This window comes from Lepidochelys olivacea (assembly GCF_965140295.1).
Source record: "Lepidochelys olivacea isolate rLepOli2 genome assembly, chromosome: 3".
In the NCBI taxonomy this organism is placed as follows: Eukaryota; Metazoa; Chordata; order Testudines; family Cheloniidae; genus Lepidochelys; species Lepidochelys olivacea.
This window is the reverse complement of record NC_140413.1, coordinates 195,587,857-195,732,035: the sequence shown is the minus strand read 5'-3', so window position 1 is coordinate 195,732,035 and position 144,179 is coordinate 195,587,857. Positions and strand designations below refer to the sequence as shown.

The window sequence follows — 144,179 nt, the reverse complement described above, 5'->3', positions numbered from 1 at the left end:
GATTATTTTTACTTGTGACTTCTGTCAAGCTGCATTTGGATGGAAATTGCAATTCAATAAAAAATATGTCAAAACAGCATTTGAAAATTGTTTACCCGTTAACTAACATGACCTTACAATGTGTTGGATACAAAAGAATATGTTTCATAAACTTTTTTAATTTACAACTAACTGATTTATTAAACAAAGGCAGTATTAAATGTAGGTAGTGAACTGACAGACTGGTATTTAGACTTCCGAAAGTGGTATTTAGACTTCTGAAAGTCTCACTGGGCACCTACATCTTTAGGTGCCTAAATACCTTTGAAAATCAGGCCCTGTGACCTTCCACATTTTCAGAAACTGATCTCATCAGCTTTCCTGTTTTTTCAGCTTCCAGTTGTTTTCTCAGTTTTGAATGAAGTGGTCCAAAGAATATTCTCTTCATTTCTCTCTTCGCCTACTAGCTAAACTGAAACTATGTACATTAAGACCAAATCTTCTCTGAACAGCAGAAACTGAGAAGTACTTACATTAGAAGTGCAAATACCAGCATTCACGCCATTGTAAAGACTGAAAATAATATTTTTACCCAGTGCAATACTTGATTGTGACATGTTTATAAGTATGAGGCGACCTCAGAAGTTAAAGATGTTTTCCCCGCAATACAGTATATAATTAAAAAGCAGAACCCTTTAACTTGCCAATTTGGGGAGGGCTCACTAATGCACCAAATTTTTATTAATTGATTTTTAAAATATTACAGTCAGTTTGGGCCTTTATTATAGAGGTCATCATAATTTTAAAGTTAATTATAAACAGGTTGATTTTTAAAAAGAAAAGTGAATTTAAAGGTTCTGATTTTAAATTTGTTTTAAAATCTTTGATTTTTCTTCATCCTGTGGGACCAGGATCAGGCCCGTTGAGTTCAATGGGAGCTGTGGAGGGGATCATTATCTCTTAGGACTTGCACAGACTGGTTTTGCACAGCCTCCCCGCTCCCCGAAAAAAGCTTATATTGAAGTTAGTGGTGATAATGTTTTAAATTGAAGAGTTCAAAGCCTGTGGTTAAAGAAATGCAAGAACACTCTGTGTGTATGTGTGTGTGTGTATTTCAGATGTGTTAAGACACAAGGAAGGAGCTGGCTTAAATTTCAAACATTGGAGATTCAAGCTGTTCCTTGCATAGATTACAGCTAAATGGATACCTTCCCTTTACTTCTTATGCTATTAACAGCCCCCTTTTTCCTTTTAGCTTTGACACGGGGCTGCCTACGCAGAGGGATCATGTTATGGATCAGGGATATAACACACGCCTAGAATAATGCACATTCAGTGTGAGGACACCTTAGTATCAGAAAGATGTTGACAAATCAGAAGGAATTCAAGAAAGCACAATAAAAATTATTAAGGAGCTAGACAGATATTAGCAGGTGCAGCTAGTGGAGTTGCATTGTTTACACCAGGTCTGAATCTGACCTTCTGTATACACCGTTGCATTAGTGACAACGAAGGGAGCGGGCTATAGTACTGGAAGGGTGAAAACAACAAGGAGAGAATGGAACTGTCTAGTAGATGCCTGTTTAGTATCTTTGATATATTTTGGGATCCACAGTTAAATCCTGAAGGATTTTATTGCTGAAGGAGTGAACAAAATATATGAGCAGGGGACTATGTAATGTAACAGACGAAGTGCTGACCTGTAAGCTCTAGAATCAGTATTGGAATTTAATATGTAGTACCCTTAGATTTGCCTGGAATATCTTTTAAAGGTTTATGATCATGGGCTGGTTTTGCACAATAGATGGTTCCAGTTGGAACTGAAGGACTCTAGCTAGAGGTGCCATAGTGGCAAAGTCATTTCTCAGGCATTCCAGCCAGACAAGTCCATCTCTTTGAAGATTGTGTTTAATCACCTACAGCTAAGGTTTAAACTACTGGTATGTAGCTTACTAACGTTCAGTTGTGTAAATGTTCAATATTATAGTTAATTCAAAACCCAAAACACTATTTAAAGAAGTCAGGTAAGGTCACTGAGAGTACATCTACACTGCAAAACAAACAAACATCAGACCCAACAGCCACCTCAGAGCATGGGGTCAACTGACTCAGGCTTACACTAGAGGACTAAAAATAGCAGTGTAGATCTTCCTGCTCAGGCTGTGAAACCTGGCGATGGGTGTGGATCTCAGAGCCTGAGTGGGAAGATCTACACTGCTATTTTTAGCCCCACAGCACAAGTCCAAGTAAGCTGACTTGAGCTTCGAGACTTGCTGTCATGAGTTTGGGGTTTTATTTGGCGTTTTTTTGCAACATAGACATATCCTTTGTGACTAAAGTTCAACTACATAGCACATAATTTATAAAACCTCTGCAATTAAAAGCAAGAAAGTGAATAGTTGAAGAGATCGTAAATCTTAAGTTGCCTACAAGCTAAACAAATACATTCTTCTTATCAAGTATGGGGTGGGGGAGAGACAGATTTCCTTGCAACACAACAATCTGGACTCTGACCCATAGATTTTTGGGGTGGTTTTTGTATTATTTTTGCTTATTCAATTTTGGTGTCTAAATATTTTTACAGATAAATGGGTTTTCATAGTTGCTATGTTTAATTGACAGTGGATTTTTTTTTTCTAAAGTAGTTCCAACTGCTGTTTCCAGAGAATAGTTCGGTACATGTAATTTATTAGGAAAAGTATCTAATACATTTATGGTAAAAATATGTAGATAAACTTGCATTTGAGGATTAATTATATCTGTTATGTAAGACCATCTACTCTGCTATGGATGAACTGCACAATTCAGGGAGAGGTGTGTGCGCAGAGATGGCTTAAAGCCCACATTTGACACCCCAATCTGGCTGCATCTGCATGCAGGACTGCTCCTCCTTGTACTGAGTTAGAGCAGCCCTAAGGCTGCTGTAACTTACAATGGTGCCAACCAGCAATTGGCATGAAATAGGGACATCCCAGTCATTCTGCCTGTGGCTTCATCTCTTTTCTTTTGATAGTCAGTAGCTGGGAAGAAGAGTGGCAGGAGACGTCTCTGTTGGCTCTTCTCTTGTTTGGGGTGATCCTCCTGATGCAATAATAGTATTTATTTTGGTCAGAGTTAAAGTTATGAATTAAAGGGAAAAATAAATAAATCAGGTCTGCCGTTAAGCAAAAACATCACAATTGAGTCAGGTGAAGAGAATATGTGGAATGTAGGATTGCTTTGCCCATGAACAGCCAGATCTCACTTACAAGATTGCTTTGCCCATGAACAGCCAGATCTCACTTACAAGTATTCACTAACATGGGATTTTTGTCTGGAAAAGGCTGAGAATTGCTGCTGTGATGTCACTGCAACAATAGTATGGCCAAGGCCTTAGAACAGTGGTTCTCAAACTTTGGTACTGGTGACCCCTTTCACGCAGGAAGCCTCCGAATGCGACCCCCCCTTATAAATTAAAAACACTTTCAAATTTATTTAACACCGTTATAAATGCTGGTGGCAAAGCGGGATTTGGGGTGGAGGCTGACCGCTCGCAACCCCCTGCGGGGTCCCGACCCCGAATTTGAGAACCCCTGCCTTAGAATGCCTGTGCGGCACTGTGGAGTGTGTGTTTGGGGAAGAACTCTGCACTTTTGCCCTCCACTACACACTTGCCATTAGTACAGGGGCAGACCCACCATCTGCCTTTTTAAAAAAAGTATACAGAGACTGAGCAGGAGCATAGTTAGAAGACAAATAGTTAAAACTGGGATGTCCGGCACAGGAGAGGTGACCACAGCTGGTAAGGAGTTTTCGAATGAAAAATTGTTCCTGGGGAAAGGGTCAGTTTCAACAAATCTCCCACAATTTTTTTTTTTTTGCAGGGGTTTGAAATTTGTTAGTTTATACTACAAAACTTTAAAAAGTCAAAATTAAAATGTTTTGATTTACCAGATCTTACTTAAAAAAAAAATATTATCATCAGTTTGTGAAAAATTTCAAGATTGACCATTCATCCCGTTTTAGGAGAGGAACAAATTTAAAACTCTCAAAAACCTCTTGCAGAATGGGGAACCAGGTTTCCCCCCAGTCTGTGAGATATCAGCAGAAATGTCTCCCTCCATCCCTGCAACTCCTTATGTAGCTAAAAGGAACTTGCAGAGCAAAGCAGTCTGACACCAGTTTGCTTCTTTAAGGATGTTTGTTAAATTTATGAAATGTTGCGAAGAATTTCTCTCATCTGACGAATGTTCCATGGCTGAATGTTGATTCTGTCATGCCCGATTTGTCCCACAGGGACAGGTCATGATTGTGGTTGCTGCAGGCAGAACCAGCTAGGACAGGGTTTCTCAAACTTCATTGCCTCATGACTCCTTCTGACAACAAATATTACTACACAACCCCGGGCAGGGGGACCGAAACCTGAGCCCCGCTGCCCAGGGCAGGGGGGCTAAATCCCAAGTCTGAGCCCCACCACCCGGGTCAGGGGGGCCCAAAGCCAAAGCTTGAGGGCTTAAGCCCTGGACTGGGGAGCTGTAACCTGAGCCCTGCCGCCCAGGGCTGAAGCCCTCGGGTTTCGGCTTCAGTGGGTGGGCGGTGGGGCTCTGACTTTGGCTTTAGCCCTGGACCCCAGCAAGTCGAACGCCAGGCCTGGCGACTCCATTAAAACAGGGTCCCAACCCACAGTTTGAGAACCACTGAGCTAGGATGTTGTTAATTTAAAAAATTTTAAAAGGCTGTTAATTGTGTCCCACCTTTTGAATTTGCAATTGATTTGTCTCGGATGGCCTCCTTTCATGCATTACTATTTTAGCTCGAGCTTATTGATTAGCAAAAAAGCCTATTCCACTAATATTTAGGTAATGCTGCGGCATCAGATCAATTCGACCTAGCTGAAGTGTTTTCGTATTCATGAAGCTTTGAGACTGGTGAGTACATGTATTTGTCACAGCAAGGTGTGCTCTATTCACCAGAATATTGGCAACATCAATTTGGTAGCTCAAATACCAACATTCGGTATTTCAAAAACTCCAAAAAAATGCCATTTGTAATATTCTATAAATATTTTTGGCTACCTAATAAATTTAGCAAATAACAGCACTGGTTTGTGAATGCTTGGTGAAGCCAAGAGTAGCCAGATTTTGTATTTGATTAATATTATTTGACCCATTCTAATTATAATGGGCTTCTCTCAGAAGTCAAGTGCAATAACCTGAGCACAGCATTGTTGATTGTCTGAGCTCATGTATATTAAAATAATTTCCCTGTGTTCTTTTAAAAAACCATAAAATCCTTCAGTTGGTTGAAAAATTCTACAGAGTGTTTGTTCCCCACAGTGGTGGTCTTCCTGGATCACCTCAGATCCAGCTAAACTAATTAGTAGCTGTTTAAAGCCTTCCACATACTTGTTAATTTAAATTAGCCTTGTCATCCGCAAGCCTTTGTTATGACTTTCTACCTGGGGGATTATAGAGAGTTGCTGCCATGGATGCCCAAGGATCTATTTAGTAACATACTTGTGGACAAGGTAGATAACGTGATTTTTTTTTTTGGATTTTAAAGTACACAGGACCTTGAGCTAAAATGTTTGTCAGGTGTGTTCTTCGACATATTAAAAGAAACTGAATGACAGTAAGGGCTGACGTTATTTTACCACGCTGGTCGTTACTGGATTCGTGTTTGCACAGTTGGGGTGCACCTGTACTGACTATGGTTCAAAGTGCATAAGTGAAAAAGGTTCCTTGTGGTCATTGAACAGTGTTTTTCTGAGAGATCAGAAGTTAGGTTTAAAGCTCTATATGAACATCTTGCTAACAGGGATCTGTAATTTGTTTACAAGATTTTGTGATATCCCAAGAAGTGACATTTTCTGTAACTTTCTGAAACTTACCCAAACCATGTAGCTGCTTTTGGGTCTGAACCCTTGAGTGGGATAGTGTAAAAATAACTGGCATTGCAAATTGTACTGTCAGGTTGTATTGGTACAGTCTTTACTTTCTAAGAATGATTGATTGAATTTAATGGTGTGTGCATAGGGTTTTATGACAAGACCCTATAGATGTATAAAAGGCAATTTGGGTAGAGCAGGGCAGATTCTGAGCTGCGTCACACTGGTGTAAAGGAGGAACATCTCCTCCAGAGTGAGTGAAATCTAATTAAGGGACTGCGGGAACTTATTCCCTTAGGGCTCGATCATGGAGTTTCCACAAGCCCTGAGTAACAGGCAGCACGCACCTGCAGCGCTGTAGCGCTATAGTGTAGATGCTTCCCGGAGCGACAAAAGGGTTTTTTCCATCACTGTAATGAATAGACTTCTCAAAGGTGGGGTAACTGAGTCAGTTGAAGAACTCTTCCATCAATCTAGTGGCATCTGCACTGGAGGTTGGGTTGGTTTAACTAAATTGTTCAGGGATGGTGGATTTTGGACGTTCATGAGCGGTGTACCCAGGCTGACCTAAAATGTTAAGTTAGCTCAGTCTTCAATCGCCATTCGCTCCTTGCTCCAGCGTGGAAGTAACCTATGCCACCCTGTCAGTGCAACTGATCTTTGTTTCGATACCAGCAAAGCTGTGATGACTGGCACACCCACTCCCTGATCCCCCATCAATGAGCAATTAGTCATGAGTAATCAATCACTCATCCAGGTAGAAGTTGCACAATCAGGTCCTGAGATGATTGCTTTATTTCCCTTTCTTTAATGTCTCCGTTTCAGAGAAGTTGACCTGTCGAGAAATCCCCATGTATCCCTGTAAGGAAATTACCTGTCCCAGAAGTTCTTTAGGGCTTGATTCTCTAGCAGCCCTAGATACACAACTGCTAGTGAAAAGAATGGCTGTTCATTTGGACACAGTAACTTTATTCATGTGCAGAAGTGCTCTCAGGATCATGGTCCTTAGTTAGCAACCATAGAGCTGTCAGAGCAGGGTACAAAACCTGCATTTGTTCCGAATGTACCACTAGAGTACAAGTGACTCTCCAAAGAGCGAAACTGTGATTTTTAGCATAATAAGTTGTAATGTGAAGTCAGAAAAGTGCTGGAAAAGAATGAAAGCAAACTTGCTGTTTTGTGTGATTAAAGATGCACAGAGATGATGTGATCTTATGATTTTTACTCAGGACAGGCTAAAGTGTTTTTCCTTACTTAGACGCAGGGTAAAGCAAATCCATATTGTTTTAGTTGTGTGGAAGTTGGGAAAGAGGGTCACTTTGTTGTTTCTTTCAGAGAGCCCAAGGCTGCGAGTGCATGGTCTGTGAGGGGAAGGAGTTCTGCATGAATGGCCTTGGATGTGTGAAAATTAGGTTCTGAAGCCTCCCTGAATGTGAAGGCCAAGGTCTGTGGGAGGTGGAACTACCCAGAACTAGAGACTGACTGCCCTGAGCTAGTTAGCAGTGAGTGTCCGCTTTCAGAAGCCGCGGAAGTGAAGCCGTCCCCAAAAGGAACTGAGGATCTGGCAATGGATGGAACAGGCCACAGAGTAACTGGAGTCTTCCAGAGAAAGCCCAGGCTTTGTGAAGTATCTTTAACACCTTCTTCCAGGTTTTCCAGAGCAAAAGCAACATATGTGGCGAGGCAGCCATTAACTGATTGCTACCGTGAATGGTTCTATTTGCCCCATCGCTTTAGCAGCACTCTTTTCCACCCTGGAGGGCGGCAGGTGAGAAGATTTCACTTATTATTTTATCTATTACATTTTCAGCAAAAGACCCCCAGATGAGGTTGGAGATCTGTTATACCAGGCTTGATTTTTTCACTTGTGCCAAGCCCCCATATCACTTATTTAGGAGCCTGACTTTGGACTCCCCAAGTTTGTAAATTTTGGCCTTTGAGGTAGACATGTTGGGAATGAGGTTCAGTGCAGACATCCCCCTCCCTCAGCCTGGCTATTGGGAAGATTTTACCAAAGCATTTCAGATTAATTCATTTTTTGGTAAATCCTTCTGTGCCTGGTAAGCTACTCGGAGCATTTATCTGGAGCCTTCCTCCAGATAATTGCAAGTAGTCTCTTTTGCTTGACCTGGCCAGCGATGTGCATCTAAACACTAAATTAGATCAATGTTAGAATGGACTCATCACTGACTTGCCCTCTCGGGGCTGGGCAGGAGGTATCAGGTTCTCCACCTCTAGCACCCCCTGTCGGTAGCTCCTCCGGCCCTGTGATGGTTTGCCTCTTCTCGTGAATTAGCCCTGCAGCCAGATCACATTTAGTCCCAGCTCTTGTGGAGTAAACAGAGTCCAATAAATTAAACTCAGATAAACGTAACTCATTGCCTCTACTCAGGTTCATTCCTCCATGGATTCTTCATCCCTTCCCAGGTTTTGTGAGGTTGGTCTCTCGCTCTTGGACAGGTGGATGCCTGCCCAGGGCTTTCTCCCCAGTTCCAAACTCCATTGTCCTTTTTCCCCCCTTGTGTCACGGTGTGTCTGCACTATCTTTTCCAGTGGCTGGTTAGGAAACCCAGGTCCTCCCTCTCCTTGGGTTCCAGTCCAGGCACCCTGTGGCAAGCAGCTAGGGTCTGCTCCCTCAGACTTCTCTCTGCCTGCCTGGACTCGTTTTCCTTCCTTCAGGTCCTTTCCCACAGCCCCTTTTGGGACTTACTGTACATTTGCTTCTCTCAAGTCTTTTCCTCCACTTTCTAGCAGCCGGGGAGGGACTGCAGAGTCCTTCCCCTCTCTCCCTGCAGCCATCATCTCATCAAGGGCTTCCTCCCTCTATGCTCTCCACCCAGCACCTCCTCCAGCTGGGCTTCATCATCAGTTAGGCCTGGCCCAGCCTCCAGGTGCAACCCTGTGTACTAGTTGCTTTCTGTTTCCAGTTAACTCCTTTGTCAACTGTGTGGGGCACATACTCTATCACGAGCAGATGCAGCCTAGTGTGCTGCACATTGGGAGCACATCAGACCAGTGCTTGGTGGTCTGCGTTGGCTTCCAATAAGCTTCTGGGTGGAATTCATAGTGTTGGTTTTAACCTGTGAAAGCCACAAACAGTGTGAGACCTGGTTACCGGCGAGATTATCTCTCCCTGCGACACACTGCCGCTGTTCAGATCGGCAGAGATGCTTGAGCTCCCTCAATAGAAACGAGAGGGAACAGCTGGTGGTGCGTTCTGAGGGGCCTTCAGTTGTGGACTCCTTTTGTCTATGAAAACCCAGACTTGTTAACATTGTGGGCATGCTGCAAAGCCCATCCTTTCTCCTCCTTGTTAAAGCGGGTGAGGATTGGCTACGCTTCTGTGCGGGCCTTTGTTTTCGTTGTGATGGTTAGTTTATGGGATAGAGGCTCAGATCACTGGATTGGTGTGTGTTGTATTTAAACACTCTGAATGAATAAATAAATAAATGTAGCGTGATGACACTTCACATCCCTTTTCCCCACAACACATGCTTTATCGTGAATGATGTCTCATGCTGACAGATGTGTCATACAGCCTCCAGGTACCTGGTTTGCCTTACCGCAAATATGGCGACAGTACCAGCCCATTTCAGAGCTGGTGTAAATGGGTACAACTGCCCTGAAGGCAATGGAGTTGACATGTGAGTGCTTGCTTACACCAGGCCTGGATTAGGCTCTGAATCTCTATATTCTTGTCCTGCTGACAACACAATAGGGCTTTTATTTGCACTTCTGCTACTTGTATTGTTCAAAGAATTCCCTTTGAGTTAGAAATTTGTTTTCTCATTTCTGTTTGCTGGAGTTCTCCCCATTGGTGAAACGCATTTATAACCTAGTCAAAGCCGTACGCGAAGTACAGGCCTTTAATGTGTGAACTATCATTGCTTCATTCTATATGTTTTTCCCCCCTCCCTCCAATGTTTCAAGCAGATGAAAATGGTGAAATGTCTGGGCTGCAAGGAGCACCTTCCGAATGCTCCTGAGCATCAGCCAACAGTTCAGAGCTCAGCAATGGACGCCAAAGTTTACCTCTCCAGTTCTGAGCCCCTTCCTGCCCTAAATGCTGACCCTGGGAGCCAGGCCTCACTTTCCCTTTCTTCAGCCACTTTGAAGTCTTTGCCTAACAGAACACTCCCCAGTTTTGAGACAGTAATCCCAACGTTTTCCAGATCGAGCCTTTCCACGCCACCTTCAGAAGATGACGACTTTGAACAGCAGGAGATAAGGTCAAGAAGCTTACCAGCTCGAAGGGTTTTTCCTTCATCTGAAGTCTTCCCCTCTCGGTATCTGCACAGTGGCTGTACTCCAGTAGAAGATCCCATGCTCAGCACACGCAGGCGGTTAAATCCTCTCTTTGATGACTGCGTAGCCGTGGAACAGGAAAAAAATAGGTCGTCCTTTCAGGCTGATTACTGGGCATGTGCAATACCTGATTCTTTACCCCCGTCTCCGGACCGGCAGTCTCCACACTGGAACCCTAATAAAGAGTATGAGGACTTGCTTGATTACACTTACCCCTTGAAGCCAAAATACAAGCTTGCAAAGAACCCCAAGTCTGTGATGCCTGATCCCTTCTTCCATGACTCTGGTATAGATCTTGACAGCTTTTCCGTTTCACCTGAGAGCACTTTGAAGTGTATCAGTGCACCCGGTCAAAATCAACATGCTTCAGGGAGCAACGTAAGCCAGAGTAAGGAGTGTGGGATCTCAGCAGAGAGATTTTCAACTCCCTTGTCTAAGAAGCCAGGGTATATAGGAGCAGTGCCTTACTATGGGCCTTCACCTGTCACAAAAGTGTCCTTTGCAGAATGTGTTGGTACTCTCACCAAAGCCGATCCCGTTAGAGGGTTTGCAAACAGTTTGCTTACTTCTAAGTGTGCTGGACTAAGTCCATGTGATCCGACTCACATAGCTGGGAGAGGCTGGGGTAACAGAGGAGATGAAGACTTTTCAAAGTATCAAGTAAAGGAAAAGGGTGCCAGTCATTTTGTATCCACTACACAAATACTGACACTGAAAAAAGCATGGGAGAATGATGAAGAATTTCTTTCCCTGCCTCCCAGAATCAAGGAGTTAGAAGGTTTGGCTCAATATTTGTCTGATCTTTCGCTGACTAAAGGGAGACCGGGGCATGACCAGGTGCAACAAGACCTTCCATGCTACAGTGGCAGCAGAGGGCAGCTTTCCTCTGACTCTGTTGAAGATCAAGGCAGCGTAAAGAGCAAATATGGAATTCAGGGCAGTGAGGATTGTGTTCTGTGTCACGCATGCAACCCTCAAAAGCCCTCTACAAAAACCATTTACCAGGACCACAGGGAATCTGTAAGAAGATTGGGAATGCCCTCCATCAGGGACATGCTAGATGGGAGATACCTGTGTGCACTGGAGAGTGAAGGGCAGCATCTAACAAAAGGGAAGGACCAACAGAAAGAGTCACTTGCACAATGTATTAAGGTGGGTTGAAACCAGAATTAATGGAAGCTGTCTGTGTATTTTTGTTTTCCTCCCAGTTCCTTTTGCATGACGTTTAAATTTCCTGCAGCTGCTACTAATTTATACATTAAGTTTCATTGGAGCAGACTGGTTCTGATTGCGGGAGGGTGCCTTTGCCAGCTTGGGGTTCCAGAACGCCACACAACTCTTGCTGCCTGTGGCACCCAGGCTAAAGTGCAGATCCCAGCAGGCAACAGGAGATTTTTCCTGCAGCTTCGTGAGGCGCTGTGGTTTCGTGTCTACTGAGTTTCACATTGAAATTTCAGGTTTGAACGTACTGAAAAGCTCAGAAGCTGTGTCTGTGCTGGACTTTCGCCGACAACATTTCCCACTAGTGCGGCTCCACGAATAAGAGCTCTAGTATAGCCAAGGCACTGGCATTATTAACAGCATTTTTCCTTGGCTTTCTCTGAGCAGGGTTAGATGATATTGATGGTGAAAACACTGGTGATTCTGGTGACTTGTCTACACAAGCACTCTTGCCTTTGCTGCCGTTGACGTGAAGCTGCCCTGGTGGCAAATCTTTGGGGAAACGATCTAGGGTAGACACAGCAAGAATGACACTGTGAAATTGTCTGCTTTTCTGCCCCAAACTACAGCGTGGCTTGAAGCTCAACCCCAGATTGCTGGAAAGTTTGTGAGCCTATCCGTGAGTTGGCTCCAGTTTAAGTGCATATTGAAACCAGGTAGATTTTTGTCAGGAAAGTTTATTAAGTCTCTTTTTCTTAATATGCTGTAAATCAGAATTTTCAGTGTAACTCCTAGGGCTGATCAAAATTTTTATCCAGCTTTGAAATTTGGTGGTGGGAAGGGGAAAGGAAAAACATTTTTGGTGATTTCTCCCCCTCCCCCCCCCACACACACTTTTTTGACTCGCTGTTGAGCTGGTTGAATTGTTCTGCATTTTGATGACATTTCAAAAAGGGGGGCAGGGGTTGATTTTCCTCCTGCTGGACTTTTGCTCCCTTTAGTTTCAGCTGGGTCTAGACCTTCCTAAGTAGTGGCTTTGTCCCCAGTATCACACTGCGTTTATTTGGTCATATGGTTGTCAGTATTCTGAGTAAGTGACCATGCTGCTAATTGCTAATGCCAGTTATAGAGACAGATACGGAGGGATTGCTGTACGTAGGCACAGGACTAACTCACTACAGTATGTGAGATCAGAATTAGGTCCACCGATCCCAGCCTTAGCATTTCGAACAAGCAGTTTCATCTCTGTGTTTGTTTGGTTGTACTTTGCACCACATAAGTTCTTATTAGGCCTGTTCTAAACTTGCAAGTTGTAACTGTATAACTGTTTCAGGCAGGGGAGTGGGTTGTTTTTTTTTTTTAATTGACATAGTTATATCAGTACAAGCCATAGCGTGGATACAGATATTGGTACAAAGGTGCCTTTTACCAGGATAGCTTATTCCCCTTCCTGTACAAGACTAGCTATACCAGTATAAAGCACCTTTATACCAATATAACTGCATCCTTTTGGTAGGGAGGAGGAGTTGGTTGTGCTTTAACATTATTCGTGTGGTTAAAGTGCTATAATTTTCTAGTGTAGACAAGGGTTAGGTGAATTAGGGCCTGATTCTTATCTTCAAGGCAGCGGAGGGTGCTTAGCTCGTACAGAGGGTCCTCAGCACCCTGCAGAAATACACCCGGCCTCCCCCCAAACACACACACAATTTAAAAATAGACCTTTAGGAAGATTCATGGCAAAAACATTCAGTAACTCTGGTGCTCTACAAAGTGGGGCCCCGCTCCTGCAGAGAGAGACGAGTGAGCAAACCCTCATGCCTGTGCAGAATTCCGTTGACTAAAAGGCCTTTCGTAGCAGCCATTTGAAAGTCAAGTCAATAACACTAGTGACTCGTTAGCCACGTTGAATACGTTTTGGAGTATGCTGGTAATTTTTCATCTGTCTCTGCCTTCCCTCCTCATCTGTGCCCTAAAATGGCTTGCAAGAGCATAGGATGTAACTTGCAATATTAATTTTGTTCAGTGTGCTTTTAGACATTAATTTTCGTTTCAAGAGTGTTAAACCCAAATAAATGAATAGCTTTCTTGGGTTTTTTGTGGGATGGAGGGGAAAGAAGAGAAGGAAGAAGTCAACACTCAAACAAGGACCTTCAAGAGCAGTGATTCTAAGCCAGCATGGAATAAACATTCTGTGAAGCATCCTTTGGCCACGTATTAATGTCATTATTATGGAAAAAGAGAGAAGTAATGCCTTTTATTGTGATTCATCTAAGTAGATATTTTGCTGTCAGCTAGAAGAGCTAATTCATTGGCTGTACAAAGTAGCAGACGTTACAGACAACTGGATTCCACCCGAACCAGACGTTGAAAGTGTGAAGACTTCCCTACATCGTTACCTGGTAATTATATTTTCTCCCCAGACATGTATTTTAGTAGGAAATGTTGCATAAAACTCTTCTTTTTTTTTCTTCTAAATACTTCAGGGTTGTGATTTTTTTTTTTTTCTTCAGAAAGACTCCGTGTAGGCCTTGGGTCAGTTATTGGATGTTAGTCTGGGAGACCTGTGTTCAATTTTTGCTCTGTCAGACTTCCTAGGTGACCTTGGGAAAGTCACTCAGCCTTTTTGTACCTCAGTTCCTCATCTCTCAGATAAGGATAATACCACTGCCCTACCTCACAGGCCTGTTCTGAAGATAAATATATTAAAGATTATGAGGTGCTCAGGTACAAAGTAATGGAGGCCATGTAAGTACCTAAGATAGATGGCTGCTTCTATTGATTTCAGTGGGAGAAGAGTTAGGCCAGTGCTGGGAGCCTTTTTGAAAATCCCACTCAGCATATTTCGGTAGAGTATGTTTTGAAACAAGGGTGGGGGGTTATCTTGGTCAGTGTGAGAGCGTCACGTAGCTCTAACGCTTTTTATTTAGATTTTCTCTATGTGATTGGGGGAAGGAACCTTATTTTCCATTGTTGTATTTTATTAACATCCTCTGTTACTTCTCCTTGATACGTTCTTTGGTTACCTGCTGTATCTTACTGAACAAAGGGGTGGGCCCTGGCCATTTGGGGACAGTATCTGTACTACCATTCTGTTCTCCTTCCAGAGATGTGCTGTACTGAGAGCCCTAGAATATCCACCCCGGGCGTGGGGCCAGCCCCACAGCTCACCTACAGTCCGTTTGAGGGTGTTAAGTGGTGCATAGGCCATTTTACCCGTTCCAAATAAGCCAAGCGTTAGATTAGACTCGCCACTAGCGTGCTCCCCCATGGCTGGGTGTGGCATCTCAGGCTCTTCTTCTTTAGCGCCTCCTGATGACAGCTGAGCCCCTCCAGCCCTGCAGTGCTCTGCCTCTCCTCAGGACATGCCCCTCCAGCCAGGTCACATTTAGTTCCCTCCCCACCCCTTAAATAAATAAACTAAACTCAAATAAACATAACTTTCCATATTCCGCTGCAGGCTCTTCACCCCTTTCTGAGCTCTGCAGGGCTGTCACCCTCCTAAGATGCAGAGTGATGCCTCCCAGGGCTTTCTCCCAGTTGGCCCAGTTCCACACTCAGTAGTCGTCCTCCCCCTTGTGTCAGGGTGTTTCCACACCACCCATCCCTGTGGCTGGTCAGGGAACTGGGTTCCACTGCTGCCTCAGGCTGCTCACTGCCTTCCTGGACTTCTGCCTTCCTTGGCCTTCCCACAGCCCCACCCAGGGCTTATTGTACCTCTGCTTCGCAAGGCTTTCCCTCCACTCTCCAGCAACCAGAGAGGGACTGCAGCATTCTCTCCCTGCAGCCGCCTTCTCAGCAGGGGCTTCCTCCCTTTGTGCTCCCTGCTCAGCTCCTCCCCCAGCTGGGCTTCATCTTCCACTTGGCCTGGCCCACTAAATGCTCTCTGTCTCCAGGTGTCTCTTTCCTTACCTGTGTAGGGCACAGGTGTTCGAGGTATTCTACAAGTTAGAAGTTAGTATAACTTTTCAGTGTGTCTTTTTAGGGCAGTGAGCACATGCTACACACAATATTCCACTTGTGTTGGCATGTGATGAGAAATCAGAGTGGTAGAATGAATGGACCATTACTAGTTGTAATCCTTTTTAGTTACCTTTGGTTACCTGTGGAGGGACTTGTTCATTTTCTCCTCCCCAGGGGAGGTGCCCAGGTCTCTGGGAGGCCATGTGCTCCCAGGTTTAGCGCATAGCTCTCAGGGTGGTGGCAGAACTCGAGTCTAGTTCTGCTTTGCCAAGGAGTCGCTGCGTGGCCTTGGGGCACATCACCTGAGCTCCGTCTGTTCTTCCCTCTGTAAAATGGGGAGGATAATACTTACCCATTTGCCTCCCAGGGGTGACTGTGAAGATTACAGCGTGGCCTAAAGTGCTTGGAACCCTATAGCTCAGCAAGAGTGATGCGCAGGGCTCATCTATAAGGCTGCATGTACACTGTAATGGAAATTGTGTGAGTAGATTTCCTGGGATGAGTAGGTCCAAGTCAGAGCCTTCTGTCTTAGGCTTCTCTATCTGATCCAGAGTCAAACCACAGGATCCAAGCACCCCCAAAAACTAAGGGAAAATTCATATCCAGGGGACACCTTTGGGCCCATCTCTACCCAAAACATCAAGCCCATCACACTTCCAAAATGGCTGCTTCCCATAGGCCAGGAGATCAGGAATGCTGAGGTCCTTTTGATGATAGGTCTTCCTCCAGGCAGCATGATGCAAGCAGCTAGTCGTACATTTCTATCCTGGTATACGGGCCGCAAAACGCTTGTAAAAACAAAACTTGTTATCTTCGCAGCAATTCAAGAAAGATGTAGCTGATCACCAGACGCTGACAGAGAGTGTGTTACAAAGGGGTGAAACCCTCCTGAAATGTATGGCGTCAAATTCACCGGGTAAGGGGGCTTTCTTTTGGACGGGATGTGGAGAGTGTCTCTTTGCGTGTGACAACAAAACCTGCAAGAGGTCAACATCCAGCTGCAGCCAGACTCTGAGATTCATGTCCTGAGCTATGCTTTGTGTGGGGGAGAGATTCAGCAACCGTGTCAAAATTAGTGGGAGCTTTAAAGAGAAGTGGCTGATAACTTGAAACTGGGCTGTTTATCAGTGAGCTCTAGGGGGAGGTTAATGAGAGCTTTTTACTTATAGTCTGGGGACTAAAGTCTACCCTTGAAGATGCAGGTCTAAGGTGAAGGTGAGAGTCCTGGTGAAAACCATGGCAAGTCAATTCAAGAGCTGCATTTGGCCCCTCAACTGCAGTTCAGACTCCAATTCATGGAAGACTAGTCTAGTTATTTGTCTCCATTTAAGCCATCACTCACAGGCTAGTTTAGCGCTTACAGTTTTTTAAACTAGTGTCATAACCTCCCCATGCCACCTCTACTCCACCTCAAATAAGAAGGCATTTGTCAAAGATACTTCTTGGAAATTTAACGGGAGAGCCACGTATTTATGCTTCTTTTCTGTACCTTGTATAGTTGTTTCTCGAACACGCTACTTGCCAACTTCATCTCCAGCCATCACTCAGCTGGAGATGTTATGGTCGTGAAGTTTGCTGGTAACAGACAGTAGCAAATCTTGATTTCTTCTGTAATAAGGTCACAGGGTTGGTGCTCTCTTTTCCCTTCTCTAGACTGCTTCTGCGCCTTCCTCTCCTCTAATAGCATTGGCAGGTAGTGCAGCCGAGCTGCTCCAGGCATGGAGCGCTCTTTGCCCTTCCCCTAATGCATGGTAGCAGCAGTAGGAGACGTCATCGTTTTGGTTCTGCCACCGTTTCCATTTCAATGCTTCGGTTTTTGTATTAAGGGTTTGAGAACCCTGATGTGGTAAACTCCCTGTAGATTGGGGTGTAAATCTTGTGCTGGGAAGGGACCATTTAACATAAGCAGGAGGAGACAGAGATAGCTTAGTGGTTTGAGCTTTGGCCTGCTAAACCCAGGGTTGTGAGTTCAATCCTTGAGGGGGCCACTTAGGGATATGGGGCAAAAATTGGGGATTGGTCCTGCTTTGAGCCAGGGGGTTGGACTAGATGACCTCCTGAGGTCCCTTCCAACCCCTGATATTCTATGAGATGGCTTTAAGCTTCCATTGCACCGTTCTGTGCTCAGTAAGGACTTGTTTGAATAGACAGTTGTGGGCCACTCCCCACCAGCTCAGAATAGCTGGAGCGCACCCCTAGGGGCTGCACACGAGGGCAGCCTAGTGCTTGGGGTGGCAAGAGAACACCTCTGTGTCAGGTGGATTTCCCTGGTGGGGAGACACACTTGAGGTCACATTCTTTAAGCTGCTGGAGCTGTCAGGGGCCAGATCAGGACCCTGTTTTTTTGATAGCATGTTGATTAGATATGCAGAGAGAGAGACTAGTTGGTTTTTAAAGTCAGCTTGTGTTGGAGCTATCTTGGCTTCAGACAAAGGCTTGGGAGGGGTGGGGGGGCTACTTAGATTACAACCAGTAGTAGCTGCATCATCCGCTTTCCTGTGCAAAGGAAGTCAGGGTCTGTAAACCTTCAGGAGCTTTGGTTTGGGATTCTATTTTCTATTGATTTGTTTTTGTAAAACTTTGCACTTCTAAAACCTTAATTTAATGTTTGGGGAGTGAATTGAGTAGAGAGCTAACAGCTGTGCCCACAGACATGTGTGTGAATAGATCTTTGAAAAATCCTCCACTGCCTGGGGGAATGAAATCTAGCTGGAACTTTGTTCAAAGAGATTTAAGTTTTTAGAATGATCTGACTGCATGCACAGTCACTGCATGTGTATCTCGAGACCTGGTCTCAACTTGGGGGTCCCCAAACGTTTTTCTATTATAACATTGCATTGTGGTATTGAAAAGGCGGTGAACCACTGCACTAGAGGCATCATTTCTAGAAGCACATGCCTAGATTTGTGTTACAAATAAATCTGATAAAACGTAGATGGAACACTCCTGTCTGCTTTCTGTGTTGGCTTCACTATGTAGAAGTTCCATGGTAATAAAAATCTCCCTATACTCTTGTTAGTTTTAAAGGACACCCTTGGATTGATTGCAAAACAATCAGAAGAACTTGAAAGCCATGCAGAACGTTTGTATGAATCGGTTTTGGCAGCTACGGATGCCATTGGCGGTGACAGCCTGATAAAGGACAGTGACACACAACAAACGGTTGCCCAGGCAAAAGAAGCCAAGTGGGTAAGCAAAGGACTAAAACGTGAATCCCTTCCTGCATTGGTTCTTGTGACATGGTGATATTCAGGATAAACCGTCTGATTTCCAGAATGGGCTAATTCAACTATCTGTGTGATTAAAGACCACATGTTTTTGGAAATTCCAAAACCTTAGACCCAGCCCCAAAGGGGATTCCAAAGTGCAAAATCACAAAGGGTCCTGCACCCTTTTGCTGAAGGGAATGTAGTAAATGAGAGGGGAAAGGTGGCAAAACTTGCCAATGACACAAGATCAAGATTTAACAAGTAGGTGAGTGGGCAGCAGAATGCTGCAGATGAAGTTCGCTGCTGACAAATGAAAGGTGATTCATGCTGGAAGGAGTAATGTCAGCTAAGCTAATGTAACAACTTAGGAAAAAGATCATCTCAATGAAACCTCTGTTCGATGTGTAATGATGGTCAAAACATCAAACAGTGGCAGTATGTGTAACATATGGGCTAGAAAATATTGTCTTGCCATTCTATACATTAGTGGTCCACCCTAAACCAGAATACTGTGTTTCTCAAACAACATACTGGCAGCAGAGGCAAATGACAATATTGATTACAAGCATGGAGAGACTTCTATGCGAGAAGAGATTGTTTTTGTTTAGAGAAGGGACCAGTAAAAGTGGACGTGTTAGAGATGTACAAAAATAACGACTGGCTTAGAGAAATAAATCAGACGCTCTTGTGTGCCCTTCCTTATATGACAATTAAATGTTCTCTTGTTCTTAACTTGAAAAGCGACAGGTTTCAAAGTGATAAAAACAAATAGCATTCCACATAACCAACCTGTGGAACTCATTGCCACAAGAATATCATAGAGGCTAATGATAGGCTTCAGAAAATCATTAGACATTTGTATGGGTAAAGCGAACAACCACAGTTACATTAGATCAGATACCCAACATTTTAAGGCATAATTCAAAAACTAACAGATTGGAGCTAGGAACCTGTGGGCAGGTTGCTCTGTTATTGTCTGCTACAAGGTTTCTTGCACCTTTCTCTGAAGCACCGGACAGTGGTCATTGCCAGAATAGATCGCTGGCCTGAGCAGGAAGGGCGATTCCTATGTTTCTACATGTGGCCTTCATGAGTGGGGGCCACATGGCATCCTCCGGGGGGCTACGGTGTGTTTAGTTTTGGGAGGTGAGGGAAAGCAGCTGCTAGGTTCCGCGTGCTCCTTCCCAAACCTGCCCAAAAATCTGCTGGGAAAGGCAGCAGAAGTTAAGGCTATTCAGAGGATCATTAGCTCTCCCTTCCCAACATGGACACCCCTTGGAGTTTGGGGTGGGAAGGCTCAGGCATGACAGGGGTAGGTGGTGGGGGCACAGCCCGTAGAAAGCTGTGTTCCTTGTGGGGAAGGCGCAGTGGGGCCTCTGAGCTTTGTTGTCTTTGAGAATTACCCAACTTCCACAGGCTTAAAGCCTGACTTCACCATGGGTTTTGGTCTGTGCCGAATTACAGAGCAGCTGCTACAGGCCCTCACCAGTAGAGGGGAGAATGTGTTGAATTCTCAAGGGATTTCAAACTACTGTTTCCTATTGGGGTTGCAAAGTAAAGCTTCACCACCAGCAAGCAGCTTATGCTATGAAACATTGAGGCCTTTCACCGTGGGCAGTATTGCCAAAGGATCAGCACTGGATAATCAAGAAGTATTTTGTTTAGAGGAATTTAGATTCATTCATATATATAATTTTCTCTCTGTAAGACTTGTGCACTAGCCTTGTTCTGTAGGGCTTGATGTTTAAACAAGGACTACCCGTGATAGTTGCGGATAGAGCACTGAAATTTAAACTCATGAGACTTTTGCCTCAAAAACATTAAAAATGCATGAGACGACACCTAGGCAGTGACCTTGGAGCCTCTGCAAAGGCTTTAGCGTTCAGAAACGCTCTGGAGCAGCTAGAGAACATGGTATCTTCTCCCAGTCATCTCCCTGGTAGTTATGAAATGCTTTGCCTCTTCCAAGATAGAGTCCAACAGATCGTTATCTTTATAGAATTAACCCTGTCAAGGGTGCAGGGAAGTTGAGGTCTTAGCAACTTGCGAAAGATGCTGGTCAGTGGCTCCTTGTCCTGGGAAGTATGTTTTTCCTTCTGGAAGATGCATTGGTTTCATGAGTCAGGCAGGATGGGTCAGGTTATAGACGGCTGGCCCAGGACTCAGGAAAGCTTGGTTCCATTCCCAGCTCTGACAACAACTTGCTGTGTGACCTTGGGCAAATCACTGCGCTTTAGTTAGTTCTTTGGAATAAGGACTGGCTCTACTAGGTGTTTGTATGTTGTCGAGCGCAACGTGCCCTGATCTTGACTTTTACAAGCTGCACCTCTGTGTTACTGTAATATAGCATGACAAGAGTGCCCGTGAGCTGCTCAGGGCAGGGGGCTGGAAGCACCCCCACGACCCCAGCCCACACCCCCAGCCCTCTGCCCTCACCCCTACACCCCCCCCACACACCCAGCCCTCTGCCTTCACCGCTGCACCCCCTTACAACCCCAGCCCTGACTCCGGCACCCCCCGCCCTGACTCCTGCACCCTCCTCACACACTCCCCAGCCCCCTGCCCTGACTCTTGCACCCCCCACATCCCCACTCCCACCCTGAGCACCAAACAGGAGCTCCTGCACCCTCCCCCCCCCCATTCCCACCTGCACCCCTTGCACCAAATGGGAGCTGCCCAGGTAAGTGCTCCACACCCAAACCTCCTGCCCCAACCCTGAGCCCCCTCCCTCATTCTAGCTCCTAGCCAGACCCTGCACCCCAACCCCCAGCCTGCTCCTTCACCCCCAGCCCTGTGCTCAGCACACTCCCACCCTCATCTCAGTGCAGAGAGAGGAAGAGAATGGCTAGAACCAGGGAGAAGGTAGGTACCCACTGTATGGGGGCAGGCCAGGATCCCAGACTGGCAGCAGGCTGAGCAGGGCCGGCAAACGGAACCCGAGATCGACAGCAGGCTGAGCCTCTCAGCCCACTGCCAGTCTGGGGTCCTGGCTGCCTGCCCCGCTCAGCCCTCTGACGGTCTGGGGTCCCGGCTGCCTGCCCCTTGCCAGCCGGGGTCCCGGCCGCAGGCCCTGCTCAGCCTGCTGCCGGCCTAGGTGAACGGAACCCCAGGTCGGCAATGGGCTGAGCAGGCCGGCAGCGTAAGATCAGCATTTTAATTTAATTTTAAATGAAGCTTCTTAAACATTTTGAAAACCTTGTTTACATATGACAATAGTTTAGTTCTATAATATACAGACTTATAGAGAGAGACTTTCTAAAAAACATTAAAATGTATTATTGGCACGCGAAACCTTAAATTAAAGTGAATAAATGAAGACTCGGCACACCACTTCTGAAAGGTTGCCGACCCCTGGCCTAAGCAATATCAGCTGTCAGGCTACAGGAACCATCTAAAGAACCAAGTTTTCCATGAGCTGGAGAGTTTCCAGAAAGTCAGGGTACACCCCAAACCAGAATCCTGTTATTCACACTGGTGCATACAGCTCTGGCCCTACAGCTGGCTGGGCTGGGCTAGGCTTCTGGCATCCACTAGAGCTATCCTTCCAAGCCGCCTTCGCTCAACTCCAGTCTTCTGCTACCTTGCGCACCCAGACAATAGGCTCCTCTCTGCCCAGGTAGGAGGCCTGTTCCATGTGGGAGGCACCAGGGCCCAGGCAATCCAGATACCTGAGTAAGAGTGAGTATTGGAGAGGAGAGAGGGGCAACAGAGCGTCCTTACTTCTCACTTGATTCCCATGTAACCCCGCTCTGGTAGCTGATATCAACAATGAGTGTGAGGAGTAACCAGGCCTCCTCCTTCCTCCCCTCCAAACTCCACAGCACAAGGGCCCTGCAGCAGGCTTCAGGGATTTCTTTAGGTGGATTAGAATCTCCTCCCGTCCCCCAGCTGTCTCCATCCATCAGAGGCCCACCCTGAGCGATATGGGCCAGGTACCCAAAATGAAATGGCCTTTCTCCCCTGTTGGTGGGGAGGATTTTTCCCCCCCAATAGAATATATAAAGTAATAGGCAGCAGCACAACTGTAAGATCTGGGTCCAGCAATTGTAAACCCAGGTTTACAATGCAGTGTGGATGGATACTCAAGTACGGGCTTGGGAACCACAAGCAAGGTCCCAGATCTTGGTTTACAATGCATTTTAGACATACCCTTGGTGCTGCCGTGATGCACATAATACTACTATAGTATTCAGTTGATATCTGAATTTCACACGCATGGCTCTGAATCATTTGCCTTCAGTGACATGCTTCAAGCTGTTTTCTTTGCAGCACAGTATGGTGACAGTCATGCGAAGAGATGCATTTCTTTACCTAGTGACAACTCAGCTTTTAATCTCTAAGAAGATACCTAACCTACTTTTGCTGTTCCTTTTTCAACTTTAGTTGCAAATGGGAACTTGCTTCCTTGAAAGCTGTTAGGGAATAAGAACCACACCTGTGACTTAGCAAGGAACAAGCGATAAAAGTATAATATTTTACTCTTCAGAGATATACCCAGAGATTATTAAGCAATGCAAACATGGCTTTTCTTTACCTGGACTGCAGCCAGCTTGTGGTAACTAGCTCTCTCTTTATATTTCAGGTAATACCTCTAGCAGAGATGGAATTTGTCAGCCGATCTTTGGAGGCATGAAGGGCGAGATGCAGCAAGACACTCTAAGCAATAACATTTTCAACTTTTATAGAAATGTCAAAGTGAAATTGATCACGAAGTACAGTGCTACTTGGCAATACTGGGATGCTTTTCATCAGTTTGTGAAGTAAGAGCTGGTGGTTACGGTGTTTTTTATTTAAAAAAGTCCGGCAGTTTAAGTTGTTGTTGTAGCAGGTACAGAGGTGCTCTTCAAGCAAGTGCTCACTGAAATTTTCATTAGCATTTCCCTTTAGAAGTTGCTTGTTCCATTTAACAGTGTGTAATTGTCAGGAATTACCACCTTTTAAAACGGGCGAGTAGGCTAAACAAAGTACCCACACCGTTTATGCTCTATCGCCCTGATACACAACTTTGTTTCAAGTAAAGCTGTGTGGTTTTATTGCATTGTTGCATTTATTTTTTACTTTTACTCTAAAATTTGGCACTGGGATTTACCAATAGGAGGACCCTCTTCAGCTTCTCAGGATCATACTAAAACACTCTAGTTATTTCTCTCATCAACCACTGAAGCAGATTATGTGCACATTCACAAGTAGTTTGTCTGATGCGAAAAGGTCGAAAGCCCTTAGCTAAATGACAGTTAAATATGCCAAAAGCTTTGAGTAGTTCTTCCAAATCTGCTAATCTTCTTAATGCAAATTGATGTTTGTAAAACACCATGACAGAGAGGGCTAGTGTCACAGCTGTTTAATTAACCATTGCGCTGATCTCCCTTTATTTCTCTTTAGTAATTTATGCTGCTTTCACAGAAAAGGAGAGAAAAGCAGCATAAATGGTTGATGGTAGATAACTGCAGTAAACAGAAGAAGTTGACTCATTGCACTTCATCTAGTAAGGAGGAGAAGCCAGGCCCTGCAGGACACTTCCTGACAGTTTTCTAGTGCTCCACTATCAGAGATGCTTTTCTGCTCCTTCCACTGTAACTGGCTGCTGAGAACTGAGCTATCCGCCGAGGTATATTCAAAAACAATGTTTCTCTGAGGCTGTACCAGAGAGTAGTCCCTTTTAGCAGCTTTACTGAGCTAACATGGAATTGACAAGAAGCAGGTGCAGACACCAAGATTGAGTAATCCTTATGCCACTCTTGACAGTGGCATGAAGTAAAGAGGATGGCATGTGGTGAAATACACATCTTCTCTGTTTCCCTAAAAGAGGAGGGTTTTCTTTCATCTTTTTAAAGTAATGAAATGTAATGCAGAGATCACTAAACATTGAAGGGTAGAATTTGAGCTGTACCCCTTAGGCACAGCCCAAGCAGCGAGGAGGGTAGATAGTGGTGGATTGAAGTTGCTTTTGGGTTGCCTGGATTCTGGGTGAGGGTGCTTCAGCACAAGTTAAAGCATCCTCAGGGCCTGTTCAAACTACAGCCATCTCCCTGTAGCTGCCTACATGCTGAACTCTATGACCATGGCTGCTGCCACCACCTGCAAGGGAAGATAGTATAAAGCCTTTGACTGCCCTCTGCTGCTCCTGTACTGGGAGAATTTTCCTCTGGCCCCTTACAACCCTGGAGAAACAGCTAGTGCAGTATGTAGAGGTAGGCCCAGAAGCACCCCACAAGAATGCAATGATTTTGTAAAGGTTTCATCATCTCAGTTGGAAAAACTTTGTGCGGTGAAGGGTAAAGTCAGTCACACAAGCTGAAGATCTGTAACGCCAGCTCAGAAAGAAAAGGCTTTTATAGCCCTGAAGCCCAAAAAGAGACATCTTCAGTGCCTTTAAGACCTGAAAAATTAGCAAAGGTACCCAAAGAGCTGTATCACAAAGCATCCTTGACCATTTGTGAAGAGCACACAAATCGCCTTAGCTTGATCAAGTACATTGATGAGCCCTATTTTGAGATGTCAAAGGTGACCAGCACAAAAACAAAATGTTGTGAAAGAGGGTGTAAAACAAGTAAATTAGTCCTGAAAGGTACTCCCTTCTTCCCCCACAAAGTAGGGGGCTTTTCTCCTCATTTTAGTCTTGGAAATATGAAGTCTTATTTTTCTTCTTGTGGGAGAAAACCTTTGAAAGCTAAACAGGAGACATGCTCAGCCTGTAACAGAAGGAGCACAAGGGTCTTTTCTACTAACTGTCCAGGTGCTTGGGTAAGATTTTCAAGTCCACTAAAAACCCTTCTCAAAAGGTGTATGTTTTCCCACTATAGATGTTTTATCAATAGACTAGGTTCAATCTCTGAGGAAAGCTAGACAACCTGAATTGAGAGCATGGGAACATGCTTAAAAAAAAGCAACTCTGCTTTATGCATAAAGCAGTGACAAGGCCATTTTTCCTTTTGCACAAACCTTTGGTTAACAGGTGCAGCACAGTGTCCAGGTGGTATTTCAACTACTGATACCATTCCAAAAACAGAATTTTTTCTGTCAGTGATTCTAGCCAAGCTGCCACCAAATTAACCACTGATGTTAAACTGCCTTTAAAACAAACTGACTGCTGTTATATAACCATCTTCAGAACTAATCTGCATCAGTTCCCCATCTTGTTCTTGTGACGATACTGTGCAAAATGGAAATTCATTTTTGTGGCTCATACATTAGCAGTAGGGGAAAGTAGTGTATACTTGAAAACATTGAAGAATTTGTTTCCTAAACAGTAGCACTGTGTTTAAGTTACATAATAGATAGTACAAACATCCTCTGCCTTAACCTTTTCACTATCTATGCTTACCCTGGGCCAGGTAAATACAGCATTTAGTGAATATTAAAGTGGGTTAGTATATTAAATTTATGCTACAGAGGTTACACTAAGTTCTTCCAAACTCAGAACAGGGGCAGAGCTCCTGCTTGGAGCACCCTGAGGAAAAGGAACTTATTTTTAATAAAGTTAGCTGCTAACTGCCTTGGCTTTGAAGGAAGAAGAAAAGTCAAGTTCTGTTCAGTTTAATCTTCAGTTAAGCCATGAAGATTTTCCTCATCAAGCAAACATCTAGAGATTAAGCATTTCATAATTAGAAAGATGAAATGGAGGCAGTGCAGTGGGCAAGAGGACTGGGTTGACCAACACAGCTATTGTTTGAGCAGCTGGATGCTGAAAGGAGAGCACTACTGCTTATGGTCTCTGGGACCACCTAAGGAGGTGGCTACCACACAACTAGAATAGCAGTTTTATCACTTGAAGAAAAAGCAACCCTAATGTATGCTGAGGACAGAGTGTGGCTGTTGAGGTGTAGGGGTAAACACTAGTAGAGAAGGCCAGAGAAACAAGCTATACCTAAGTAGCTCCAAAGCTCAGAATGGAAATGAAACAAGATACAACTGCTGAACATTTAAACTTGTAAGTCACTTGCAGCCCTAGATTTCTACAAATAGGTGCAGAAGGTGTGGCACCAAGAGGCAGACTTGCTTCTAGTAGGAAGTGGGAAACTTCTCTGCAAAAGAGACAAGTACAAGGCGGCAAATCCTCTCTACCTACAAACATAGAGACCACTAAGAAGTCTCTACACTGACCTCCTATATATGATTTTGGAAGACTTTGAATTACTTCCTGCTTAACAAAGTTATCCACAGCCTAAAAATCTACTGCCTGCCCTTTGAAAAACAGTTGGTTACTGACAAGGCCAATCAATTATTTCCTTCTCAGATTTGCTGAGACAGTAGCTTCAGGCTTGAACAGAGTCCCATTTTATGGGACAGCTCAACTCTTCAAGGTTTATGGAAGAACCTGTTTCAGATCTCTGCTACAGAAGCAGAAGAGAGGGCTGCCTATGACACATACTTTAAGGGTGGGGAAATGAGAAGGAATTTCATCTCTGCAACCTCAGCTCTTACATTCCTATCTCAAAATCATTTTCCAGGAAGTCAGTGGAGCAGTTATTGCAATGTTTGATAAGACTTGAGACCTAACCATTTCCTCCCACAATGTGGAGGGAGGTCAGACTCATTTGGAACATTCCATCTCCCTCCATCCCACTGACACCTCATATTTGCACTGCTTTTGTGAGGAGGGCCTTAGCCCATGTCCCTCATTTCTTGTCAGTCCTCCATGGTACAAGAGTTGCCCTCTTGCTTGTGGATCATTGCAGTGATGCTACCTGCCTCCAGAACCTTCTCAGTTGAGTTAGGTGGTCAGAAGACAGCAAATATCTGTTAATGTGATGTACCTCCTGCCAAAAGCCAACAAAAATAGTCAAATTCAACAGTCCAACATCTAGGCATGTCTGTTTATCATTAGGCAGTTTCTCCCACCAAAACTGTATCCCATAATACTTTCAGATTTCTTGTATTATTTAAAAGGCTATTTGTCTAGTTAGGAAACTAATTCAGCTGGATCTGGTAGTGGTGGGATTAGAATTCCATCCCTTCCAGCACTTCAAGAGGGGAGTAGTAAGCAGTATGAGAATGTAAAGTTTATATGGTGTTAAAATCAGTTTAACCACACATTTTAGAAAACAAATCAGTACAGTGGGCCTGTGATGTAGGGGACAGTTGTAGCTTTGGTTTTGAGGAAGCTTGCTTCCTACCTCTGCTGCTAAGCAATGGCTGACTCCTACCATTTGAACTGAGATTCTCCTGTTCTTCACTCCTCACTATTCTCTCTGCCCCAGATAGCTCCATAGTCAGCCCTTTCCTTAAAACTGTAGCATGCACAGATGCACCACCACATGAAGACAAAGTTCACTGCAGCATGATTTAGCAAAACACCAAATAAGACTTAATGGTGTAGCCCAAGTTGGTTTTGCAAGATTTTTATTACTATATATGAACAGTAGGGTTTTGGGTTGCATTTAGCAGGCAGCTTGACATTTAGAAATAAATGAATTCACTTGTGTGGCAGTCTCATTTGAAAGTGTTTTCCCCCTTCAGCAAACACCCTCTTTCAGAATATACTGCCCATTTCCTGATTTCATTAGCAATGAGCAACATCCAAATACCACCACTCCTGCTTATAAAAGAGCATGTCACCTTACATTAGTCTGAATTGATCCAACAAGCATGTATCTATAATACAAAAGTATACCACCTTGACAGTTTCTCAGGTGGAAAGAAGTTCAATTCATTTCAGTCATATGACAATACTCACTTATTTTGGTACCATGTATTAGGATTTCCTGTTAAATGGACACAAAAAAGTTTATAATAATTTTTGTAAAGAGCTGCTGCCCCAGAATTTGTTTCCCATATTCAAAAGCAGATTTGCACCAATTTGTTTTATCATTTGCATCTCACAACATACCCAAGTTATATTTTGCAATCACAAGTGAGTGTATTTTTACCCAGGAGGGAATGAATGTCCGCATGGTCATTTTAAACATGAGATATTTACAAAGTAAATTGAAAATTGCAGTTCTAGATAAAGCTGAACAATTTTACCTTTATAGGAAGTGTTCCAGGCTAGTGCCTGATACAGGAAGCTAATGATTTCATTAGTTCTTCTGTACAAAGATCAGATCACATGTGCATTTGGTTTTAATTGACTCAGCTACTTTGCTGCTACTTAATTTTGAAGTCTTTAATTAGTTCCTTTATTTTAAGGTACAATTTCTTGGTGACTTCTTACTGACCTTTCAACTGTTTTAGTATCACTTCAGTTTCATCCTACTGATGCCTTGTGCAGAACTGAATAACTACTAAGTTGTTGCACTATGTTTATTAAATAAAGTCAAAACAGTATTTGATTAAAAGAATATGGAAGTAACAGTATATAGAAAGACATGACATACTGGCAGAGTTACATCACCTTGAGTTGTTAGTTTTAAGTCATTCACATGTTAGGAAAAATGTTTTCCACCTCTACTACAGAGCAAAGTAGACAAGAATTTCTAAAGGAAGTCCTTCAGAAATAAATTAAAGTTCATAGACTAAGATGGGGAAAAAAATACTGTACATTCAGAATGCATTATGCTTCCATGAACATTAGTCTCTTAAATTGTCTTTCAAGTACAGTATATATGCCTGAAGGACTAGGACAACTTAGTCTTTTAGGCCATACTTCCTAGTTACATTTTTTTGGGAAGGGTGTTTGGTCTACTAGAGGGTCTAAAGTGCCATTACTGTACATGATACATTTTGGGCACAATGCAAGCCTAATTTCCCCCTTAGCCATAAGAATTAAGACAATATTTATCACCATACAGTTTGATATTACTTCCAATAAGTACAATATTTATTAAACATTTCTTCGGTTGTTAGTTACATATTGTGCAACAAATTACAATATTCTGCAGCCACAAATTATATGCAGAGTATGAAGAAACTATCAGATAGTGTAATCTTTCCATTTATAACTCTACAAGAAAGAACTAGCAAATCAGATCTTACATATAACATCTTACTAAACTTTATGCATGGAAAGTGACAGACACTGTTGTGCTGTTTGATACAAAATGGCTGAACTTCATCTTCAGAAGACTAAACCCAACATCAAAACATGCCAATATAAACATCAAAACAAAAAATATATTCTAACCAACCACGGGAAACAGTCTGGTATCAGGAAAAGCAACAAGGATTACACACATTTATAAACCAGCACACAAAGGTTTAAAACAGTTCTGAAAATGAAGTCAGCTGTCTTGAGTCAAGGGAATAAAAAAAAGTCAGCATTGACCATTTACAATCTCTGACCTTTGTGGAGACGGTAAGAATCTGTTGTAGTGCAGCTACATACAGTACAATTCAGGCAATTTTTTTCACTTGGGTTCAGATTGCAAAATTCATTGTTGTGAGACAAAAGGGGGAGGCAAATTTTAGCAGCAACCTCCACTAGACTGCTTGACTGGAGTGCTCTGAATTTTAACATTGGACTTTTCTGCACCACCAGCTGTAGCTCCAGGACCCATTCGTTTTTTAATCTCTGCAGCCATGGTCATGAAAGACTGTTCTACATTTGTTGCATTCTTTGCACTGGTTTCCAAAAATGGAATTCCAAGGGAATCTGCAAATTCCTGTGAATTGAGAAATAGCAAAGAGTAAGTCTTAATACTTGCTACTAGAAAGCTCAGGATTCACCCGAGTTACTTTAAATTAAAAATGGATTTATGAATGTTCAGGAGAACGACTACTGGTTCAAACCATCATCCCTTCCTCCCTCACCAGCACAACTCCTAAATTAGATCATGTGCACTTCATAACACTTGAGGGACACACCAGGATTTGCATTTTCTAGCACCGGCACATTTGAGGACTAACAGAAGTGAGTTATTTACTTAGTTAGGATGCATTCAAGTAGGTTCAGTTTTGGTAATATTTATTTGACTGGATCATTAATAAGCCAGTTGACATACCTTTGCTGTTGTATAGTCTACTACTTTCTTTGTGGTCAGGTCACATTTGTTCCCTACCAACAACTTGTTAACATTTTCACTGGCATAACGGTCTATTTCTTGCAGCCACTGTTTTACATTATTGAAGGACTCCTAGAAGATAAGAGATTACTTTAAGTATTCCTCTCCAAGAAACCAGTGCCATTACAGTACCATTCATTATTCAGAAATTGGAGACAGCCTTCACAAGTGCACTATTATAAATTGCATCATCTGCATATCCAGTGATAGTTTGTATTTCAGATGCTTTGCATGTATTTATCTCCTTGATGTTAAGCAAAAATGCTAGCATAGAAACACGTCTCTCCAAATGGTAGGAGCCAATATATAGTGTACTTAGACTTTCCGAAAGTCTATGATGAGGTCCCTCAGCAAAGGCAAGTCTTATCCATGACCACTTAAGTTTGCTTAAAAAGGATCAGTAATTGGTTAAAAGATAGGAAAGGGATAAGAACAAGTGGTCAGTTTTCACAAGGGACAGAGGTAACAGCAGCACGGTCCCCTCCCACCAGAGGTCTGAACTGACACCTAGGCTGCTCAGCATATTCTTAAGTGATTTGGAAAAAGGGTGAACAGTGAGGGTGCAAAATTTGCAAGCAATACAAAATTACTTGATAGTAAAGTCCAAAGCAGCCTGCATGGGGTGATGAAATGACAGATGAAATTCAAAGTGCAAAGTAATGCACATTGGAAAAAATATTGCTGACTACACATACAAAGTGAAGGGGTCTAATTTAGCTGTTACCACTCGGACTGGGCAGTCAGCATGGATAATTCCCTGAAAACATCCACTCAATGTCAAGAGTGAACAGACTATTAGGAACAATTAAGGAATGGATAGAAAATAAGACAGAAAATATAACACTGCCATAAATCTACAGTACGCCCACACTTTGAATACTGTGTGCAGTTCTGGTCACCCTGTGCCAAGGATACTAGACTTGGAAAAGCTGCAGAGAAAGGCAACAGAAGTTATTAGGGGTATGGAACAGCTTCCATACGAGTCGAGATTAAAGACTGGGACTCTTCAGCTTAGAAAAGAGAATTAAGTAAGGGGGACTGTGACAGGTTTATAAAATCATAAGTGCTATGGAGAAAGTTATTTATCCCTACACATAACAATTAGTGGTCATCCGACGACCCCTAGCACCTAACTGAAAGAACTTCACACAACAGTCAGTTTTTGGAATTCATTGCCATAGGAGGTTGTGATGGCCAAAAGTAAAACTGGGTTCAAAAAAGGATTTGATAATCTCCTGGAGGACAGGTCCACCAATGGCTATTAGTCAAGATGGTCAGGGAATGTAACCCCATGTTTTGAGTTTCCCTGAGCCTCCAACTGCCAGAAGCTGGGACTGGACCACTCAAAGTTGCCCTATTCTGTCCAATCCCTCTGAAACATCTGGCCATGGTCAGAAGACGGTATAGGATCTAGAAGGACCACTGGTCTGAGCCAGTGTGGCTGTTCCTCCTGTGGGCATTCTGTGCCACTCCACATGCACAGAACTTGTATCCACTGCAAAAAAATGCCTGACGGGGAAGGAACAGGAAGCCATAAGAGCAGCCACATGCCCCTCCCCAGCAGCATGGCATGTCATGTCATTTCAATCACCCAGAGAGGAAAATCACTGCTGGGGGAAGAGACAGCAGTGGGACTGTGGACACCCCAGCTCGTGCTGGGCCAGACGCACCTTGTCTGCCCAACCCCATGCATCTATACCCAGATGTTCCTGCCAAGTCTCACCCCCCCACCACGAAGCCTCACTCATTGCATCTGGAGTCCCCTGCACCTGGCTCTCCTCAGCCTCACCCAGTGGCTCCTATCCTACACCAGGCTCAGCTGCAAGTCCCACCTGGGTGAGGAGGACACTTCCTCTGCATGGAGTGACTGGGTCAGACCCACCCCCAGTTCCACACCTGCCCCCTACTTCCAGCTGCCATTGCTCCCCAGCCATGGGGTGGGGTCACAGCAGGGAACTGCTCCCCCATCAGCCCAACCCCCATGCATCTGGACTCTCCACACCCAGACACCCCCACCAAGCCCCTTGCACCTGTCTTCCCTGTCAAGCCCCAACCCTCCTGCATCCAGATCCTTGCTGAGGCCCTCCCCCAAGCCTCACCCCTGGCACCCAGCCCCAATGCACCTGGACCACCCCACCCTGCCAGCACCCTGCACCTAGACGGCCCCACACAGAGTTCTCTCACACACAGATCCTGCCAGGCTGAGTCTGCCCACCCACATCTGGTGTGCCTAGCACGGGGGGGGGGGGGGATTTCCTGGGGCAGGTCTAGCCTTTGCACTGTCAGGGCTGGGTGCAGCCTCACTGCTGAATCAGTGCCCCTGGGTGGGAGGAGGCTGCAGGGTGATCTCCCACCTCTGTGTGACCAGTGGCCTGTGTTCCCCACTGCCACACTGGAACCTCCACATTCATTTATTGAAAAATAAAATTTGATGCAAAATTTCCTCAGGAGTATCCTATGTTCTCCCAATCCTGCACTAGTGTATGCTGGTTCCTCTGACCTGGCCCTACTGCTTCCCTCAGCTCTAAAAAGACCCAGGGCTTCCGATCGTCTATCCCTAGCATTATGGAAGTCTCTAGTACACCCATCCACAAATGTTTCCTCCAGGGCATGTACTGGACCAATGAGAGCTTCCTGCCCCAGGTCCTCCACTGGCTCTGCAGAGGAGCCTGGACTCCAAATAACTGGGAAACAGGTTTGAGCTGTCAAAGCAGTACATAAGTGAAACTGGCCATATGCCAAGTACCATCTCATACAAGTGTAAGCTAAAGGAAAGGATCTTTTTTCACCTTTGTAAAACAAAGGCAGACACCGGACTACTAAAAAGTCAAACACATCAACAAGTGAGTTTTGAGTTGTTCTTTTAGGGCAAGCTTCAGAGAAAGCAGTTTTGTACTCTGTACTGAGGAGTGGTCAACCAATTGTATCCTGTTCAGTTAACTGGGCTCCAGGGGCCCTAATCCATCTTCAGCTGTCTTCCCAACAAAAATCCCTACAAGCCATGCCACTGGACCCACTCATTCTGCAAAATGCATCAGTGAGCAGTAACTTGAATTCATGAGTTAAGTAACTAGGAGGGCAACAAGCATATTACAGAAGTTTTCATAGTGTTAGATGCCCTCATCAAATCTACAAGAAAAGAAGCCTTCAGGAAAGCCTATTATAATAGTTTGCCAAGATAATGCATGTATGTGTGATGGAAGTAAGTTTGCTGACGTTAAGATGTTTCCTATTCATTTAGGAGAAGGAAATAAATCCCATGTCACTGAAGATTCTCAACTAGCTTTCATTTCAGAAGGAATATAAAACAGTATGACAGCTCTCACCCTGGGAGTATCTGATAGTAAATCCTGCTACAGCAATTCTGACTCTAGGCCACACAAAGCTTAAGTACATATGGAATAAAGCAGGAGCATTTGCCCATGGAAAGTAGGAGTTTTCCTTCAGTTAACTTAAAGTAGAAGTCGTTTTAACCCTTTCATGCTAGTGTTGTTCCTGCTGCCAATGCCAGTACATTTTAACATGTCCATGTCCCAGCTGCCTGTCAAGTTTTGTTGAAAGTTTCTCTCATCCCCACCTGACACCACTCCCCCAACTTGAAGCCCAGAGGAATCAACCATAAAACTAAGTCTGGCAGAACTAAGAAGTTTGAAGCTGTGTCTAACTTAAGTTTGTGTAATATTGGTGCAAGTCTGGAGAAAACCGATCAGTTAAAAATATTCAGCAAGTGTGACCAGATTTTTAGCATTCAGAAATACCAATTCATAGCCTATAAGGTGTCTGAGCATAATTCAAGAGCCAAATAAATCTACATCTGAAAGAACTGACTTTGTATAAGTTGGCCTAAGTTGTTTCTCAAGGTGTAAAGCACTACATGAGTGTCTAATTTAGACCTTACCTGGTCTGTAACATCATACACAACTATGATGCCATGGGCTCCTCTGTAGTAACTGGAGGTGATCGTTCGAAATCTCTCTTGGCCTGCTGTGTCCCACTGCAAAGTGTGGTAATTAAGACTGTTAGAGGTCTAAACAAAAAAGGTGTAACTGTACCAGAGAGACTAAAGTTTTATTTTTACAATCCAGTTAAAAGACTATCTAATGGCTGGACATCTGAAGTTCCCTGATTATATACAATCAGTTGGAGTAGAAACATCCCTTAACAATGAACACCCTCAGAGAAGACAAGTCAGTCATCTTATCACTGCTTTACAAGACAGCCTACACAATAACTGTTCACTGAGCACCAGTCTTGTCTCACATTTTAGAACTTCAGTGCAATGAAGCAGCCTCCCCCATATGAGAAAGATTACTGCAGCAGAACAAGCCTCTAAAATGATCCTTGCAAGTCCATAACGAGTAGATGGAAAAAACTTTCATCTTCCTACAGTTTGATAATACTAATGGGCATCCTCTTTCCTCTTAAGAAACTGAATGAAAATAGGCTAGCCAAAAGAAACCTCACCACCCAAAGCCAACACAATGCTGTGAAGAATATTAAGGCAACCACCTTCAACTGGAATCCAACTTTAGGGCCACAGATCAAGTTGCAGCAGTACCTCACACCTATCCCAGCCCACTCAAAAATGGCTGGTCAAGCCTTTTGTTTCCCAGATGTAAGATATGCAAGCATTAAAACTGATTGCCTTTGAGGCATAGGCAAGACTGGAAAGCAGGTGGAAACTAGTTTAAAGCCAATTTCTATCATAATAGGTCAAGGGCATGCTACTGAAGGCAGCTGAAGTCATGTTAAACTACTTCATTAAATCCTTGTCGACATTAGCAGAGACAACCATTGCCAACTGTTTCATCAGAAGTGCAGCTGAACTGCAGGTGTACCCAAAAAATAAGCTATGTTTAGCATCATTTCAGAAACCATTGTCAAAAATGTCTGATTCAACTGTATCAGCTATTACCGACATCCCTTGGGCTAGATTTATTGTTCTGCTACAATGCTTAAGTGTCACCTAGGCTGGTGAACAGCAGCCCCCCATAGACAACCATAACCCCCCTGGTAACAGCCTTGATTTAGGAGGCACACCCACCTAGGGCAGCCCCAGCTCCACAACTGCTCTTGGGAAGGGGCAGGAGAGAAGAGAATCAGGCCAGGAGAAGGAGGGGACAGGACCAAGACAATCCTGCACCCCAATAAAGCAAGACTGGACCTAAACTGCACAGAAGGATGCACCAGCCCCCAAGAAAGGGAAGTGTAAGCCCTTGCACCCCTCAGTGCAGGGATAAGATTGGTCCCTTTCCAGCAACAGTTTTACTAGTATAGATGAGCTTAACAATTGTAGCTTTTGGTTTTCTCAGAAGGGTTTTCATAGAAGCAAATCCATTTGTCTAAGTGTATTAGTCACTAACTTTAGCAAGCCATCTACAATAACTTTGTATATATTTAGCATGGGAAAAGTTAAATTATGAAACCACCACCTACAATAGTAGTTTTATTTTAAAGAATGCGTGAAGTGTTATAGACAACTTCTGACCTTAAGTGGCTAGAATGAGTTTCCAGCAGGCTCCTACTCACTAGAAGAGCTGCTTCTAGATTTAAGCTTTTTTCCCCATAATATTTTTAGTACTAAAACAATACTTGGTTCAAAGTTTAAGATCAACAATATTAAGAGTGCCCATGTCATAGTATATCATCTCCTTTATTGCAGAGTACTATAGCTCAGTGAAATTACATTAATTCAGATTGTGAAGTCACTGTCCCCTGTCTATTGGCATTCTTGAGAGCCAAGAGTGTAGTGCAAGGAAAGTATGCTGTAGGTATTCCATGCATTTCAAACCCTGGACTATTGCTAATGCTTGCTTTAGGCTTATTCCAAACCCAACTATATTAGTTTAGGTATTTTTGGCTCCTATCCCTATAGAATCTGGGCACTTTCCATTACATGGAATACTTAAGTCACCCAAAATAATTAGTTACCACCATTTATTAGCCCTACCCATGCACTCCATGTTATGGTAGCCATTAAATACCTTGCTAGACAGGTCATCCTTGACCTGTCCTAAACTGGACAAGTTTTGTAGGCAAAAGCTTTCTATTGAAAACTGGGTCTATTCTAGGAACCAAAAACCAAAGCAACTTGTAAGTGTTGCAAAAACACAGGAGAAAAAGTCATGTTTCCTGGTAGGCAGCTAAAGACCATTCAGGGATTTAAAGATAAAATTCTTCACATTTTACTCAAATAAGTGGCTAGTACAAAGCATGTTCTATATGCCAATGGGGCAAAATGCAATTGAGACAGGCTGCTACATCTGCCCCCAACTGTCCTTGAAGAACATCCAGAACCTTCAGTTCTAAGCAGAGCGTAATACGGTTTCACCTGAGCTAGATTAAGTAACTATGGCAAAGTCTAAGTCAGAGTGGAGAAGCTGCAGTTTGGCAGAATCAAGAAGTGTAATTTACACACATTGCTTGATATAAGGCAGGGGTCTAAGAGTGTTTAATACCGCCTCACACAAAGACCAAGCCTATTAGGCCATGTGAAAGATGTATATACCAGGGGTATAGTTAATTCACTGTTACACCTTCACTTCTACACCCTGCCAAAAATTCCCACCCCTTCTCAGTATGTGAGCTGCATAAAGGACACCCTCAGGCAGCCAGCAAATACCGATTCTTGAGCTCCCAACTCCTCCCTCTGCACCTGTCTCTCTACAGAGATACAGTTCATGGGCCACTGCTTTCCTTCCCCTCTTCTCCTGAGGAATCAATAATATCTGAGCCATTCTTCTCCTTGTCTTTCCCACCAAGAAGGGGTGGATAGCAGTTCCCTCAATCTACTCTGCAGTTTCCACTCTTCCTAGGCAAGCTTTTGTCCCCCCCTCAAAAGACCTAACACTTCAAAGAGGCCATTTCTGCTCTTAGTGCCAAGTAAAGAATGCTTTTTACACAAAAGCATATTTAGTCTGCTACTACTATATAGCAACTTGTGATAGTTCTATTTTGGTAGACATCCATTGGCAATAGAAGGTACTGAGGTCTACCTACTTACTACTTGACTTTGGTAAATTAAACATTAACTCCACTATACAGATGTGGGTAACTGTTAGTTTCCCAGTTTTAAAGGGCTTTGACATCTAAAGATAAATCCTGTAAAGGCTAAGTGTTAATACTACATCCCCAAGTTGGTGTTTCAGCTAACTCAAGGTGTAAGGTTAATCTGAACATTCTTGCTTGCAGAAATAAATAATTTAGTATTAAGAATTTTAGCAATGCAGGTTAAGAGTGTTTACCTTCCTCAAGTGTTCAGGGTGAACTTTCCAGTTCACATCTTTCACTATGAGGCCTAGCTGTACACTAAAGACTAAGGATCAGTTACCCAAACACTAACCAAGTTGAGGTTCCTGCATTTAAGAGTACCAGCAAAGAATGTGTATGTATTGGGCAATTTATATTCAGTAGTTTAAAGTTACGGCCATTTGCACAAAGAGCAAAAAGAGAGTTACTATAAAGCAGTTCCTTACAACGCAAGGTAGATTTTCAGGCTATCTGAACCCGCATTTGTTAAATGACAGGTGTCCTCCACTATTCTTTAACCATCTTGATATTGGATTTAGCCCAAGTGTTTTCCTTATGCTTCATTTTTGTTCATAATCTAAGCAACTTGCAACTCAGATGCTGTTTAACCTTTCAGCTTAGACGAAGACACACCTCTGTGCATCCTATAAAACCATCTACAAGCATTGTAATAAGTGCAGGTAGACAATCCTGTCAAGAGCTAAGTGAGATATTCACATGAGAAATCTTAAGATTGAGGTACTACTTTTGACAAATGCTTGCTTACAACATGTTAATAACTATGCAACTTGGTTTTCAAAAACAATAGTTTGTACTTGCTTATTGAAACATTTGACAAGCAAATCTGCCCAATATTTTACTGGGCATACAGAAAAATGTGCCCTGTGCCAGATCTATAAAGTTATGGATTAGTCAGAATTTACAAGATTACTATTAATAGCCTCTGATTATCATCTGAGTTAAGACACTTACTATTTGAAGTTTGATCGTTTTCCCATCTAACTCTATAGTCCTGATTTTAAAATCCACACCAATTGTGCTGATATAACTTTCTGTGTATGTGTCATCCTAGAACCAGAGAAAAGAATAAATTAGTGATTACAAACCAATGAAATCTTAAATCTCTGTAGGAATATCAGATACCTATGGTGAAGAAACATTCATAAAATGCCTACATTCTACTTCTACATTATGTTAATTGGGGTGGGGTCTGTTTGAACAGTGCCTAACACAATGGGGCCTTGAACAAAGCCCCTTCAACACTACCAGCATATAAATAGGAGCTTTTGAAAATTTTCCTCACAGGTACTCAAGTCACTTTCAAAAATGGAACTAAGTCCCACTGACAGATTTGGGAGCCTAGATTTCATTAAAAGTCAATAGGACTTAGGTACCCAAGTCACTTTTGAAAGTTTTTCCTGGTCTCATTAATTAAGAAATGGGGAATCACCAGTTCTTACCCATTCATAAGTCATTGTGACAGAACAATCCAATTAGCTGTATCAGTAAAATATGGGAAGAGAATAAGCATAGTACCCTCTTGTACCCACCCATCTTCCCTTGGCATACCAACTCCCGGAAAGTCAAGTATCAGTCCCCTCAAATGGAAACACCTTACTTACAACTGCTTGAATAAAACTTTATATCATTGACAAAATAGCTTCGAAAGCATAACTGAACTTACTGCAAACCTAAGTAGAAGGCAAGACTTCCCAACACCAGAGTCTCCAATCAGAAGTAGCTTGAATAAATAGTCACTGCAAAGACAAGATATTGTTAGTATTTATATACCACAAATTTAAACTGGATATTTGAAGAACTTGAGTTACTCAGTCCATATACTTTGGTGTAATACAATTTACAAGAAATAGCAATTTGCTACTGTTACTGTCAGGAAATAAGATTACTTTATTTAAATAAAAGTATACTTTACAAAACAGTAAAGACTGAATAGTAAACACTCACATGTTGGAATGGAAGATTCAGTGTTTGAAGTATGTTCTTTACATTTGCAGTACTCATGTTGTCATGTAACAAACAGGATTGGTTTTAACTAGACCTTATTCTCCTTTGTGCACTCAAGTCAAATACATTACTGTCAATTGTCAGTCAGTATATTCATGTTTCTAAATAGCATAAATTCTCACGAGTAAGGATTTATTATCCTAGTACCAACTGTACTAAGGCGGAGTCAACTAGCAAAAAATCAGTAAAGATTATTATTAACAGTTGCCGCTAAGATCTGAGAGCCAACTCAAGCAAGCATGTACACCAAAATACCTGGTCACAGCAGAAGAATGAAAAGCTGGGGACTGACTGTTCTCTAAATTAAAAAGAGTAAAAAGTTTGATTCCACCTCCTTTTTTGGATCAGTACAATGTGTCTGCTCAGTACCAAAACAGAATTTGTGCCTTCTAAAGTTTGCTCAATTACACCCTTGTTGCTAAAAAATTGAACATTGTCAGTCAAATCTTAATGGATTTTTTTTTTTTAAACTGGCTGAAGTTTGTCTTTAAGCCTCAGAAGGAAGGCTAACAGTGTAGCGTGCAACTCAATGGATTTGCTAACAGCCATCACTGAAATGTAAGTGATTGTATTATCAGTGTCTTAATGAAGACAAGAGTATTTGATAGTCTTGGCTGAGTAAGAGCTAAAGATGACAGCAAATCGTTATCTATTCCATTCCACTCACATTGCCTTTAGTTTAGGCAGAGAAAGTTTGCTACTGGCAAACCAGAACAGAGATTTTCATACTCCAAAAGGTGTCCAATGTGACATTACTCTGTGGAGCTACCTAGAACTAATCAATTATTAACTCTTTACTCTGACCCTTGTTAGTTAAGTGTATCAGGTCAGAACTGACCATTTATTAGCTAAAGATCCCAGCCACCAGAATGACAAATATGGAATGTGGAACCAATACTGTTAAGGATTTGTACTTTTGAAACCAGCAATATTAAGGATTCAAACCTGAGAAACTAAGTTAACTACACCTTGTACATTTTAAAAAAAGGTATGATTTAATACTTCAGTATTGATAATGCCAATATTACTATACTGAAGTTTGAATACCAGACAGCTACCACTTACAACCAACCAAGAAAGTTAAAGCCTTGAGTTCTGAGATTCCTCCCTTTGGCAAAAAATCTAAGATACCATTCTATTGGTTTAAACAAGCTTCAACTTCAAGAGAAATGAAGATTCTATTTCATTAATACTAGCAGCCTAAGTCTATTGATCCAAACATAAGTCAGTCATAACTCAAGACAAATAGGGCAGTGTAACACTAGGAGAGATCAAAGCTTCTGTAGGAGACCTGCATTGTACTGAAGAGTAGCATTTTGTTCTCTCCTGAAAATCAGTCTACATTGACAACTCCCTATTTTAAAACCTATAATCATGAAGGTTATAGGGCAGTGGCATTAAGCCACCCCTGAACTATAGTTTGGGCCACATTTGTCAGGGATTTTCAAATATCTATTTACGTGATTAAATGTTTGATAGCATAGAAAGACATCCTGCTCATCTCTGGTACATCTGGAGCTGTACATTGGTCATTCCTATACTCTGGCAGGGAGATACATTAAAATACTCTTTTCCAGACACATGGAGGTGCCAATTGAGACTGTTTTTGTAAGTAATTTGACTACTTTTCATGAGACTATGTAACAGTGTAGGGAAATAGAACTGAGAGACCTTATGACAATTATACTCATTAACAAACATCTTTATCAACTGTTTAAAACATTAACATTTCTCAGCTATACAGATCTGATGCTGGTGTAAGGAAAGTTGTACTAAAGTTGATCACTACAGCAAACAGCATAACTTGAAGTTAAAATCTGGAACACCTACTTATGAGAAAATTGATCATCATCAAACCAAACTTAAGTGATCCCATACAGTTTGCTTCATATTGCCATGATGTATTATAGCAGCCTAAACCAGCGGCTCTCAACCTTTCCAGACTACTGTACCCCTTTCAGGAAATTGATTTCTCTTGTGGACCCCCAAGTTATGACTCACTTAAGAACTATTTGCTTTACAAAGTCAGACAAAAAATGCAGAAGTACAACAGCATACTATTACTGAAAATTGCTTACTTTCTCATTTTTTACCATGTAATTATAAAATTAATCGTTTAGAATATAAATATTGTACTTACATTTCAGTGTACAGTATATAGAGCAGTATTAACAGGTCATTTGTGTATGAAATTTTAGTTTGTACTGACTTCACTAGTGCTTTTTATGTAGCCTGTTGTAAAAGTAGGCAAGTCTTCCTGAGTTGATGTACCCCATGGAAGACATCTCTGTGCTGCCAGAGGTAACCTGATTGAGAACCACTGGCCTAAACTACAGTTAATAACTTGCAAAGAATCAGACAGTATTTATACTGCAATATTTTAAGTTGAATGGACATTTAGCTTAGTCATACTCTTCACACCACTGTTTGAACAATCCACTTGCCCAGAAGATATTCTGGACCACTGAGGGGAAAATGCCATCATCAACTTCAGTAGAACCCAAGCATTCATTTAAAGATTACAGTCTTCCAAACATCATGTTTAAACAGATGCACCACTATTTCTGCCCACTCTCCTCCTCTGTCTACCTTCCCTCTGCATTTCTTTCCTTGCAGTATCCCCAGATCCCCCACCTTTATGGGTTGTATTGCCATCCCACCTCCATTTCATCTGCTGAATGGATAAGCAGTAAGAAAGTTCTTGACATTTTAAATGTCATTATGCTTTGAAGTTAGTATTCCAGCCTGAGCAATGGGAGACCAAAAAAATTATCAGTGAAACAATGGTATTCTCTTACCACCTCCACCACTCCAGCATGGTTTAGTGGATAGGGCATGGACAGATACTCCGAAGACCTGGGTTCTATTCCAGGATCAGACACTTGACCTCGCACCGACTGTCTTGTTGGATTAGATAGTAATCATCTCTCTTCCCCAAAAGCTTACATTTCTGTAACGCCTCTAAAACAATAGGACCCTAATCTCAGGGCTGAGCAACAAGCAAAGAATCACATGATATGGAGTCCTTCAGTATTTACAAGAGAATCAAACAGCCCTTTAACTAAAACTGCCTATTAGATGATTACCTACAAATGACTGAAGACTGCAACTACTCTAGAATGGTCCTGCAGCATAGAGTTAGCCTGTTCTAGACAAAAAACAGGGTGAGTATTGAGTTATGCTCCCTATACCCTAGTAAGGGTAGACAAGAGCGTTCTTACCTTTAGAGCCATCAACTTGAGGAGACACGTATTACTCTAGCTATGTACAAGAGGCTATGCTAAGTTTAAGGTAAGCTGCCAGAGACAGGAAGACAGATTTGAAGCTGACCACTCATTACTTAGCCACAGGAGTTTCACAATATAGAAATGATATCTGGAATCTTCTCAAGTGGACAAGTCAAGGATAGTCTTAACTTTCCATTAGCTTGACTGGTACTACCTATATGAATTCCCCTAGCACTGCCCATCAGCTGGACACCAACTAGCTGGAGGAAGTTTAAACATTTCCTCCATCTCCGTAACACTGGAAAGAGCTGTAGGCAAAATCAAAATACTAAGATCCCCACCACTTTTGTTTCCTAAGCAACAGCACTTTGGCACTAGCCTGGGATTAGCAAGTGTATGATAGCTGGGTGAAGCCTTCACCCAGCTTTCTCTCTCTTTTTTTTATTATTAAATATAAAAAGGCTACTCATTCTAAAGCCAAGTTAGAAGTACAAGGTGGTGTTTTCCCTTTTAAGGTTTAGCTTCTATAACCTATCACATTTACCAAGCACATATACAGATTTGGGAGAATCTAGGATTTGTTTTTAACCAGAAGTACAAATATGTAAGTTTAAGATTTTTAATAAAAAAAGTTTCTAGATCAGGAAAGAGAAGCAGGAGATTACAGTTCAAGGGTTCTCAGCATTTTGTATGTCATCCACCAAGTCATGCATTCATAAGAGCTAGAAATAAAGTTTACCTGCTTACAGAAGTGTTGCCCCAAAATTTTTTTTAATAAAAATCCCTAGCAATTTGGAAGTGGAGACAAGTAAGCCAAGCATACTCCATAATTAAGGTTTTACAGACTGAAACTTGTTACAACTTCTAAATCTGACTTCTCTAAAGATTGGATTACTGGAAGTGTGACTATTAGCTACAATATCCTACTTAGGGCTAGCATGCAGAAAAAATGGTCACGACAGTTTTAAATTCTGTTCTAGACAAGGACTTAGATCAGGGGTTCTCAAACTGGGAGTTGGGACTCCTCTGGAGGTTGTCACAAGCGGTCAGCCTCCACCCCAAATCCTGCTTTGCATCTAGCATTTATAAATGGTGTTATAAATTAAAAACGCTTTAATACATTTAAGGGGGAGTCCGCAATCAGAGGCTTGGTATGTGAAAGGCATCACCAGTACAAAAGTTTGAGAACTACAGACTTAGATATTTTAAAGAGAAAACCATACTGGTCCATGAGTTTCAGTGTTTACTTATATCAATCCTGTTGTTCTGAGCCTCTGCCTTTCCCTCCAGCCTTCTCGATAATTCTGCCTCATGCTCTACCAAAACAAAAGGAGCATGCAGAAAGATTAGGCAGGCAGCCACCTGAAGGCAGCTGTTCTGAGAGAAGTGCTGCTACTAGCAATAGGTTTGGAGCAGCAGAAAGGCAGGCAGTTTTAGTAAGGAGTGGAGGACAAAGTACATAGTACATGACAAGTGGCCCACTATTTGTCCTCTGGCCATAAGGGCCAGGCCTTCAGGCCCCTAAGGGCAAAGAGCCTTGCTGTAAGCCAAGAAGAGACACAGCAACTATAAGTGAAATTTGAGACTGACTCAACAGCTCAATTGAGAAACTTTGGAGTAGTTCTGCTCATTTCTAATTTAGACTGAACAGTAGAGTAAAGTGAGCCATGCAGTAGTTCTCATCTACAAAGCCAAGATGCTTCTAGCAAGACAAGCTAGTGCTTTGATATTACTGTTGTGAACAATTCTAAGATTTAGAAGGGACACTTATTCCTCATTTTAGAGCACAGAATAGCTAAGTGAAGATTCTGAAAGATCCACTACGGTCTTGTCTTCACTGGGAAGACAAATGTATGTTCTTAGCACCTGTTAGCTAAGTTAAAAGCCAAAAGACAAGGCAGCTGTAAAATTAATGTGTTAGCAGGCATAAGTAAACTAAGCTCTAGTGCAGTGGCTCAAACTTTTTTACTGGTGACCCCTTTCACATAAGCCTCTGAGTGCGACCCCCCTTATAAATTAAAAGCCACTTTTATATATTTAACACCATTATAAATGCTGGAGGCAAAGCAGGATTTAGAGTGGAGGTTGACAGCTCGTGACCACCCCATGTAATAACCTCATGACCCCCTGAGGGGTCCCAACCCCCAGTTTGAGAACCCCTGCTCTAGTGTATACCTCAACCTGCCTGGTCATCACTAGGATCTTTCCTCATGTCAGTCACCACACACTAAGATGGCCAAGATAGGCTGCACACAGTATCAAAAACTCCTTTAAAAGTGCCTCCATCTTATATGCTGGCATTCATGATCAGCCACAGAGCCCTATAATTTATTTGTCACAATGCGACTCATATTTGGCATGGCAACAATCCCTCCCCCATAATGGAGTGGGCCAGGCCAAACCCGAGTGGTGCTGTGACCCTGCATGTGACATCTCAACTTCCAGGGTAGGGAGCCAGGCCCAGTCCTGTGGGACAGGACTGCAGCTGCAGGGTGAGTTTATCTTGTTTTATAAGTTGTGTTTTATTTTGTATTTGGGAAAAACATGGGGCTGTAGTCATCAGGAATGGGAAAGATCTAAGGTTCTTTGGGCAACTTCTGCTGTGCATTTCCTTGTTTTATAGTGCCGGGAATCTGACCTCTCTTTTGTCAGGCTAGCTTCTATTTTATAAGGTGTTTGCTCTCTTTAGTTTATATTAACTTTGAGTCAAGGCTGGTGTTGGTTTTTGCCTAGTAGAGAAGAAGTCCTAAGGGATGCAGATTGAGGCCTCAAAGCATTACTTCAATTATTTAAAAAAAAAGAGGGTGTCCCCCCACTATACTTTGAAGGAATTAGCGTCACTGTGAAAGAGTGACAATGTTACAAGCACCAAGAGTTTCCTTATGAATAAGTTTCCAAACTTGGAAAACTTATATCAAACTTTATCAAAAGAAAGATGACATTGGTGGATATATCATGATGCGACCCATATGGAAGGAATTTGATGTGTGATGTAAACATGAGGTCTGCCCCTGTGCTCTAAAGTAGCACTATGTATGCAAGGAAGTGCACAGATATCCTCAAGTGACTTCAGTATCCATAGCTATGGTGGACCCAAAGCCATAAACAGAATAATTGAAGACTGTTTCTCTATATGAATGAGTCTGGATTAAAGTAAGGGCCTAATAGCCACATTTGGCATAACAATCCTAACAAGGGAGAGTTTCCATTAACACTTAGAGCACCTGGGTGGAAATACCACAGCCATGGGAGAACAGCTGCAGTTTATCATTTTCAATCCATTTTCTCCAGAATTCACAAAAAGATCAGCAACTAAATCCTAGCAAGCTAGAATAAAATGTTTGGTTGCCAGATCTTGTTTGATTTTTGGCTAAAGCATCTGGCTGGAGTATCTTCGTTTATCACTACTACAGGTGAATCTCTTTATTTAGACAGGTTATGTGGGACTCTGTAGCTTAACCTGTGCATAATGCATTCATGTAGCTGCAGATAGCCATATGATTGCCCCATATGTAATTGCTGCATAATTGTGTCCTGTAATTTAAGCTTTCAAAAGTTAAGTTTCATAAGTCTAGCCCTTATGGTTGAAAAGAACCTTCATGAAGTGTACTGAATGTAAGTGGATGAAATTATGTCAGCAGACATTCTCAAGCAGACTGGGAGAAGTTCACACTTCCCAGCATTATGATGGGGATTTAACAGTGAACTTTGATTCAGCATCAACTATTTCAATGCTGGACCTTAGATAAACAAGGTAACTGTCCATTGTGGGATATAGCAAGTTCTAGGGGGAGGTGTAGCAGGGCAGCTCCAAGCCATAAAGCAGTGGTTCTTAACCTTTCCAGACTACTGTACTCCTTTGAAGAGTTTGATTTGTTTTGTATACCCCCAAGTTACACCAGACTTAAAAACTACATGCTCACAAAATCAGGAATTAAACTTTTTTTTTTTTAAAAAAAAAAAAGAGTGTCACAACACACTATTATTGAAAAATTGCATTCTCCTCATTTTTACCATGTAATTATACAATTAATCAGTTGGAATATACTATACACTGAAAAATACATAGCAGTATAAACAAGTCACTGGCTATATGAAATTTTGGTTTGTACTTACTTTGCTTGTGCTTTCTATGTAGCCTGTTGTAAAACTAAGCAAACATTTTCCTGAGTTGATATACCCCTGGAAGACCTCTGCATACCCCCAACAGTACATGTACCCCTGTTGAATCATAGAATATCAGGGTTGGAAGGGACCCCAGAAGGTCATCTAGTCCAACCCCCTGCTCAAAGCAGGACCAATTCCCAGTTAAATCATCCCAGCCAGGGCTTTGTCAAGCCTGACCTTAAAAACCTTTAAGGAAGGAGATTCTACCACCCCCCTAGGTAACGCATTCCAGTGTTTCACCACCCTCTTAGTGAAAAAGTTTTTCCTAATATCCAATCTAAACCTCCCCCACTGCAACTTGAGAATCACTGCAATAAAGAATTACTAGGCTGAAGGGAACAAAGGCTTTTGAATCCTCTTTACTTTAAGGTAAGTTTATGACCAATCTCTCCTCGCCAAAAAGGTGAGGGGAAGGAGATGCTTACCCTCCCAGTGTCCAAAACCCTCAGTTTCCTCCTCAGTAGCAAAGGTATCAAGGCTGCCTCTCAAAAAAAGTGTCCCTATCCAACTTCTGACAGTACTTTCAATGCCATTATACATTTACATTACAAAAAAACCAACACACAAAGTTTGGGTACATAACTGCATCTAAAATATAATACTATGTTGAGGTTATACTTTTTCATATTTGATTCACTAAAAGCCTGCCTCCAGATTTCTCATTTGCCACAGTGTTGTAGAAATCAGAGGGTCTAGCCAGCCATAAGGAATTCTTGGGGATTGGTTGACAGGGAGCTTGGGAAACCAAAGTGGGGACATGGAGGAACACAGCACCCCACTCAGATGCCCTTCAGGAGCTTATTCAAGAGTTTTATGCGCTACAACAAAGAGTGGACCATGGACTTCTGATCAGCCAACATCTGTTTTCACCCAGCACATGCACATCAAAAATGTGTGGAAGTAGGGCGCTTTGGTCCTTCCAGGCTTAAACTGACAGACCAAGGCAGTTGGGAAGGAGGGCTTGGGGTTACATGGTTTGTCTAGATCAGTTTTGCAACACAACAGGAGTGTTCCTGTCCACACTGGTTATATAACAGTTACTAGCATGGTTTTAACCCTAATGCAGAAAGAACATGGGACTAGGTGATCCCTTATGTAAGGCCAAAGTTGATAATGTAGTGGAAATTTGTGTCCTGATTTAAAGTGTTCTTTAGGATTTTGTACCCAGTGTTATAAAAAGAATAGATGTGTTCTTGGTGATAGAATAAAGAATTTAAGAGTTTTTGGGATTGCAGTAGATGTCTGCTACCAAAAACTGACTAGGAGGGGAGATTGGTTGGTTCTCTTTTATAGTCTCATTAAGCTCAGATTTTACTTAAACAATGTGATAGTTACTCTGAAAGATGAGGTACCATTAGTTCTACCATGGCAGCAAGAGAAGAGTTGCACTGTTTAGAAGTGCAATAAAGGTGAAAAGAAGAAAATCTCATTTAAAGGAAGATAAAAAGCAGAGTTAAGTCAACTTATGATTGATTAAAGTGTAAATATTGTGGGTTTTTCCACTTACTGTTGGAGTGCAATAAATAACTTTAAATGCGAACTTGCCCCACACTGGAGAAAGCAGCATTTTTCTTATTTGCAAGAATATCTGCAATTCAGTAATAGAAAGTCCTTAAGCAAGTTCTAAGAATTAGAATGGACCATTCCAATAAGAGTATAAAAGAAAGTAAAGACAGTCTAAGTTTGAAAAGTAATGAGTAAGGAATTTCTAAGCCATGGATTAATGAAGTCTCCAGAATATACACTTTCTAGAAGTCCAGAAAGGAATTTAACCCTCATGATGTAAGTTGTATTTTCTGTAAGGGATGTGCTTTAATCTTCCCCTTTAATCTTTTCCATTCAGACTAGTTACTTTATAATTTAAGAGTGGCATGGTTTGGTCACTTTGGAAGTCAATGGAAATCCTTTATTCTCCAAAGAATAGTGTACAGCAGCCTCCAACCCTATGGCAGGGTGAAGAGTGCTATATCTGGTTAACTAATTTCTGTGATAAAAATAAAACTAAGGATTGATATTAATGAACTCTTGCATCTCTCTTCATTTTAGATTTCAAGCTTTGAATAGTACAAAAAAAGCCAGAATTATCCAATCTAAAGTGTGCATTTGTACAAGTTTTTTCCATATTGAAGCTAGCTTTTCTAACATTAAATGCCAGTTTTTCAAACCGAGTATGCAACCGCTCATTTTGGGTCTCTTCTTTAGAGATGCTATTCTTCTGAAAGGGTGTGTACATTCACATTGATACATACAGGTCTGTCAACTGCTCCCACAAGCGGAACAAAACCAGAAAGAACCTACACACCTCATAATTCCCTGAAAAAACACACTACTCAAACATTTAACAACAGTCAGAGATTTTGCATGATGTAGAGTTTCTGCCCACTGGTCTCACCTTATAATTAAAATTAGGACTAAAGTTGTAACGTTACCTTATGTATTTTTCTCCTTGTTCTGTTTTACTTGCCAACTTGTAAAATTTAGTAATTTTCAGTGAGTCCCTTAGTCACTGGAAAATTAGTTCTATTAAAATGAAATATTTGTATGTAAATTGTTTTATTTGAAAGCCAATTGTACTTCCCATCCTTCCAGACATATCATGAACATAGTAAAAAAACCATACACCTTGTCTCTTCTCCCCCCCCCCCCCCGTTAAATGTTACAACATTTTAGTCAAGTGTTTCTGAACTTCTCCAATAGTTGGAATCACTAACAAGCTTTCATTATAGCATTTGCTCTAGCCTATTTATTATTAGATCTTGTAGGGAGTTGTCCAGATTACTGAATAAGTCAAATGATTGTGAAAATGCTTTGATAATCTGCAAGTCTTTACATTCACTGATCATATGTAACCAGTACCTTGTTTGAGAAGTGGTTTTGCTGAAATCACACAAACTTGTTACATAATCCTATCAAGAAGCAAAGCTAGCCAGCTTTACAGAAACAAACCAAACATCCTGGTTTGTCTTGAAGTCCAAGATTAAACTTGACCCAGAACCATTCTAATCTTGAATTCGGGGGTTAAATTAATTCTTTCAACAATGATTTACCCTTCAAAGGATTTTTACCATTTATCAAGAGATTTCTGAAGTGCTTCTCATTTCAAGGCTGCTCCTAATTAGCCAGCACAAAAAACACACAAGGCTGTGATCATATGTCAACTAAGGAATTCAAAAGCCACTGTCACAGAGTAGTCCTCCCACTATGTAAAAGCAAACCTTTAGAATCATAAAAGATTTGTTTCTGGATTTACAGATATTTAATTTTATCAAGAAATATCTAGACATAGCCAATAAACTAAGTCCACAACTGAATCACCCTTGCTTTCCAATATTCAAAACACTGTAATTTTGTGATAGTGGACAGAAAGGTAAATCTAGCTTCATTATCCCAAGCTGAAATGCAAAGAATGCCAGAAGAAAATAAAGGATTTTTAAAATTCACTTCAGTATCTACAGTATTAGATACAAATAGAGCTTGTTTTCATATTTTCTTTAATTATAAGCATGGATTCTGTTCTCTTGTACGCTGGCAAATTGAGAGAGCAAACAAAGATTGCCACCTCTAAAAAGTTGGACAAAGTCACACGACTCTTGGCAGCCTCCTGGCAACAGTAACTAGGGACCTCAGTCAGCTCTACTCCCAAAGTAGTGACTGTTAAAATAAATAAAAAACCAAACCCTTAAGTTGATCAAAAACTGTCACTTAAGTTGTATATACTTAATAGCACTACTATTTTTCATCCATAAATGCCTCTATCTCCAGTTCAAAGCATCACCTCTAGCAGTGGTTCTCAACCAGAGGTCCAGGCCCCTTGGGGGGCTGCGAGCAGGTTTCAAGGGGGCCACTAAGCAGGGCCAGCATTAGACTCACTGAGGCCCAGAGTAGGAAGTTGAAGCCCCACCACATGAGGCGGAAGCCCAGGGGCTTGAGTCCCACTACTCAGGGCTGAAGCCGAAGCTTGAGCAGTGTAGCTTTGTGGGAGCCTGATGCTCATCCTGGCTTTTATATGCCGAAAACCAGTTATTGTGGCACAGGTGGGCTGTGAAATTTTTACAGCATATTGGGGGGGGGGGGGGGAAGGGCACCCTCAGCAAGAAAAGGTTGAGAACCACTAACCTATAGGAATATTTCACTATCAAGCCACAGTATTGCAAAATCTACATAAGCAAGAATGTGTTTTGCAAGCGCCATGTGACACACACATGACTTGCAGCTAAAATGAAGGGTGGACTTCTGAATGTTAAGCTGCCAACAGCAAGTGGTCAGAAAGATCCACTTTCACAAGAACTAATTTTTCCAGGTTTTTAAATCCTTGGTCCCCTTCCTCTCCAAGGAGAAACTGAATATTTTAGGGACCGAACAAGCCTTAGTAGAGTCTTAAGCATACAATGGCAGTGAGATTTACTTGAAAAATCAAATTAAGTTCTTCCTTCTCCTGCAATGGTTACCTGGATGAAAGTTAAAAACAAAGTTTACTATGAACGTCTGGTCTACCGTTTCTCATGTTAGAGGAGAAAATACCATTAAGTTTTCATGACAAATCATGAAACCTCCTCACTCCCCATCTGTGAGGATTGCCAGGTGTAACCCAAACTCTCCAGAGAGCATAAAAGGCCATATTGGTTTCTCTTTTCATTCATCTTAATTGTGTGTTTTTCCATGACATTTTGTACGGAGCAAAAGCTATTTGAAAGATTGACGGGAAGAGGGGATCACTTGCTTTACAGCCTGTTAATAACCAATGAAAACGGACCTGAGTTTGCCAGGGCTGTACACAAATCGCTCCTGGTATCTGGCAACTTGGGGGGGACCCAGAGCCTAGCCGGTGACCTCAGGTCCCCCTTCCATCCCCCTTCCCTAAACCCCAGTGACCTACACTCTCTGTTAAGGCCCAGGAGACGCTGCCCTGCCCCTCGCAGGCAGGCAGGTCATGTTTACTACCCCCACCCACCCAAAAAAAAAACAAAAAAAAAAAACGCAAAGCGCTGTAGCCAAGCCCGCGGGCCAATGAGGTGCTCGCGGCCACCCATCCTGGCTGGAGGATGCCGCCACCTGGCTCTTACCCTGCGCTTCCCACGGCAGCTCCCACACCCTCCTCTCCTCCCCCCAGCCCGCGTCGCCCTCAGACAGCCCACCCCACCCCACCCCCCGCCCCCCACCTCTCCCAGCCCCACCACATCCCTGCCCCGGCTCGCACCACCCCCCGTCAGGGGGTGGAGGCAATGCGCCCCCCGCCTCCCTCACAGCGGGTCCTCCTCCCCTCCCTCATACCGGGCGGGCGCCCCCGCGCAGTGCCACCCCCCCCGGACTCACTATTCGGGATTCATGCTGGACATGTCAGTGGGGACCCCGCGGCCTCTGGAGAACGAGCTCGCTCTGAGGAGCAGCGCCGGCCAGACCCCTCCAGCGGGAGCTCCGCAGATGCAGGCGTCCGACGGGGCAGCGGAGGCAGCAGCTTCTCCCCCGTCCCCTCGCAGGCGGCGGCCTCCGCTCTGAGCTCCTCAACCCAAAATGGCTGCCAGCCCCGAACCAGGAAACAGGGAAACCTCTCCCCAAGGAGGGTTTACATGGTGGGAGGGCAGCGGCGGGGGACGCTGGGAAAGCGAGTTCTCAGCCACGGGAGCTACCCCTGCATCCTGCTGGAGCCTTTGACGAGTAGGAACTCGCCTTCCCGGCACCCCCCGCGCCTATCCGGCGCATGCGCAGTCTCGAGCCTTTCTTTTCTCTCCTCGGTTGACTCTGCTTTGCTGTCCAGGCAGTGGATTGGCTGAGAGCGAGCCGGCCGGGTAACGTCAGCCGTGAGACGTGGCAGCTCGGGCGACTCACTAACCGGAGGGAAAGAAGAGGGCGTGGCCGCGGGTTGGGGTGGGGAGGGGCAGGAGGGCAGGGCTGCAGTAGGATGGATGGAGCTGGGGTAGGAGGGCAGGGGAGCAGTGGGTAGAGGGGGCAGGGGCAGGAGGGAGCAGGGCATCAGAGGGAGGGTGGGGGAAGCAGGGGCAGGAGGGCCTGCAGTGGGCACTATTGGAATGGAGTGGCTGAGTGAGGGGGCAGCAGGAGGAGGGGAGGAGAGAGGAGCAGGGGAGGGAGTGTGGGATTGGGGCAGCAAGGGAAGGGTAGGAATAGGGTTAGCAGTTGGGAACAGAGCGGGCAAGCGGCAGCCTGGAACACACCTGCATGCAGCAATGCACCCAGCAGTGCCCAGGCAATTACACACCCATTTGGACTGCTGTGGTTGTGAGCAAGGCCAACTACCACACGGTCCTTCTCTGTGCCAAACTCCACCAGCACATGGTTATCTGGGATAGGAACCACTGGGGCAATAGTCCCTACTGTGGAAATAGTCTGCCCACTAGTGTCCCATAATGCACTGGTCACTGATTAGGTCACCCTGTCTGCTTTGGGTTCTCACAAACGTCGAGATGCCAGAGCCACTTACCTGTACACATAACATTGAACACACCATGGTACTTATTTTACCAGCATCAGTGTCTTCAACATGGGTCTCCTTGGTTCTATTCCGATCGCTAGCTTGTCTCAGACGATGCTATCAATGAGCATGCTGTGAGGTGGTCAGAAGCCGTGTGGGAGCACTTGCTCACTGCCTAGGGTAGTGACGAAATCCAAATCAAGTGGAACTGAACCATTTTGAACATATTGGCCTATGAATGGGGGTCCATGTGTCTAGCTGAGATAAGCAACACTCAGACTGACAAGAAGTGCCATGAAATAGTAAAGAGACTTGCGATCCAGTACAGTAGAATGGAAATAATTATAGTAATTAGTGTAATGAGGAAAACATTTTCTGTGTGTCTGTGCATAAGTTGCCACACACCCCACTGCTTCCTCGTTCCACTGTATATTGAAGACATCACCTTTACTTTCAGATTTATTATAAAAAAATGCAACATACAGGTATTGTAACTGCTGCATTAGTCACTGAACTTTCATCTCTACCTGGTTTTCAATCTCCCAAAAGCAGCATCTTTTTGGGTTTGTGGAATCTGTGAGAGGCTTTAAGACCACACCATTAAGACCAGTGTTGATCTGCGGGAAAACAGTTCTTTGAACACTCTAGAAAAATTTAGAATTTTTGAAAATTCTAGTGTGATGTGCTTCGCTTTGTTGACAGTGAGGAGGCTATTGTGATGATCCACTGAGGCTTGCATCACCACTGAGTAGTTCCCCTTCCCATCTACGTACTCCTGAGCCTGTCGGCGGCACAGAAGAGTGACATCAATATCTGTAGCAAAGTTTTGGAACTGCAATTGTTTAAATCCCTCAGTGATTGCTACCACATTGGCAACCTGTCAATGTAGCACCATTAAGATCTCCATGACAACAGCACTCACCATGGTCTTCCCAACCCAAAACTGGTACTCAACTATCCATGAACTCTCTGGAGTAGCTAGCTCCCAAGAATCAATCTCCGTTCTCTTTTCTGTGGAGAATAGAGCTCTCCTCCTCATCAATGTTGAGTCTAACTCAATGTACAGGGAAGTCTCTTAATTTTATTCCTTCTGATGATATGCAGCCACTGGTGTTTTTCCTAGATCTTGAGAACAACGGTCTTTTCAGTCTGATTCAGACCCAGTGCTCTACTCACAGGGAACATCCTGCTCAAGTTCCACACAGATCTACGTATTCCCAAAGCGATGTGAGTTATGAGACCGTTTCAAAAATAACTCTGTGAATTGTGGCCCTTGGTTTCTGACTCTCCACAGGTACTCAGACTAGAACATGCAACACTACAGCCATCTCAGCTGCCTCACAACTGCTTTTCAAAAGTTCCAGTTGAACCCTTTCTTTCTGAGCAAGAAGCAAGGCCTCAGTGCTCAGCCTGGCCTCCATTTTGAGAACAGGACTTGAAAATATCAAACAGTTCCTGGGAATTTATGGGAGATTCCCAGAGATTCATGAGAGTTTGACCACTACTCTGACACTTCCTCTGGGCTCTCAGAAGGGCCTTTGAAAGTCTCCCACAAATCACTGCTTCAGGAAGCTGTGCTGGGAAATGGGAAGTAGGTATCCAGGAAGCAGTGAACAGTGTGATGGTATAGTACAAATGTGGATGAGGGGCAAAACTCCACCCAAAAGTACATGGCAAGTGTGAATACACTGCATTGCTGGTTCTAATATCAGTGCTCTTCTGGCAGTTCTGTTTTGTGGATGCCCAACTTGAGACATTTTAAAGCAGTGGTGCCCAACCTTTTTCTGTTGCACCCCCTATTACCAGTAATGGAATCTGTCTGCACCCCCCCCCCCCATTCCTGCACAGTTGGCTCAGCAGAGGAGCTTGGGTTGCAGGTGGAGCAGGGGCAGAACTGAGGACGGGGGAAGAGTTGGGGCTACAGGCAGAGCTGGCCTGGGGGCAGAGAGGGGTTGGATGGTGCTCCATCCCCGCTTCCATGGGGGCTGGCCCAGACCCCACCACACACCCCCACCCTGAAGTTCCTCTGCAACCCTAGGGGGACGCACCAATGTTTGGGACCACTGCTTTAAGGGGATCCTGTTTTCAAACAGTGCTGAACATCCACCTTTAAGATGACTCAACTGAGCACCCAAAAAGTTGAAGCACCCCAAATCAGTCACTTATTAAAAAATTGGCCATAAATGTTTGATAAGTGCCCATGCTCAGGCTATGGTGCACTGAGAGTTGTTACATTTCATCTTTAAAAGCAAAGACATGCCTGCAAACATTTAAAAGTTGTTAATAGTAGCATTTGGGGGGAAAAATAAGACATCCCATTTAACTCCACTGATTAAAATGTACTGGAACTCAAAATGGAAAAATATTTTGCTACAAAATAGAGATGATGTGGATGGTTGGCTATGTTACAGTTTCTAAAGTATGTTTGATAGCACAGCATAGTTGTAGAAGTCGGGACCTCTTTTTTATAATATTAATAATAATTTGCACTGTCATAGCACCTTTTATCAAAGGACCTCAAAACACTTTAAAAGTATTAGTTAGTTAAGCCTCACAATCTCCTTTGTGGTAGGGAATATTTCATTACACTCATTTTACATTTGGGAAAATGGAGACCTGGAGAAGTTAAGTAATATGGTTCAGGTTGCAGAGTAAGTCAGTGGTACAACTGGAAGAACTCAGGATTCCTGAATCCCAGTCCCCTACTCTCACCCTTAAAACAAATCCCAAGTCAATATCAAGTTACATGTCTGACCCTGTAGATACTTATCCTTTTTTTTTTTTTAATGAGGCATTAGTTTGTATAAAATTGTCCATCGGAACAAACCATTTAAAAAGTGCCATAAGTATCGTTACTAGGACATTTTTAAGCTTTACAAGTCTTAACAGCTCCTTTTAATCAGCTCAGGAATTTAAATCCCCACCAAACACATATTATCTTATGTTATTTCATTACAAAGGGCACAGTATAATGCGCTGACCAAAGTTTATCTTCCTACTTGCCCTAAAAAGGGGGAGAATAATTCACAGGTTGATTGCAAGATCTACTGAAACTTGCCATGTGGAAAAACATAAGCAGTAATGTTTCCATCTTCAGACCACAAACTAACTGTGTGACCACAACAGTTATAACATAGCTGTTAACAAGTGATACAGTCAATTTCACAACCCTGCAAGCTATTATTTATGTAAGTAGACACACTGACTTCTGTGAGACTACCCAAGGCCTACTGTTGATGTCAAAGGAAGTTTTTCTATTGACAGCAATAAAAACTGGACTGAGTCTCAAGTGAGAACTGCAATTGCGCCCTGCTCTGGAGCTTTTTATTTCAGTAAGTTAGTGAAGGTCATACATCTGACACCTCTCTGTTTACTTTTGTTTTTATATGCCATTTTGGGGTGGGTTTTTAGAAAATCAATAAAAAAAGAAGTGTAAAAAGTACTACTAATAATTAAAAATATTGAACATTAGTTTAAAAGGGTTTGGATTTGTTTACATTTTTTACAAGATTTCCCCCCCTGTATTACTGGTCAGGGAATTTTATCTATATATATGAAATAATAAAAGGGAAGTAGAGTCCTTTTGTTTAATGATTATTATAAAACCCTGTAAATCCTTGAATTCTCATAGACTCACAGACTTTAAGGAGAGAAAGGACCATCATAATAATTTAGTCTGACCTCATGCACATTGCAGGCCACAGAACCTCACCCACTCACTCCTGTAATAGCCACATAACCTCTTGGAACAAATGTCGATATATTATGTACATATATTGCGTTTGAGACATACACTGTATAGTAGGTGATGAGATGTGCAGAAGTGTCCCATAGTGCAATTCTTGTTTAGCAGACAGTGATTTGTGTTGTCAGTCAGAAAAAGAGGTAGTGTTTTTATGCTAAATTCATCTTTGTTGGACTGAGAGTGATTTTGGAGGTGGACTTTTTAACATTTAGAACACAAGGTTGTGCTCCCATTTTTTTCATTGCTCCACTGAAATTAAAGGCTCCATCTCGTATCCTGATTGTCGTTGTTATAATTATTATCTTTTAATGTTTATATTGCAGTAGTGCTTAAAGACCTATTAGTGGTAGGAAAAGCCTATTTTCGAACGTAAGCTAGCTCTATGGGCTACAGACCACAATCATCTTGGGCCCTATTGTGCTAGGTGTGGTACAAACATATAATACATTCTGCCCCTGATAGCTTAGAGTAGGCACACAGACAAACCAACAATAACAGAGAGTGATTATATAGAAGTTACTAAACGCAAGACACAAATTAAATTTACATCTGAAGTAGGAGATAGGCTGGGGGAAAGAGGGAGGGTGTTTCATCTCAGACTAATTATGTCTTTAGAATTTGAGAAGTTTGTATTTGAACTGTCTGACCAAACAAAAATGATAAAAATTAATAACAATAATTTATTAATAAATAATAATAATAATTTGAATAGTAATATCTCTCTCCTGGCTGGTGAAACTAATAAATTCAACAGTCAGTTTATTGCTAGTGTGTCCCCTAGCTGTGTATAAGTTCAACCAGGTGAACCAACTCATGACACCTGTCTGTGTCCTAAACTGGAACTGAGAGGTGATTGATGTGCAGTATACCCTGCTATGACCCCTGGAGCTGTCAGTTCATAGCTTGTGTCTGACGCAAAGCAGCACTGGATGGTTTGAGAGGCCGTGTCTATCTCTTATTCATATGACTCTGTCACAAAGGAAGGAGCTATTCATTATTTTGGATTCAGTTATGCTATTTAGGAAATATTATTTGTAAACTTTTGAAGGCTGAATTCTGCTCTGACTTTGGGTTTGAGTCTACCCGTATTGTAAAGTTCCCATTGATATGAGGGGTATAGACACCAGTGCTTACGCTCCATGCAATCCCATTGCACTCAGTGTGGTGGCCAGGGAATAAATCAGAGCAGAATTTAGCCTGACAAAAACAGTAATCTGCACTGGAGTTACCCTCCTCTTTTCTTAAATCAGCATAGATATTTTCTTCGCAATACAAAAGGACTCGTGCTGTCATGGATGTAGTGACTGGAAGGCTTGCACGCACCGATGCTCTCTTAATGTTCTTCTCTGTTAACACATTCCAAATTATTACTTGAAGTATTTTTTTCTATGCTGAGTAGCGTTTTTTGACTAAAAAGGAAGAAGAATCACAATTGTTCCTCAAAACAAAACAGTAACCAAACCAGCATGCATATGACAAAAGCAGTGCATAATTATAAACAGCCCACATTAATGCTGCAATGGGAAGATGTGATTATACCCCAAAATGTCAACATGTTCTCTCCTCCCTGCACTTTAGATAAAAACAGAGTAGCTGAAAATAGTTATTTTTTTTCTGCATATAATCCACCCATGGGGAAGGTCACAAATCTACTTCTGGATACATAAAAACTAGTTGAAATACTGCAATAAATTTGATTGATAACAGAAAAAAAATGTTGATTTTTGCACATTACTAATATGGTGCCACTATTGAAGTACTCACAATTCTCCCATGCTACTTAGTACAAATATAGGGCTTTTAATCTTTCAAGGGCTTTGAGATAGTAATTGCAGTTTCTTGCAATATGTTTGGGAAACCTTACTATATTAACTTTATGACAGGTTTCAGAGTAGCAGCCATGTTAGTCTGTATTTGCAAAAAGAAAAGGAGTACTTGTGGCACCTTAGAGACTAACAAATTTATTTGAGCATAAGCTTTCGTGAGCTACAGCTTATGCTCAAATAAATTTGTTAGTCTCTAAGGTGCCACAAGTACTCCTTTTCTTTATATTAACTTTATGTATCATTGTGGGCCAGGAACTGTAGGTAATTCTATATGGGAGGGTGATCAGCTGTTTTTAAGCTCTGGAGAACTGTGGTCATGCATTCATAACAAATATATATTCCTTTCCAAGGACCTGGACTTGTAGGGTTCTATCATGTCACCCCTCCTGTTCAATATGCACTTGTGGCCACTGAAAGATAGTGAAACATTCTGACCTGCAGTGCCACCAATGTGTGGATGACACTCAGATCTACATTTCCTTTTTGTCCAGTCCTGATACAGCAAATTCTGGGCTTTCCGAGTGCACGCTGGGGTGTATGGGCAGGGGAAGTGGACAGACTCCAAACTGGCTTTGACTCAATCCTGATTTTAAGCAGAACTAATGATGATAGGTGGTATGAATCATCTTGGGGAACAAGCAAGGGTGCTCAGTACATTTTCCTTTGGGACTGTAGGTCTCATTTGTGCCAAGAGATTGGGGCCATCTCAGTTCTTAAATTCTGAGGTAGCAGCTCTAGGACACAGACAAGGCTCCATGTATTCTGTAGCAACTTGAACCCTAATTCTGGAGCAAGGTCCTTGGATTCTATGGCTTTGTAGAACAGCAGACTGGAAATTCTGTGGCAGCTTCAGTTTAAATTTGAAAATGGAGGATTTTCTTGAAATAAGTATGAAAGCGAACAATACAACCAGTACAGTACTTAGTGTGTTATTTGGTTTAATATTCAATTCAGTTAACAATGCTGATTTTTAAACTATCTTTAGGTTTTCAGAGATACCACCCCCTACAGATGAGTTCACACTTCTATGAGCTTTTCTTTCGGACGATCATCTGCAGATCCAGGCAGATATCACTGCATTGGTTCCACTTGGGTCACGTTTTCAATGTTATTTTCACAGCCATGAGGACAAAGAGGATATTGAGCTGGATGCTCAGCTGGCATAAGTTGTCATAGTGCCCTTGTTTCAGTGCACCTATGCCAATTCATGTCAGCTGAGGATCTAGCTTCTTTGTTTTTTAAAATGAAAGCTTAAATTCTGAAGCATGATCTTGCAGCAAAGATTGGATTATATGGATGCAGAATCATGGAGAATACAGGGTCCTGGACACAGTGCCTGTTTCTATCTAACATAGGTCTAGAGGCTGTGCCTCTTTCTTTATGATGCGGACCCTGGCATAGTGACTCAGTCCTTTGTAAACTGTAACGTGGATTACTGTAACACAGGGCACTTGGCGCTACCTTTGAAAAATGTCTCTTAGGTGGGGGTCAAGGTACCATATTGATGCATAACACCAAGGCCAAATTCTGCCCTGACTCATACCGTGTGCAACCCTGTGCACTTTAGTGGGGTTGCAGAAAACGTGAGTGAGGGCAGAATTTGGTCCCAGCACACTACTCTCCAGCTATCTATTTGCATCAGAGTGCAATTTTATTAGGTTGGTTATCACCTACAAAGCCCTAAATGCTCTAGCATAGTTATCCCAGAGGACTGCTTCTCTCTACAGGGCACAGGGTTTTACTTAGTTTGGTCAACCCACTGAAATTAGTTTGCTTTCACATAATACTATGAATTGGTTTTTTTTATGTTGTTGCTCTGGAATGGGGGTTTGCATGGTTAGTCCTTAAGATCAGAGGCTGGGATTTTCTAATGGTTTTTATAAATGTAAAGTATTTGCCAAAGGGCACCAAAATACATTTATAAATAAACAAAACACAGGACTCCTGCCAGGAGGAGCACAAATGAAATTCACCAGACTAACATGTAGTTGTTTTCTTGTGTTGTCCCTTCTATTTCTTCATCCCTTTATTTTTCGTTTTCCATCTCCATGCCACTTTTCCCTTTTTGACATTTTCTTACCTCCTGCTTTTTTACTTTTAAAAGCAGTACCCTTTCCTCTCATTTTCTCCCTTTTATATTCACATTCTTTGTTTTCCTCCCCTTTGCCAGTCTCATGTCCCCTTGGTTTCTTTTCTCTGCTAATATCTGTCTTCTTTGCCAGGAGTGATATGCCTAGCTCCTTGGACCTAATCCTTGTTCTGGTGAAGCTCCACCATGTGATGGAATGGCAGATGGGCATCCCTTTCTGCTATAGCCTGGCAAAATGGTTGCCTTCTCCCCCTCCTCCCCCATCTACTTTGTTTCATGGCTCCCCCAGTCAGTCAGCCCCATGAAGCAGAAGGCTAGAGCCTGCTTGGAGTGGAGCATCCACTGATTACTTCATGAAGCATCCACTGATCACTTCATGAAGCTCTCACATCCCCATACAGCTAAGTTAGTGTCAGGTGAGTAAATGAGAGAATCTTGGGGATACACCTGTGCCTGAAATTCTGTATATATCACCTTCTTCTGTAACAGGTGTACATTCAGTTCTATAGGAGTGAGGTGGAAGGTGGGTGGCTTTCAAGGAGTCACTTATTGCTTTACTCAGTTACTGAAGTGCAGCTGTATTGAGAAAGGACACATTTGAGGTCATGCAACTTTTACCACCTCCGTTATTGCCTTCCTGGCCCTACACCGGATTAGTCTGAGCCCCTGGCAAGGCACCCACCTCTAGAATGAGAAACACTGCTCTAGTTCAAAGATACAGCTAGTTCCTATCTCCTTTACTTCCCCCATTCTGATCTTTCAGTCTCCTTTATGCTTCTCCCTATATTATATTATTACTCCTTGGTCCTCCCCAGATCTCTGCCCCTAAAATTTCTCTCTCAACCCTGTGTTTCTTGCTCACTCTCTCTCCCTGAGCTCCCCAGGCCAGTTTCTGACTCAGGGATGAAATTAACCCTGTGTTGAAAACCAGCGCAAGGCCTGTTTATCATGACCCACCTAAGCCCTAAATGTAGGGCCTAAGTGGTGCATAGGCTTTCTACTGGACCTTTGCACATGGATGACCTTCATCTCAAAAGTTTTGCTTGAGTATTGTAGGATTTGGAACTTTTGTAAGATTTGGTGAGATCTGGAAAGAAGGTTGTATAACTGGTTTATCTTATCAATAATTATAATTGGATAGTTTCCTTAGCTGATAGACTAAACCTCGGCCAAAGTCATATACTACATTAAACTAACAACAGAAAACTAGATGCGTTTGTTTTTAAATTATGTTTTTTTGTTAAGCATGAGATTTGCTGTATCTACAGAAAAAACGCAAAACAACTCAGTCTTTGGATAATCTGTTAGAAGAGTGAAATGCTATCATCTTTATTCTACCCTTGATTTGTTGATACTAGTCAGTTATAACCTATAGACCTGTCGTTGGTAACTATATTTTAAATCCTTGAGCAATTAATTCAGAGAAAGGGTTATACATTATTTAGTATGCATCTCGGTTAAATCAAAAAGTCAAAGGGACTAATTGTACTGCTCACCATTGTGAGTAAGGAGTTCATAATTTGGCCTGCATGACAGAAGAATGATCTTTTACTGTATTTCTTCATCTCTAGTAGGGTTGTTGCACTAATTCTTCTATGGAGTCCTTTCTCTGAGACCACATGCAGTATCGAAATGGAACTGATGAAGCAGCTCCAGCTTCTCCCTAGGACAGAAAACAAAAGGAATAAAAATAGATACCTAATTTCAGCAGTTATAAATTCATCACTAATTAAAGACTAACTATGCAGTTTTCACTGGCTATTGTGGTGAAAAATTAGGTAGATAATTTACAAAATTTATTTATCCTCTTAGCTTTAAAAAAAATCTATTTAAAGATCAAGTAATACACAATTCAGTTTAATAGGACACCATCACTATATAATTTACGCATTGCCTATGTTCATTAACTAATGAGATTATTTTTCTACCACATAAAAAGGTCATATTTTGAAAACATGAGATTAGTTTAAAATATAATCCAGCCATTTGGTAGTAGTACATTCCACAATGTAAAATTTGTTCCAGGAATTGTGTTATGCCACATTTTAAGTACTTTTTAAATTAAAATTTAAAACATATACTAATATAAGTCTAAAACAGCTAAATGGCAATGGGACAAAAAACACTTAAACTTGATACTGGTTACATGAGATTTCACTTGAGAGGGAACATAATGAGGACAGCATGACAAGATTTATTTGGTCATCTATATGCCTTTATTACTCCTAGGGGAATTCTGTGCCACTTCACACATGCAGAATTCATGTGTCCTTTTCTCTGCAGAAAATATATTCTGCTGGAGAGGCTCTGCAGTTACACCTTTTGCCCACCAGGGGCTGCTGTGGCATCAGAACAGAGACAGCTGGCTCACTGCTCACCTGCCATAGCAGTCAGCAGCTGATAGGGAGAGAGCAGAGGCTGCATTCCTCACAGCTCCCTGCCTGTGGGGCCAGGTGAGGAAGCATGAGATATGGGGGAGAACAGACAGAGCGGGGTACACAGGGCTACTGGGGGGGATCACATAGGCTGGTTCAGAAGGACTAGTTGGGGGAACAGACAGGACTGGAGCTGAATGGGAGTGGGGGTGCAGGGTGGCTCAGTTGGAGTGCAGGGCCAGAGGAGGATGGGGAGAGCTGAGTGGGAGTGTAGAAACTCCGGGGGCTAGGAGGGGCAGGGACACATGGGGACAGAGGTTTTAGGGACACATAGGGATGCGGGAGGGGTTGCTGAGTGGGGGTGCATGGACACATGGGAACAGGGGCAGGGACACATGGGATGGGGGAGGGCGTGCATGGAGATGGGCAAGGCAGGTGCAGGGACAGATGGGGACAGGGAGCAGGGGGTGGCTGAGTGGGGGTGCAGGGACATATGAGGACAGGGGGAGAAGGGTGCATGGGGGACAGGTGAGGCGTGTGCAGGGACACATGGGGACAAGAGGAAGGGTGGCTGAGTGGGGGTGCAGGGACACATGCATGGGGCACAGGGACACATGGGGACGGGGTAGGTAGATGTACCTGACTGATTGGAAGGGGGTAGGGGTCGGCCAGAGTCTGCACGGGGAAGGCTCCCCAACTTCCCAACGATCCCTCTTCACTTCACTCCCCCTCCCCAAAAAGTTCCATACTTCTCCACCCACACCCAACAACCCTCCAGGTTCACTCCCAGGCTCCTTCCCAGCAACTACTTCCCTCTCCTTCAGCTCCACCATTACCCCTGACTGCCCCAAGCCTTTGAACAGCTTCTGAGGGGCGCGGGAAATACGTTTCTGTATTGTAGTTTAAATGAATTATTCCTCAAAGTTCTGTATGCCTAGTAAGGAATCTATTTGTCAAAAAACATTTTCTGAATCTTTTTTGTTGTCTGTATTGTTACAGACATACTTGTTGAAAGGAATTTTGAAATAAATTACCAAAATAATTAAAACTGGCGTGACTATATTATGTTATTCTGACAAAATATGCAGAATTTTAAAATATTGTGCACAGAATTTTTTTTGGCACAGAATTCCCCCAGGAGTACTTTAGGGAAGAGATGTAATTTGAAACTATTACTTAGATAATACGCTCCTTGGGAACAAGGACTAGGTCTTCCTGTGGTTTTCTTACAGGACTGATCTCACCATAGATGCTGGAGAGTCCAGGCCAAATTAACCCTAGTGTAAACTGATGGAATTCCATCAAAATCAGTAAAGTTGCATCTTTTTACACCCAGTTCTGAATTTGGCCCTTAATCCAGAATTTGAACTCTCATACATCTGTTGACCAATTTCAGATCAAGACTGCCCTCCACTGGTTGCTTCTCTTCAATAAAACAATATTCTCTTCAGGAGGCACTGGTTCCTTCACTCCATTCACAGAAAGGTGTGTGATCTTCTCATGTATGACTTTGTGCTTGAGAAAATTGGAAGATCTGAAGGACTACAGACTCAAGGGTGTTCTGGAGCCAGCAACAGGGGACTGAGGAGTAGAATCTTGTCTCCTGCCTCGTCTGCTACGTGCTTTGCCTTTGAAAAAAGTCACTTACTACTTGTAGTTGGCTAACCGCTGATCACTAAAGCTTGTAGACTGTTTTTTGGGAGGACATGATGACTGGAAGAGCCTTCATCCACCCCTTTCCCCTTTATCCTAGATTTTCTGGAATAGATAACGCCTGAGAAACTTGGCAAATCTGAGGAGCTGACTTGTCACCTTTTCAAACTCTGACCCAGAAATGCCTTCTCATTTCAAATTTTCTAATTGAAATGCCTTCTCAATTAGAAACCATATGCCTACAGTTGCATCCGATGAAGTGAGCTGTAGCTCACGAGAGCTTATGCTCAAATAAATTTGTTAGTCTCTAAGGTGCCACAAGTACTCCTCTTTTTTTTTTCTTGCATATACCTGATGAAAATCTCATGGAATCCATGAATGTATCTGAATATAGGAAGCTGCAGTGGAAAGTTTTTATGCATTACTATCCTTACCTTTTGTTCTTGATGGTCACCATTCCTGCTAAGAAAGGCTCATGGAAAGGCTTTCTGATATGGAGTCAGTTATCTTTTAAAATTCATGAGCTATTGAAGGCCCCCTAAACCAGAGCTATTTGGCTTACAAATACCCCACAAGTGGGTCTGCAGAGTTCCTATGTTCCTTGAAGACAAGCTAGATCTTGCACAGATTAGAAGCTCTGACGACTGTGACAGATGAGCTTGTAAATTCTGCAAGACTAGTGAAGAACTGTGCCATCCATCAAGAGCTAACCAGCATTATCAGCAGATCACTTCAATAACTCAAAATATTCCACCTAATCTTATCATTGTGCACTAGTTCCCTTTGAGCACTATTGAATAAATCACATTTAGACTTTCTAAATAGATCAAGCTTTTAAAAAAAAACAAAAATACAAAAAACAACCCCTAACTTTACAAAATGTGAGGCCTTGTTTCTCCACTGCCTTGCACCGAATGTCAACATTTATGCCTGTGCAAAGTGGGTGTAATACACTACCTAATCAGAATGATAATGTTTTACATTCACTCTGCACAGGTCTAAATGACTACACAAGGTGCAAGGCAATGGCGAACCAGATCTTTGAGCCTTCTCCCAAACCTCCCTTGTCTGATTAACCTCATATATTATCATTACACCTGTTTATTGCATTACATGTCTTAAAACAAATAAGCTTTCTTAAAGTACATTTTACAGGGAAACATGTTTTCTTCTAATTCACTGCATCTTGAAAACTATTATAATATTTTTCACACTTGTGAACAGGAAAACACTGTAGACTTGTATTGTAAAAACCATAAGCGATGCTTCTTTACTTCCTTTTCTTTCTCTTGGCAGGTGATATTTGTATGGTAGTGACAACTACGCATGATTAAAAACACTATTTCAACTGCAAACATATTGTGCCTAATCCAGTCCTACCTTTCAGCCTTTGCAACCCCAATAAAGTAAGTCAGGGCAGAACTGACCCATTTTGTCTGCTATATGACCCATATTCCAGAGGATGTGGCAAGCAGTAAGTCACGGCATTGTTGTGGATAGCTCACTAAAGGGAAGAGTTCCAGGAAATGTGAGAATATACTTCTCTGTACCTTCATTATTCATGCCATTATGCCAAGCTCAAACATATTTTCCATAGGAGACAAACCCGGGGGATGGGGGGCGGGGGAGGGAACGACACACACACGACATTGGATTTAGGCAGTTTGTCTAACAAATTTCTATTAAAATTAAAAAAAAAGATTTTAATTATCTCCCACCCCCACAAAAAAAATGTTACAGAGGTAATAACTTAGAAGACACACCACTGGAGAATAAGAATAGTTGCACTTTGGCCTTTATTGTAACTATGCACACATGAAAAGTCACCCAGTACTTTAGACTCCCTCTTACAACTGGGCATAATTCTGAATATGCAGATAGAATGCAGCCTTAGGATCTGAGCCTGCCAGGAGTTCCATGCAGACAGCCTCTGGGCCCAGGCCTACCCTCACTGGTTTCAGTGGGGTTCTGCCCACCCAGAGTTCATTGAAGGGTCAGGTGTTTCGCTCTGAATGTCTTTGTTTTTAACCAGTTTATTAGATAGCTAGAACTAAGGTGTTAAAATAATGTTAACTTTTTTAATTCGTAAAAGTATGAAACTGAATTCTCCGATTGATAACGGAACAGCCATTGCACCACCATGTACTCTGGAAGTGGCAATGGGCACTTCTGCTGACACAGTGACAGCCTGCTCGACTTTCCTTTACATTATAACAGCACCTGTACTGACAGCGTAACAGCTTGGTGGAATGTTAGCATATGAGGAATTTCCAGTGTAAAACAAAGCAGAAATTGTCATGTATCAAAACTAGGAATTATAATGGTTCCATTTCACTTTTATCACATAGGAAGAGGAATTAATACTGACGCCTAGACATTGCAGTTTAGACAGGCTCAATCCTGCCAAGAGCTCTTTATGCACATGTGCCAGTGGAGCAGATGGACTTGCAGGCTAGGAACCCAAGTCTCTAACGAAAATAACATGGATTCCAAAGGGAGGGGTGTTTTCTCCCAGTACACAGCATGAGTCTGTTTTAACTAGAGTTGCATAAATATTAGGGTCTATCCCCAACCATGAGAATTAACATAACCATTTTAATTCAGCAGAGATTATCTCTGAACTATGGAGGTCTGGTTTCAAAACAAACTCTGTCCATTACTCAAAAAGAAAAGGAGTACTTGTGGCACCTTAGAGACTAACCAATTTATTTGAGCATAAGTTTTTTTGAGCTACAGCTCACCTCATCGGATGCATTCAGTGGAAAATACAGTGGGGAGATTTATATACACAGAGAACATGAAACAATGGGTGTTACCATACACACTGTAACCAGAGTGATCAGGTAAGGTGAACTATTACCAGCAAGGGGGGGGGGGACTTTTGTAGTGATAATCAAGGTGGGCCATTTCCAGCAGTTGACAAGTGGGGGGTGGGGGTGGGGAAGGAGGGGAACAAACATGGGGAAACAGTTTTACTTTGTGTAATGACCCATCCACTCCCAGTCTTTATTCAAGCCTAAATTAATTGTATCCAGTTTGCAAATTAACTTCAATTCAGCAGTCTCTCATTGGAGTCTGTTTTTGAAGTTTTTTTGTTGAGGAATTGCCACTTCTAGGTCTGTAAGAGAGTGACCAAAGAGACTGAAGTGTTCTGCGACTGGTTTTTGAATGTTATAATTCTTGACGTCTGATTTGTGTCCATTTATTCTTTTACGTAGAGACTGTCCAGTTTGGCCAATGTACATGGCAGAGGGGCAGATGACAAAGAAGATCATAGTATTGAAGATGTGGTTGAAGATAACACGGCTGCTACTCTGAAACCTATCATTATGCAAGGCACTGAATTTAGCCGTATGGAGTGGAAATCTATCAACTTCATGAAAAAACTCGTACAGATACAGACAGACATCATCTTCCTTTCCAAATGCAAACAGATGGACATCATACCAAAAGGACTGAAGGTAAAAAATCCATTACAATCTACATGCCACACAGACTATGCTGACAGCTTGTACCACACACTCTCAAAGAAACTGCGGAACCATCTGATCAACATCCTCTACAGCAAACTGGGAAAGATTAAGAATGAGCTCTCAAAACTGGATACTCTCATAAAAAGCCAGCCTTCCACACAAACTTCCTCGTGGCTGGACTTTACAAAAATGGGACAAGCAATTTACCAATGTGATATATGCCATCAAGTATTTGCAAACTGGACACCATTAACTTAGGCTTGAATAAAGACTGGGGGTGGATGTGTCATTACACAAAGTAAAACTATTTCCCCATGCTTATTTCCCCCCTTCCCCCCGCCCCGCACTGTTACTCTTATCTTCTTGTCAACTGTTGGAAATGGGCCATCCTGATTATCACTACAAAAGGTTTTTTTTTTTCTCCTGCTGATAATAGCTCACCTTAATTGATCACTCTCATTATAGTGTGTATGGCAACACCCATTTTTTCATGGCGGGTGTGTGTGTGTGATCTTCCTGAATTTTCCACTGCATGCATCCAATGAAATGGATTTTAGCCCACGAAAGCTTATGCTCAAATAAATTTGTTAGTCTCTAAGGTGCCACAAGTACTCCTTGTTCTTTTAGCTCTCTATATGTAGGTACTAGAGTTTGGTTTCCTCTTTTAGATTTTCATTGAGATAGCCGAGGAAGAGCTGCTGTTATGTTCCCAGCAGTGGCTATTTACATGCTGTGACAGAGCATGTTTCTCCATTTTACTATCGTTTTTGAGTAAGTGGAACATTGTCTTTATTTGAGGTGTGTATGTGTGTGGTTTTTGTTTTGCTTTCTTTACCCTGAAATATTTTTTCTAGTCCGTTGGACTTAATTCTAAATGAAGCTTATCTAATCTATAGTGAAGATAGGTCCTTCTCTTATTGTCTGAGCTACCTGGCCCTGTGTTGGGGATTTTGTACCCACTGTGCACAGCACAACTACAAAAAACCTCCATTATGCTGACTTTATATGCAATTCAAGGATGGAAGTCATCCGCCTGAAAACAGTGCATGTGTATATTGTTCAACTGGATACAAAGTGTGTCATTCACAGATGTATATCATCTGCCCCCCTCACTCCCAGCTACAGGAGATGAAGATAAAATCATGTGATTCTGTCTATGCTTTCATGTAGTTCTGCTAAAGAAACAGGTAATCTCATTAGTCTTGAAAACAAGGTGAATATTTCCTGTGTTCTGTCTGTTTGTCCATCTATTCAGGTGCCTACAACATGCTCATCACCATGGTATCTGAACATTCTAGTGCACAAACAATAATCAGCAGTTGTCAATTTTAATATTATTTCTTGACGCATAAAACTAATTTTGGCAGAGACTGTAAGATAATATAAATCAAAACACTGTGGGCCAGACTCTCAGTTGGTGTAAACAGGCTTAGCTCTGTCTGTAGTTGGGTAATAATATACTGTGTAAAAATAAGTAACATGAACTTGTGTATATTACTCCACACACATGGCATAACATTGGCACATCTTGCTGATATAAACCAAAAATCTCCTCACGTACAGTAACTAACAACCAGGCTGATTCATCTCAGATCAACATTCCCTAGACAACTTTTGGCACCCACTGTATCCAGCTAAACTACAATGTCAAAGTCCCCCGTCTTTCAGCAAAGAAGAATGATCTATACAATAGCTCTTTATTAGTCAGCTGCTTATCTCAAACTTTAACTGGAGCTGGTCTGCATTTATTTATATAGGGTGAAATCCTGTCTTGTAATGCTTGTGGGCATGAGTAGAGTGGTAACATGGGACTGGAGCCCCTGTAGGAATTCTGGCTGACTGGGAGTTTGTGTGCACACTCCAGAGCTGTAGCTTCACCCCTGTTGGCTTGAAAAGCGTGCCAAGTGGTTTTTGTTCTGTTGGCTTGTGGTGGGAGAAGTGATATGGCCCCATCTTCACTCCAGCACTGCGCAGGCAATTAGCTCCCACAGAATGCTAATGAGGAGTAGGAACTGGCTGGCTCTGCATGTGGGCACCCACCACCTCACACACCACACTTACACTTGCTCAGGGAGTAGCCCGGAGTCTTGCTTTTTTCCCTTCTTTGCATTATTTTATTTGAGCAACTTTTCTATAAAATTCAGTAATGGACAGATTTCAGAGTAGCAGCCGTGTTAGTCTGTATTCGCAAAAAGAAAAGGAGGACTTGTGGCACCTTAGAGACTAACAAATTTATTTGAGCATAAGCTTTCATGAGCTATAGCTCACTTCATCGGATGCATTCAGTGGAAAATATAGTGGGGAGATTTCTATACACAGAGAACATGAAACAATGGGTGTTACCATACACACTGTAATGAGAGTGCTCAGGTAAGGCGAGCTATTACCAGCAGGAGAGTGGGGGTGGGGGGACCTTTTGTAGTGATAATCAAGGTGGGCCATTTCCAGCAGTTGACAAGAACATCTGAGGAGAGCGGGGTGGGGGGTGGGGTGGGGAGGGAGTTGGGGAAGGGGAGGAATAAACATGGGGAAATAGTTTTACTTTGTGTAATGACACATCCACTCCCAGTCTCTATTCAAGCCTAAGTTAATGGGTTAATGGTGTCCAGTTTGCAAATTAATTCCAATTCAACAGTCTCTCGTTGGAGTCTGTTTCTGAAGTTTTTCTGTTGTAATATTGCGACTTTTAGGTCTGTAATCGAGTGACCAGGGAGATTGACGTGTTCTCCGACTGGTTTTTGAATGTTATAATTCTTGATGTCTGATTTGTGTCCATTTATTCTTTTAAGTAGAGACTGTCTGGTTTGGCCAATGTACATGATGGCATATATCACATTGGTAGACGTGCAGGTGAACGAGCCTCTGATAGTGTGGTTGATGTGATTAGGTCCTATGATAGTGTCCCCGAATAGATATGTGGACAGAATTTGCAACAGGCTTTGTTGCAAGGGTAGGCTCCTAAGTTTTTTTTTTGCTGTGTGGTTGTAGGTGAGTATTTGATTCAGGTTGGGGGGCTAATCTGTAGGTAAGGACTGGCCTGTCTCCAAAGATCTGTGAGAGTGAGGGATTGTCCTTCAGGATAGGTTGTAGATCCTTGATGATGCGCTGGAGAGGTTTTAGTTGGGGGCTGAAGGTGATGGCTATTGGCGTTCTGTTACTTTCTTTGTTGGGCCTGTCCTGTAGTAGGTAACTTCTGGGAACTCTTCTGGCTCTGTCAATCTGTTTCTTCACTTCAGCAGGTGGGTAGTGTAGTTGTAAGAATACTTGATAGAGATCTTGTAGGTGTTTGTCTCTGTCTGAGGGGATGGAGCAAATGCGGTTGTATCAGAGCTTGGCTGTAGACAATGGATCCTGTGGTGTGGTCTGGATGAAAGCTGGAGGCATGTAGGGAAGTATAGCAGTCAGTAGGTTTCCAGTATAGGGTGGTGTTTATGTGACCATTGCTTATTAGCACTGTAGTGTCCAGGAAGTGGATCTCTTGTGTGGACTGGTGGGATGGAAATTGTTGACATAATGGTGGAATTCCTCAAGGGCTTCTTTTCCATGGGTCCAGATGATGAAGATGTCATCAATGTAGCGCAAGTAGAGTAGGGGCGTTAGGGGGCGAGAGCTGAGTCAGCCATAAAAATGTTGGCATACTGTGGGGCCATGCGGGTACCCATAGGAGTGCCGCTGACTTGAAGTTATACATTGTTCCCAAATGTGAAATAGTTATGGGTGAGGATAAAGTCACAAAGTTCAGCCACCAAGTTTGCCGTGACATTATCGGGGATAGTGTTCCTGATGGCCTGTAGTCCATCTTTGAGTGGAATGTTGGTATAGAGGGCTTCTACATCCATAGTGGCTTCTACATCCATAGTATTTGTCATTCCACCACTGGTATCAGAATGGAAAAGAATTGATCTATTGCAGAATGGCCTAACTATCAGGGCAGATGGTATCAGAACACATTTTTCAATGACTGCCCTGCCAAGGTCAGAAAGTCATACAGCTTAAGGCTGGAAGGGTCTACAGATAATTTAGTCTGACCTCCTGTATCTCAAAGGCCACTAAACTCTACCCAGCCACCTTCACACCAAGTCTAAGGACCAGAATTAAACCACAGTATTACAGTTGTCAGGAGACTATTGCACGCCACAGACAGAGAACAGGAGGGACTGAGCAGTATCAGTTCACCAAAGGTCACAATATAGAAAGTATAGTGTTTTTAAAGAACGCCTCAGGTCCTGCCAACTCATATACAGATCATGGAAGGATTTAATTCCACTTTGGCATCCACAATGTTTTGAACAATGTCTCTTCATTTAGGTGAGGTGTCATATATACATATATGACATACACACACACATATATCAGACATGCAGTACAGTATACATGTATATATGTACAAGTATATGGCATATGGTGAAGTATCAGGAGAATTCAAATAAAAATGGTGAGATACATTGATCTATTTGAAAACAATCTTTTTATACGGTCAGGGCTTCCAGATAAAAGTGCCTGTTTCCCCTACAGCCACATACCACACAACAGAACCACTAACCCAGGAACCTATCCTTGCAACAAAGCCCGTTGCCAACTGTGCCCACATATCTATTCAGGGGACACCATCACAGGGCCTAATAACATCAGCCCACTATCAGAGGCTCGTTCACCTGCACATCCACCAATGTGATATATGCCATCATGTGCCAGCAATGCCCCTCTGCCATGTACACTGGTCAAACTGGACAGTCTCTACGTAAAAGAACAAATGGACACAAATCAGATGTCAAGAATTATAACCTTCATAAACCAGTCAGAGAACACTTCAATCTCTCTGGTCACGCGATTACAGACATGAAAGTTGCGATATTACAACAAAAAAAACTTCAAATCCAGACTCCAGCGAGAGACTGCTGAATTGGAATTCATTTGCAAATTGGATACTATTAACTTAGGCTTGAATAGAGACTGGGAGTGGCTAAGTCATTATGCAAGGTAACCTATTTCCCCTTGTTTTTTCCTACCCCTCCCCCCCCCCCAGACGTTCTTGTTAAACCCTGGATTTGTGCTGGAAATGGCCCACCTTGATTATCATACACATTGTAGGGAGAGTGATCACTTTAGATAAGCTATTACCAGCAGGAGAGTGGGGTGAGAGGAGGTATTTTTTTATGCTTTGTGTGTATAAAAAGATCTTCTACACTTTCCACAGTATGCATCCGATGAAGTGAGCTGTAGCTCACGAAAGCTTATGCTCAAATAAATTGGTTAGTCTCTAAGGTGTCACAAGTACTCCTTTTCTTTTTGCGAATACAGACTAACACGGCTGTTACTCTGAAACATTTCTAGGATACAACAGGAGAGTCCAGCTAGGGCTTCTCTATGTGAGGGTGGATTAAAAAAAGAAGAGTTAAGATCAAATTAAATTTGTTTTCTCTGCCCCTCCCTTAAATAATCTCTATCCCCAGATGAAGAGTGGCAGAATTACTTCCTTCTCTGCAGAATTTTGTGTTTGCAAGTGTTGAATTTATTTTAAGAGCTTCCATAAAGACAATACTTTAGACATGCTTGTCAGCTATTTCTGAAATCTCTTTGATGAGGAAAGCAGCTCTGTAAAATGGCATCATGCAGTTCCATGGTTATTGTCCCAATCATTTTCATACCCAATTTATTCATTTTAAAAATAAATATATGGGCTTTCTATCTATCAGCCCTTATTTTCATTCTATGTTCTGAAAGTCAAGGTATGTGCTTTTCTACTGTGCTCTACGAACCCCCTGCTGGAGTGGCTGGGGAAGGACATGCACAGTGGCCTTCTACAACAGTGAGGACATCATGCTCAGGCATGAGACAAGGAAATAAACTCACTATACACAGAGTACTGTCAAATACAAAAACAGAAAACTAACAAACAGGGAGGGGAGAAAAAGAAAAATCATCCCCCAATAATCTTTCAGTTTTATTCATCTTAGATATGTGTGTTGTGATGGGGCAAGGCCAGATGGCTATAGAAAAGTAGTGGGAGATAGATAATATTAGCTCCAGGCTAAACAAATCCCTGGTACCAGGATAAGTGAAATGGCAGCTGCTCCAGGTCAATTAAGACACCTGCGGGCAATTAAGGACTTTCCAGAAGGCAGGGAGAATGCTAGGCTGATTGGGACACCTGAAGCCAATCAGGGGCTGGCTGAAACTAGTCAAAAGCCTCCCAGTTAGTCAGGTGGGTGTGCAGGTCAAGAGCTGTGGGAGGAAGTTGTGCTGTTGGAGAGACTGAGTAGTACACACCATATCAGGCACAAGGAAGGAGGCCCTGAGGTAAGGATGAAGTGGAGCTTGAGGAAGTGAGGGCTGCTGTGGGGGAAGTAGCCCAGGGAATTGTACATGTCATGTTTCTAAAAGGTCAGCTATCATAGCTGATACTATTAGGGTCCCTGGGCTGAAGCCCGCAGTAGAGGGTGGGCCAGGGCTTCCCCTTCGCCCCCTGATTAATCACTGAGACTGGGAGACAACAGAGACTGTGCAAGGAAGGATAACTTCTCCTCACCTCCCTCGCTGGCTTATGATGAAAATGGCTCAGTAGACTGTGACCCTTGTCTCTAGAGAGAGAACGGTTACATGGAGGGTCACAGTGAGCCTCTGAGGCTAGCAAAATCCGTCAGGAAACGTAGGACCCATGGAGGCAAGGACAGAGCTTTGTCACTGTATGTAAAACAGTAGGAAAAACCTTTTAGAGAAAATGTCATTATTAAGATCACATTGTCCTTTAATATTTTTGGAATAATAAATTGATTTTTCTGCAGACTTTATTCCTATTGCTATGATTAAAATCTCTTGTGCATTCCCTTCCCTCACAGCAGTAGGGTATCTGAGGTCTGTTTCAACACATTAGACCTGCACAAAATGACTATTGCAACCACATTCCACAAATGCTTTCTCCCCCTTCAGCCTAGCATACATGTGTGCACGTCTGCTACAAGAGACACAGGAAATGACCGGTCTCTTATTTTTCTCTCAGTATCACAATCAAGGTTTTTCCTCTTTTTTACTACAATAAAGAACAAAGAACTTCTAGTACCACCCCCTTCAGGACTCATATGAAAGTGGCAGTGTGTGAGGGAAAAAACTGTTACCTACCTTCTCGTAATTGTTCTTCGAGATGTGTTCATGTCCATTCCAAGTAGGTGTGTGTGCCCGCCACATGCACAGTCGTTGGAAGGTTTTCCCCCTAGCATCTAAGCAGTACCCGTTGGATGGGCTGTGGAGACGCCTGGAGTCGCACCTTCATGGTAGTCTATATAGGGCCTTGGCGACTGCTGCCTCTTCAGTTCCTTCTTGCCAAATACCCTGACAGAGGGGAAGGAGGGTGGGTCTCGGAATGGACATGAGCAACACATCTCTAAGAACAACAATTACGAGAAGGTAGGTAACCGTTTTTTCTTCTTAGAGTGCTTGCTCATGTTGATTCCAAGTAGGTGACTGCGATGTTCCCCTCTGGTGATCTGCTAGGTCACTCCAATCCTTGACTCTGGGAGCCAGCCTTACCCTGCTCTGCTATAAGAACCCCCCACTCCTGGGCTGTTCATGCACAGCCTCTGGCATGTAAGCCGCTCCTTGGATTGTGCAACCAAATGACACTATCCAATATCTCCAGTCCCAGACACAACCCTAGCAGCCTCTGTCTTCCAGTGCCAAGTTACGCCCGCTGGACGCTGCAAGCTTATATGAATTCACCAATTTAACAAAGAAACTCATATGTACAAGGCTTGTTAACTCAAGGGGAGCCTCTAACACACTTCAAACCAAACACACTGCTTCAGGTAGAACAAACAGACAGATTTTAAGTGATTGTAAGTCCACCCATAACAAGTCAGATTTGGTCAAATGAAATAAAATCAAATTGTATTCTATGCTGATCTTAACACTTTCAATGCCCTTACAAACTTAGATGCTTCTCACCACAGGCTGGCTGGTTGTCCTCCAGCCAGGCTCTCCCCTTTGATCAGCGCTTCAGTTGCTTGGTGTGGTGTCCGTAGGAGTAGGTGGAAGACAGAGGAAGAGCATGGTAAACGTCTCTCCCTTTTATCATGTCCTTTCTTCCCTCTTGGCTTTGCCCCCATCCCCTTCAGAGTCAGGTGAGTATTACCTCATCGCAGTCCCATACTGACCAAAGGAAGGGGGATGACTCACTCGAGCAGATCCTTTTGTTGCTGTGAAGCTGGGCTGGGTTTGTCTCATACTTGCCCTGATGAGGTGTGAACTGCCTCTCTGCTCTTGGAGAGTTTTTGCCTGGGCTTATTTTAAGCCATGAGGATACATTTTCAGCCTCATAACTATATACATGAAATTATAACCTATAACACTACTGTAACGATTACTGTAACATCACTATAACAATGCTCAGTGCATCATGAGCCTTCAGGAGATACCGAACAGGACAAACTTTGCGTAGGATACCACCCAATCATTTTACAAGGATGAACATGGGGATGCTGGGTGTTCCCCCGAGGTACAGAGCATCACAGTGACTCCCAAACACCTCCTAGGAGGAGGGGTCAGAGCTCAGCGGGTCGCCGACTGCAGCACCGCTCTACCAAATGCGGCATCATCTCTGGCCTGCTGTGTAATGGCGTAGTGCGATGTAAAGGTGTGGATCAACGACCAGGTCGCTGCCCTGCAGATGTCTTCAATACGGATTTGTGCCAGGAATGCCGCTGAGGATGCCTGTGCCCTTGTGGAGTGTGCCATCAGCGCGGGGGTAGGTATCTTTGCTAAGTCATAACATGCCCAGATCCAGGACATGATCCGAGAAGAGATCCTGTGGGATGAAACTGGAACAGATGCTACCATCCAAAATATGGCCTGGCCATATATGTGAAGAACACCACCATCACAGATTTTGATGTCCCCTCCCCACACTGAAAAGGAAGCCACCTACACTCCTGCCATCAGAATAGGGGAAGTGCACATCACCAATGTGTATAAAGCCTGTAATTCAAAATGGCTGAAGCCAGCACTCCCAAGAGCACCAATCCCAGCCCGATATGTTGGTGACTTTAACAGTACCACACTATGTGGGGCTATGAAGTTAATGAAGCAGACTGTGAAGACCTCACAAACTGGATGTCTGCGGAATATCTGCAACTGGTCTTTGATCCCAAACGGCAATCAACTTTCCACACTTCTTGCTGGCAACGCAATGCAATTACAACTCATTTACATCCTGCAAATTACTTCCCAACTTCTAAGCTCAGTACCAATGTGGACACTATATCCATTTGTTTTTAACTGGCCATCAGGAAGTTTAGACTTGAAATTTGATGAAGGTTTCTAACCATCAGAGGAGTAAAGTTCTGGAATAGCCTTCCAAGGGGAGCAGTGGAGGCAAAAGACATATCTGGCTTCAAGACTAAGCTTGATAAGTTTATGGAGGGGATGGTATGATGGGATAACCTAATTTTAGCAATTAATTGATCTTTGACTATTAGCAGTAAATATGCCCAATGGCCTGTGATGGGACACTAGATAGGGTGGGATCCGAGTTACTATAGAGAATTCTTTCCTGGGTGTCTGGTTGGTGAGTCTTGCCCACATGCTCAGGGTTTAGCCGATCGCCATATTTGGGGTCCGGAAGGAATTTTCCTCCAGGGCAGATTGGCAGAGGCCCTGGTGGGTTTTCGCCTTCCTCTGCAGCATGGGGCATGGGTCACTTGCTGGAGGATTCTCTGCACCTTGAAGTCTTTAAACCACGACTTGAGGACTTCAATAACTTAGACATAGGTCAGGGGTTTGTTACAGGAGTGGGTGGGTGAGATTCTGTAGCCTGCGTTGTGCAGGAAGTCAGACTAGACTATCATAATGGTCCCTTCTGACTTTAAAGTCTAGGATTCTATGATTAACACAAGTCTATCACCACCCACATCGGTATAGAAATCCCCATGATTCTGTTTAAACAAATCCCCTGGTGGAACCTGACCAGAGCTGATTGGGATTGCTAAAGGGAAGCTGTAGAAAAAGTGATCTGAATTCCCACACCAGAATGTCATCACCAGTTGTTGGCCTCCTTACAGCTGCCACCAAGAACAGTATCCCTTGGGGGTTCTGGGAAGAATACACTGCTGGACAAAAGAGACCCATGACCTGAACTAGCAGTACAACCAGTTGGGCAGCCCACAGGTGAAGGCCCTGTTAGAGTCTCTAGACTCAGCCAGATGCCAGCAGTGGATCGAGTGCAGAGGAAATTTAAGACCGGCGCAGCCTCTGTAGACTTGTCATTGACCTACAATACAATCTGGATTAAAGGCCTTATCAGGGTTCCCTCCCCACTCTGAACTCTGGGGTACAGATGTGGGGACCCGCATGAAAGACCCCCTAAGCTTATTTCTAGCAGCTTAGGTTAAACACTTCCCCAAGGCACAAATCCTTCCCTGTTCTTGGATGAGTACTGCTGTCACCACCAAGTGAGTTAGACAAAGATGCAGGAAAAGGACAAATTGGAATTCCTGTTTTCCCCAAAATATTCCCCCAAGTCCCTTCACCCCCTTCCCTGGGGAGGCTTGAGAATAATCTACCAACCAGATAGGTAAACAAAGTGAGCACAGACAAGACCCTTGGGTTTTTAGGACTCTAAAAACCGAATCAGATTCTTAAACAGAACTTTATAATAAAGAGAAAAAAAAGTAAAAGAAACACCTCTGTAAAATCAGGATGGAAGGTAATTTTACAGGGTAATAAGATTTAAAACATAGAGGATTCTGCTCTAGGCAAAACTTCAAAGTTACAAAAAACAGGGATAAACCTCCCTCTTAGCACAGGGAAAATTCACAAACTAAAACAAAAGCTAATCTAACGCCTTTCCTTCCTATTACTTACAATTTGTAATCTTAGATGCTTAGTTCAGGTATGGCTTTAGGAAATGTATTTTCCCTGCCCTGGTTCCTCACTGACTCGGAGAGGACACAAAAACCCCAAAACTAAAACCTCTCCCCACAGATTTGAAAGTATCTTCTCCCGTTATTGGTCCTTTTGGTCAGGTGCCAACCAGGTTATCTGAGCTGCTTAACCCTTTACAGGTAAAGGAGGGATTTTATGCTACCCTTAGCTGTATGTTTATGACAGGCCTGATGCTGAAACTTGCAAGGATTATCCCCTGCTGCAAAACACTATGCCTGCTATGGATGATGCTGAGCAATAGGCGGCTACATGTCCACTTTGACAGCAAAGATAGTTTTCTCTGGTTCCTCAACAATGGACTGCCACAAGGCTCGGTACTTGTGCTGATGCTTTTCAATGTTTACTCAAATGACATGCCTCCAACGAAGTCACAGGAATTTGCATATGCAGCTGACCTTGCCCTTGCAACAAGCAGCCACCATTAGCGACACTGAGTCCAACTTGAACAGGGACCTAAACACCATGGAGCAATATTTCCAGAAATGGAGGCTCAAGCCAAATCCTCACAAAACAAGTCACTGCATTCCATCTTGATAACAGGAATGCTAAGCGCATCTTGAAAGTAACCTTCTGCGGCAACAGTGTACAACATGACCCCACTATGACACATCTCGGAGTGAAGCTGGATCACACGTTAACCTTCCGTGACCATCTGAAGAAAGTAGCTGCCAAGATGAAGACAAGGGTTAACCTGGTCCAGAAATTGACAAGCACAAGCTGGGGAGCACCAGTGTTACAGACATCAGTGGTGGCCCTTCTGTACTCTGTAGCTGAGTACTGTGCATCAGTATGGACCAAAAGTAGCCATACTGGACTGGTTGATGTCCAACTAAAAGCTGCAATGCATTGCTGCAACCCTCAAATTGACTATAACACCTTGCTTGCCAGTGCTGTGGCACGTTGCTCCCCCATCCATTCACCACGATGTTGCAACCCTTTGGGAATTCCAGAAGATCGTGGAAAATGAACATCTTCCCATCCATCAGGACCTTAACAACATCCCTCTCATATCAAGGCTCTGTCAAATTTCTCTACTTAGACTGTAGAGCAACAACTATAATTTTACATTTAGATAGTTGAGCCAATACCATCTGGAGTAGTAGAGTGTGTTGCTGTGATGCCTTCTTCGTATTTATGAATCAAGCATTGAGTTGTTCCAGGGTCTGTTCTGGGTGACCACAGTCGCACATGGAGAGTCTTTAATTTTCCATTTGTGCAGCAAGAATCCGCATCTGCCATGATTTGCGTGGATGCAGTTTAGGGTTGCCCATAGCTTCATGGGAGATCAAAGCCAGGGATCTTCTGCGTTGGGTCTTTCACAGGATGTTTATTTGAGACTGGTAAACGCCATTTGGCTTTCCAAGCTTCATCAGAGTTGAAGTTGCATTGTTGAAGGTTAAATGTATGGACCCAAAAGGGCTTACACAACTTCAGTCACAACTAATAGTGGTGAGGCCTGTTAATGCACTCTGATCAGCCTCCAGAAGTAGAGGAGTTCTTTTACAGTGGATCAATACTGCTTACACTTTGCCTGAAAAAGTAATCCTTTTCAACTGGCCTGCCTGATCAGATGAGATGGAACAAAGTATGCTGGGATCTGTAGTTTCTGCAGGGCACAAGTTTGTATTAAGACAGTAATTGTCAACTCCAAATATCATGAGTGAAGCCCACCCAAAACTACAAATGACTTAAAAATTAATGAGTTTTTTTTTTAAAAAGTTAAATTTTGGGGTTTTTGTTTTGCACCTTTCGGTCACATTGGGTATGTCTACACAGCCTGTGTCAACAGACTTGCATCAGTGGGGCTAGCGCACTAAAATAGCTGTGTAAGAATAGCTGCCATGAGCTGTATAGACATACCTGCTTGTATTACGTTTTCAAGCTTTTCTCCACAACCACGAGGACTAGAAACTTTTTTTTTAAAGCAGAGATTCTCTCCTAATCACATGTATTCAAGACCTGGGGCTTTAACACAAACAACAAATATCACAATATTCAGGATAAAAAAATCATGAGGGAGGGCAATGCTATAAAGATGAGATGGAAATAAGCCACACCATAGAAATGAGTCAGCTACACTTTGGTTACCCCAATGAATAGTAATGCCAAAATTCTTCAGAAGGATTAAGAGCCAAATTTTTGCATGGACCTAATTGCAATGTCCTATTTTTTCATTCCCGCCCCCCCACCCCCAGTTAGGCTTTATGATAGAAATCAGAGATGGGGGGGGGGACACAACAATGTTATCATGTAGCCCAGTGGTTCTCAACCTGGGGTATGTGTACTCTGGGGGTACGCAGAGGTCTTCCAGGGGGTACTCAACTCATCTAGATTGGTGTTTCTCAACCTCGGGGATGTGACCCCTCCCAGGGGGGTCACAGGATAGGTTTAGGGGGGTTGTGCAGGGCCAGTGTTAGGGGGTGGCAAGCAGGGCAATTCTCCATGGGCCCCATGCTACAAGGGGCCCTGTGAAGCTAAATTATGTACTTCAGCTCCAGGGAGCAGGGCTTGGGCTTCAGACAAGGCTCACAAGTGAAAAACAGGCTCAAGTATCACACTAAGTACAATATTTATATCTAATTGATTTATAATTCTATGGTAAAAATGAAAAAGTAAGCAATTTTTTAGTAATAGTGTGCTGTGACACTTTTGTATTTTTATGTCTGATTTTGTAAGCAAGTATTTTTAAGTGAGGTGAAACTTGGGGTACACAAGACAAATCAGACTCCTGAAAAGGGTAGAGTAGTCTAGGAAGGTTAAGAACCAGATTCTAGCCCACATCTCTGCCAGTGCTGTAATATCACATGTTTTGCATTGTGATGTTGGTTAGACAAGTTCAGTGAGTGACATTTTTAGTAAAACTTGGTGTATTTACGATTATTTTTTATGATATAGTTTGTGGAGAATTTTTAAGTACCTGATTATCTGTATGCAGAGTCACCCACCCTTCCAGGATATTTAAAGGGAACTCCAAAGATATATACACCTATTAATAGTAGTAACAAACATAATTTTATTAGAAGTTGTTCCTTTTCCCTATTTGTTTTCTTCTGAGGAAAAAAAATATAGACTCTCTAACAATGGAAAGAGAACAGATGCTGTAACTGGTATAGTTCTGCTTGTTATCTGAGTTACAATTTTTTTTCCTAAGAGAGACAAGGTGGGTGAGGTAATATCTTTTATTGGATCAACTTCTGTTGGTGATAGAGACAAGCTTTTGAGCCACACAGAGCTCTTCTTCAGGTCTGGGAAAGTTACTCCCCCAGTGTCACAGTGAAACACAAGGTGGAACAGATTGTTTAGCATAAGTAGTTAGCAGGCCATTCTACCTTGAATGGTCCCTTACAATATGTGCTAACACCAACAGAAGTTGGCCCAATAAAAGAGATTACTTCACCCAACTTGTCTGTCTAATATCCTGGGACTGACATAGCATACAGTGTAATTGTAGCCATTTCACCCCCCACATCACATACAAAATAAGAAAATTAACAGACCACTTCATCTTCACTGTTAATTTTGCTGTATTCATGGATTTTTCAAATCAGAGTGTTATCTAACAGTGAAAAAAGTTACAGCAAGGTGGGCCCATCTCTAGTATCTAAGATGCACTCTGGTGTTTAAATGCCATAATACAAAAAACTAAAGGAAACAATAAGCTGTTGCTCAGAGCTGCCACCTCCTGTCCATATTCCCTACTCACATATCCTGGCCAATTTCTAGTCAGCACCAGCCAAAATGTTCCCTGTCCCGCTCCATCTCCAGAATTAACTGCACACAGGAAGCATATTCCCACAAAAATAATCAGACACAAATATTCAGATGGCAACAATAAGGATGAAATAAGAAAGATGTGAAGTTAAACAGTTTACAATATATTTCTCTTACCAACAGTTATATTTCCATGAATATCCCAGGAAATTAGATCCAATTAATATACAGAAAGAGCAGATTTACTTCTCAAGAAACACTGTGGATTTTGTGTCAAAAGAAAGATCATTTTTATTATGCAGATTAGTTAGTCCCAAAATAATTATACATTTCAGATATCTGAAGCACAGTGCAGAATTTATAAAATATTAATTAAAAGGAAAACCTGAAGAAAAATTTCTCTGGAGATTTTTACCAACTTTTGTTATAAGTAGCACCTAATATTACTATAACTGAAAAGTTAGAGAAATGGCTTTTGCTATTTTTTCCACTTTGTGTATTTGACCACCCTCTGCTTTTCACAGCCCCTTGTGCACAGCCATTCCCCTGCATATAGTCAGTTAGACCAAGATGCTATATACATTTGTTCATGTGTGTAAATTTACTCTCATGAGTAGTCCTACTCAAGTCAGAGTGAAGTTATGCATGTGTGTGTGTTTGCAGAATAAGAGCCTTAATTTCCTCCTTGCAAGGAGGAAACTGAAAAACCCTCATAAAAATGTTTTTAAAAAATCAGGACATAATGTAATGGATGATCTACTCTAAACTGGATTTTGTAAAAAAAAAAAAAATAAATATATTCAAATAAAAAAAATGCAAGCTGTCAATGTCCTTTTAGATATGATCATTTTATAGGAACTTCTCAAAACACTTCACATCTGTAAACAAATGTCTTTTACAGAAAAATACATTTTAGCCACATCTGGATTTGCACTGTAAATAACAAGTAGCTAAATGGTTAGAATTTCACCAAGAGACCCAAAGACATTAATTTGGTGTTCCATGATTACTCGGCAGATGGTAGCACAAATAGTCAGTATATTGATTCATAAAGTTCAAACATTAAACTGCCACAGTGAATTACCATTTTAATTAAAGAAGATCAATCCCTTTAGATTAAACCATGGAAGCCAAAATACAGGGTAGCATGTATACATGATTTGTAAGCAGAAGACTTCTGTCACTAAGGGCTTGATCTCGCTCCAATGAAGTCAATGGAAATTTTGTCATTGACTTCAAAAGAAGTAGGATAAAGTCCTAATGTAATTAGTATTTCATTTAGTATTTCATTTCTCTGAACTCTAGGGTACAGATGTGGGGACCTGCATGAAAACCCCCCCAAGCTTATTCTTACCAGCTTAGGTTAAAAACTTCCCCAAGGTACAAACTTTGCCTTGTCCTTGAACTGTATGCTGCCACCACCAAACGTGTTAAACAAAGAACAGGGAAAGAGCCCACTTGGAGATGTCTTCCCCCAAAATATCCCCCCAAGCCCTACACCCCCTTTCCTGGTTAAGCCTTGATAAAAATCCTCACCAATTTGTACAGGTGAACACAGACCTAAACCCTTGGATCTTAAGAACAATGAAAAATCAATCGTTTCTTAAAAGAAGAATTTTAATTAAAGAAAAGGTAAACGAATCACCTCTGTAAACTCAGGATGGTAAATACCTTATAGGGTAATCAGATTCAAAACATAGAGAATCCCTCTAGGAAAAAACCTTAAGTTACAAAAAGACACAAAAACAGGAATACACATTCCACCCAGCGCAGCTTATTTTACCAGCCATTAAACAAAAGGAAATCTAACGCATTTCTAGCTCAATTACTTGCTAACAGAAGTTCTGAGACTGCATTCCTGATCTGTTCCCAGCAGAAGCATCACACAGACAGACAAACCCTTTCTTTCCCCCGCTCCAGCTTTGGAAGTATCTTGTCTCCTCATTGGTCATTTTGGTCAGGTGCCACCGAGGTTATCTTAGCTTCTTAACCCTTTACAGGTGAAAGGGTTTTACCTCTGATCAGGAGGGATTTTATAGCACTGTATACAGAAAGGTGGTAACCCTTCCCTTTATTTTTATGACAATATTTACTAGAGCTAGGCAAGATTCAAGAGACAAATCGGTCTTGGTTAAAACTTTTGGACAAAATCCTACAGACCTTACTTAGGGCTGGCCTATACACAGTGTGTGTATTTGTTTTTACAGTACTGATCAGAAATAAGCTATGCTGGTATAACTGTGTTCACCCTAGAGGATTGCACCAATTTAATTACATTGGTTTTTAATATAATTAAATCAGTGTAAAAACTGCATGTAGACAAATGCTTAAACAAAACTCCCACTGGACTAGGTGGATGAGGAGTCTGATTCAATATGGTAATACCTAATGGTTTCCAATTTCAACAGGAGATTTGCCTGAGAAAGGCCTGCTAGAACAGACATTATTAATCAGTTGTTACCCTAATGGGCAGAAAGTAATTGCTGGAATTTCTGCTTAACAGAATTTTGTATTTAAAACATTTATGAATAAGTGAATCATTAACCACCTAAAAAGTGAATATTCTAAATATTAAAGAAAAGTGTGTTTAGAGGAATACATCTGCTAGCTGGCAAAGACATTACACATTAATTCATATCAAATTCAAACATGCAAAGTGTCTGAATTTTCTACTAATGTAGACATTTATAATTTTTAAATAAAAAAATTCTGTTACTTTATACCTGGCATAACTGTTAGCGGATAGAAAAGGGGTGGGTGGAAAGAATGCTTTCCCTTCAGGATATACACATAACTTCCATGCTCATTTTGCCTTCTAGGTAATACTTATGTTTAAACACATGTAAGCTCTGTTTGAAACTACTACAACTGGTACCAGTTCATTTTATTTTTGGCGTATATTACTCCAAACTCAAACTAACAATCTCTTAAAATAAGTGGTTCCTATATTCCATGTCAATAGCAAGCATAACATGTTCAGGAATCTGTTTTTAAGCACTTCAAGTGTCATCAAAATGCTGGTGTTTAATTTGTGGCATACAATATGCAGCCTATGAAAGGTCTAATGTGTGTCTATAGACAGTAATTCTCCTTAAACAAGATTCCCTGTAAAATTTTTGTCGTCTTATATTTCCTTGGAAATACAAACACATATCTATATCAGCTTGTAATGTGAGGTTCCTGGAATTGTTTAGCACTCTTTCCAAGATAAGAACACATGCCAAGAGGCTCTCGTTACTTCAAGTAAGTGACACATCCCTTTTTGCTGGGCCACCATTTCCCTCTTATAACTCTCAACTTCGGTATGCTTTCGGCTTTACTGAGTCATAGTATCATCCAAAGGTTAGTAGGGGGAACTCCAAGAGCAGCATACGCTAATTCTCTCTTGAAGAGTGAATGCATTATTTCTGTTGTGCCTTGGCCGTCTGAACAAAATAAATAAATAAAAATATCTTACTGCAGTTTTCTGGAAAAGATAGTTTAATCGTCAATAAAAGATGAACTATGATTGATAAGATTTCATGTTTCATTATATAACAGCTCTCATTTTAGTTACAAGGGGCACAACCTGCCCAGGCTTGGAAAGGTCACATGAAGCCTCCCAAAGACAACAGAACCAGAAGAGTTCTACTGTGCAAAGAAATTAGGGACCTGCCGTGTAGCCCCTCAAAAAGGAGGCAGACCCCACATATAGAGGGATCCACCAGCAAAAACTCATGTGTAGGTGCTTATAACCCTTCTGCAACCTATTCCCAGGTTGAGGGAGGAGACAGGATTCTATCCTTCCCAAACTCCTCCACACAGCCTATCAGCTCTACTTTCTTGAATCAACCTGTTCTGAACTCCCTGTCCATATCTTCATCTTCTCTTGTTCTGATTCTTGTCACTCCCACTTTCCAGACTCCAATATGCACGTCTGTCTTCTCCCATGTACACAAATACATAACTTATCTCAGCCTTAAAACCTTCCAATAGTTCCACTATCCCCAACCCTTCTCTGTGCATGGTGTGGACTCCATGTGGTACATGCAGCATGTCCTCAACCAGTAGAACCATACCAATTCTACTGTCAGGGGCCCTCTGCACTTACAATGGCAGAATTTTTCCTTGATTGTCTTCACTAAAATTTATACCAGCTCTTGTATCACTTCTCTCTGTGAAGAGTTTTGGGATGCTAGTCAGCATACAATTATCATTTCACCACAATATCCTTGCTGCTGCTGATAGAAACTTTTATCCTCTAACATCACATCCATTTATGTATGTATGCAAGCCAGTTCGATTCTTAATTACCTCTAACTCCAGTACTTACCACATTTTTCATACAGAATAATCAAATCATTAAAATTACTATTTAAGGTATTGTGTCCTCTGAAATTTTTTCTAAATGTTCCAACAAATTTTTTTTGAAGAAAATAAGGGATATTCTCAAAATCAGAGATCTTATAACAATGTGTTTTCTCCTGAATCAGAGTATTTCACAGTTATATTTTTAGTGAGGTAAAGTGTTTACAAAAAAATTAATTTTAAAGTCATTCTTACATGCTCAAAAGTGAAGCAGGGTAGCAGAACGAATGAAGATGTTAAATGCAATGTTTACTCCTCTCAGTGGACTTCACAGTAACAAGTGTAAATTGATTTCAAAAACCAAAACCCCTCTTTTTGATTTGAGGAGAGAATGTAGTTCTGTTACGAGGACTCAATTATCAGTGAATCATGTTAAAGTGTTGTTCTTTATATGGTGTGGATGAATTTGAAACCTCCATTCATATTTGAAAGAATCTGCTGCTGTTATCTGGAGATGAAGGTTGGTCTTATGATTAAGCCACAGGACTGGGAGTCAGATTATTCAGATTCTATTCCTGGCTCTGCTGCAGACTTCCCCTATGACTGTAGTCACTTAGGACTACATTTTCAAAAGTGGTATCTTATTTTGGGTACCTCAATTTTTCATTGCCAAGCTTTAGACATCTAGGACCTCATTTTCAGAGGTTATGAATACCCAGATGTCCCACTGACTTCAGCTGGCGTTATGGGTGCTTAATCCCCCTTCAAATCAGACCTTAGGATGCTTCATTCTCCACTCCTGCGAACTCATGTAGTTTACCCCTGTAAAATGTGAGTGTAAAATGCTACCAATGGCAAAAGTGAATGGAGAAATCTAATTTCGTAGCATTTCCCACCCACTTTGCACAGGTCTAAATAACTACACAGTGTGCAAGGCAGTGGAGAGTCCACTCCAGAATGCCTGAGGGCTAGAAAAGAAAGTTTTCCCCACCTGTAACAGGGCATAGCAGGACCCCCTTTGCTCCTGCCTCTACTCCAAAAACCACTAAGAGACCTTCTGGCTCTGCAATCACTGGTGCAGTTTATTTACAGCATAAAATCCCACCACCTTCTCACCATATACAACGGGGGGGTGGGGTTTCCAGCTGAAGGACTTCCCAGCCTCTACAGCTATGAGAGACAAGCTTCCACTCTCTGGCTTCCCCCTTTCCTTCCCTTGAGGCTTTTATGCAGCCCCAGGCTAACCACCTGGCAGCTATTTCCCCTTTGCCAATCAGGCACAAGTTTCTCTAGCCAGCTCCAATTTCTCTCCCTTAATGGGAGCTGGCCTGACAGAGGGCTGAGCTGGACTCAGCAGTTCGTGTCCAGCACCCTGTTACACCACCCCACAAATAAATGTTAAAGATGTTCCCCCCTCCACATAAAAATATATATTTTATTAGATGTCAAAGTCTCTATCTCTAGAATCATAGGGCTGGATCTACAAAAGAACATTGCAATTTCCACAGAAAGGTTTTGTGTAGTTAAGCTCCTTCCAGCATCATCCAACCAGAATTAGTGTAACTGAGAAAGAAAAATGAGTTAGCTTTAGAATTCTGATCAAAGTCCTTCCCTTTATTTTTCTCATAATAGTCATAAGTAATTTCTTTACAAAGAAAACACATTCATCTACAATAAAAATGGCATTCTGCAATCAAACATGAAACCAAATTGGCAAAATACAAGAGAGATATACCCCAATTTTACAATAGTCTCACAAGATATTCAGAACTTTAGCAAAATCAGGATTTCATAACTTTTGGTTTCAACACAATTTTTGGGCTACGAACAAGTGGTTGTTAATGTGGTGATTTAGATTTTTGACATTTGGGAAACTCAGAGATGCTTTATTGTAATGAGGTGGTCATAATCTGCCACGGCAGGAGGAGCCAGCCCCTCTGTCAAATGGCTTATAAAAATTGTAAGTAGTTACACTTGCTAAATAAACATTTCTGACTTGTTTTATATACTATTTTACAGTCCACCAAATCCTATGTAATGTTTAGTCAATTTTAGGGCTAGTTTTGTGTGGACTACAAAATGTATTGTTTAGTGAAGTTTAGATTAATGAGGTTCTTTTGTATTAATATGATAATCTTGGCAGCAGAATAATACAGCACAGTAAAAAAAAAAATAGATCAAAACAATGAAGACTAGTTTGATAATAAGGAAACACTTCCTGGTAACACTTCAGGTGCAGTTTCTCTCCCCTGACTCTGCTCAATGTGGGTAGAAACTGGCCTCAGCTCCACAGCAGGCAAAGAGTAAGTGTACGCCCGCACCCTCAGGTGTAAAGGACATGGTGAGGAGTGGGAGCAAGGGTTGGAACAGGTATGGTAGTGGTGCAGCTGCAGGACACTGTGTGCCATTAATTCCCAGCTTGCAGACGGTCTCTTTGTAACCATTACCAAATAGCAGCATTTAGAACAACTCACGCTGCTCTGAACTAGGTTGGGGCTGACCAAAATATTAAGGAAGCTGACTGCACCCCCTTTTAATTTAGGACAGCAAAGAACTCTGGGACAGAATCTGGCCTTTAGAGTTTATTTTTCTCTTTATGTGTGCGGGTAACTCCCATTCACATTAGTGTGGTTTCTGTGTGTATGCACATCAAGATAGCTCAGAGACCTCTTAATATGAAAGCCCATGAAAATCCGTTCATATCAATACAGGACAGGTGCAGTACATTACCTGATAAGCTTCAGCACTCTGCTTAGTCATCAGGTTTTTATGCTCTTCTATTGCGAAGTCCTGCTTTCTTGCAAATGCCACAGCACCCTTTCTAACCAGCATACAGTGAGTAGTTTTCTCCATGACTTTGAGTTACAGCAAGTGGTGTTCCAATTCTTTTTCAGAATGAAAATTACATTTTTACACAATTTTTATGCAATGGTTATTTTTTCTAAATCAGTACAACAACAAAAACAAGGGCTAAAAATACCTAAAACTAAAACCAAGACATATACAAATATTAGGTTCCAAGAATAGGAAAGATTTTTTTTTATTAAAAATCTTGATTGTTTTTTTTTTATGACTTTCAACTAGAGCTTCTATCTTGGCCTAAACATAACAAACACAGACTAGATACAGAACAAATTTACACTGCACTCTTAATATTTTGTGCTAAGTTTATATATTGCTAGGTTTTCTCCTGCAAGATTTTTCTGCCCTAGACCCTTTGACTTCAAAAACAATATTCTACACTATAAAGTAATGCTGAAAATACACAGCTCTGATAAATCATGAGTTTGGTTTTGGTGTTGTATTTTGAACCATACAACCTTATGGGTAAATGAGTTGAGTGGTGTCAGCCTCAGTCGTTAGTTAATATTTCAGGATTGATGGGCATTAGGTTTCCATAAAAAACTGCTCTAAACCAGTTCCGCAAGTAGAGCTGGGTGAAATTTTTCAGACAAAACCTTTTTCACCATAAAACGCACATTTGGGTCAGCCAAAACAATTTGCAACTTCATGTCTAATTCCCCCAACTGTTTTGGTCAATCCTTCTCCGCCAAACCCTCAAAAAAAAAAAATCCTCCAAAATTGCACTTTTTGACATTTTGTAAAAGAAATGTTTCAAGTTTGTTTGAAAACTAAGTTTACCTCAATTACATTTTAAAAAGGTTAATAAATCAAACATTTCATTTCGGATCAAAAGCAATTTTTTTAACTGTCAGTTCACCAAAAAGTACTAAAGCTTTCATTTCAAGTCAACCTGAAACTTTTTTTTTTAAAACAAATTTCGCTTCAGCTAGCTAGCAAAACAAAAAATTAGTTATTTGCAGAGTTCTAATTTTAAGGCCCTCACTTTTATCCCAAAACTTCACACATTTTTAAAAAGTGTGTGTATGTATGTATGTATATATATAATTTTACATATAAATGTACAGTCATGCCCAGTCAAAGCTGCTGCCACTCCAAAATGACCAGGATGCAGCCCTTCCATTATAGCTGTATCACATTGAATTATTCCATCTTTGCTTGGGTAGCCTCCTTGTCCTACTACATAGCACCCTGTCTTTTTCATCATTCTCAAAATCTGGACATAATTAGTTTAAAAACCTGTTTGGCTATTAGACCCAAATTCTGATTTTTTAAAAAATCTGAATGTTCCCCAAGATTGCACTTAAAAATTTAATATTTTAAAGGCATCAAAGAACAACACAATGGCCACTATTTATTTAGGACCCCCCAACATTGTGCTTATGTGCCTTTCACTATGTTTAATTAGAAAACACTACTTCCAATGTTGGCCTGACATCTCCAGTGATACAAGAGAAAAAATGAGAATCTGATACCACATTTCTTGTCCATCTTAATAATGTCATTGAAGTCAAGGGGAATTTGGGGTGTGCAAGAAAAGCAGCTGTTAAGAAGCAAAGTAAGAAAACATGTTTATTTCATTCTTTATTTGGAACCCACTGAGAAATGCAAAATGTTTGCCAAGCAGAAAAGCCCAAAACTGTTAGGGAAGGACATTCTATTTAGAGATTTCGAAGAGAATATTGTAAATATGAGATGGTAAAAATTGTACCAAAAGGGTAAGAGTACTAAAGTCCTTTTAACTATATAAAGGTAGTTATTTAAAACTGGCCACTGTGTCATTTTATATTTATAAACAACAAAAATGAATAATCTAATAAATTCATTATATGTAAAGCATCAGAAAATGAAACTAGATGCAAACATGTACAGTAAAATGATCATTTATCCTTCCCCTTGCCTGTATTGAGCTCAACTAATGACTGGATTTAATACACTGGTAACACCAACTATTTCTGATTATACATAAGGTGCCTTGCCTCAGGTAGTTCCTTGTTAGAACATGCCTGATGACTTCATTCCATATTTTTCAAATGAGTAGAGGAAGTCAATCTTTTAGGTTTGCAGACACCTAAATAACTCAGAGGGCCTAGTAATTTCTCCTAGGTATTTGGTTGATGAGGGAGGGGTGTTGTAGAGGGAATATTTGGACATGGGTGCGTTATGGATCTCTGGAGCAGGGGTGTCCATGGGGCTGAGGAGCTCTCAGGCAGGGGGTGAGGGGGAGGTCCACAAAGGTGAAACATTGTGGAGCTCTGGGGCGGTGGGGGATTTCCATGGGGATGGGTTGTGGCCCTCTAGGGCCGTGGGATGGAAGGAAACCCACGAGGGCGGGATGCCAAACTCGAGGGCAGTAGGAGGATGTATCTACGGGGGGCAGTTGCGGGGAGAGGTTGTGGAGCTGTGGGCGGCGGGCCAGTGTATGTGGGGGAATTATGGAGCGGTGGGCCAAGGAGGGGATGTCCATAGGGATGGGGGTTGTGTCAGGCTGGGGCCGTGGGGGTATCTATGGGGGTAGAGCAGTATTGGAGCTGTGTGTGCGCCTACTGGGGGTGGGAGGTGTGGGTGAGGGGCGTGGTGGGGCTGGGTGTTTGCGAGGGTTGGGGCAGAGGAGTGCCTGGGGCCGGGGTAGGTGCCCCTGGGGTAGGGGTGGCGCTGTCTCGGGGGGCTTGGGGCCGGGGGTGCGGCTCTCTGTCTGTCTGTCTGTCTGTCTGTCTGTCGGGGGTGGGCGCGCTAACTCCCCGGAGCAATCCCGCCGTGCCCGGCCCCGTTCACCTGTCACGGCCTCCTGGCCGTAGTCACTGGCGCCGCGCCCTGCCGGAGGAGCCGCCGCTATGACAACCCCAAAGGCCAGGCCGGAGCGGACCCGACAGAAGCCTGGGCGCCGCGAGGGGTCGGACCGCAGCGGGAACTGCAGGCGGCAGCGCCGAGCCGGCCGCTGATTGGAGGCGGCGGCGGCGGCGCGTCAGGCAGCGCGGAGCGCAGGCGGCGGGGGCTCGGGCGGTGCGGAGCATGGACGCGCTGGGCAGGAAGGTGGTGGTGTGCGACAACGGCACCGGGGTGAGCGGCCGGGCAGCGGGCAGGGGACTGGGGCTGCGGCCTCCCGGGGCAGCGACCGACCGGCCAGCCCCGCGGGGCGCCGGCAGCGGGGCCCGGCCGCCCACAGCGTCTGTCACTCGGCACAGCGCGCTGCGGGCGGAGCGGGGAAAGGGGCCGCTCGAGAGATCCGCCGCCCCGCCGGGCGAGATCCGCTCCCCTTCCTGCCACAGGCTCGCTGCCCGCCTCACCTGGCCGGGATCTCCTTCCCCTCTTCCCAGCACTGTCTAGCCGCTGGGATCTTCCTCTCCTCCCGGCCTGCCGCCCTCCCACTTCCCCTGGGATTTTCCATAGGATCTCGGGGCAGGATCCCCTTCTCCCTCCCAGGCCCCCCATCTCCCTCCCAGCCCGCCCCCCCACTGGGATTTCCTTCCCTCCTGGCCTGCCGCCCGCCCCTTCCTCCCGGCCTGCTCGGATCCCTCTCCCCTCCCGGCCTGCTCCTGCCTGCTTCGCCCTACGGCATCTTCATCCCGGCGCCGGCCTGCCCACCTTTTCCCCCCGCCCCCCTCCCCCAAGGGCAGGATCTCCTCCCCCCTTCCCGGCACCGGCCTTTCCCCCCACCCCCATGGGCAGGATCTCCTCCCCCCTTCCCGGCACCGGCCTAGCCCCCCTCCCCCATGGGCAGGATCTCCTCCCCCCCTCCCGGCACCGGCCTGCCCCCGCTCCACCGGACAGGATCTCCTCCCTTTTTCCTCATGGGCAGGATCTCCTCCCCCTCCTCCCGGCACCGGACTGGCCCCCCACCCCCATGAGCAGGATCTCCTCCCCCGACCTCCCGGCACCGGCTTGCTCCCCCCCCCCCCGCTCTCCCGGGCAGGATCTCCTCCCCCCTCCCCGGCACTAACCTGCTTCCTTCTGAACCCCACAACCCGCCCCATAAATAAACCTTCATACTGCCCCTAGAGTTCTGCATCCTGCCCATGTGGATTTCCTCCCATTCCACTGCCCTAAAAGACCACAACCCATCCCCATGGAAATCCCCCACTGCCCCAGAGCTCCACAGCGTCTCACCCCAATGGACGTCTCCCCACTGCCTGAGAGCTCCCCTCGATGAGATCCCTTTCCCCTCCCAGCACGAACCCACCACCCTCCCTGGCATCCCATACCAAAGCACAAAGAGGCCTGTAACGTGGAGCTGGAGCAGCTCCCAAGGACACCACCAGCTCAGCGGGAGTTTGGCAGTTCTCAGCAGGATGAGTGGTTAGATGGTGAAAAGGCTTCTGCCCCTGTCTGTGCTGTAGCTTTGTCTGCTGCCACCATAAGCAGGGTTTTGCTGGGGGCAAACTACCTGTCTGATTATTTTTTACAATATAGATGCAGCCTAAGAACAACAGGGTAACTCAGTGCTCTGGGCCTTTCCACCCTTGGGGGCACATCAGTGCTCATTGTGCTGCTTTGGGATAAAGTGGATGCTTGTTCACTAAGCCCAGTAGCTCATGTCTCTCATAGGCTAAAATTGACTATTGTTGGCATTTCTTGGTGTGTCTATGTGTGTATAATATTAAATATACTGTGTATAAAAAGAGGATAAAGAGAATGAGAATATTTATAGTTGAAAGATTTTCTTACTGCGACTTGTGCTTTTACAGGCAGAATGAGGTATTGGAAACTAATACACATTTTTTTTTGGCTTTATACTAAAGTAGCCTCTAATTTTGATAATTCTGCTAATAATCCTGCATTGTTTAGGCTAGCCTGCATGTTAAAATATCTTCTTGGAGTGTCTTCAAAAAATTCTGTTCAGTGATGAGTGCAGAAAACAGAGGTTGGTTTATATTAAATGACTCTAGCTCACTAAACTGTAGGTATGGGTAGAACCAGACAATCACTACGCTCTCTAATGAACTCTTACAAGAAAATAACAGACAGAAACAGCATATCATTATGACTAAACACTTTTCACAAAGTGATCACTCTATCGGTCCTTATCCTCAAAGGAAACCTGCACAACACTTTCAAAAGATGAACCTGGGAGTTTAAGTTCATAACTTTGCTAGACACTAAAAGTCATGGACTGAATAGAGATACTGGTCATGTCTGTGCTACAAAATTAAGTCAACCTAATTTACATTGGCATACAGCTGCTGCAGTAATTACATCGATTGTATGTGTGTGTCACGGCACTGCTGTATGTCCCTTTTGTGCCCCATATCACCTATACGACGAGCAATCAAAGTTAGTATGGCAGGATCGGAGCTGCAGCCGCAAAGCCGCCTCTCCCCATACACCCAACAAATCCAGCAACTCTGTACTCCAGGCGGGAGCGTGAAAGCCAGCATGGTCAGCTGGGAAGATATGATGTGAGTTGTCCCCACAGAGCAAACAGGAAGCGGAATTTCAAAAATTCCTGGGGCTTTAAAGCGGGGAGGGGGGTGCATGCCTGTGTACCTGGCTGCAGGGCAGCAGAGGAGAAACTGCTTACCAGAGCCGTCATGATGGGCATTGTGGGACAACACCTGGAGGCCACTTAGGGCGACAGGAGCAAGTGCACTGTCTATCACTCCATGTCATCCCTCCAACTTTGTCTCAAAAAGTTCTATGCCGCTTGTCAAGGTGATTTTATTACGTCAGTGAAGCAGGAGAGTTAAAGCGGTGGGAGGAGCATTGTTGTGTGTACACTTTCACCGCTTTGTCGATGAAACCTGACTTTTGACGACAAAACTGTATGGTTTAGACAAGGCGCTATGCCTATACGACTACTTATGTCAGTATAATTTATGTCGCACAGGTGTGTGAATAATCCCCCCAAGCGACGTAAATTACACCTACGTAAGTGCTAGTGTAGACCCCACTATGTTGGCAGGAGATCTTCTCCAGCCAACATAGCTACCACCTTTTATGGAGGTGGTTTTATTATGCTGATAGGAGAGCTCTCTTCTCTTGACATAGAGCGTCTTCACCAGATGCACCGCAGTGGCTTTATGTGTAGGCAAGCCCTACGTTGATGTAGCTGGTGAGTTATGTTAGTAGGAACAAAATTTTAATGTAGATACATACTTAGGTTGCCGTAAGCTGCCTTGCGGCAACCTGATTCTATAGTGTAGATCAGACCACTGGATTTATGGCTGCTTATAACAATCTATAACCCACTAATAACGCCTCCCCTTCCTTAATACCCCTCTAGTCATAGAGAGGAAATGGGCCATTTCACCTCGAATGGTCCCTTGAAATATGTATCAACTATGTACGCTAAGCAGTCTGTTCCATCTTGTATTTAGCTGTGATACTCTGAGCCTTGGTCTACACTGCAAAGTTATGTCGATATAATTGTCACTCAGGGGTGTGGAGCAACGTAGTTGTACTGACTTAACTCCCGGTGCAGACAGTGCTAGGTCAATCCTAGGGCTTCTCCCCTGAACATAGCTACCGCCTTTGCAGGAAGTGAAGTACCTGCTACGCCCACGGAGAACCTCTCCCCTTGGCGTTGATAGCGTCTTCACTAAGTGCTACAGCGGCAACGGTGAAGCTGCAGCACTCTAAGTGTAGGCAACCCTTAGTAAGTTTTGCAGACCAGAAGAGCTATGTGGAGCTTGAAAACTTGTCTGTCAGCAGCAGAAGTTGGTCCAATCAAAGATATTACCTAATGCACCTTGTCTCTCTAGATCACTAAAACAGAGAGTAACTCTTTAAAACTTTTAGTTACAGACTTAGCGCTGTGACCTACAGAATGCCAAAAATTGTTTTTGTCTCTCCTCTTTTCCCTCTTTTGGTAAAGAAGGCCTGAAAGGTTGCGGGGGCTTTGGTTTTTCCCCTCTTATTAGAAATTCAGTTTTTGTCTACCTGGGAAGACTTTATGAACCTGTCAAGATGAGGCCCTGGTCTGCACTACAAACATATGGAAAACTCACACCCCTGAGCAACACAGTTATATTGACCCAACTCCCAGTGTAGACGGCACTGTGTTGACTGGAGGGCTTCTCCTTTCGACAGAGCTACCGCCTCTCAGGGAAGTGGAGTACCTGTGCTGACAAGAGAAGCTGTCCCATTGGTGTAGGTAGTGTCGTCACTAAGCACTAGAGCAGTGCAGCTGTCCCACTGCAGCGCTGTAAGTGTAGACAAGCCCTAGGAAACGAGGTGCTCTTTAAAAACAGATAAGGTAGCTCAAGTGAGCTAACATAACTTGAAACTGTCTTTAACACCTCATGTAAATACTGTTTAGCACCTTTACTGCTACGTTTGTTGATATTTAGGGCCCTACCAAATTCACGGCCATGAAAAACGCATCACAGACCGTGAAATCTGGTCTTCCCCCTGTGAAATCTTTTGTGTGCTTTTACTCTATACTACACAGGTTTCACAGGGGAGACGGTTCTCAAATTGGGGGTCCTGACTCAAAAGGGAGTTGCAGGAGGGTTACAGAGTTATTTTGGGGGGGGGGTTGCAGTGTTGCCACCCTTCTGAACTGCCTTCAGATCTGGATGGCTGCAGAGCAGCAGCTGTTAGCTGGGCACCCAGCTCTGAAGGCAGTGTCCTGCCAGCAGCAGCGCAGAAGTAAGGATAGTAGGGCAAATACTGTCCTTACTTTTGCGCTGCTGCTGGTGACGGCTCTGCCTTCAGAGCTGAGCTCCTGGCCAGCAGCCGCTGCTCTCCAGCTTCCCAGCTCTGAAGGCAGTGCTGCTGCCAACAGGAGCATAGAGTAAGGGTAACAGTATCACAACCTCCCCTACAATGACCTTTTGATCCCCCCCCCCCACAACTCTTTTATGGTTCAGGACCCCTAAAGTTACAACACTGTGAAATTTCAAATTTAAATAGCTGAAATCATGAAATTTGTTTTTTTAAAATCCCATGATCATGAAATTGGTAGGGCCCTAATGATATTATAGCCTACCTAGATTTAGATTTGACAATTCTAATATTTCAAAGGTTAAAAACTCCATTGTTTTTTGGACTGGCAGGGCCTGAAACCTTTAGGTCATCTCTATACATCATACAAAAATGGCAAAAGAATTCTTTGCAGGTTATCTTTATAAGACCTTAAAGCTCTTGAGGGCCTGATCCCGAGAGGTTGATCTCAGTGGTAGTTTTAAGTGCTCTCAGGATCTGTCTCTTTATTGTGGTGTAAGTATGTTTATTTGCAAATATGTTAATTATGGAGACCAAGACCATGACTTACTTTTACTATAGTTCATCTCAAGTATGCAGTATAAGAACTGCTTTTGTCTTTGGTCCAAACTTCAGTCACTTAGGCCTAATCTACACACACTTTTTGTACCAGTGTAACTATTTTGGTTAGGGATGTGATTGATTGATTTTGGTAAACTGAACTAACTACCTGTAGATCCCTAGTGTGGACACAGTTATACAAGTGCTGCTTATTCCCCTTTCTGTATGGGAACAGATGTACCAGTGGAAAACAGCTTTGTACTGATTATACTGGTATAATTTTTGTGTGTAGAGAGTCCCTTGGACAAATGCTTAATTTTAACACATAAATAGTCCTAGAAACATGCTTAATTTTATTGGGTTAGGGGCATAATTACTTGATGTCATTTAAGTCTGTAGCCGCAGTTATGTCAGAAAAATGATTTTTCAACATAGGCAAAACCCAGTTTTTGAGAAGAATAAATTGAGCCATAAATTGAGTTAAAGCCATACATTTTCATTATCAAGTCAATATTGTAATAGAAAATGTTATACTATGATAGACAAAGCTGTCTTATTTTAGAATTATTTTTAATAAAATATTTTCATGATAAAGTGAATGAATACACCATGATTAGCATTAAAAAACCCTTCAGTTACTCAGAAATATAACAGAAAATGTTAAATATGAACTACCTTAGCGGTTGTAGCCAAAATGCTTTAATTTTCTTCTTTAAAAATCTTGAATAAATTGATTGGAAACCTGCAGTTCCTGTAATGCTTACTGTAGTATGTGATTATTGTGGATCTTATTGCAATCTGTCTTTAAGAAAAAGTAATTTAAAAATGAGTTTTCACAACACATGTAATGTAGGACAACCTTTAATAAGGTCAGCAGCAGGATCTTAATGTCCACCTCAAATATTCTAGATTTTATGATTTATTTATTTTATTTTTTTTAGAACAAATAGTAAGTTACTTTAGGCCTGGAGTGTTGTCCTAATTAAATTTAAAATTCTTTTGTTCGAGAGATTTATACTACTTTAAACTACCTTAACATTGAGACTTGATGAGATATAAGATTATTCAGTATAAAATTGGTCTCAAGACAGGTTTGTGAGCAGATGTAGCTTGTGTATTTATTTTTATTTGAAAGAATATTTATACACTGCATGTTCTTACCACTTGATGACTCAGTGGGAAGTCAGAGCACCAATTTAAACCACAATGCTAAGAAGAGGAAACTATATATGGTAAAATAATTTCTTATACACCGGATTCTTGCACGCACCAGGCAAACTAAGTAACTATTCTTAAAACACACTTGTAAGTATATGTACAATAGACATTTGTTCTGTGCATTATAATGTACGACATGTAAATCTTGCAAAGATGTTTTTCAATGAGTAGTTCTTCACTACTTTGTAAGATGCAATGTTGCATTTAAATGTTGCTGCTGTTAAACATTTACAATATGCTTAGTTGTGCTGAACTTGGAATTCGATAACTGCCCCAAGGAACACTTCAATTTTGGTTGCATTAGGGAATTTGTTTGCCAGTGGAAAGAATGGGGAATATCTGGGGTCTTTTTAGTAAAAGGAGTTTTTTAGTAAAATGAAAAATGGATTATCCTTGACTAATTATAGATTTTTGAGTGTATTGATTGTATAGTTTGAAGTTCTGGAAAGTTTTTTTAATAAGCTGCTGAAAAATAGGCATTTGTGATTTGATTTTATTTTTTAGTTGGCAAGTGTTACTTTTCGTTTTTACTCCTTTAGCAAGAAATCAAAAACACTCTGGGGCCTTTTCTTCGGCAGCGTTGTTACTCTTTGTGCTGACTCTTAGAATATCCGTTATAGATCAGTAGCGTACATAAAGTGTTATAACTTTGTAGCCATAGTGTCAAATACGTTCAGCCATCTGAAGCCACTGAATTTTAAGTTGACGATGAAAACTGCTGCAATATGAATCTCATCATTAACTTCTAGGAATCCTTTTTAAAAAAAAAAAAGGCTGACCTCCCTCATTCACCGGATCCTCCTGTAGCCTGGGGAAAGGTTCCCTGAGCTGGGAAAGGAGACCAGGAGTTCAGGTCTCATCTTCTAAATGCTATTTAAATTCCTATCAGACTTGCTAAACTTATTATTGACCAAGGGGCCATGAACCCCAAACCAGAAGATGTGGGACAAGCTGCTGAAAATCCTCCCACTTCCCCGTTTTTAAATAGGTTAGCAGAAAGCTCATACAAAGGCACTGTGAACCCAAATTTCTTATGTAACAGACCCTGCTCTTATCCACTATACTACACTGCCTTTCAGAGTGACTAAGCCAGTTTAGCTGTACTGTTTCCTGCCACTATAAACCCCATTCTTTCTCCAGAGCCAGGGATAGAACCCAGGATGCCTGATCACCAGTATTCTGCTGCTGACTAGTAAATAGTTGTGTATAATCCCTGGGATAGTGTATGTTAGTCCTTCTCCAGGCTGGTATAGAAAGGGACTGGCAGTTACTCCTGTAGTTCAAACAGTAAGAGCCTAAGCTGGAGCTCTCAAGGTGAAGCAGTTCAAACCCTGCTGCTGATCTATGTGGAGGTAGGGTTGTGTATGATTTGCTCTGTGAAAAGACCACTTTAAAACAGTATTGTAGAACTTAAACTATGATGATTTGTAGATTGTAAATGTGTGAATCACCAAAACACACACTTCACCTTTCACTCGTTTATTGCACATTTCACTTTTGTCACCCTCCTGGTAGGTGTATCTGTGTTGTATGTCATCCTCTGCCCAGTCTGAAGAGAATGAGTATTTGTGACAGCTCTCAGCTTGAGAACTTGGCCCTGTACCCCGCACAAGCTGTAGAGACTCATGCTTTCGATTTTGGAGATCATTGTTTCAATTCATAGTGTTGGCCAACATGGCGTCCATGACACTTGCAGGTCTCTCGTGTTGGTGTGTTTGAAGGTTGAGAAGTACACTTAATACTTGCGTGAAAGGGCGTGGGAGGAACAATAGGCAGATTTACTGGTATAGTGCTGCTGCAGCTGCTTGTGGCTGTATGTAGTTTCTGGAGTCCATGAGAGGCTCTGATGGAGTGTTTTGGGGAGTATTTACGTGGACTCCTTCGTAGAATAAGGGGTTGCAGGCACACAGTTTGCTAAGGCATATCAGACTTGCACAGTCTTCAGAAGCAGCTTCACCTGTATAAAAAAAACTAAGAAATTAGTGAACAAAAATTACATTTAGTGGCATTTAACATTGCAACAGGGCACATCCCAGCCACCCAAAACCTTAGAAGCATGGAAATAAGTTATGGGGAAAGCACTTCTTTCTACCTGCACATTGCAGACAGCACTTTTGATAATGCGCTTCATTGCTCCATAAGGTTTCCATCTCCAACAGATTCCCAAAGTAATATATACCCCTAATTGATCAAACTTGAGTGACCTCAGCTGTGTTAAGGCAAATTAACTTCACCAATGCTTTAAATATGACAGTTGTACTCATCTGTTCATGTAATTGATATAAAAGCGTATGAAGTCACATGCACTTTTGTATTAAAGAGCATGTTTGATCAAATTGGGGTAATAGGCTTGTGAGGCTCTATCTCCCATTAATCAGAGTGGCTTCATAGCTTTGCAGACTCTCTGATACTCAGGTGTGGAAATAAGTGCATTGGCAAAAAGATTTTGGGCTCCAGCCTGTTCAGCGTGTTCCGATGTTCCAAATACGGTTGGCCATTAATTGCTGTCATAAATAGGAGCAGCACTCTCTTGCATGTGTAGACAAGATCTGAATAAATCCTAGATATTGATAGCCTCAGAATAAGCAGAAGGGCTGACAAGCCCTTGCCTTGCCATTTCATACCATATTGCTGAAGAAGACCTTTCATCTTTGGAAAGGAGTCGGGACTTGTGGAAGGGAGTTGATAAGCTCAAGAACACGCTTCCTACCCTCAAACATGTCAAGTTGGCTCCAACGGCAGACAGAACACATTTAAAAATGGAGGTGGTGTACAAGAAGAAAAGTGAGGGCGACAAAAGTTTTGCCCTGCATCATGTTTTTCCATTGATGCTGAATGCAAATTGATTTTGCTAATTAAAAGTATAGCAGCTACTAGGTAAGGAGCCATATTAAATGATTCGTAATTCTTGCCATTGTATTTAAGGTTCTTAACTTATATCCACATTTCCCAAACTTTTGAAAGTTGAGCCTCCCTTTGGGGAAAAAAAACCCCAAATGTGCCTCCCACCCCAAAACGCCCCAAAGAATGTTAAAGGCCTACTGTTCATTTTAATGTACATATCTTCATGCACCACCACTTCTCCTCTTCTCTCAGGGAAGTACTGGTGTATAACTTCCCATCCTTTCTTACATACTTTGAGCAGTGTTGATATTTAAAGTATTCTAACTGGCATTTGAGTTAATATCAGTTGAAATTAATAGGACAGTTCACACTTTAGAATTCAGGCAGAAATTACTGCATCAGTTAGCCTTCAAAAAGTGATCCGAGTGTTTTTCCACAACTGTAACAGCTAGAGACTTTTTGTTTTTATAGACACAGCAGAAATGCTAGACAAAATTTGAAATCTGTCTGCTCTCACAGCAAGCCGCTCCCACAGCAAGCCACTCCCCGCTCCCAAAATGAAACAAAAAACACTTTATCCCAGGGTAGCATGTCCCACATCTTAGAAAATGTAGACTTACATTAAGTTCTTTCAAGTGTTACATGGCTTTTTAAGTATAATTTTAATAATGCCTTATTACCCTGCAGTTTGGACTAAGAAGATGTGAATAGCAATGCACACTAAAGTGCTGTGCTGTCCAAGGACTGAAGAGCCCCAAGTTTGCAGCCCAACTTTTCAGTTCATGCCTGCAGTATCCTTACTGGGGAGTTACAGCACAGCATTTGTGCACTGCTATTCACACCCCATTAGCCCAAACTATGGGGTATTAGAGACAGGCCCTAAGGGTTTTGAGAAGTAAGCTGCTTGCTGCCAGAGGACCACCCTGAAAGATGATCAATGTAGAGTTGAAGAATGGTAGGGGGAGGTGAGCCAAATACAGTATAGTTAAGCTCAGAGGTTTCGCGCATATCTTTACCAAATGAAACAGGCAGTATTAGTATCTCTTAAAAATTTCAGATATGTGCTTAAAAAAAGTTTCTAAAACTATTTAAAATGAGTATTGACGTTCTAGGCAGAGACTTGTAAATGTACATTTGGGCCTACAAATTTACCCTAATTGTGAGCTCAACTGTAAACAGTGAGTATATGTTCATTAGATGTTGCAATAACTTACAACAACAAATATTGGTGGGAAAAGGTGCAAAAGTGGGACAGACTGAAATAGTTCAAGCAAAAATGTCTACTGATATTACTCAAGGACTACGTTAAGATCATTCTTGGTAAACAAGAAAAGTGTGGAAGCAGAAATCAGTAAACTACAATTGGTGTATTGGAAACTAGGTCTAATTGTTGGACAGAATAATGAGAGGGTGGTCTATTCCAGCCATCATTGCCTTTTGGGGTCCTTAAAGAGACTTTGGGGAGAACAATTGGCCAGTGGGAGTGAGCTTCACCATCATGGCTACCATCCCCACTGTCTCCTCGGAGCTCAGATCTTTTTTATCATAAAAGATGTCCTGACCAAACTGGGCCAGATGACATCACTACCCCCACTAGTCTCGCATCCCAAACACCACCTGGGATGTGAGACTCTCTTCTCCCACCTCCTCCAATATGTCTTTTTCCTTCCTTACCTTATTTCTTCTCTTTCATATCTCTCACTCCTTTTCCCTTCTGTCTAAAGAGAGTCTGGCTTAGCTGGCCAAGACTGCATATTTTTCAGCATTGCTGTGAGCCTGTGCCCAGAAAGAGGTAGCTAAACACAATGCCCTAAATAGTCCTCTTCAGGTATAAGTTTGCCAGGTCTTGGAATGGGTAATAAGTCTATGTGCTGTGTCTGGCTTTTTCAGCAGTGAAAGTGCGTGGGAGAGTCAACACCAGAGACAGAAGCTGCATTTTCTGTCTTTGCTATTCTTTTCTTTCCCCCCTTGTGTGTGTTTGTTTTGTTTTGTCTTGTCATCTTAGGAAATGGGATCGGGCTTTAACAACACCAGCAATAATAGCTCCAGACCATCTCAACTAATTTCTTTGTTTTTCCCCAAAAGGACAGTCATTACCTTCTTTAATACTACCGAAGAGGCTAGTTTTTTTTCCTTCTAAAAACTCTCCAGATACAGGGAAAGGGAACAAGTGATGTTGATAAAATGAGAGCCATATTTAATACTTTATTCAATATTTAATTTAATACATCCGATGAAGTGAGCTGTAGCTCACGAAAGCTCATGCTCAAATAAATTGGTTAGTCTCTAAGGTGCCACAAGTACTCCTTTTCTTTTTGCGAATACAGACTAACACGGCTGTTACTCTGAAACCTGTCATTAATCCTTTACGTTTCAAATGCTTCTACTGTTTTTCCTTCTTCTCTGTATCTTTAATAAAAGGATTTGTAATGATGTGTTTGCCATGGAACAAAGCAGGCTGAGGTCACTGTCTTCCAAACCCCGAACTTGTTTAAAACTGTTTAATGTTGGACAGTCAGGATCACGTTAACACCTTTGGGCCCCTTTATTACATCTAAATTAACACAACGTGACTTATTTTCTAAAATTCCTTACCTGCATTTGAAAATTTCCTCATAAAGACTAAAATATTTTTAATAGTAATAAACAAATGTGATGCATATATTAACTAATCAAATTATTTAACTTTTTTCTTTTCAGTTTGTGAAATGTGGGTATGCAGGCTCAAATTTTCCGGAACACATCTTTCCAGCTTTGGTTGGAAGACCAATTATAAGATCAACTGCCAAAGTGGGAAACATTGAAATCAAGGTAATGTTTTTTTCTATAACAGTTTAAAGCATTCACGGTAGTCTTTACAGTAGAACCTCGGAGTTACAAACTGATCAGTCAGCCTCACACCTCATTTGGAACTGGAAGGATGCAATCAGGCAGCAGAGACAAAAAGAAAGAAAGAAAGAAAAAGCAAAAACTGTACACCAGCAGTTCTCAAACTGTGGGGCGGGACCCCAAAGTAGATCGCAACCCCATTTTAATGGTGTTGCCGGGGCTGGGACCCCAAAGTAGGTCGCAACCCCATTTTAATGGTGTTGCCGGGGCTGGCCTAGATTTGCTGGGGTCTGAGGCAGAAGCCCAAGCCCCACCTCCTCAGGCCAAAGCTGCAGCCTGAGGACTTCAGCCCTGGGCAGTGGTGCTCAGGTTACAGGTCTCCTGCGTGGGACTGAAGCCCTTGGGCTTCAGCTTTGGTCCCCCCCACCTGGGGCAGTGGGGTTTGGGCTTTGGCCCGCCCCCACCCAGGGTGGCAGGGCTCAGGCTTTGGTCCCCTCTCCTGGGGTCATGTAGTAATTTTTATTGTCAGAAGGAGGTCACGGTGCAATGAAGTTTAAGAACCCCTGCAAATGTAAACTACTAAAAAAAAAAAAAAAAGGGGTAAGGAAACAGTTTCTGTGCTTGTTTCATTTAAATTAAGATGGGTAAAAGCAGCATTTTTTTGTGTGCATATTAGACTTTCAAAGCTGTATTATGTCAATGTTCAGTTGTAAACTTTTGAAAGAACAACCGTAACGTTTTGTTCAGAGTTATGAACATTTCAGAGTTATGAACAACCTCCATTAACAAGGTGTTCGTAACTCTGAGGTTCTACTGTAACACATGAAAGTACTTTCTCCTTCTTTTATCATGCCCCCCAGCAGTCTATCCTGTGATTCACTGCTTAAGTAATGAGCTTCAGCAGCTGCACCCCTTCGGGGCATGTGGTGAGCAGAAGGGTAGATTAACGTTACTGGAAGCTGACCGTCAGGGGCCCAGTGTGCATAGGGGGGCTGGAGCTCTTAGATCTTGATAAGGGATTTGGGGAAATGAGGCAGAAATTGATCAGATGACTGATCCTTGCTGTCCAGTCTTAGTGCAAGATTCTGAGACAATGGTGAGTATTTGCTATAACCTGTAATGTTTACTATTCAGTGTACAATTAGTTGTAAGCAAAACCATCTGTGAACTAGTATTAGTTGCCTAACTTTGCTTGTATTTATTTTTCATTATGTTTTAAGTAGTGATGGTAGACATAATGCTTTCCACAGAATAGAGAAACAATCCCTGCTCTGAGGAGCTTACAGTCTAAAAATATTGTAATATTGCAGGTTTGAAAAAAATTCTAATCACTAGCATTGAGTTGAAAACCTTCCTTGAGGCATGTGGGGGCTTATGTTTCTAACCCTTCTGATTGCAGAGATACTATTTCAGATTTAAGTACATGCAGGGCTGACTTCCTGAGTGTGCAGATAAAGTTTGTGTCTGCTGCTCCTGCTTCACAAAGCTATGAGTGGCAGAGTGAAATCAACAGAACTCTGGTCAGTTTTACTCCTGATATTTGGAATCCTAGAGGTAGCACTGAAACAGTTTCTTGCTGGTGCTTAGGGGAAAGTATGAGCATTAGTAGAAGGTGGCATTAGAATTATTTAAGAGGAAGAATGACAAAAAATGCAAAGTAAAGGTCTAGACTGGAAAGGGGTAAAGTAGCGGAGATCTTTCATTTCCTTCCCTGCATCCCTCAGCAGCCAGGAGGTTGGGTAGTAGAGGACTTTTCACCTTCACAGTAGCTGGGAGGACATGGAGGGAGAAAGAGAGAGTTCTTCTCCTCATTTCTCGAAGCTTGGTGGGGGCAATTGAAGGTCCACGTTTTTCAGACATCTACTTGCCAGTAGCTGAAGTGAAAGCTAGATTCCGCAAGCAGAGTCAAAGTACAATCCTGGCAGAAATCCCCTCACCCTACACAGTGGTTAGAAATGTCTCACCAAGGAATTTCTCCTGGAGATTACTGATGTGGACCCATCTTCTTTCTGCTTTGTTTCTACCTTAGGCTAGAAGCTTTAGTGTTATGGGTAATGGGTCTGATACATTTTTCAAGCCCTGACATGGTCAATGCTGCTAGCCCAGTTTAGGATGGCCTTTGATCATCTGAGTATTTGATTTAGTATGAGTTGAGGCTCTGGAATGGGGTTGAGGGGAGTGTCATATATGATGTATTGATGCTTTTTTGCATCTAACTTCTTGTATCATGTCTCCCATTCTAAAGATAGAATCACTCAAGGATATTTTCATGAAGAATGGGACTTGGACTCCTGATTTATTTTGTAACTACTTTACAGGACCTGTCTACTTTATTGTAGTTGCTGTAAGACAAGGCCAAAATAAACCAGGTCAGGAGAAGCAAACAACCATCCTACAGATCTGTCTCAGATCTTCCTTCCTGGTGCATATGTAGGATAAATTCAGAAAGACAGTACAGTGAAACTGTCTGAGGGCCATTTTTTTCCCCTCTGGATGTCATTCCATTTTTGCTGCTTTCCTAAAAAGATATTTTTGGCAGATAAATTATACTAAAATTTGAATGGATTAATTCTAGCTACACATTAAAGAGCATTGTGGCTCATTCAGAAGACTCTTGAGCAAAGGAAATTGACAAGAACATAGTCAGTTTAGCTCTTTAAAAATATTCAGAAAAACTAGCCAAATTCAGGAACTGAGTGAAATGAGCCCTAAAATAGGGTTTTATAAAAGCAGCCTAACCCTCCCTTGCCTATTATTCCTGTCAGGAGAGCAAATGAGGACATAAGGAGACACCGCTACATCAAAGGTGTGGTTTTCACTGGAACAGTTTCCCCCAAAATTCCAACCAGTTTTAAAACCTGTTGAGCTAAATTGATTTTAAAACTGCTTGAAGTTGTAGTGCAGATCAGGCTCCTGGCAGCTTGAACTAGTTTTACTGAACCAGCTTCTAAACTACCTTCAGCAGTTTTTGAAACTGGTTTGGTAAAAATGGTTGGCTTAGGGAGCCTAAACTACGCTGCACTTCCAACTGGTTTTAAAATAGATTTTGATGGATCAATTTTAAAACTAATTAGAATCTTTAGGGATACTTCCTTGTAGTAGAACAGACCCAAGTATGCACTTTACCTCATTTTTATTCCTAGTCCATGCCCCACAATTATCTTCCTCAGTTCCTATCTCAGAAATCCATAGACTGGGGTGTCTGTAGGCTTTGAGTGAGTGGAGAATATAGTCAGCATTCACCCTGTGTTCCTCCTGCGACTGGATGTGGATTTTCTGGCAGCTGCCTTTGCAGAGTACTTGCTCTGATGTTATTGTCATGTGTAAGTAGAGCAAGTAAACATGCCTACTGGAGCTGATATTTTTCTTATTAAAATGCTATTGGAAGGGTTGGTGACTGAGGAGGCCTAGGTTTTGATCTTGGATTGGGTCATGAGTGAAAATGGCATCCTAGTCCCTGCTTGTCCACAAAAGTACGTATCTTGCTGTGTAGTACGATGGCTGTTAATTCTCCTAGCCCCCCTCTAGCACAGCAGGGTACGGCATGGCAGAACTGAGATGCGGAGCTGTGTAGGGAAATGTGCACAAATCTGCCTGCACTGTACCCTTTTCAGGTCATTGCTGTTGCTGTGTCACTTCATGAGCGCTTAATTCAGTTAGAATGAATACATAAACAGCATTTAAGTTTATGAGCTTCATGTACTCACAAGTTTGTATTTTAGCTTAATATTTTTATAACTGTTATAGTAAAAATTCAACTCGAAGAGCTGGAAGGATGAATATTTTTATGGAAAAAAAGAGGTGGAGGAAAGCAGGGATCCTGGTGGCAATGTGCTGGCGTTAGTTGCTTCCAAATCCACCACGCAATTAGTCTACTCCAGATCTACCACTCACGTTGGATAAAATTCGATTTTTAATGGGATATCGGCATATAAAAGATCTTGCTTCTTAGAAAAGATGCAAAGACACTGGTTATTGTCAATAGCATATTGTGAATAAAAATGAGAAGCCCGCCACTAAACTAATGGAAACAAATTAATCACAGACAGAAATGGCTTCTGAGAAGAACAGCAATGTCATTGATAGTGGTAGCTTGGCCCTAACTACGCTAACTCAGAACACTTGCAGCAATACGTGCATCTCTTTTCTGCTGTATATCTACTGTGTACTTAAAATAATTTGAGGATTTCCTTTAGGCCTTTTCTGACTCTCTTGCTTCTATCTTCTTTCTTCACCTTTCTTGACCTGTTGAAGTAGAATAACAAAAAGATGGTAAGTGAGGTGCCCCTGTATTGTTTGTTTCCCATTTTTTGCTTTATGGGATGCAGTAGCCGTTGCATTATTTTGATGCTTTTTAATGTTTTGTCTTGTCCCACATTTTACATTTGATTACTTATTTTAAACTTTGTTCATTGTTTTGATTTAGTAGCAACTAATACTATAAGAATCTTGTATATTGCTTCTGATTGTGACATGACCTGAGTTATGTGCAGATGCAAGAATAATTCATTTTTCTATAAGAGCAACATGAATTTAATGTTAACATTAGAAAATGCTTTATCTAACATAACAAAATAATGAAGATAGGAAAAGATCATGGCTTTTCCTTGACCTTGTCCTGGTCTGAGGTATACGTCATGCACAGAACAGATTTCAAATGGTTGTTCTTTAACTAGCGATTGTTAAATAAAGTCAGAATTTTATGAATTTGTTGTGATAGAACTGATGTAGTCACATGGTTACTTAGTGGTATGTTTGTTGGAGTAAGTTTAGCAAATTATGATCTTCTTAAAGTTTAGGGGTTTAGGTTTCTAATTTTTACATTAATAGTCCATTCTATGAAAACTGTTTTATAAAATTAAGAACTGATTAGGGGACTCAAATTAAAAATCATGTAATAAAATTATTTCTTTACCAGTTACTAGTAACTTCTTAGATTATTAAAACTAAAAATAATTTAAAAGTTCCAGTTTGCTTTTCATTATGTCTTTTTCTTTCTTAGCTTAAACAGAGAATCTGAGTCACCTTTACCTCTCAGTGGCACAGTGATTGGGTTGTAAACTCTGCAGTAGACAATTTGGTCAAAAGCAACCATTTCATTGTACTTTAATAAAGGAAACACTTATTATTTTGCTAGATTGTAGAAATGTGATCTTTAAAAAGAGGATATATTTTAATTCATTTCTTTAAATATGGTGGTAAGTCAGCCATTAAGGCTCCTCTGGAAGAAGATGGTCTATAGTGGGAAGCAAAGGTAACATTTCATTGTACCCACTTGCCTCAGGAAATACCTGTGGAAAAGGAAAGGGTTTTCTTATATAATCAATTTAGAAATTGACTATATGAATCACAACTGTGTAATATGTGTATTTTGTATAAAATATCATACTGGGGTTGGGGGTTTTTTGTTTTTTTGATGCGGAATAAAAGGGATACATATCAGTTATCGGTCTACCCTGTTAAAACTTTACTGGCAAAGGCTTAGTTAAACCACTTTTTATTTTAATGTTTAGTGTGGTACTTCCAGTCCCTTATTTGCTTTTGCTACTTGTTCTGTATGCTTATGCAGCTCTCATTATCCCTGTTTTGGGAATGTGCACAGAAACTTGCAGCATGCGTGAAAAAATTTTCTGCTAGCCCCACCTACTATCTTTTATGTGCTTTTTCACATCTCAACCTATTCAAGTGAGTATTTGATGAAGTAATTTTGGAGATCTCAATGAGTAAACGTCTGTACATACTAAGGTTTCTTTACTGTTCCATGGTTACAAAATGCAGGGTAGCTTCTTACTACGGTAAGTTTGATTTAAGGTTTTGAAGTCTTCCAAATACCGGTTCTCTGAAAAGATCTGGTATGGGTCTCAGCCACATTAAATATTTTGTGCAGTAAAGCCTACTTTTTATACATAAAAACTAATTTCAGGTCATGGGCCATTCAGTACATATAATCAGATGCAAGTTGGAATATCTTTTATTCTTAATAATCAAAAACTGCTAAAGAATAATGAAAATTCTTGCAAACTGACATAAAAACTTCAATACTGTGACTTTATAGGATCTTATGGTTGGTGATGAAGCAAGTGAATTACGCTCAATGCTGGAAGTGAACTACCCAATGGAGAATGGCATAGTCCGGAACTGGGATGATATGAAGCACCTCTGGGACTACACATTTGGACCAGAAAAACTTAACATCGATACGAAAAACTGTAAAATACTACTCACGGAGCCTCCCATGAACCCAACGAAAAACAGGGAGAAGATTGTAGAGGTATGTTTCTTGACTTGAATAAGGAAAACCTATTTGTGGAGAGCAGGAATTGATGATGGCAGGCACTAAATTTTGTCTAAGAGGTCACTGCTTTTTTAAAATGTAAGATAACCCCTCAAGGCAACATTCTTCCTTGCAGAAAATGGGAGAATTGGTTACAGCCCAGAATAATCACCTTCCTAGTTTATCCAAGGGCAAACAATCCTACTTAGTCCTAAAGTCTAAACAGACTAGCAGTCCCGTGCAAGCTTCTGGACCAGGAAATCACTGATTCAGGCACTGAAGTTCAGGTATGCCTGCACATCCCATCCCCATTGACCCAATAAGGTGAGCTGATGCCTAATACATAGGAGAGGTCTTCCAAAACCCAGTTAATCTTCCTTCACCTCCCTTTCTCAATGACTTAATCCTGCAGTATTCTGAGTAGACCAAATCAAGCAAAGCACTAAAGTTCATGCTTATCTTTAAGCATGTGAGCAGTCCCATTGACTACTGTATATTGGATTAGTGCCAGAGTTCTCAGCATTTCTCAGGATCAGGCCCTAAATGAATTTGACTCCAGCTGGGAGATTAGCAGAGTTTACAGGGGAAATTAAGGTGGTGGCTTGGAAGTAAGGAGTGGTTTACCAGGCAGAGTGTATAGTGTTGTTGTAGGCACCTGGGACATGTTAAGAAAGAGTCAATTTTTGACAGCACATCTTCTTCCCCCCTCCCCCGCCCTCCAAATCTGTAATAGGTTCTGGGGACTATCTAATAACAGCCTTTCTAGAAAGGCGGTCCTGCAACTAGTTGTCGGGTGCCACAGTGCAGTCTGGAGTGGGTGAGGTCGTAGAGGGTATGTCTACACTGCAATTAAACACCATAGTTGGTCTGTGCCAGCTGACTCGGGCTTGAGGTGTGCGGCCATTTAATTGTGGTGTAGATGGTGTAGACGTTCCAGCTCTGGCTGCAGCCTGAGGTCTGGCACTCTCCCACCTCGCAGGGTCCTAGAGCCTGGCCTCCAGCCTGAAGCCAGATGTCTGCACTACAGTTTAAACAGCCCCAGTCAGCTGGCACAGGCCAGCTGTGGGTTTTTAATTTCAGTTTAGACATACCCTTAGGCTGCATCCCCAATCCAGCATTGACTTAGATGGTCAAGTGCCTCATATAAAAGAAATAGCTCCTTATACAATTCCTATTTTTAATAATTATTTGTCACAAAGTCTCACAGTTTTGGAAAGGTAGTAATGTGAGAATAACATAAAATTTGTTGACTTTCTGTCACGTTATTACTCTAGCAAATAGACCTCTGTTAATGTAAATATTCAGTATAGTTTCAAATGTGGCAGAGAATACCTCGGTAATAACCTCTTCTTTCAGAGACTTTGCTGCAGGAATAAATTGATTATTAAAAAGGTGATATTTTAACTGAAAACTTTCAAAGACTCTGTAGAACATTAGTGTTAACGGATATGAAACTTGAGGTTTTGGGGGGAGTGAGCTCATGAACGTTAAATGATGTCATCTCATAATGCTATGTAAAGCAACGTTAACTAGTCATGTCTGCTTTATCAGGTACATTCATGACTGACTGACTAATGTGGTGCAATAGACAGACTGAACAGTTCTAACAAATGTATGGCTGCCTTCATGGCATGAATGATTGAATTTCCTTATCAGGTTTCTCGGCCATTCAGAAATCTATCAGGATGTGGTTGTTTTTTGTTTTTCTGGCTTGTTAGGATATAGATATTCAGGCCTTTCTGTAAAGGCCTATACTCTAAGAATTTAGGTGTATTCTTATCACTTAGCTAGTTATAGAGGTAGAAAAGAAAGAATCAGAATCACTGTCTGCTGGTGTAAGGGCCTTCTCTTACTGTGACAGTCTGAGGCCCTGTTCTTAGGCTAAGATCTCTGGCTAAACAACAGAGGCAGCCATAAGCTGGGAAGTGAACGGTCACATCCTTATATTCCAAACTAGTCACATTGAAAGAAGGTGCTACAGTGATAGAACAACAAAGAAATGAGGATTTCACATCCCAGCTATTGATAGGTGAGTTCTTGCCAGACAGGATGTTATCAAACTAAGTTTCCTTTTACATCTTCTAGGCCCTTCCCTTTCTCTGGGGCTGATCGGCATTATCAGGACAGGATTGTATTCCTAACAGCCCAATAGCACCTTCTTTCAATGTGACTAGTTCGGAATGTGAGGATATGACTGTCACAGTAAGAGAAGGCCCTTACACCAGCAGACAGTGATTTTTGATCCTTTCTTTTCTACCTCTATAACTAGCTAAGTGATGAGAATACACCTAAATTCTTAGAGTATAGGCCTTTACAGAAAGGCCTGAATATCTATATCCTAACATGGCTTATCCAAAGACTCTGTTGTGATTATTCTAGTACAAAATGATCTTGTTTGAGCTCACTATAACTTCTGAAATGTATTTTCTATACTCTGTTGTTTCATAGTCTTCCCTGGGGAGAAATTACCGTACTTTATTACACCAATTCAGAGAACGTAAACCTGAAATATGAGCAAGGGAATTAAGAATTTTTTTTGTGTGTGTGGAGCATTTAGCCTTTTTATATAAACACTTTTATAGTTTTTTGAGTGAAGTAAAAACTTTAGTTCTTTTAATGCCTCAGCTTTTGTATTGATCACAGCATGATGAAATCAAATCTTTCTAGTTTTAAAAGGTAATGTTATAGGAAAAGAATCAAAACATTATCCAATTTTTTTCTATTTTTGAAGCTAGAATGAGAGGCCAATCTGAGATCAGATGAAAGACTGAGTTAAGAGTTTCATAATATGTAATGAAGCTATAATAATTCTGGTATATTTATCATGAAATCCTTGGTGCAGTGCAACACAATTGCTTCTTAAAGAAATGATTAATTGAAATGAGTTTTTATGAAAAGTCATTTTGACTGTGTACACTTAACATATCCTGAGAAATCCTAACCGTTATTTTAGTCTGCCTGGCTTTTGTTAGGGCTAGTCTGCACTGACAATGCTAAAGCACTGCCGTGGTTTGTTTCAGAACATACTTAAAGAGAGACAATTTCCGCTTTGCTCTTCAGTGTAATTAGCTTTATAAGTGTCTTTGTGTAACTTTTGTCTCAACCTCTGCATAGCCGTTAAATTCTCACACCTGTAACATCCCCTCTGAGGAACAGCCCAGTTGTGTACCTTTCTGTGGTGTATTCTGTGGTGTGGTGGAAGCATTCTTTGGCATTGTCACCCCTTACAACTCCATTGTTTAGTATTCTAGAGCATTCTCTTTTTCTAGCTTCCAGTGCTTTATTGTTGGGCTCCTGCCATTTTTGGAGAAAGGCATTGGACTGGCAACAAAACAATAACTTTAATAGAAGCAAAGATTTATTTTGAGGAGAATATTCTTGACGCTATTTGGATATCAGATTTGTCAAATGTGGTGTGGCGAGACTGCAATTATAGATGTCAAACAAAATAAGTCTAAAATGTCTGAAATAAGCATAGCTAAAAACAGAAGTCTTATGTGTTTACTGCAAAAAGTATATCTTTCCAGGAATATAGTGGAACATGCGAACGCAGTAACTAATCCTGTATGCATATTCTGATTATGGGCAGATAGAAATTGTTACATACCTTTCTCCCATTACAATTTTGGTTCATTTTATGAGCAGTAGAATTCATACAGATTGGGAACAGCAGTAATTCTGTGTCAGTTGAGGTCTAGAAGCTCAGACAGTTTCTTGTTTTGCTTGCTGTTCTTTCCCACGCTCCCTTTTGAGGTAGAATACTATTTCTGCCTTGTAACTTACTGAACTGCTGTGTTTGTGCACATTAGATCATGGCCACTGCAGAACCCTACCCCTAACTTGTGGTATCTTGCACATACCTGAATGTGCAAGGTGAGTAGGTATTCTACCAAACTGTCTTCCACATCACGGAGTCAGTTTTTTAAGAACCCTACAGCAAGGTGCTCCACAGCCTGATCTTTGTACATTTCGTACTCCTTGACTTCCGTCTTCCTATGTATCACGCTCACGCAAATGTTTTGGAAAAATGTATGCTGGTCTTTCCAGTTTTGTTTACAGTGTACTTGGGTTAGCAGGCTTTGGATAGTCAATTTTTAACCATACAAGATAGCACTTTTTCTGTCAAGATCTCTGCAGCAATTCCTAAATATGCTGGCATTACTTTATTTTTAAACTCCAACTAAGTGTCACAGCATTATCTCATTGCAGAATTAGCCTAGTTACTGTTAAAAAATGAGGTCAGTAAAAGTAAATTTTGCTCATTTCCTTTCTTCGTAGTGTTGACCCTGTGAGGGATATGTGTTGAGTTGTTTGGGGTTGTGTTTTTTTTTTTTTTTTGGTTAAATGGGGTCTGTAACTCATGGAGTGTTTTGCTCTCATATACAATAGAACAGCAGTAGTATGGTCTGGGGGGAGATTTTTAAAAGCACAAATGGCAGTTAAGCATCTAGCTGTCATTTGTGCCTTTTGAAAATCGAGAAAGTAAAATCTGGGAGGAGAGGTCAAGTGGGAGTTCAGTAGAGTCTTTTAATGTGAGAGACTTAATAGAAGGAGGAGAAGACATGGTACAATACTTTATATGGGAGAAATCTGAAGGCTTATACAGTAGAACCTCAGAGTTACAAACAACCTTGGGAGTGGAAGTTGTTCGTAACTCTGAACAAAATGTTACGGTTGTTCTTTCAAAAGTTTGCAACTGAACATTCACTTAATACAGGTTTGAAACATTCTACTATGCAGAAGAAAAATGCTGCTTTCTCTTTATTTTTTTAGTAGTTTATGTTTAATACAGTACTGTACCGTACCTGCTTTTTTCCCCCCTTTGTCTCTGCTGCTGCCTGATTGTGCAGTTCCGGTTACCGACAAGATGTGCGGTTGATTGGTCAGTTCGTAACTCTGCCATTCATAACTCTGAGGTTCTACTGTACGCCAGAGAGTGATGGGGGGCAAGGGAAAGAAAATACTTTAAAAAAGAATGCCCCCTTAATTTCAAACTTGTTTTAAAATATTGAGACATACTTTGCAGATCACTAAAACTTGAGCAAAAAAGCTATGAAATATGACTGTAGATCTTAACCAGCCAAGGAACAAATTTGTGAAACTGGGCAATCTTTTAAATCGAGCCCTGTTAACAGCAGACTTTTTGAAACAGTGCCAAGGAGAAGTTGGGAAAAGTCAGTGCTTGATTCATTTAGATATTTTAAGAGAAGTGAAATGTCATCTTTTCCTAGAGCTGTTTGTTTTAAGTAGTCAGCTGTCAGAGCATTTCTGGTTTAACCAGTCTTGAATGCTAAAAGCTTCTGAATTCTTATCAGTTTTTTCTGCTCTGGTAATAGCATACTGAGACAAGGGGAAGTGGTCAATCACTTGTGACTCATGGCTGTAATAAACGGAGTGTTTTGTTCACTCAGTCTTTCTTGCCTTCGCTGTAAACTGGATAAAAGAACAACTCCATGAAGCACTGTCCTAAGTCTGTGGAGTCTGTTTCTTTAAATAGTCAAACTGTATTTAAAATTATAAGCTAAAGGCAAATTAATGGTTAAGGAGAGCTAGAGCACAGGATAAGAACTCTTTGATATTTAACTTGTGTAAGTTTTGATGAGTGCTTTTCTTAGAACGATACACGTTTGCAAGGTATTATTAAATATTGTGGTTATTTAGCTGTACGATTTCAACTGTGCCTGACTTTAACATATTGCTTTTTTAAATCCAGGAAGTCTGTGTCATTTATACTTGCCTATAGCAGCAGGATGTTAATGTGTTTGAAAGACAAGTTACCTTTACTTCGTATTATATGCAGTAAACGTTTTTCTTAAAATGTTATATAATTTAAGAATCCTTAGCAAGGCCTCAGAAATTTACATTATTATTTTTAAATAGTAATTTTTGGGTTCTTTTTATTTGCTATCTGGTTTCTCAGGCTTTAGGATACATTCGCTTACATTTTCAAAATTTTCTTCACAACCATGCACTCTGCTTTTTTTTTTTTAATAATGAAACCTGAGAATCTCATGCAATCTCTTCATTCCAGCAGCTGGTGCTTTAAGAAAAACACCAAATATTGAGAGACTGATGATAAAATCATGAGTTGGCCACACTGCAGTCCATTCTATCTTCACCAAGAACAGGGAACAGGAAGGCAGAGCTGTATAAAATAGCTTGTGGTACAGGCTCCGATGCCCACGATTGGTGCTGTGAATAGATTTATTGTAAGGGGCTGGCCCTATTTCTTACATTGCAGCTATAGGGTCTGTCTTCTGTATATCGCACAAAAGACAGTTGAAGGAATGAGTCAAATAGACGTTGGCAACAGGAAAAAAAGTTAGATGATCTTCAGAAAGTGACAGGAATGCACACCTTTAACAAACAGTAGGTTCCATGCCCTGTGGAAGCGCGAAAGCCCCTCTCTTTCACCAACAGAAATGGGTCTAATTAAAGAAATTACCTCACCCACCTTGTCTAACTTCATTCCAAAGTCAAATTGCAGTAATGAAGTACATGGCTGCCTCCCACTCGTCAATTAGTTGTGGTTGTTTTTTTCTTTGTTTTTTGAAAAACAGTTCAGTTCACTAAAGCTATGAAAAAAGTGGTGTGTGGGTTTTATTTACAAGCATTAAACCCTCCCCTTCCCCCCTCCCCCGCTTAAATTAATGTGGAATATGTTTATTAACTTACACGGATAGGTCCTAGAGAAACAAGGTGGGTGAGGTAATACCTTTTGTTGGACCAACTTCTGTTGGTAAGAAAGACAAGCTTTTGAGTTTACACACAGCTCTTCTTCAGGTTTAGGAAACTACTCAAAGTGTGATAAGTACAAGGTTGAACAGATTGTTTAGCAAACACAAGGAACCATTCAAGGTGAAGTGACCCATTAACACCCCTCAAGTAGGGAGGGGAGAGGGCAGTTGAAGGGGGTCGTTAGTTGATTATAGATGGTTGTAATAAGCCATGTAATTGTTTGATGATACCCTGTATGGATTCCAGTGTGGTAGTTGACAAGTAGAGGGGATTTTATTTGCGTATTAAAGCAGGTTCTCTTGAGGTTTTTGGGTGGCCTGTTCCATGATGTGATCTACTTTTATGGTGGAGTGTCAGAAATCTTTCCTGAATTCGCAACCTCTCTAAGCTCATCAGCTGCAAGCTCTCCACAGACCAGGACACACCAGCTCAAAGCGGCACTAGACCCAGCTAGAACAATAGATACAAAACCTGCAGACATATCTCCACTGTTACAGTGATCAACACCCTCCTACAGTACACCTTTCTTCTTTGAGTGGTTGCTCATGTCCATTCCACGTTAGATGCTCCCAGTCCTGCTGACACCATTAGGTCAGCCGCTAGCTTCGTTGTCCTCTAGCAGGAGAGAGTATGGTGCTCCAAGCTCCTTCCCTGGCTCCAGGCCCACCATCTCCTTCTAGAGGCAAGCCCACTCTTCTGTCCTCTGAGATGTCATCCCAAGCCCAACACCAGTCACCAGACCCTCGGTACCGATTGGAGGCAGCGAGAGGTACCGTTTCCCGTGGACACCTAAAGAGGATTCTTAATCTGAGTCTGATGCGGAGCCCTGTGTTCAACCTAAGGGCCCCCCGTGGTACATGCCGCCACACCTCAGTACGGGTCCTCCTGCTGGTATCTGGCGAGAAGAACAGTGGCCTATGCATTGGCCCTTCTGGAACTCTTGGTGTTTTTCCCCCATACCAGATCCACCTTCCCAACGTTTCTACTCAGTTACTTCTGAGAGGCGGACTCCCACTCCTCCACAACCAGCATCGGACCCCAACTCCAGTACCAACCCAAGTACCAATTTACAGGATGTAGCAGTAATGGGTCCGATCAAACCTCTGGCAGACTTCATCTTCTCTTTCCCCTCCCCCTCACTTCGAAGAGGGCAGAGAAGAAATATTATGTGCTAGCCAGCGGGTATGAGTATCTGTACTCTCACCCCACTCTGGGCGCCTTGTTGTATGGACGGCTAACGAAAGGGACGGACAGGGCAGTTGAGTGGTACCCTGAAACAGAAGGATGCAAAGAAACTTGATCTGTTTGGGAGGAAAATTATTCAATAGGTGGTCTACAACTACATATCTCAAACCAGCAAGTCTTACTGGGGAAATACAACTACAATTTGTGGGATTCCCTGTCCAAATTTAAGGACTCCAGGCCCCAAGACTGAAGGCAGGAATTCTCAGGCCTCTTAAAAAAGAGAGAATGTTGCCAGAGCCTCTCTTCAAGCGGCACTGGACGCAGCAGATGCAGTGGCTAGGACAAAGGCCTCCTCTGTCACCGTGAGATGATGCTCTTGGCTTCAGTCCTCGGGAATCCCTCAGGAGCTCCAGTCTATCCAATGAACCTCCATTTCAAAGGCTCCTCACTATTTTCAGAGCAGAGGGACACAAGACTACGTAGTCTGAAGGATTCAAGGTCTACCCTCAGGATCCTAGGCCTCTATGCTTTGTCTGCCTCAAGAAAGCACTTAAGGCCTCAACAGCTGCTATGCTTCTTGGCTCCGCCTCCGAGACAGGACCCCTATAAGAGAAAAAGGAAAGGTTACAAGCACTGTCAACTGATTCCATTCACCTCAACCTTCCTGCTGGGGTCTGATACGTACTTTGGTGGGCCCAAGCAGGCCTTCTCACTAGCAACTCCTTGGCCAGAAGATGCAGACCCTCCTACGGATGGGGGCCATGGAGGAGATACCTTGAAACTTGAGAGGGAAGGGGTTTTACTCCTGTTATTTCCTAATCCCAAAGGGGGCCTTTGTCTGATCCTGGACCTGCGTTGTCTCAACAGATGTCTCAAGAAACTGAGGTTATGCATGGTCTCTCTCTGGCCTCCATCATTCCCTCTCTGGATCCAGGGAATTGTACACCGCCCTCGACTTGAAGAACACTTACTTTCTCATTTCTGTTTTCCGTGGCCACAGAAGAAATCAATCTCAGGTTTATTGTAAACCAGACTCATTATCAATTCACCTCTCTTCCCTTCTGCCTGTTCACTGTCCCTCAGGTTTTCATGAAGTGCATGGCGGTGGTAGCTGCCTTCCTCAGACAGCAAGGCATTCAGGTCTACCTGTACATCGAAGACGGAGTAATCCAAGGTCATACAGAGGCTCAAGTAAAGAACAGCGTCAGCCCAGTCCAAGCCACCTTTTGAGTGCTGGGCCTGTTTGTAAACGAGTGAAAATGAACTCTTATTCCAGTTCAGAGAATAGAGTTTGTTGAGGCAGTGCTCGACTCGACCCAAGGCAGAGCCTTCCAGAGGTCCGGTTCCAGACTATGTTGGACCTGATATGCAAGGTCATGGTCCACCCAATCAGGATAGGCTGGGTTTGCCACAAGCTACTGGGACACATGGCTGTGTGCAAATACATGGTCCGCAATGCAACGCTACGCTGCAGGCCCCTGCAGACATGGCAAGGTTTAGTTTATTCCCCAAACAGATACTACTTGGGCTACTAGGTGCTTACTGTTCAATCCCTGGTCCTCATCTCCATCGACTGGTGGAAGGATCATCGTTTGTGATGATGGGAGTCCCCTTTGTTGTACCCCAGCCATCAGCGTCCCTAGTCTTGGACGCATCAGACCTAGGTTGGGGAGCCCACCTTGACAGCCTCAGGACTCAAGGCCTATGGTTCCAGAAAGAACTCTCCCTGCACATAAACATCAGGGAGCTCAGAGTAACCCACTTAGCTTCTAAGTGTTCTTTTCCTGGATCACAGGCAAGGTCGTGCAAGTTCTGACAGACAACACTGTGGCCATGTTCTATATCAACAAGCAGGGAGGAGCTCATTCCTCTGCCCTGTGTCAGGAGGCCATCTGTCTATGGGACTTCTGCACGAAGCACTCCATCCACCTTGAGGCTTCCCATCTTCCGGAACCCTGGAATGCACTGGCGGATCTCCTCAGCAGATCCTTCTCCTCTCACCACGAGTGGTCCCTTCACCCAGAGGTCACCAGGTTTATCTTCCAAAGGTGGATGTCTCCCCAGGTGGACCTCCTTCGCGACCAAGCAGAACAGGAAATGCCAGCAGTTTTGCTCACTGAGCAGGCACAGCCCAGGCTCCCTCTCAGATGCCATCCTGCTTCCTTGAACAGAACTCCTATTCTATGCATTCCCCCTGGTTCATCTGGTTCACTAAATCCTTCTGAAAATCAAACTGGACAAAGCAAGAGTTATTCTTATAGGCTCTGTGTGGCTACGCCAACACTGATTCAGCATACTGCTAGATCTATCAGTAGCAACCTCACTTCTGCTCCCATTCTGCCCGGACCTGATCTCTCAAGATCAGTCAGTTACACCACCTGAACCTCAGCTCCCTTCACCTAACTGCATGGATGTTACATGCCTGAACCCAGAGGAGCAGGCCTGTTTGGAACAAGTTTGACAGGTCTTGCTGGGTAGTAGGAAGCCATCCACTAGGGCTACCTGCCTCGCCAAATTGAAGTGTTTCTCAATATGGGTGTCTCAACGAGACCACTTTCTGACTCAATCTTCCCTTCAGTCTATCCTGGATTATTTGTTCCATCTTAAGCAATAGGGTCTAGCCCTTGTGTCTATCAAGGTGCATTTTGGCCTTCCCACACAGAGGTGAACTGCAGGTTAGTGTTCTCTCATGAAATGGCAGTCCACTTTCTTAAAGGCCTTTCCTTTATCCTCCGGTCCGCAAGCCAATCCCACCCCCGTGGGATTTAATCCTGGTTCCGTTGAGGCTCACAGGTCCTCCCTTTGAACCACTGGCATTGTGCCCTCTAAAATCAAAGCCCTTACATCAGAGCTACCATACACTGTGTTTCTCAAGGATAAGGTCCAACTGTGCCCCCACCCGGTCTTCCTGCCAAAGGTTGTTTTGCAGTTCAAAGCAATCAGGCCATTTTCCTGCCATTTGTCTTTCTGAAGCCTCTCAAGAATTCAGAAGAGCAGCAGCATCACTCATTGGATGTTAGGCATGCCCTGGCCTTCTACATCAAGAGGACTAAACTCTTTCACAGATCCATGCAATTTTTTGTGGCAGTAGAAAAAAGGATGAAAGGCCTACTAGCCTCAGCCTAGGACTTCTCATCCTGGATAACCTCCTCTATTTTGGCATGCTATGAGCAGGTAGATGTCCCACCTCCGGCCATCGTGATTGCTCACTCCATGAGAGCTCAGGCCTCTTCAGCAGCATTCCTGTGCAGGTTCCAATCCAAGGCATCTGCTTCAACCTGGTCATTGGTGCATAGCTTCTCATCCCACTATGCCATCACTCAACAGGTTCAAGACAATGCCAGGTTCAGGAGAGCTGTGCTGTAGTCTGCATGTCCATGAATTCTGAGCCCACCTCCTTGGGTACTGCTTGAGAGTCATCTAACGTGGAATGGACACAAGCAAGCACTCGAAGAAGAAAAAATGTTTACTAACCTTTCCATAACTGTTGTTCTTCAAGATGTGTTGCTCATGTCCATTCCACAACACTCTCTCCTGGTTGGTTGGCAAGAAAGAACTGAGGTGGTGTGGGGTCGGCAGCACCTTTACGCTAGCGCATAAGTGCACGACACCAGAAGGCGCTAGAGCTGGCCAGATGGATACCACCGAGGGGGAAAAATCTCCAGCAACAGCACATGCGGTGCGCGCGCTCCTGTTGAATGGACATGAGCAACACATCTCAAACAACAGTTACAGAAAGATTAGTTACCATTTTTTCAAGATCTGTGGGACCGACACATGCCTATCACTACGTGAGGTATACCTCATCCAGTGCACTACACACCACAATAGCAACTACACCTCTACCCCGACATAATGCGATCCGATAGAACACAAATATAATGATACTATGCTGCTCCGAGTGGTGTGTTGAGGGGGCCGGGCTGGGGGGTTGGATAAGGGGCAGAGGGTCCGGGGGGGGCAGTTAGGGGACAAGGAGCTGGGGGGTTGGATGGGTCAGGGGTTCTGAGGGGTCAGTCGGGGCAGGAAGTAGGTGGGGGTCGGATAGGGGGTGGGGCTGGCTGTTTGGGAAGGCACAGCCTTCCCTACCCGGCCCGCCATAGCATGTTCAATATAACGCGGTTCCACCTATAACGCGGTAAGATTTTTTCTCCAGAGGACTGTGTTATATTAGGGTAGAGGTGTATGTGGGTGAAACCAGACAATCACTACTCTCTTGAATGATCTCTCACAGAAAAATGATAAAAGACAAAAATATCCTGTCACCTGTGAATGAAACACTTTTCACAAAGCGATCACTCTGTCTGACCCATCAGTCCTCATCCTCAAAGGAAACCTGCACAACACTGTCAAAAGATGAGCCTGGGAGCTTAAATTCATAACTTTGCTAGACACTAAAAATCATGGACTGAACAGAGACACTGGATTTCTGGCTTATTACAATCCATAACCCACTAACAACTCCCTGCCCAGCAGCCTCTCTCCCCTTCCCTTTTCCCCTCTGACTGGAGATGTGTTAACAGGCCGCCTTACCTTGATTGGTCCCTTGAAATATGTTAATTACTTATGCTAAATAATCTCTTCCATCTTGTATTTAGCTGTGACAGTTGAGTACGTTTCCCAGACCTGAAGAAGAGCTCTGTCTTAGCTCGAAAAATTCTCTCCCCAACAGAAGTTGGTCCAATAAAAGATATTATCTCACCCACCTTTTCTCTCTAATGTCCTGGGACTGATACGGCTACAGCAACTCTGCGTACTGATATTTCCTCTCATTGTATGAATGCGCAAGTGCTATGTAAGAATTTAGGTGTTGCTTATTGGAGTGAAATAAATCACTTTCTGAAGTTTATTAAAAAACGGAATGGTTGTGTAAAATGCAATTACAAGAAGCTACTGATGGGTACAAAGAATCAAAGCATGTAGTTGTTGCCCCAACATGCAACATAATGCTACAAAATATTTGTCCAATAAAGGTAGCAAACATGTATTATTTCGATCACCTAATAATTACAGTAGATGTAAACTTTTCTTTTAAGCTGCTATAAATCTTTAAAGAATTTCCTCCTTATTTGGACACTCATTTTTGTTGTTTTTTGTTTTATTTTTGTTTTGTTTTGTTTTTCAGGTAATGTTTGAGACATACCAGTTTTCTGGGGTATATGTAGCCATTCAAGCTGTTCTTACTTTGTATGCCCAAGGTAGGTGAAGGTTATAACTTAGCACGTTTAATATCTAAATGCATTGCTTCGCTGAAGTCTTAATATGGTGTTAATAGGGCTGCCCATTAATCACAGTTAACTCGCGCAATAAACTCAAAAAAATTGACAGCCCTAGCTATTAACAAAGAAAAGATCTTGGTCCCAATTCACCACTAGCATAACTGAGCCTAGCTGACTGGATCTTCATCAAGAGTTTTGGGTTGATGAGCATCCGCATGAGTAGTTCTTCTCATGGTCCGTAGCTTATTCCTCTTTTCCCCATAAAAATAACACTGGATTCTTGTTTGTAAATGCTAAAACCTGGTAATATATAAAGTGACTGTCCTTGTATCTCAGATGTTTAAAGTGTCATTTTCAGAAAGTCTTTAGCATATTTTCAGTTTTCAAGAAAAGGTTTCAACAAGTCCTTTAAATTTGATTTCATTTTATGAAAGCAAAATTACATTGCCTAAAAGTTGTGAAACCATTAAGATGACTGTGTTTTATTTCTGGGGCAAGAGAAGGAAGTAGACTTCTCTGCTATGGACAAGTTGGAATAAATCATAATTTGAGTTTGAGAGTTAAGAGACTGGAGGTGAAATCCTGCCCCTGTTGAAACCCCTGGGTGTTTGCTATTGGCTTCAGTGGGGCTTGGATTTCACCCTTGGACTTGAAAGAGAGTTAATTCCAAGCATATGTGTATGATAACATGACTCCTTACACCTTTTATTAGTAGCATGGTGAAATTACCTTTAAATGGTAGAATGTGCACAGCCTTTTGGCAATAACATTTGTTATCACAGCTTTTATGTCAAGAATGGTATAAATTTGCTCTGCCACACTACATGTTAAGAGTAAGATATTAACAACTGAACATGGTTATATTTACAAATTTAAGTGCTAGCCGAAAAACGGTTGAAACAATATTATTCAGTACCAGCTGTGGGGTTTTTTTTCCCCCTTAAAAAAGGGAAAAACATCTGCAACAATTCAGAACTTATAGAAGGATTGTAAAAGATGACACTAAAATTCAGCTGACACATTTATGACACTTCAGTTAAGATAATGCCCAAACTTTTCTCTTCAATCCCCTCGTTTATTGGGTTCATAGCTGAACAATAAAAATTCTTTCCAGGCTGAAATTTGGCGCACACACATTCTCACTGGGAGGGATTTTTCTTCTGGTAATTTATATTCCTTCTAGGCATGAGGGAAGTGTCATCATTCCCACTGCAGGCTAGGTGATAAACATATCTATTCCCGAGCAAGGGCCTGCATCCCAAACTGTTGTCCTAACTTCAGGCTCTGAGACAGGACTCCAGAGGGCAGGATGGACTGCAGACTTCCTTCCCACTCTCAACTTCAGGGACTGCCTGAGATTCTCTATTAACACTGCCTAAAGTCACACTCCTATGTCAGTGGTGCTGAGCAGTTGCAATGCTCACTGATGTCAAAGGGTTTGGAAATTTAGCCTATAATTCTGTATGTGCCTGCATTTCATGGCATGTGATTTTGAGACAATTCCTATGTAAATTGGATATTGTCAGATTAAGAATCTTATATTTAAAGGTGTTTGTCTGCTTGTGATAACACATCAGAAACTAAAACTAAAGATTCTGTTTGAGCTCTGTAGCACAGACATAGCCTATGCTAGCATATCCCCCTAGTGTAGGTGCAGTCTACACTGACAGTGTTTTTCTGACAGTGTAGGAACACCATCTCCCCAAATGACATTAGCTGGGTTGACAGAAGCGCTCCTCTGTTGAGTTAGCAGTGTCTACACTGGGGAGTTCGTCAGCATACTATATCAGTCAGGGTGTAGGTTTTTTCACACCCCTGACCTACTTAGCTATGTCGATATAGGTTTTAAGTGTAGACCGAGCCTTACTTTTCATCATCAATTCTAACTAGTTGCTTTCTGCATTTTGCTTATATGACCAATTCGAGGCCGTTTCACTTTCTGGATGTGTTTCTTGTAACTTGACTAAACCAAAAAAAACCCCAACTTCTCATTGGAATTAGACTTCCTAAGTGTTTGGAAAATCCCTTTACAAAACCCAAATTAAGCTGAGACTGTCCTTTGAAAAACAAATTTAGAATGGCCAGTTTGTCAGCTCTGCTGTAATTTTAAGTGGCTTTTGTTTACGTCCTACAAAATATGAAATTACAGAAGCCTCAAATCATGCACTCCAGCGCCACCCCACCCAAAATCACACAATTCTGCTCTGTTATTCAAATAAGGTAAAGTATGTGTGGCATGAATGATATCTCCAGGTGTCCAGCATCTTTGAAAATGAGGCTAATCTATTTGCACATTAATGCAGAAAACTGGAGTTTATGCCCCCAACCAGCATTTAACCAGTTTAAATATTCTCCATTTAATTGGAACATGATTTATGGGGATGTCAGGACATGAGAAAAAATTCTATATGCTGGGGCTGCAGTCACTTAAGAAGGGTTACTAGCATTTTTTTTAAAAGATTGGGGTGGAGGAGTTCATCTCTGTTCATACAGAATTTTCCAAGTAAAGCTTAAAACAAATAGTTGAAATGAAGTGGAGAACTTAATTTTAGTACAATATTTTATTTTCAAATGTGATCAGACTTCTTTCACAAGGGGAAAGGTTTCTCTTAATTAGGACAGTTACTTCATCAGGACAGTAGGCTGGCCACCCGGTTGGTCCAGTTAGGAGGGTCCTAATGTACTGTGATGTATCGTTCTACGTATCTGCTTTCAGATGTAATATTACTGTTCTTACTTAGGCTTATTAACTGGTGTTGTTGTGGACTCTGGAGATGGTGTAACTCACATTTGCCCAGTCTATGAAGGTTTCTCTCTTCCTCATCTTACCAGACGACTAGACATTGCTGGGAGGGATATTACCAGATACCTCATCAAGGTAAGCTGAAAAAAAATTTCTTGGAGCTACAGTCCCTATCAGGCCGCTATGTGGCCACTATCCAAGTTCAAATCAGTTGAAGCTTAGAAAGTTGAAAGCTTGCTATTAGTGGAAAAATCTGTCCTCTTTCCTCTCAGTTGCAGGGGGAAATTGTTCTTGTATGCTTTTTTCGGGATGCTTTAAAGCAGGGTTCTGTACGTGGTATGGAATTTGCTGTGGGATCATTTCCTTACTGCAGAATGGTGCTTCAGAATCCATTGTAAAAACACATTTCTAGTCCTTATGGGTTGCAAGAAGAACCTTCCAACTACAAACAGTGTACATCAGGTCACTGATGGTACTAGTCTTTCCAAACAGCCTTAAACAGCTGCTCTGCAGTGTGTGAAGTGGCCCATTTATCTCAGTGCCGTGATACCTATGAAACCTAAGAGCAGTAATATTTAAATTGTCTGACTATTTCACTGCTCGTTATTTAGGCTGAAATTTCCAGCTGAAGTGGTTATTTCACAATTACAAACTGCATTCCAAAAGCCCCAGCCACCAGCCCACCCCTAAACACAAGCTCCTGTGATTATCTGGTATATATTAAAAATGGCAAATGTGGGGATGAGTTGAATTTAATATCAACATACACCACCAGGGCTACTGTACTCTTACATAAATGTTCATATTTCATTTGTTAAATCTCCCTTTTTAAAATTTAAATTCAGCTGCTTGCAGCATGCAGGGAATTTCCGTTTAAAACTGAGCCCAGAACTTTGCCCAATGGTGTTCTGGAAAGAGTGGATGGAGGGGCCTCAGCAGTTCGGATATTTTGCATTCTTGGACCTTGCTTCGCTGTGTGGATAGTGGATGGTGCTTCCTGTCCTCTGGCATTGGTCAGGCAGGGAAGGATCAATGAGAAACCAAAGATTTGGAGGACCCCCTCTGACAAGGTCCTCCTGGTCATTGCTTCCATTTCCAAAATACTGGGCTTGAGATGTGCTGCACCAAATTCTGCCTCATCTCCCTCCAAAAACATTCATACTAGACTGAGTTATACTCTAAGAGTCAGACTTCAAAAGGGAGCTGTCAGTAAGTGTGACTTGCGTAGCGATGAACCAGAAGGTATAAGTAGATACCTGCACGAGAGTCTAAGTTGGTAAGTAACTTACACTCCCTAATACATTATTTCTGAATTTGGTCCCACCTGATGTGGGGGAATTCCATTTGGAGAGGTTCCCATAGTGAGTTTCAGTTAATGGTTCCATTGACTGCATACCTGAAAGGATTTCACATATTCTGTTTGGTAAAACTGTTACTCAAGTTCATGACCTCTTTGACTGGCAATCAAAAACTAACGTAGCCTGGGATTTAGCCACTCAAATTGATGGAGAATACGTTCTGGGCTTGTGAATCTTCAGAGCTAGATTTCAGAGTGGTAGCCGTGTTAGTCTGTATCAGCAAAAACAACGTGGCATCTTAGAGACTAACAAATTTATTTGGGCACATTTGGCACCTTAGAGACTAACACATTTATTTTGGCATATGCCCAAATAAATTTTAGTCTCTAAGGTGCCACACGGACTCCTCGTTGTTTTTTCAGAGCTAGAGTAATTCTTTTAAAGATTTTCAAGTATGTGGGAAAATCTTTCCCAATATTCATATGGCAATGAGGAACGTATGCATTTTCTTCAGTAAAAGTGACTCTGTTCCAGTCAATAGAGTGGTCAAATTTAAAATCAATTGTATTGTTGCTACAACCTATAAAGACCTAAACGAAATCAGCCGGATTGAGAAATCACAATGAATCTCCAAATTTTGAAATGAAATCCCAAGAAAAAGAACAATCTGTTAGATCTTTCTTTCACTATTTCCTTTTTAAAGATCATAGTGAAAACTGTAGCGTGGAACGTATCTTCCGCTTTTCAGAGTTATACTGTCATTTTCACGCTGATCGAAATAAATGCAATTTGACTCTTCCCCTTATTTTCTTAAACTTGATTCTTGTCACATTTTTCATTTAATTTGTCTTTGGAGAAGTCTCCGTTTCTCCTGAGAAATACAAAAGAAGGGTAGCAATCAATTAAATGTACATTATACACGTAATCACAGATCATGAGAACTGAGCCACTCCAAGTTTATTGCTAACCCAACATTCTTTTGCCATCAGCTGCTCTTGCTGCGAGGATATGCCTTCAACCATTCTGCTGACTTTGAAACTGTTCGTATGATCAAGGAGAAGTTATGTTATGTGGGATACAACATTGTACAGGAGCAGAAACTGGCCTTAGAGACCACAGTACTAGTTGAGTCCTATACGGTGAGTGTATACGAGAGATGTATATCAATTTTGAAGTTGAAAACCTGTATGATGAAGACTCCCTTCCAGTATAAGTTAACACCATTTCAAGTAACAGATTCCTTGCCTTTGTAAATAGCTGCAAATTACGTTATAAAATGACTGCAAGACTTAGAACTTTCTTTCAACAATACTAAACAATGTTTTTTGTAATGGCTTGAAACTGTAGTAAGTTTTTGGAAAAATATTTTTTTCCTATTATGTACTGTTTCACAGTGAAAGATCCTGCTTTTTTGGTCTACTATGTATTAGTATCTAAGTAATATCAGAATAAGCTTTAATTTGTGCTTTCTATTCTATAGCTCCCTGATGGCAGGATTATCAAAGTTGGTGGAGAGCGGTTTGAGGCACCAGAAGCTCTGTTTCAGCCTCACTTAATCAATGTGGAGGGGGTTGGTGTTGCTGAACTGCTGTTTAATACCATCCAGGCTGCTGACATTGACACCAGGTAAGAGCAGGACATCTAGAAGGCTTTGGATCTTCTTCTCTAAAAAACTTCTATCAGGGCACAAGTGTGGACAAGGAAAAATCAATTCATCCACAAAACCGGACCCTTTATGGCAAAAGAAATTTTCTAAATACAGGTGTAATGATGAGTGTGAGCAAGGTGTTTCCTTGTGAGGTTAGTATTCATGAGTTAACATAACCTCTCTTTGAAATGGGGTTTGTAGTGCTTAGAACTAAACAATAACAAACATACATGTAGGACATGCAGTGTTATTCCACTCCTAAAATCTCTGCTCTCCAAGGCATATTGCATGGAGAGTTTATCCTGAACAAGAGAATATGTAGCTATTTCAGAGTTCGTTGTAAAGGCGTCATGTCTGTTCAGTGACAGCTGTCTGCATTTCTTGGACTTTCACTTACCTGCACATTGGGGTTTCTGTATTCGTTGTACAGAGGAGAAACTGTTGCCACTAGAAAGAATGTTTTTTTTCTCCTCTATTAGGTCTGAATTCTATAAGCACATTGTATTGTCTGGAGGTTCCACTATGTACCCTGGGCTGCCCTCACGACTGGAACGTGAACTTAAGCAGCTGTATCTGGAAGGGGTCCTGAAAGGAGATGTAGAAAAACTCTCTGTAAGTAGTGATTGATTAATTGCTTAATTTGTAGATAGATCAGATATCCTGAACTACCACTAGAGGGAGTGAGATGGTCAGCAATAGGATGTAAAAAGCAGTATGTGAAGTATTCACATCCTATCCTCTCTAACTGAAACATCAGTGTTTCAGAATGACCAATACAGGCTTTGAATAGCCATCCTGGTGACCTGTTTCAATACACTTGAAACAAGGCCACAGTACTAGGTTACTTCAGAAGGTTAAGCAGAGTTTCAATGTAAATATGTGCTGTTAAACTTTGGTGAGCAGTCCTGCACTCAGACCTAACTTGGCACCTTAAGAAATCCAGCGTTTGGATGCTTACTTGCCTCTTTATCCTTGAATTTTTATATTTAATACCACATTCCACAATTACTCTGTGTGGCTCAGTCTTTTCCTTCCCTTTAATTCATAGGTAATTGTAGTAGGCAGACGTACCACTCACGAGAATTGCAGAACTAAGATTGCATTGTGTTGCTGTCTGCCTTGTAGAAGGAAGGTCTGTCTTTAGAGAGGAAATGCTTTTTGGAATGAAGGGGGTTTGGGTTTGGTTTTTTTTTTTTTTAAGTCTTGAATTACATCCAAATTTTTTTCAAAATACCTTTTAACAAAATACATTTTAATAAAACATTTGCTCTCTAAATCCCCAAAGAGGACTCATTTGAAGAATGTTTTCTGGATCATAATTGGACTGAGCTAATCATATAGGTAGCCAGAATATATAAACTATACTAATTAGTCACGAAAGCACAACATTCTTTTATCATTTTTAAATATTCCTAGTTTGGTGGCTTATATATTTAATAATCACACATTTAAAATGCAAAATAGTGCAGTCTGTGGGGTTCAATTGTCTGCTCTGTAAGGGAATATAGAATAGTTAAAGTAGAAACCCAGGTGTGGAATCCTTTCCATTCCTCCACCCACCTGAGACTTAGTATAACTCTAGTCATATAAACTGTACAATATTTTGTGAATTGATGAACTGGTAACTTCCCTGATAATCTTAGCTATCAAAGCTGAACATATAATTTAGAATGTGATTCTGACCCCTGGACTTCTCTATAGGTACACTCAAGATGCAGTTTTGGAGAACAAGTTAATTGTTTCTGATTTCCAATGCAAAGTAGCTATTTTATTGATGAATTAATTTTATTTTAGATTGCACAAACAGAAAGCTCGCATGCAGCGTGCCCTCTCCTAGCATTTCATTCACTTTTTTCCCACTAAACACAATTTCAGTTTCACTGTTATGGTAGAAAAGGGTGATTTTTTTTTTTTTTTTGGGTCCCAGGAATCCAAACAATACCGTGTCCCTTTTCCTTCTTAGAAATTTAAGATCCGTATTGAAGATCCACCTCGTCGAAAGCACATGGTGTTTCTGGGTGGTGCAGTTCTAGCAGACATCATGAAAGACAAAGACAACTTCTGGATGACCCGACAAGAATACCAAGAAAAGGGAGTGCGTGTGCTGGAGAAGCTTGGTGTGACTGTTCGATAAACTCCCGACCTTGTTCCCATCACATGTCTAAAGCTTTTATTCCTTCATTGCCAATCTTTGAACTCATTCAGCTACATGACATGGAAAGGCCTGTCTGTGCCCTTTGACCCAAAGGTCAGGTTTTGTTCTGGCTTCTTGGGGTAGCTTTTGTTAAATGTTTGTTAATATGGCTAAATTTGACCACTTCCCTGCAAACAAAACAGAGCAAGAGCAGCCTGTCTACTGCATTGTTCCTTCTCAGGAAGGCAATTCTGGTAGGCTTTTTTCTTCTGGGTTTATTACTGTAGTTCTGCTGGCTTTTTTTTCTCTAGCTCACTGGGGGTGGTGTGCCTTTCTTAGCATAAGAAAACCTGTCGGCAGCAACTTTTACCCTCACGTTATTGTGGTGTTTACCTTTGCATCTTTGGCCGCCATCTCCATTGGCATTTTTTACCACAGTTAGGAATTCTGATTAAAACCAGTTAGGAACTGGTTTAACCAGCCCAAATGGCTTTCCACACGGTTCCAACATAGGTTGACTCCAAATGTACTGGACACTTAAACTGCCTTCTAACACAGTTTATCTGCAACTGTTTGACAGAATTCCTAAACAAAATGACACAGTCAATGGGGCTTTTCATGGTGCGTTTCTTCAGAATGGCCATCTAAGCAGTTATTGCCACAAACCAATACATATCAGAAACCTCCAGTATGCTGACAAATTTAAATTCTTAGCCTTATACTTTCTTGATGTTATATAGCTTCACTGCTAGGGGACACTGGGGGTCAACTTCTATTTAGAAATACTTTTCTTTTTATAGTTAAATTTTGGTACCATGATGTGTCTATGTAATAGAGAGCAAGAGCTGGTATATTATCAATTCCATTTCATTGGGTTTGAGGCTTTGGCTAAGAAGTTTTAGAGCAGCTGGGTCTGGAGTCTAAATCTTAATCTATTGAAAAATAACATTTTTAAAAATACTTGTAATAATTCTAATTAGATACAATAAAATACCCCAACAAACTGAGTTGTAAAAGCTTGTTGTAAGCGCTTTTGTGTACATCAGAAGCGCTTCTATTAAAATTTGCAAGTACTGAATCCTGTGCCAAGTAGTTATTGTAAATGAATCTTTCATCTTAACTGACCAGTGTTTGTTTAAATAAAGCAAGCAGATATTTATAACAACCACTGGCAGTAGGTTATGAAGAATGACCTATATTTGTTGCAGTTAAATATAACATTGACATGTGAGACTTGTTGCTAGTTGGTAAATATCCACAATTCACTCTGTCTAGTCTTGATTTTTGATACTTATGGGGAAGGAAGTAAAACCAGCGTTGGGAATGTTGTTTCCAAAAACCACATTAAAAGCTGAGATTCATTGAAAAATAGATGTTACTGGTAATAAGATGTCTGATAATTTTTTTTAATCTAGTTGCCAGCATGATTTTCTTGTTGACAGGAAATACAGGTACTATCCTCTGAGTAAAATCTGCTGCCTGGCTGCAAAGTGTAGCAAAAATTGCTCACGTATGCATTTCCATCCAACTGTTCATGGTGTCACTTCACCATTCATTGAAAATATCCAATTATATCATGTCTGACCTAATTTTTCCAAAACCTTACTACTACATTTAACAACAGCAGAGCCAAGATCTGTTGTGGGAGTAGGGACAGACTTTCCAAGTTTGGTGTGCATGACATTGCATTCATTCGTGTATATGCTAAGACCTGACAATTACACACATCTCTCTTTGAACATTTAGTCCTCATCGAACACTGCAATATGTAAAACTTGCTTTGATTCTAGAAACTTTTTTTTTCGTTCCTAAATTGATAGAGAGAGACCTTCCTTTTGGCTGAAAGCATAACCATGTCTACGTGTCTTTCATACTAAAACAGTCACTGAAGGACTGTTAATAGTGACCATTTAATTACAGAAGAGTAGTTTTTTGCAGCTGTGATTACCCTTAACTTGAACAATATGAATTTATAGGCATGCCGGTCATGCCTCAATGCATGCACTTACAATGGTTACTAGATTTTGGGGATATGGTTGTAAGGGGTACTCTGAACTCCTGTAAGTTTAATACCGGATATGCTTTAGAAATGCCGTTCAGCCGTCAACAGTAGAAGACTTGCTTTTAGAACAAATAGCCGTTGTGGCTTCTCACATGGTGCATGTCTCTTCGTTCTCAGTGTGTCCAAAAGCCATGGAAGTAAACCAAAGAATGACATTTTTAGAATAACAGTGTGCCATTTGAACATTCAAATTTAATGACTGACCCTGCACAACCCTTTGCTCAAGTTCTCATACTGGCCTCAGGTAGGTGTGTCTGTGTAAGTAAGGATTGCAAGATCAGACCCTTAGGCTTGAGTACTTCACAGCACCATGAGCAACAGATGTCGCTCAGTTTTGCAGTAACTGGAGTTTCTATGGAGACTCTGTATTTATATTAAACCCGAGCATTTAAAATTATTGCTATCCTGGGTTTGAGAGAGCGCATTTAGACATGATCAAAATGGCATGTTTGTGTGTTGAATGGGTGTTCTTGTGCTCAGTGCAGTTCCCTCTCGTGTGTGTGATTTCCCACTTCAGAACTTCTGTGTTGCTGTGAAAGCAATCTGGTTTTAACTTTTTAAAAACCAAATACCAAGTTAAATTTACAATTTAACGTTAACGGGAGTCTAAGCATAAACACAGGATGCCTCAGCAATTGTAAGAGTTCTCGTGAACAACCTATTTTTAAACGTACCTGCTTTGAAAACACGTGTTTTAGGATGTTAATCTGTGTAGCTATTAACATGAATGGCTTTTTTTATACTGTTCTGAGCAATGTTAAAACACGGTGACGTTTGAGACTATGACTGGAAAGAGAAACATCCACTGAAACAAATTGACAGGTCTTTTCAATTTAAAAAATAAAATCAGATTTTTCAAAGTAGCTCATGTTTGCTGTGTCTCCTTTGGGAAGTCACAATTCTGTTGTTTATTATATTTTCTCCTTTAATCAGCCACTTAAATTGGAATGTTATGGACGGCTAACTAGAGAATCTGAGAAATCAACATAACAAGCTCCCTATTGATCACTGGCGCATTTAGAAATGCACCAGCACCCCTTGCTGGATCTAGGATTAAATACCTATGTAGAGGAGAAATACATCAATGAGAGAAAATCTTGTCAAGACTCTTAATCTCAGTTCAGAATTCAGGCTGGCAAGTGCTATGATTTTCCGGGCTAGGTACTATGATTGGGTCTCCGATCCTGTGAAGTGCTAAGAGCTCTCAGCTCCATTGACTTTAGAATACACTGGACAGTACTGGCCCAGTGACCAAGAAAAGCCTTCAAAAGTAATACTTTTTTCAATATGAAAACAACACTTGGCATTAAGTGGCAGGGTGCTAAATACTCTTCCTGTCTTAATCAATAAAGTGAAGAATTGCCCTAGTTGTAAGGGGATAGGTAGATATGTTTTAAAAGCTGCACTTAATATGAAGCAGCTTTGTATAGCACAGTGTTCGTGTCTTTTTAGCATTGGGCCCTGTCTACCCCACAAATTTCAGTGGGTTTGGTAACTGGTTAGTGACACGATTGGTTTTAACCATGGCTTGGTCCACGCACACTAAAGCTAATACTAGATAAAGTGTGTCAGCTAATTGTTTCACACTGGCCATCAGCATTAGGTGGAGCACACAATTTTTTTCTTGTACCCCTTTTGGCATATAGAATACTGCCCCTGATTGAACCAAGTTTGGCCAGTTTCGCAGGGCACTGCCATGTCTGTATATCTGCTGGGCACTCTGCCCCCTGCTGAGCAACTTGGGGTAATTGCCCAGGTTTACCTAGGATGAACTAAAACACCATTAGGCACCATGGTAGATGTAGATACATGTGGTTGTATTGTGACAAATGCTGCTGTGAACACAACTGTCTTTTTTCAGAGTAGCAGCCGTGTTAGTCTGTATCCGCAAAAAGAAAAGGAGGACTTGTGGCACCTTAGAGACTAACCAATTTATTAGAGCATGAGCTTTCAGCTGTAGCTCACGAAAGCTCATGCTCAAATAAATTTGTTAGTCTCTAAGGTGCCACAAGTCCTCCTTTTCTTCTTACAATTGTCTTTGTAGTTGGGTCAGGTGAGTTTTGTGCTGTGTGCAAATGCTTGTAGCTAGGACCTTAATGGAGGAAGGGAAAAAAATTCTAATCTCCCATCACCATACAGAATGTTCTCAGTAACCATTTTCCAGGTTTCTTTTCTTTAATGTGACTGTTTCTGCCCATGACACTGGATTGTGATAAAAGCACGTCTTCCTTGTGTTTACAGCCCTTTCCATACTGCTCTGTTGTGGCAACGTATGCCAAGCAGTTTGAACACTGCAGAGAATCAACCTTAAATTATGCTCATTTGCCTGTGTTCTGGCAAACATGAAAATTGCATGAAAATTTTTCAAATTGTCTTTGATGTTACTCTGTAGCCACCGTTAAAAAATGTATACTGAGTAATTGTTTTGTCCAAGTCCACCTATTGAGAGTGAAATGGGTGACTAAGAATGTTTTCACTGGCAGCTCACCTTGTGCTGGTTTCTGGAGCAAAGTCATCCTGTAGTGGGGAAATGTCAGCATTCGAGGCCCAGCAGGCCTGAGGAAAACAGATGCGACTCCCAACTTGTACTTCTTCCTTATGCCAGGAATTTTGCTGGTCTTCAGAAGACCATGCACAAGCAAAGAAGGCAGGACAAAACTGTGATGCAGACAGTAGTACGTAGCTCTGCATGTTATGAGTTACATTCTCAAAACATTTCTACCAAAATACCATCCGTGGGCATAACCCACCTTCCCAATACCTGTGTTTACATCTCTTCTCCAAAGCAGGACTGCCAAGACTACTAATCGTAGGCAAAGGATACATGTTTTAAAACGGGTCTTTGACAGTTGTAGAAATGCTCCCTGAACTTAGCTGTCTCTATCCTGAGCCTTTGACTAGGTTGGGCAGGAAGGGAATTTTAGGGAAAGAGGAAACTTTTGGCTCAGCCGGTCTATTTTTTCCTCCCTTCAGAGAAATTAGACATAAACATGAGAAGGTTAAGCTAGAATAGGAACTAAGCTTCCTTAGGAGGAGACAGAGCTAGGAATCTTTTAATGGAACTTGGCTCTGACTCATCTTGCCAACCCAACTGGTGCATCCCAGCTACAAAACTGGGAAGGGAAATGGAGCCCTGGCCTTTTGCCCAGGCTACCTGTGCCCCCAAATGCAGGAATGTTTGAAAACTTATCAATTGCCAGCAGCAAGGAGAGTTGAACCCAACCCCCGGGGAGAGGTGGGTCCACCCCCCTGTAAAGCTGTCCCCAGTGCACCCTTTCCCCCAGCCGATTTCTTTATTTGCCCTGAAACTTAGATGTTTCAGGGATCCTTCTGCACCAATTTTCTCTAATCTGCCCAACCTAGAGAGAAACAAAGCATTTTAAATCTCTTCAGGCATTTTTTAATTGGTACTTGCTGACATCAAAGCAGAGCTTACAGCACACGTTTCATGTGCGCCAGGCACACGCTGACTTTCTAAAAGCAGTGACACTCATGCGGGGGTGTCCAGTCCAAATTTGCACCTTTGCTGCACTTCCCTTTCCCGTACCACCCATCCCTTGCACCCCTGCTGCCACCTTTCTTGGCCCCAGCAGAAAAGTTGAGGTGGGAGGGTTCTAAAGACTTGAAAGGCAGGATCTGGAGAACTGTCCAGCCTCCTCGTGGTGTCTGTCACACCTACCTCCAGCCACAAAATGCTAAAGGAAAGAGTTGTCCCCTGTTTGGGAGCTGTGCACCACCTCGGCACTAGTCAGTGTCCCTTTGTAACAGCTTAGGGTTTTCTTCTGGTTTGGATCATTGAGCCGTCTTTTAACATGCATCTTCAATAAACAACATGGCAACTCAAGTAAAAGCTGGATGGATTTGCTAATTCTCATAATGCTGTAGGTTTCTCCCAGTAGGAAAGACTAGCTGTAAATAGGATGTTAGAACTTTAAATGTTATCACTGTAACTAGAATTTCTAAAACATGGTCAGCCTTAGAGGCTAAATGGCAAATGAATCCAAGTAGCATGCAGGACCAAACTATTGTGTAATTTAATAGATAATTACCTAATTACACAAGTGCTTAAAACACAGGTGGGTGACCAAGTGAACATTCTATTCATACTATTCATTCTTGGCTAAGATCTGGTGTAGCATCATTGAGCTGCACTTGGAAGGTATAATACCTAGACTTTGGCAGGATGTGGTGTGGGTGACCCATCAGGTATTTTTCTATGTCTCAGTACTGAGGATGTATTAGTTTGATTATTCACATGATCACTAGCATGATTTGTAAAAGATGATTCCTGTTTGCTTACACTAGAATAAGGATGACCTAGCCTGTGAGTAAGCTTGGGTCTCCCTTGTGACAAGATACAATGCAAACTGAAAATACTGTGACTAACCGCACAGAGGAAGTGCCCAGAGTGGGGCACCACCTAACCATGAGTTTGAGTCTCTTCTTCTGTTTGTGTTTGAAAGGCAGCAATTAGAAAGAACAATCTATGGTGACAGATGCAGGAATCGTTGGGGAAATCTATAGTCTGTGTTGTTGGGGAGGTCAAACTAGCTGATCATAATGGTTCTGTTTACCTTAGAATCTGTTCACTGGACAGGTTAGATTGTTAAATGAGCGACTGGGATTATTCCCAGATGGGTGGGATTATTCCTCACCCATTCATCTGTTTACTCAGAGGGAATTTAATTTTGAAAGGAATAATTTTAGGGCTCATGTTCCTCTGATATTACAATGCTGTACGACATGAAAATGGAAGGTGTAAATACAGTGCCTTTCCCCACCACTGTGCATTCTTTACGCTCCTCCCACGCTGTTCTGCGGGTGTCACGTAAGAACAATCGTACAAATGGAAACAGCAAACGGGCACCTTTGGATTTGAGACAAGAGCCCTGCAAGCACCTCCACCAATCTCCAGCAGAAACATTAAGAACAAAAAGTTGGACTCCTCAAAGATCCTGCTATGCGCTTCAGCGACGTCTCCTTTATGTTGTATCTAAATGGCTTTCCCATGTGCAGGTAGAGATTTGCTGCAAGATTTGCATTTTTGAAGGCGGGCTGCTAACTTAGGGAACAGAATTCATTCTATTCTTGGAAGTTTTTGTTAGGTAGTGAAGTCAGAAGGGAGTGACCCTCCCCCCATTTTAGTACAGTTGTTGCTTGTCAAGAATATGCATGGTCTGTTTTCTTCAGCCTCTTGGCTTGTCTGATAAAATGATTAGCTGTTAGGCAGAGGGAAAAGATCACATCTGCATCAGACAGGAAGACTGGGACAGTAGAAAGGGGGGGAAAATCCCTTCTTGAATCACAGCTGCCCCCCATGCATAGTAATAGAGCTTGCCAAGAATATTCACATTGATTTAGGGAGAAAAGCTGAGGAAAGCATTTAAACCCCAGCTAGCTTGGACCAGTGACAAACTCTCTCAGAGACTATTCCCACTTAGGCCAAAAGAAGGTTTTTCAAGCCATGTTCCTTCCTCCTCTCCTCCGCTATATATATATATATACACACACACACACACTATGGAGTACATGACAAAAGTGCATTTGCAAAGCAGCTTTAAGAACTGAGCAATAGCTGAAGGTAGAAACACTTATTCTACCTTGATGACATTACCATTGTTACTTGATCTTGTGATTAAAAACAAGCAAGGCAAATAAGCCTTGACTAATTTAAGGCAATGGAAGACTTGGCATGCACTTTGGATCACGTCATTTCACTAATTTTGTCTCTATTTATGTATTGTCTGCAATCAGAGCAGGGTTGTTGGGGTTTTTTTCCAAATGTGTTAATCCAAAACTATTTGCTAAATAACTTCTGAGAATCATTGGTCCGTAGCTTGTTCATGGGCAGTTAGTTGAGTATTTTTTATTTGCAGCATTGTTGCCATGTTGGTTCCAGAATATGACAGAGACAAGGTGGGCGAGGTAATATTGTTTATTGGACCAGCTTCTGTTGGTGAAAAAGAGAATCTTTTGAGTTTCACCGAGCTCTTCAGGTCTGATTACCTTTCTCAGACCTGAAAAAGAGCTCTGTGGAGCTGGAAAGCTTGTCTCTCTCTCCAGCAGAAGTTGGTATCAGCCTGAGCTGAGAGGGTGGGATAAGATGTACACAGCTTGTGACAGGGAAAAACAAGATGCTGCCACTGTGGTCTGATGATTAGAACAGAGACCCAGGATTCAGGATGTCTGAGTCCCACTGGCAGTTCTGCTGCTGACTCATTGTGTGCCCGTGGCCATGTCACTTAATGCATCTGCACTCAGTTTAAAAGGGAGATAGTGGTCCTTCTCTGTCCCACCAAATAGTTGTGAGAATTAACTAATTGCTTGGGTCTGATCCAACTCTTGGAATCAATGAGAGCTGGATAGACCCTTATGGATGGTTGGGTGCATGGAGCTAGCAGTATAAAACTGTCAGTTTGGGGTGGGTTTTTTTGCTGGTGGTGGTGGGTTTTTTTTTTTAAACATACGTTATAGATAAAAGTCATCCCCTAAGGCCAGTTTAATGCAATGAGTGTGGCTACACTATAGGATCTTCAGGGCAAATGCATAGATTCTGGGCATCCTTTAAGGCAATGTCTCCATACCAAGGGGTAAGCCCTCTCCCCTGTGCAAAGCCTGGATAAATGGTGTCTGTGTTCAGGAGGCTGCGAAGAGAGAATCTCTTCTTCCACATACACAGGGTGCTGTGCAGACACTAATTCAGCCTCAAGAGCCTCCAGGCTTGCTGGTGAGGTTGGTCAGAGGATCTACAGCTCTGCCCCAAAAAGATAGTGTAGATGTATGAGCTGTGCCCCAAAAAGCAACCTCCTTCTTTGAGATCCTGTTCACAAGGCTTCATCACAGGGTGCTGAGTACTTGCAGGAGCTTGAGTTACCTTCCCTCTCCCAGTACACCCAGTACTTTCTGCCACCACTCAAAGTGGGAGGGGAACAGGGTTTTGTCCATGGCATTTATTACTTACTTTCAAAGTATGCCCCTAAAACTGGGAGGATGGGAAACCAAAGGGTGAGGGGCATCCTGCCAGCAGTTATACAGGCGAGTAAAGTTACTCATGAGAGGTGTCCCCCCAAAGCCAATGGAGATGCTCACATATGTTAACTGGTTGCAGGCTCAGGTCCTAAAGCAGCTCACAGTTCCATTTTTCAGGGATCAGTCATGCTATTTTAACCTAAAAAGTGTCCGCTCCTGCCCGAGGCTGCCTTCTGGAGCACTCCAGCATCTTTGCTCCATCTGAACAACTGAAAATCCCTGTCTTCTAATGCTTTTTCCAGAGTTGTTGGGTTATTTATTTGGGGCAGTGGGGGAGGCGGGTGGTGGTAAATGAAGTACAAACGAAAATGTTTCTGTGTATGCATTCATGGCAACAGAGCCACACAGAGACATAACCTAATGGAAGGCCCATCTGTTGAAAAAATATTGTATGTAATGAGAATTGCTGCATTTTTTGTAAAACGTAATGGGACAGATAGGCAGCAGCTGTGGGTTACTCGAGGAGCAGCTAATTCAGCAAGCTGAATTTAAAGATATTTCCCAGATCTCTAAAACAATGAATAGCAGTGTTGTTTAAGATTACCATTACGGCTTACATCCTCCTTGGACTGGAAGCCTTGGGAGGAAGCCTTTATCTATGCTTCTGGGGCAGAAGTACATGATTAGTGGCTAGCCTATCATAAGAAGCCCCAGGGGAGCAAAGAGGACTGGACGTGAAGGAAGGAAGGAAATTGTGTTGGATAAACAAAAAAGAGCCTCAGGAAAGCATTTGAGATGGGCAAGACTTTGTAAAAAGTCAAATGCTCAAGGGACTTATTTGAGTCCTAGCTAATATTTAAACCTTTTTAAAAAGGAATAAAAAGCTTAAGTAGATGAGGCTTGAGCTAAAACTGAATTAATAACATAGCAGGTTCATGTTTCTGTATATTTAGTTATGTTCTAAGCCAACATATTAATAGTTTTAAATATAAATAGCAAGTTTGAGAGCACATGTGTCCATTTGACTTTAATTTCCCAGGGCTGAATTTGAATTAAATGAACAAACAAGAAGTGACAATACAAACCACTTGTACTTTGAGTTGAATGATTAATATTAATTATTTGGTTGATGGTGGCACTTACAGGCCCCCGCTGAGCTCAGGACCCTGCTGTGGTAGGTACTATATAAAGATACAGAGGAGACAGTCCCGTCCTCTGAAAGGAACATCTACACTTCAGTCTGGATGTGTAAATTCCAGCCCAAGGAGACATAGCCGGGCTCACTCGCATCAAGTCAGCGCACTAAAAACAGTGTGTGTCCACAGCAGCATGAGAGGCTAGCCGCCCCAAGTACATTCCCTTCAGAGACCCTAGGGGTGTACTTGTCTGCTCCCATTGTTCTTATTTTTAGCGTGCTCGCTCAATTGGAGCTGACACAATGTCTGCTCAAGCTGGAATTTACAGCTCCAGTGTAGATATACCAACAGTCTACACAGATGAGAGATACAAAGGGCGGAGAGGAAATAGAGGTGACAGGACTTGCCCAAAGGTCATGCAGTGGCAGATCCAAAAGTATAACTCAGGTTTACCAACTGCCAGTGCAGTGGCCTTGTTACTAGACCACATGGTCTCTAATTACAATGATAACTGGATTAAAAAGTACCTATGAATGGAAAAGTGGGACTGGAAATCAGACAGACTCATTCTATAGCTATTCCTCTGCTTTTATTTTACAGGGGGGGACACAAATCCGGAACTACTCACCCCTGTACTGAAACAATTCACCATATGCTCCCTCTATCACCAAGGAAAAGGTGCTGGTTCAAATGCAAATTTGCCCTCCAAAAACCCCAACATGTAATTTTCAACGGAGAAGACATTTACAGGACAAATATTACACCATCATCAAGTTATCCCACCATCAAGTTTGCCAAGAGCTAATAATCAAAAGGGTACATTGCAGTTTTAAGTCATCTTTATGCAGCTGTTCTTGTCAGGGGGATAGGGGACTGGCTAGTGTTGTGTCTAAATTTGTTGCAGGTTTCATACATGTAAACAAAAGAGGTTGGATAGACAATCTGGGGCCTCCTTAAATTAGCTCCAGGGAGATCTGTCAAATGTAACTCAATGTTTAAAAAACAAAAACAAAAGAAAGCGGCTATCCAAGCTAAAAGTGTGTTCAATGATTTTCAGTTTATTGGCAATTAAGCACAGATTTGAAAGCAACATTATTGCACATGCTGAATTACAACTGTAAAAATGGATCACATTTGTTTTATTGTGTTTGATTCCCAGGCTATGATGTTACAGTTTTCTATTACTGTGCAGTTCCGATAACTGAAAGATTTAATTGCCTGTAAAACCACTCGCTTGCTACACAGACAGTAGCATTTACATAAAAAACAAACAAGGAAAATCCCTCTTTAGGGGCAAAATCTGTTCTCAGTGTCACCAGAGTACAGCAGAAATAACTGCACTGAAGTCAAAGTTACTGTGGATTTACTGTGTACCACGTGACAATTTGATCCTTTTGCAAACTTGAGCACTGTGTTACAAACCTGGCTTT

At 42.1% G+C, this 144,179-nt stretch overlaps 3 protein-coding genes and 1 pseudogene across 4 annotated transcripts in view; 2 read left to right on the top strand and 2 right to left on the bottom strand.

Moving 5' to 3' along the window:
• CEP68 (centrosomal protein 68) overlaps positions 1–23,513 on the top strand; it is a 26,969-nt gene extending 3,456 nt beyond the window's left edge. Inside the window, exons 2-6 of the mRNA XM_084624878.1 lie at positions 9,779–11,302; positions 13,603–13,710; positions 16,091–16,187; positions 18,291–18,460; positions 23,063–23,513. Coding sequence (XP_084481004.1) covers positions 9,779–11,302; positions 13,603–13,710; positions 16,091–16,187; positions 18,291–18,460; positions 23,063–23,113 — 1,950 coding nt within the window. The 3' untranslated portion in view covers positions 23,114–23,513. The remainder of the gene's footprint in view (positions 1–9,778; positions 11,303–13,602; positions 13,711–16,090; positions 16,188–18,290; positions 18,461–23,062) is intronic.
• Positions 23,514–27,805: 4,292 nt separating this feature from the next.
• On the bottom strand, positions 27,806–52,406 carry RAB1A (RAB1A, member RAS oncogene family). Its single transcript, XM_084624879.1, has 6 exons — positions 52,181–52,406; positions 39,133–39,205; positions 38,421–38,516; positions 34,318–34,413; positions 30,360–30,491; positions 27,806–30,020 (listed from the first exon to the last, which is right to left on the bottom strand). The coding sequence occupies exons 1-6, from the start codon at positions 52,201–52,203 to the stop codon at positions 29,823–29,825; spliced, it is 618 nt and encodes a 205-aa protein (XP_084481005.1). The 5' UTR covers positions 52,204–52,406; the 3' UTR covers positions 27,806–29,822.
• A 7,380-nt stretch (positions 52,407–59,786) lies between these two features.
• LOC311518899 (N(4)-(Beta-N-acetylglucosaminyl)-L-asparaginase-like) lies at positions 59,787–93,264 on the bottom strand (annotated as a pseudogene). Its single transcript, XR_014714675.1, has 4 exons — positions 93,117–93,264; positions 91,324–91,466; positions 90,119–90,273; positions 59,787–62,617 (listed from the first exon to the last, which is right to left on the bottom strand). The product of XR_014714675.1 is annotated as a N(4)-(Beta-N-acetylglucosaminyl)-L-asparaginase-like (transcript).
• On the top strand, positions 93,167–135,507 carry ACTR2 (actin related protein 2). The gene is made up of 9 exons (XM_084624238.1): positions 93,167–93,310; positions 105,215–105,325; positions 111,399–111,614; positions 124,666–124,738; positions 127,501–127,637; positions 129,790–129,939; positions 130,281–130,426; positions 130,928–131,060; positions 132,412–135,507. The coding sequence occupies exons 1-9, from the start codon at positions 93,263–93,265 to the stop codon at positions 132,580–132,582; spliced, it is 1,185 nt and encodes a 394-aa protein (XP_084480364.1). The 5' UTR covers positions 93,167–93,262; the 3' UTR covers positions 132,583–135,507.
• The last annotated feature ends 8,672 nt before the right edge of the window (positions 135,508–144,179 follow it).

Excerpts from the sequence above, each read along its gene's own strand:
- ACTR2 (XM_084624238.1), top strand. The coding sequence starts at position 93,263 with ATGGACGCGCTGGGCAGGAAGGTGGTGGTGTGCGACAACGGCACCGGG. Across the intron at positions 129,940-130,280 it reads TACTAGTTGAGTCCTATACG|CTCCCTGATGGCAGGATTAT; the intron begins GTGAGTGTATAC and ends TCTATTCTATAG. Across the intron at positions 130,427-130,927 it reads GCTGCTGACATTGACACCAG|GTCTGAATTCTATAAGCACA; the intron begins GTAAGAGCAGGA and ends CTCCTCTATTAG.
- RAB1A (XM_084624879.1), bottom strand. The coding sequence starts at position 52,203 with ATGTCCAGCATGAATCCCGAATA. Across the intron at positions 34,414-38,420 it reads AAACGATCAAACTTCAAATA|TGGGACACAGCAGGCCAAGA; the intron begins GTAAGTGTCTTA and ends CACACTTTGCAG. Across the intron at positions 30,492-34,317 it reads TGTATGATGTTACAGACCAG|GAGTCCTTCAATAATGTAAA; the intron begins GTAAGGTCTAAA and ends CTTATCTTCTAG.